The 136,141-nt window shown below is 34.8% G+C and overlaps 1 protein-coding gene across 6 annotated transcripts; it reads left to right on the plus strand.

Moving 5' to 3' along the window:
• Positions 1-61,746: 61,746 nt before the first annotated feature.
• LOC149568686 (uncharacterized) lies at positions 61,747-121,637 on the plus strand. 6 transcript variants are annotated; one of them, XR_016362635.1, is made up of 15 exons: positions 61,747-62,110; positions 62,341-62,568; positions 86,131-86,196; positions 109,506-109,594; positions 117,623-117,669; positions 117,788-117,868; positions 117,956-118,121; positions 118,206-118,491; positions 118,637-118,702; positions 119,239-119,358; positions 120,005-120,074; positions 120,193-120,242; positions 120,331-120,418; positions 120,518-120,618; positions 120,842-121,637. XR_016362635.1 is itself a non-coding variant. In XM_089821574.1 (15 exons), exons 2-15 carry the CDS (start codon positions 62,378-62,380, stop codon positions 121,006-121,008), a joined length of 1,491 nt encoding a protein of 496 aa, XP_089677700.1. In that variant the 5' UTR covers positions 61,973-62,110; positions 62,341-62,377; the 3' UTR covers positions 121,009-121,089. The 6 variants fall into 6 exon arrangements, 4 of the variants coding, with proteins under 4 accessions (XP_089677703.1, XP_089677700.1, XP_089677702.1 ...); XR_016362636.1 differs by having other exon boundaries at positions 120,849-121,637; XM_089821574.1 differs by having other exon boundaries at positions 61,973-62,110; positions 120,331-120,348; positions 120,545-120,618; positions 120,842-121,089.
• The last annotated feature ends 14,504 nt before the right edge of the window (positions 121,638-136,141 follow it).

The raw sequence follows: 136,141 nt of genomic DNA on the forward strand, positions 1-136,141 counted from the left end.
GATAATGTGTTGTAGATTCAAGTATTCCAATATCCTTGAGTTATAAAGTTCACCAAATGAATCTAGGAGCTAATACAATGTGTTATGATTGAAATTATTTATATGTTGCTTTCAAGAATGTAAGGGTGATAGATTTATGCTAAAAAGACTTTATCATATAGAATATCCTTCAATATGATGTTACAATCTAGTTATATCAAGATCATGTTATAATATGATTATTTGTTAAATGTGATACCCTCTATAGTTTTCTTGAAGAGAAGACCACACTAATATGATTTCATACTAATAAACTCATTCTTATGGATTCACTTGAACAAATAGATTAGCAAATTTAAAATGTGATTATTAGAGCTATGTGTAAAATAATCAATTAAATAGTAAATCACTATTTTGTATAACTAGATCAACACAATATTATACCATGACCTTTGATAAATTGGAATTAGAAATCAAACACCATTAGAAAGCTAGGTAGAAGGTAAGAAATCTTGTGCTTCATACATATTCTAGGAGAGCAATTTAGCTTTCTGGAAAATGTATGTGAGGGGAAATCAATTCATCCTCTAGCTTTTTCAATAGAGTATATACTCTTAAAGATTTCCTTTTAAATTTGAAAATATATATATCCAAGTGAGATTTAAATGCAAAGTGGCTAAACTAACCCTTCTAAGCAAGTCCACCATCTAAGAAAATTATTTAAAAAGAGACCTTATTGGACAAGTAGAGTAGTGGGATGTGACCCACATGGCGCCCACACCTCACATCCTCTTCTCCTTAAGAAATCCCATGTAGACCCTTATATTATTTTGGAAAACATAATTTTAGCAAAGTGATGCAGGAGCATCTAGAGGTATAAGGGCAATCCTGTGTCACCCAAAAAATATAGTTAGACTTAGTTTTTGTTTCATGTGTTTTCATTTTTGGATACCCATTTGGGGCAAATAAAGGTTCCAACTCTCATAGTTCCACTATCAGTGTTCGTGTAAATCTCGAAAAAATAGGAGTATGTAATTGAGCCATCATTTTGGTGAACTAGGATGTGTAAATTGGCTAGATGAATGTAATTTTAATTTAGAGCATTCCAGAAAAAGAATCAGGTCAAAAGGCCCCATAGTTTGAAAGTTATTGCAATTTTTCGGGTTGTGGAGACCTCCTAAGAATGCTTCAAATTCAGGTTAGGGGCATTAAATGACCTTGAAAAGGGCCAAAAAATGGGGGACGAGCAAAGCTGGTCCATAGGGCTATAGAGCACTTCGAGAGCTTTTCAAAAATGTAAATGGTTCGTCAATAGGAGCTATGGTTCAAAAGTTATGCCTCCCGAAAGTTCGGTTACCGTTTTTGGATTCTTCTAGATTTGCGTCGACTTCTAATGCAGCTTCTGGAACCTTATAATTGGTCGGTGGATGCCTACTAGCACTTTCTAGAATGTACTCCTAGTCCTTAACCCTCAGGGGTCTATTTAAGGAGATTTCTGGCATTGTAAAAGGCAGTTCGGAGTGGAGTTTGAGAGGAGGTATTGAAAGGAGAAATTATCTCCACATTTATGCTATTGTAAGCCCTTAGGGCATGTTTTGAAGTTTATTTTATCTGTACTAAATGTAATAGCTTATTTTTTAGTTAATACAATTTCCCTTTTCTATTGTGTCCATTCTGTTCTTGGATTGTGTCCCCATCAAGTGGTATCAGAGCTGGTTTTCCTGAGTGTGTAGACAGAGCGCCGACTGTGAGGCAGTTTGCACCAAGACTGTGTGGTTGTGGGTTTGAATTAAGAAGATGCCTCCATGAAGAGAGTGTGGTGGAAGGGCCAAAGCTATTAATCCTGAGGAGGTTAGAGCCCTCCAAAGGCAGGTACAAGCATTGTAGGAGGAGCTTCGTAGAGGAGCAACTATGGCCACAAGTGATGAAAGTGAAGATGACAACGAAGAAGATGAAATTGGACTAGAAGGGGAATTTGACGAAAAAAATTTGAATCATGCAGAGGAAAGGCTTTTTAGGGCCATTACTAAGTTTGGGAAAAGACCTACAATTGAAGTGGGTGTATTTTCAGGAAATCTGAAACCAGATGAGTTGATCAATTGGATCAATGAACTGGAAGAATACTTTGAGTATGAGGATATTAGGGACCAAGATAGGGTTAAGTTTGCAAAGGTCAAACTAAAAGGCCATGCCAAAATTTGGTGGCAAGAGGTCCAATTGGAAAGAAATAGAAGAGGAAAGGAGAAGATCACAAGATGGGATCGCATGGTGGACAAATTGAAGAAGCAGTTCATTCCTATGGACTACGAGCTTGATTTGTTTAAAAAGATGCATGGGTTAAAGCAAGTAGGAAGATCAGTCCAAGAATATATAGAGGAATTTTACCGACTCTTGATTAGAGCGGGGCATGCAGAAGCAAATAAGGAGAAGGTTTCTCGTTATATCAGTGGGTTGTGACCTAGCATCCAGGAGGAATTAAGTCTGGTAAGAATGACCAGTGTTGAAGAGGCATACCAGTTTTCCCTACGAGTTGAAGAGAAGCAGAAAAAAAGGTTTGAAGGAAGACAAAGAGGGCACGGTCAAGGAGGAAGGGGAAGCGGTAGATCATCTGGAGGCCGCAATGAAACCCAAAAGAAAAACGAAGATGTGGGTACTAGTAGGAACCAGAGGAATGAGGGTTTCAACCACTCCCATGATCAAGACTTTGGAAATCAGAGAGGAAGAGGTAAAGGACGTGGAAAAGGAAGAGGAGGCTTTTGTGGTACCTGTTTCCATTGCAATGAAGAAGGTCATCGTGCCTTTGAATGCCCTCAATGACAAGGAAGGATAGATAGGAGAGCTAAGGGCCAAGCTAGGGTTGCTCATGTGGATGAGGATGCACAATCATCACATCCAGAGGATGCAGAAAGAGGGGAGACCTTGGTAAATGAAAGAGTCCTACTAAGTGGTGAGATTGAACTAGGACAACGGAGGAGTTTGTTCTGTACTAGATGCAAGTGTGAGGATAAATGTTGTGACGTGATCATTGATGGTGGTAGCACTGATAACTTGGTATCAGAAGAGATGGTCTCTAAGCTGAAGCTCAAGAGGGAGAAACATCCCCAGCCCTATCGAATTGCTTGGGTAAAAGATGATCATAAGGTCCTGGTAAGTGAACAATGTTTAGTGAAATTCAAAATTGGGAGTTACCATGATGAAGTTCTCTATGATGTTATTTCGATGGATGTTTGCCATCTATTGTTGGGTAGACCATGGCAATTTGATAGACATGCAGTACATGATGGGCATGCAAACACATACTCTCTAACAAAGGATGGAGTTCGCCACAAATTGAAGCCCATGAAAAAGGAAGGTGAAAAGGTATGTAGCAGTGTTAGGATTTGTCTTGTTGATAGAAGGATGTTTTTAGATGGCATGAAACATCAGCATATGTGCTATGCTTTGATTCCTAGGAAAGATAAAGAAGGTAGTAGTGAAATACCACTTGAAGTTTTAGATTTACTAGGGGAATTTGGAGATATTATCTCTGATAATGTTCCAGATGGATTGCCACTAGTAAGGCAAATCAGTCATCAGATAGATCTGATTCCAAGAGCTAGTTTGCCTAACAAGGTTGCTCAGAGGATGACTCCTACTAAAACAAAGGAGCTAAATTGACAGGTTCAGGAGCTGTTAAGGAAGGGCTTGATTCGAGAGAGCCTGAGTCCATGTGCAGTACCTGCAGTACTCGCACCAAAGAAGGATGGAGAGTGGAGGATGTGTACAGATTCTCCAGCTATAAATAGGATAACCATCAAGTACCAATTTCCTTTGCCAAGGATGGATGATCTATGGACTACTTAAGTGGAGCTCAGTACTTCACAAAGATAGATCTGAAGAGTGGTTATCACCAGATATGGATTCGAGAAGGAGATGAGTGGAAAATAGCCTTCAAGACCAAGGAGGGTCTTTATGAGTGGTTAGTCATGCCCTTTGGATTGACGAACGCCCCAAGCACCTTCATGCAGCTCATGAATGAGGTACTTAAGAAGTTATTGGGAAAATTTGTTATTCTTTATTTGGATGATATTTTAATTTTTAGCAAGACTTTGGAAGAACATTTATTGCATATTCGTAGTGTCCTTGAAAGGCTAAGGGAAGAGAAACTGTTAATTAATCTAAAGAAGTGTATCTTTGCAAAAAGGGAGTTAGTCTATTTAGGGTTTGTTATATCACCTGAAGGTCTCAAAATGGATCCAGAGAAGGTAAAAGCCATCTTGGAATGGCCTACTCCAAGGTCTGCTACTGAGGTAAGATCATTTCATGGTCTAGTTAGTTTTTATAGGAAGTTCATTAAGAATTTCAGTGGCATTTATGCACCCCTAACTGATACAATAAGAGGGGATAGAAAAGAGTTCAAATGGACTGCAACAGCTGTGAGAAGTTTTGAATTGTTGAAGAAGAAGGTGACAGAACAGCCTGTGTTGGCACTTCCAAATTTTAGAAAGGTTTTCCAGGTGGATTGTGATGCTAGTGGCAGTGCTATTAGGGCTGTATTAAGCCAAGAAGGTAAGCCTATTGCATATTTTAGTGAAAATTTGAATGATGCAAAGAAGAAGTATTATGTTTATGATCAAGAGTTCTATGCAATAGTTCAGGCCTTAAAGAAATGGAGGCATTATTTATTGCCAAAGGAATTTGTTTTGTATATTGATCATCAAGCATTACAGTATCTAAATAGCCAAGGTAAATTGAATCAGAGGCATATGAAGTGGGTAGAGTTCTTGCAGAGCTATACATTTGTGTTGAAGCATAGAAGTGGAAAATCTAACAGGGTTGCAGATGCACTAAGTAGGAGACAGTTGTTACTAATAGTAATGCAGGTTGAAGTAGTTGGGTTTGATGAACTCAAGAAATTGTACCCCGAGGATCCTGATTTTGCTAAAGCATGGAAAGCTTGTAAAGAACCTGTTGTTGTAGATAGAACCAAGTGGTTAGACTATTTGATTTAGGATGGCATGTTGTTCAAGGGTAGTCAATTGTGCATTCGAAAGAGTTCCATGATGGAAAATCTAATCAAGGAGAAACACAGTGGAGGGATGGCAGGACATTTTGGTCGAGATAAGACCATTGCCATTCTTAGAGAACATTATTTTTGGCCTCAAATTTCACAGGATGTGAAGAAGTTTGTACAGAGTTGCCAGGTTTGTCAAGTTGCCAAGGGGTTTAGTCACAATACTGGCCTATATCAGCCATTGCTTGTTCCATCAAGGCCATGGGAGGACATAAGTATGGATTTTGTTCTTGGATTGCCAAGGACACAAAGGGGTAATGACTCAATATTCGTGATGGTTGATAGGTTTTCCAAAATGGCACATTTCATTCCATGCCATAGAACTCATGATGTTGTCCATATTGCAAACTTGCTTTTCAAAGAGGTGGTAAGACTACATGGTCTTCCAAGGAGTATAGTTTCTGATAGAAATACTAAATTTGTGGGGTATTTTTGGAGGACATTGTGGAAGAAGTTGAGAATAGACCTAAAATTCAGTTCCACGCATCACCCGCAGACTGACAGCCAAACAGAAGTGGTAAATAGAAGTTTGGGCAATTTGCTGAGATGTTTAGTTGGGGATAAGCCCAAGGGATGGGATTTGATTCTACCACAAGCAGAGTTTGCTTGCAATAACTCTATAAATAGGAGTACTGGAAAATCACCATTCCAAATTGTATATGGGAATAGCCCAAGGACTGCACTAGAATTGAGGAAGATAGAACAAGGGGAGAGGACAAGTGCTGAAGCTAAGGAATTTGTTACACATATCAAGCGCCTACATGAGGAGGTTCAAGCACACATTACCAAGATGAATCAAGAGTATAAAGCTAAGGCTGATCAAAGGAGAAGACATAAGGAATTCCAAGTAGGGGATCTAGTCATGGTGCACTTACGAAAAGAAAGATTTCCAGCTAGTACTTACAACAAGCTGAAAATGAAGAAATTTGGCCCCTGCAAAATTTTGAAGAAACATGACTCAGGAAATGCATATGAAGTGGAGCTGCCAGATGGTATTCACATTTTTCCCATTTTCAACATTGCAGATTTAACAGAGTATCATGATGATGGTGCAGATGAGGAGCTGGTGTTAGAGCCATGTCCAATTTCTGCTTCTAAGAAGGAGGAGATAGAAGACATTCTAGATCATCATGTAGGTAGGAGTACCAGAAACAGACAGTATGAAGAGTATTTGGTCAAATGGAAAGGATGACCGATCGAGGACTCAACTTGGATTTCAGCAGCTGAGGTTTCTCATTTGGGATTTCCTCTACCATTCATAAAGTGACAGGGTCACTTTTCAATCTACTCTGGGTGTCTAATGCAGGAGCATCCAGAGGTATAAGGGCAATCCTGTGTCACCTAAAAAATATAGTTAGACTTAGTTTCTATTTCATGTGTTTTCATTTTTGGATACCCATTTGGGGCAAATAAAGGTTCCAACTCTCACAGTTCCACTATCAGTGTTCGTGTAAATCCCAAAAAAATAGGAGTATGTAATTGAGCCATCATTTTGGTGAACTAGGAGGTGTAAATTGGCTAGATGAATGTAATTGTAATTTAGAGCATTCCAGAAAAAGAATTAGGTCAAAAAGCCCCACGGTTTGAAAGTTGTTGTAATTTTTTGGGTTGTGGAGACCTCCTAAGAATGCTTCAAAGTCAGGTTAGGGGCATTAAATGACCTCAGAAAGTGCCAAAAAAGGGGGACGAACGAAGTTGGTCCATAGGGCTATAGAGCGCTTCGAGAGCTTTTTGAAAATGTAAACAATTCGGCAATCGGAGCTACGGTTCAAAAGTTATGCCTCCCGAAAGTTCGGTTACTGTTTCTGGATTCTTCTAGATTTGCATCGACTTCTAACGCAACTTCTAGAACCTTCTATTTGGTCGGTGGATGCCTACTAGCACTTTCTAGAATGTACTCCTAGTCCTTAACCCTCAAGGGTCTATTTAAGGAGATTTCTGGCATTGTAAAAGGCAGTTCGGAGTGGAGTTTGAGAGGAGGTATTGAAAGGAGAAATTATCTCCACATTTATGCTATTGTAAGCCCTTAGAGCATGTTTTGAAGTTTATTTTCTCTGTACTGAATATACTAGCTTATTTTTCAGTTAATACAATTTCCCTTTTCTGTTGTGTCCATTCTGTTCTTGGATTGTGTCCCCATCACAAAGTCAACCTTGCTTGGGCACCCCTTTCATGTGGTGGGTCCCACCTCCCTTTACCCAATATTGTCCTCCATGCTCTAAGCATACCCTGCACCTTGGGATGACCACAACCCTTCCCACTTGGTTCACCATGCTGCGTCAGGTTTGCATCAAATAGGGCGAATAAGGCAACATGTCTTTGTTAGATTTGCACACTTAGGGGACTAAGCTAGTACAATGAGTTAAGTATCGAATCAAACCTAACATAACTTATGTTACTGATCAAATGTTCCTTGAATATTATGTCACACCTTATTAAACATGAAACTATGGTTTAACCAACCGACTTAATCAACCCAAACTAAGTGTTCATGTAGCATTAGAACTTAATGTTTTGAACTAGTGCAGTATGTTGGGAAACTGAGTCTAGATCCTCCTATAATGTATCAGAGTTTAATTGTTACCTAAACCTTGTGACTCATAAACTAACTTTATCAGGTGGTCATCCTTCCCCAACATATCCGATGTTAGTATGTGTTTTATCATAGTTTTTATTACCTTACAAAAAAAAAAAAAACAAAATTTGTTGGTGTGCTTTTGCCCTAGTTTTGGGCATGACAACATAGCATTCTCCACTTCTCACTTGTCTCATTACTCCCTTTAGGTCATTTCTTATGTATTGATATTCTCCCTTATATATTTTCGTCACCAGTATACAAATTCTCTCCTTTGATATACTTCTCCCCCAGTGTACTACTAACATTCTCCCCCTCTAACAACAATGTCAAACATCATTATAAGTTCCAATGTGAAACTTACAAAACCTTGTAGTTATCCTTGTACCTTGCATGTATTATTTACATCATATTCATCATAGTCATTTTCACAAATCTAAAGTGTGAACTATAGCATCAACTCCATAAAAATATTTATGTTTATCCATGAATTGATACAACATACATCTTCACCTAGTGAATTTTGGACAGGGGCAGGACCCCCCAATTTACTTCTTAGTACTAAAAAACATTCTTAGGCAATAGCTTAATAAATATGTTTATAATTTTCTCTTTAGACTTAACATATTCAAGTCTTACTTGTTTCTCTTATACTTTCTCCCTCTAGTAATGATACTTGATTGATATGTGCTTTGTTTATTGCATGCATTACTAGATTCTTTGATATATTTATTGCACTAGTATTATCACAGTAAATAGTAACAGGATCAGTTATCTCTTCTTGCACACCTTCCAACAGTTGCTTAATCCATACAATATTTTAATAATTGATTTAAGTAGCAACATATTTAACTTCATCAGTAGATTGTGAAATATAACTTTGTTTCTTGCATATACATGTAATCAATCTTTTTCCTACAAGGAAAGCTCCACCACTTGTTTTTTTTTTCTATCATCAACATTACCAACCCAATTAGCATCTATGTAGACTTCACAATTAAATTCATCATATTGTTTATACCATAAGCCATAATATTTAGTTTCTTTTAGATATATGAATATCCTCTTCACAATAGTCATATGTGTCTCCTTGGGATTAGAGGAAAACCTTGCAACTATACCAACAACATGTGTTATATTTGGTCTACTATGTACAACATATTGTAGTTTACCGATCACGCATCTAAATTATGTTTCATTTACCTCTCCAGTAGTGTCTCCCTTTGATAATTTCACTCTAATCGCTATATGTGTACCAACCAGCTTAGACTCATCCATTCCAAATGTCTTTGAGATTTCTTTTACATACTTAGATTGAGTCACATATATCCCATTCCTTGTTTGATGAACTTTTAAACCAATGAAAATTTTGACCTCACCAAACATAGACATCTCAAATTCTATACTCATTTGATTAGAAAATGTCTTACACAACATGTCACTTCCTCCAAACATAATGTCATCCAAAAATATCCTAGCAATCAACACCATACTTTCTGATTCACCTTTTAAATATAGATTATTGTTCTCACTTATTCTAGTAAATCCAATATTAACCAAATTAGAATGTAACCTTTCATACTATGATCGCAATCCTTGTTTATGTCCATACAATACCTTGTTCAATTTTCAAACCACATTCCTCTAATTAGGCTCAATGAATCCTTAGGTTGTTCAATATAGACTTCTTCTTCAAGTAATCCATTTAGAAATGTAAATTTGACATCCATTTGATAAGCTTCTAAAAATTTTGTAGGTAGCATAGGCAAACAATGTTCTTACACCTTCCAATCTTGCCATAGGTGCAAAAGTCTCTCCATAATCTATTCCTTCTTCTTGTGCATAACCTTTGCAAACCAGTCTTGTCTTGTTTCTTACAACTTATCCATTTTTATTTAGCTTGTTCTTAACATGTTCTTTTTTGTAGGTCTCGATAATAGTATCCATGTTTTATTCTTCTCTATTTGAACAATCTCTTCATTCATATCATTTATCCAATCAACATTATCCACTGCAACCTTTATCATTCTTGGTTCAAAATTAGCTATCAAAGAGGTGTTTTCTCTTAACATGCTTCTTGTATGCACTCCATCACTTCTATCACCAATAATTTATTTAGGGGAATGATTATTTCTCACATATTTGGACAATACATGTTTAGTTCATTGACTTTCAATAATTTCTCCACTCGCTAGGAATTCAGCTTCATGCTCAACTTGTACTGTCTAGTGCTTGGGTAAAGCATTTTATAACTTGAGTGATACTATCTAGTGCTCGGTGGTTCTGTGCTCTAAATTGAGTAGTGTGTATGTGCCTCTTCATATACATACACAAACTTGTAATCTTCATGTTCCTTCTTTCTTTCTAGAATGTTCTTATCCACAAACTCATCAATCCTTATATTTTCACTTTCAATCATCTTGTTAGTAGCTTTGTTCAAACATTTATAAGCTTTTCTCTTAAATGAATAGCCAAGGAATATACCTTCATCTCCTTTACAATCAAATTTACCATTCCTTGCATCCTTGTAAATATAACTTCCAAAAATATTGAAATAACCTACATTCGATGTTTGACCATACCAGAGTTCATAGGGTATTTTTTTGTTCCTTCCTTCCACTGAACTCAGTTGAGAGTATAAACAACAATGTTAATTGCTTCTCTCCAAAATATTTGAGAAACCTCTTTTTTAATCATAGATGTCCTTGCACAATCTACAATTGATCTATTTCTTCTCTCAACAATTCTATGATGTTGTGGTATCCTCGATGCAGATAGTTGTCCCTTAATACCATTCTTAGCACAAAAGTTAGTGATTCAATAAACATATACTCACCACCTCTATTAGATCTTAAACATTTCAAAGATTTTTCTATTTCTTTCTCAACTCTAGCTTTATACCATTTGAACATATCAAAGGCATGTGATTTTACCTTCATGAACATTACAGTCATCATTCTAAAATAGTCATCAATAAACAATATGATGTATTTGTCACCATAATAATTGTCCACACCTACTGTTCTACATAGATCAGTATGCACTAGTTCCATGATATCATTTAAAGTGTGTTTTTTACTTGGAAAACTACATTTTGTCATCTTACCGAGCTGACATTCTTTACTCATAGCATTCTCAAGTTTTTGCAAATTTGGTATGTCGCTAACTCTTTTATTTTTACTAGACGTCACCATGTTCTCAAAATTTACATGACACAACCTTTTATGCCACAACCATACATCCTCAACTTTATCAAATAAGCACGTCTCAATAGTAAGTTCAACATAAAATAAGTTACCTCTTGTTTGCATCACAGTTCCAATTAGATTTCCTTCACCATCAAATATCTTGACTTTTCTATTTTGAAATCCCAGCCTGTGACCTAAATTATTCAACCAAGAAACACTCAAAAGATTATACTTTTCTCCTTGTATCCAATATGAATGATCACATATGATCTTATCATTCAAAATTAGTGACTCTTTACCTTTCACTAGACAAGGAACATCATTATAGCTTAATTATTTCATCCTCATCCATTTCTTCAAATTTATCAAACTTACTTAGATCACCAATCATGTGATGTGAGCATCCACTATCTATCACCCATAAATCATTCTTACTAACATATGAAATGAGGGTAGTTTCACTTTCATACATTTATTCATTGGGATCTTCTTTGATAGCAACATATACCATCTCAACTACTTCCTTCTCTTCACCAGTACTAAACTCAATGTTCTCTTCTTCAATAATGTAACATGATTTCTCCTCTTTGTCTTTGTAATCCTTGTTCTTCCTGTACTTGTAATCTTTCTTGTCATTTTTTTCACTCTTACTTCTATTATGACACTTAGCAACAAAATGATCAACATCATTACACTTGAAACAAATAAGTGGCAGTTTACCTTTGTATTTACCTTTACCTCTTGACAAACTTCTTGCAAGCAATGCTTCAAGTTCATCCAAATCATCTTCATATTCAAATTCACTATCTTCCTTACTTTTCTTTTCTTTCTTGGAACTTCTAATGATTAGTGAATATTTAAAAGTATTCTCAATTGTGATCATTCTATTGTCAAAATTACTCAATTCAAATGCAATCAACCAACCAACCAAGCTATCAAGTGTTAAAATATTACCAGGCATAGCTCTCACATTTTGAATTGCAAAAAAAATTATATCACAAAAAAGTAGAAGAGTCCTAAGAACTTTACTTACAATTTTAATGTCACTAATAAATCCTCCATTACCTTTGGTTGCACTCACAACTTCTTTGATTCAGTTCACATACTTGTGTAATATTCTCACCTTGCTTCATTCTCACATCATCATACTTGCCTTTAAGACTTTCAACTTTAGCTCTCCTTATATTTCTATCTCCACTAATTACAAGTGCCAATTTGTCCTACATTTGTTTAGCATTGAAATATTTCTTGATTTCATCAAACTCAACATCATTAAGAGTAGATGCAATCTCAAACATCAAGCTATTGTGATTCCTCTTTTCAGTCATTTGTTCCACTGTCATGGGAGTAGGAGGCACACCATATTCATTGTCCAATCAATGAGTAATATTATCACCAATTCCAGATAAGTGTAACCTCATTTTTTCTTGTAATGATGAGAAATTATCGTTGTTCAGCTTTGGTACCTCTCTCTTGTACATCTTGTGACCTTTAGCTCAAGTTTCTTTAAATTTCTTTCTCCAATCACTGTGCTCTAAAACCAATTGTTAGATATCTGGGGAGTTGAATTGGTCATGTTCAATTATCCTATAGTCCCTTCAAACAATTTTAGTACTAAAGAAACTACATAAACCTCATAAGAATTCACTCGATGTACTCATTCAACTTGTAAATTAACTCACTCAATCACTTTGCACCAAACTATTCATTCATTGTTCTGTTATAAATGATTGGCACTAATAAACTTAGTTATTATCAATCATTTACTTAGTTGTTATTGAGTTGTAGTAAAATAAAAATAACATGAAAATTAACTTGCAACATAATAACATTCACACATTTAACACCAAGATTTTTAACGTGGAAACCTTGTAAAGGGAAAACCACCTAGGACTGGCAACCCAAAATTTTCACTCTTCTCAAGTGAGATCTGCTAGGAGCCAACCTTGTCAAAGGTTTACATACACATTGTTAATGTGACCTTGTTAGAGGATTTAGACCAAAATATCATCTAGACCTTGTCACTCCTTGATCTTTTCTAAAAAATGGCCTACTCTAGAGGACTTTTAAATACCACTAATAGATGTTACCATATTGGATTTCGTAGACTTGTTAGGTCCACTTAGTTAAGATATTTTTCTATTATAATGATTAGAAAGTAATAGTATGATTAATCTATTAGGTATAGCACTACTTTTCTTGTTGTGATCTCCTTTCTGCTTGGTATTTTTCTAATCACTATCATCTTATCTCTTTGCTCGGTTGACTCACTCCTTCTCTCTTTCACTTTCCTTCAACTCTGCTTTGATCTTCTCTCTTTAATAACTTCACACATTTGTCTTCTCCTTTGATCTCCTTCAGCAACATCAGCAAGGACCTCATCAATAATACATTTAGCAACCAAAAACTCAATTTAACTCCTCCTTGAACAATAGTCTCTATGCTTCCGAACTCTTCCAATTATTGTTGCTTAATCTAAATCATCGATCTCAAATTCATACAAAATCCATTGAATCTAAAAACTCAGAAAATAGAACTTTCATATAACTTTTTGTCCGTCCTTATCCTTCTTTAATCTCCATCATCATATCTTCCTTGCATTTACCCAATCATTGATCTTGTAACAAACTTTGACTCATGCCTTTGAACTTTTTGAACATTCTTTATTTCCACCAAAATTCGGCCTCATATTTTATCTTTACAAATTTGTCCTCCTTACTATTACTCGATGAATATAACATTTCACTCAAGTAATATATCACTTTGTCAATACTGAATTTCCAACTTTACTTTGTCAACTACTCGGTGAAGACTGTATCACTCAGCAAATATAGTCTTCCTTATTTAACCTTGTCACTCAATTTAGCTTTTGTTGCACATTACATTATAATATTTCATGGTTTTAAAACAATCAAACTAATATTACATTATCACTTCCTAACTCATTCAAGTGCCCATTGAATACCATACTTATCAACTATGTCAGCAACATACTTTCTCCAAATCCTATTTTTCAATCAAATCCTCTTCATCTATCAAATGATATGACACTCTACTGAATTAGCATAATGTCTATCCACCTAATAATTTGACATCAATGAAAACATAACAAAAGATGTGACTCTTTTACATACATTCATAGCATCATTAATTGCATTATCAGTCGAGGCTAACAATGGCTTCTCTCGTGTACTCTAGCCTAGAAGTGACCAACAAGGTAACATGAATAGGTTTTAACAAGTGATAATTAAATTATATACTTGGGTAAAAAAACTTGATGAAAGATAATATCATTGAACACTTGGTCTTCTGAGGGAGTTGGAATGAAGTTGTGTGTCTATCTTCTTGAGGGAGTTGGAATAAAGATACAATATCTAGTCTCCTAAGGGTTTTGGAACGAGATACATTTTAAGTTTTTCCTAGCTCCAATAGGAGTCAAAATGAACACTCAAAAGCACTTGTGCTACTTGAGGAAAGTAATGACACTCAATGAGAGTCCTTACATAGTTATCCCACAAAGTGTCTAACTAGAGACCTATGGTACACCATTGTCTGAATGATCATGGTTGTGGTTTCATATCCCATTTGACATGCATGCTAGCCTTGGATATTTGTACTTTTTTTGTATTTGGGTTACTATCTCCATCAGCAGGTGGGAGTGGGCATATGGGTGCCATGTAGTTGGGAGGTGTAACTACATATACCATTTTTGGGGATTGGTGTATAGAGATGATCTACTACTAGTTCAGGACTAGATCTTGATTCTTCACTTGGATTCCTTGGGTTTTTTGAAGTATGTTTCCTTTTAGTTTATGTTATTCCTTGATGCTTATGATATCATGTTCTGAGATGATGTATCTTGTGTTACTTATGCATTTCTTTATTATGATGTATATTTCATGTATTAAAGTAGCAATGTACTTCATGGTTAGTATGTTAAGAGTTATGAATTCATATTGATGTTTTTATGTGTGTATTTAGTACTCCCCTATGTGGAGTTAGCTTCAATTTTATGTTGTACCTTGGCATTCACATGCTTCTTTCAATTTTTGTTCAAGGCATCATCATGTTGCATGTTTTGGCAATTGGGATCACCTAGTTATCCTATGTAGGATTCCTTTGTATGTTTTCACAATTGGATATTGCCTAAGGTAGTTTTATCTTCTCCATGTAATAGATCTTGTCGAGAGGTTTTTGTCACATTTTGAATGTAGTCAATTAGAGTCTGGACGTAAATGTTATCACCTTTAGAATAAAGGAAATTTTGTATTAATCATTCAATATCGTACAAAAAATGCCCTATTTTGCATTTTTTTGTATGGGACTAGTGTTTTATTGTTTAGTTATGTGAGAATTTTTGTGTGAGACTCTAACAATGTAAATTGTCATGTGGGAAATAGTGGGCACTTTTTTGTATTCTTAAAGGGTGAAAAGTAGTATTTTAGTTACCCTTTTTCGTGTTATACCATCCTAATCCAGAAGAGATTGAACATCTACACCCTCACATGATTATTCTTTATGATTTATCTTATTTTTTATATTTTAGTTGGTAATGAACTTGTATGGTTAATTCAAGTAGATGGAATGAATGCGTTAGTAAGTAGTGACGCTTGGCAATATTTGGTGGTTGGGTGTTTAGTCTTTTGTTGCAATCTCTTCCTTAATTGTATGCATATTTTATCTTATATCTTTAAAAAAAAGAAAATTAAGTTGGTATATGTTTATCCTTTTTTCCAAGCACTTCTAGGTAGGCATCGCATTTGGTATTAAAGCTTGTATTTCAACATTTGGATCTTTGTATTATGCTCCCACTATGATAATTGGATGTTAAACTTCATAAGTATTGATACTCATATTAAGTGGTTTGTGAATTTGATATATATTGTATGCTTTTGTGAGATTTTAACTTGTGTCTTATTGTGTCACAAAGGATGCCTCCCACGCGTGGGCATGGTAAAGATCATGGTTGATAGAATGCTTGACAAAATGACCAAGAGGAAGAACAACATGAGGAATGACATGAGGAAGAGAGTTAGGAAGAAGAGGAGAGATAGGGAGAGAACCAAGGTGGAGTTGAGGCATTGGTACCTTTTCTACAAGGTTTTATAGCTCGGTTGGTACCTCGAGTTGAGGGTTCTCAATGTGATGGTTTATAGTTAGAGGGATTATAGGGTGGAGGCTCTCATATATTAGAGTGAGAGGAGGAGAGAGGAGATCATGTGCATGAGCATAAGTGTTCTCACACACTACTTGGTGGCAGAGGGATACATCAGTGATGAGGACACTATCCAATTGGATATGACGAGATACCTTCAGCAATCTAAACCACCTTTCTTTGATGGAAAGGGAGGAAACCATAAGGTAGAGACTTACTTATTAGCCTTAGGGAATTTATTTTATATGAATCCTTATGAAATTGACCCAAGAGCCTATTATCTAGTGACACACCTCTGAGACCCTACATCCTCCTAGTGGAACATAGATGAATAGAATCTCTAGATCACTTTGGTAGATCTCACATGGAAGATATTTGAGGCGAGGTTTAGAAAGGATTTTTTGTATTCTCAATATAGAGAGACTCGAGCGGATGAGTTTTGTGATATTATATAGGAGAACTTGACAGTGGAGCAGTATGAGATTAGATACTTTAAGATGAGACATTACTTGAGCTACAACCATGACGAGGTACTCCTCACTCATCACTTTATTCAGGGTCTCAAAGAGTCCATCATTGGATATTTCCATATACATCAACCTACGACACTTGCATTTTTCATTGATAAGGCAAATATTTCCAAGAGCAATGTGGCTAGAGGTTATAATAGTAGAGTGGGTACACAAAGTCATTGTGCACAATCTATAGGGTCAGTTGCACTTCCTTCGTAGATACAGTCCACTAGGTAGAATCATACCCAATCATCACCTTCATGAGCTAGATGAAATTATTTAGGAAAACCATGCCACTCTTAGAGCCGGCAAGGAGGTCAGATAAACACCCAATCTTTTCCTTTATTCCCCTATCAAGATTCTTCCTTGCAAAACCAACCCTATAAAGGACACATCCTTTGGAAAGTAATATTTATTCCAACATACACCTAATGATTCAAGCCTATTCTTGACCTCCCTAGTTAAAATACTATAACCTAACTTCAACACATAAAGACATGGAGAGGAAGCACACCATATGAATTTATCCTCTTTATACACCACAAAAACTTCTTTTTGCTTTAAAATATTATTCAACGACTCTTTTTATTGATTTGTAAGCCAATCCATGTTACAACTCTTCCATTTTCATGTCCTTCCTAAAGGACCCTCTACCATTTCCATATAATCCACCACTCTCTCCCCCTAACCAACACACGTAATCTCCTTGAGTTCATGAAAAATGATGAAATTCTGATAACACTGGATATCCATTCCAAGAATCATTCCCACCTTCTAATAAATATGATAAGAAATAAAATTGTTATAAGGCATCATAAAGTTCTAAATGGTTGATCCAACTGGGGATTTTTATACTCAAAATCCTCTCATCTGCCTCAAAATATAAATACTTATCCCTTAAAAATTTCACCCATAATTGGTCTAAGCAACTATGGAGACCCCAAATAAGTGTAGCACCTAGAGCCTCATTCATAAAATTCTAATCCCTTAGATCTACACTCCCTGGTCCTTAGCTTTATAATTTTTCCCATGCTAATAAGGGTAGTTGACGAGAATCTTGGATTCTTGGCAATCTTGCATCTTGATAGCTTGTTTGTTGTGCTTGGTTTCTATTTTGTTGTGCTTAATAATTGCTTAGTGGAGTGTTCCTATTTTGGCACACTAAGTGGTTTTAACTTCTACTTTGATTTTTTCATTCACCAAGTGGGTTTGGTTTCTTCTTGTGTGTACTCATTCATCGGGTGCCTCATAGCATTATGTTTTCCTCGATGATGCTTGGCTCTTAGTTTCACAGACAAGTTTTTTTTGGTTCTTCTTTTTGGGTTGAATGTAAACTTGGGACTTGCGCTAAGTGTTCATTTAATTTAATCTACCAAGCCAACTTTTGGATTGACTTGTTCTAAGTTTTTGTTTAGTTTAATCTACCAGGATGACTTGTCACTTGATTTGGTCTAAGTGTTTATGTAATTTAATCTTCCAAGATGACTTGTGGCTTGATCTGGTATAAGTAAAGAGTTTTGTATTGTCTATAGTAATCAGTCATAAGCATGGAATATCTAGGAGCATCCTAAGGGATGATAGATAGGAGGTGGATCTTGGTATTTTTATTTTAAGATGTATTCTTCTATCCAATGAACGTAACCAAGAAGGTCTTATAGTCTGGCATGTTGGATGTAAATTTTATGATTACTATATATGAAAGTGTTTTTTAGGCTCTAATTGCATTATTATTTATCTTCCATTGTGTGGTTATTTTCTAAGGGATATGTCACCTCCATTAGGGTTACACTTGATCCCTACTACATTAGGTGGTATCATAGAAGATTTTGATCTTGTAAGGATTGTATGGTGGATCAACTGTAGAGCCCTAAATATCTTTGTTGTGAGGTGGTAGATTGAATGGTTCTGAAGCACAAGTGAAGAGTACATACAGATGGATTATTTTGTTGTGACACTTTGATGTGAAAGATGAAGGTTTTCTTAAGTGCATAGATCACTAAATCGAGGCAGATTGCAAAGATGGAAAGTAGATTATTGAGTGTGAGGCAATTGGAATATTGCAATCAGATTGTCAATGGAAGGTAGTTGCACTTTAAGAGGAACCTATTGGCTAAGAGTGATTTATTTTGGGATGAATTTAATAAGAGAATTAAATATTAGGTATAGTCTTGATTGAGTTGGTATCCACATATCAAAAAAGAGTTGTCTGGCCAATTAGAAATATTGTGCAGAGAAGAAGACCCTTTGTTGATGATGAGGAGGTAAAGGTTGACCTCACTAAATAGAAGGAGGTGGCTTTTGATTTTCATGAGCAGATGGATGGATTTGACATGAAATTTATATTGTTGCAAATAATGAGATTACCAATTGTGATATATTTACTTGTGTTGATGAGCTAAATGTTGTTGGAGATATGGATATAGATTTTTTAGATTAATGGTAAAAATAGCTTTTGAAGGGGCCCCAAAACCCTTTATAATCTCTTAAAAGAAATATTTTTGATGACATCAAAAGATACAATAGTTACCCAAGACTAGTTACACAAAAAAAACACCAAAACACACTCAACACTTAAACCAAAAGATAATAAAGAGACCAAAACAAATAAGAAAAAGAAAGAAATGACCAAGATGACCAAACTAGACCACCTAAAAAAGGAGAGAATCAATCTCCTTTTCTAGAATCTCCAGCCTCTGTAATGACTTCGTGATGTTAGGTAATACTTTAGGCTTATCCTTCTTTTCGTTCTCAATCATATTCCTCATGCTAGAGTGGGTTCTATTAATAGGTCCATCATTATCTTTGGCTGAAGTACCTTCCCCCTTGTCAACACTAATAATATTTTTCTTCTTTTGGCTTTTGAGCATATTGTGCAGATATTTAAGGTAAATTCTGGAAGCACATAGACCATCATGAGTATGAAAAAGAATAGTCTTCAACATAACTTCATTGTCTTTCATTCTTCAATTCAACTAATGAATGTGGTCCTCCATGATGGCATTGAAATTGCTATCAGTCATGTTGACAAGTTCCCTATTGATAGATCCCTTATAGATGTCTTCAAATTTTTTTCAAAGTTCCTAAAGACCTTCATTAAGCCTTTTAATTTCCTCCACCATTCACTTGTCAAACTTGAAAGAATAAGAGTACCTGGCTTTAACAATTTTAAGGATATTAGTAGGGCTTTCTGAATTGACATATATATGGATATCAATATTATTACTAAAATGGATTTGAATTTGCATTTTGTAGATGTGGACTCAGTTGTTGTTGATATGGTTGAAGTTTTGCATTTACACATTACTTCTAAATTGGTTTTGGATCTTCATGATTTTTCTAACATGGTTTTCATGTATGAGGAGGTTTATATTGTTGGTTATGATGATCAATTGCAAAGATTTTTTTTGAATCCTTATGTTGTTTTAGTTAATTCTTATGAGTAGGCATGTTGATTGGGTAATCAAGGTTCATATAATTCTGATAATTTAATGGATGAAGCAGATGTGTGGATGATTTGTTCTCTTATGTTTGATGCAGTTGAAGCCTTTGGTTAATATTAAGTTGAGTGTGGATCATATTTGGCATCAAAGTGTGGGATACACTTTTCTATTTATTCAAGGAGTCTAATGTAGGAGCATATTGGGGCCTTGGAAATCTAGCATCTCAATAGCATATTTTTTGTGCTCAATTACAATTTTATCGTCTTTAGTAACTTCTTGGTGGACTATTTCTATTTTGGTTCACCGAGTGGGTTTAGTTTCTACTTCAATGTTTTGGTTTACTAAGTGGGCTCATTTATTGTTTGTGTGTACTCTTTCACCAAGTGATTCAATATCATTTTATTTTTCTTGGTGATGCTTAGCTCCTGGTTTCATCGATGGGATTTTTTATGGTTCTTCTTTTTGGGATCACTGTAAACTTAGGACTTGTCCTAAGTGTTTATTAAATATAATCTACCAGGTTGACTTGTGACTTGATTTGGTCTACATGTTTATTTAATTTAATCTTTTAGGTCAACTTGTAGCTTAATTTGGTATGAGTAGAGAGTTGGGCGTTGTATAGAGTGGTTGATCATAAGCACGGAGTGGCTAGGAGCATCCTTAGATATGATAGATAGGAGGTGGATCTTGGCATTTGAGTTACGAGATCTATTCTTCTTTATAATGGCCATAACTAAGAGGGCCTTAAAACCTGACATGTTGGATGTAAATCTTATGATTCTTATATGTAAAAGAGTGTTGTTTGGCTCTAAATTTATGTATTATTATTTATCCTCCACATTGTGGTTATGTTTTGGGAACTAAGTCACCTTCCTTTGGTCCCTATTGCATTAATAGATTATCATCCTCACACCATTCTAGAAAAATTTCCTCATTTTCTACTCAACAACTTTGATCACCTTTTTGGAATCTTCATACACATAATCGAAAATATAGGGATTTTTTAGACTATTTTAGCATAAGAATGCATCCTATTGAATTCAGTCATTGCCCCTTCCATCCATCCATTCTCTTCAAACATTTATCTATGAACCCTTTCCATAAGTTTGCTTTAGTCTATCCTTGAAATAGGATGGTGCAAGGAGGGAAAGAAGAAGAGTTGGGCCAAAGGCACACCCAACTAAGTTAGCACAACAGAAGAAAACAACATAGAGAACAACACCAAGGAGAGAAAGAACAAAACACTTTATTGACTTATCAAATTATTAGCATACATGCCCAATTGTAAGGTCTTCTGGGTTACAGGCAGATACAAAATATAACTTCAAGATCTATGATCCAGCTTCAAATTTGCAATTCCAGAAACATCTTCTCTGACTCTCTAAGCCGTTCCTTTTAGACTAGACCAAATACTTCTACTTATACTTGTCAAAATGACTTACAGAAGATTCTAGACCATTACATAATAGAAAGGTTGATCTCAAAATGCTCAACACACATCCTTAGACAATATCCTATCATTAAGTTCATGATCCAAATCAAATACAAGAGTCAGCTCCAACTAAGAACCAAAAACACAAACAACTCAGTCAATGGACCTGAGCATCAGCAACAATAGGCTCACTTGGTGCATGAAGGATCACTCGGTCATCACAAAACAACTTGGTTAATACTGCAAGACTTAGTCAACATGGAAAGCTCAGTTGACACTACACAACTTGGTTAACAAAGAAGAAACTCAGTTGACAGAGCAAGCTCAGTTAACTATGAAGAAGAATGGTCTTCAACATAGCTTCATTTTTTCCACTCTTTCATTCAACTGATGAATGTGGACCTCCATGATGGCATTGAAATTGCCATTAGTCATGTTGACAAGTTCCTTATTGATAGATCCCTTATAGATGTCTTCAAATTTGTTTCAAAGTTCCCGAAGACCTTCATTGAGCCTTTTAATTTCCTCCACCATTCACTTGTCAAACTTGAAAGAATAAGAGTACTTGGCTTTAACAATTTCAAGGATATTAGTAGGGCTTTCTGAATTGACATGTATATAGATATGGATATTATTACTGAAATGGATTTGGATTTGCATTTTGTAGATGTTGACTTAGTTATTATTTATATGGTTGAGGATTTTCATTTACACATTACTTTTAACTTGGTTTTAGATCTTCATGATGTTTCTAACATGGTTTTCATGTATGAGGAGGTTTATATTGTTGGTTATGATGATCAATTGCAGAGATTTTTTTTGAAGCCTAATGTTGTTTATTTAATTCTTATGAGTAGGCATGTTGATTGGGTAATCAAGGTTCATATAATTTTTATGTTTGAATGAATGAAGTAGCTATGGATGATTTGCAGATTTGTTCTCTTATGTTTGATGCATTTGATGCCTTTGGTTAATATGAAGTTGAGTGCAGATATTTGGCATCAAAGTGTGGGATACACTTTTATATTTATTCAAGGACTCTAATGTAGGAGCATATTGGGGACTTGGAAATCTTGCATCTCAATAGCTTATTTTTTGTGCGTGGTTACTATTTTATCATCCTCAATAACTTCTTGATGGACTATTTCTATCTTTGTTCACCAAGTGGGTTTAGTTTGTACTTCAATGCTTTGGTTCACTGAGCAGGCTCATTTTTTGCTTGTGTGTACTCTTTCACCGAGTGGCTCAATATCATTCTATTATTTTCGGTGATGCTCTGTTTCTTCCTAACCAAATACCTCTACTTATACTTGCCAAAATGACTTACAAGAGATTCTAGATGATTACATAAGAGAAATTTTAACCTCAAAATGGTCAACACTCATCCCTAGACAAGATCCTCTCATTAAATTCATGATCCAAATCAAATATAAGAGTCAACTCCAACTAAGAACCCAAAACATAGACAACTCAGTCAATGAAGGACCCAAGCATTAGTAGCAATAGGTTCACTCAGTGCATGAAGAATCACTTGGTCATCACATAACAACTCGACTAACACTATAAGACTCAGTCAACACAAAAAGCTTGGTTGACAATGCATAGCTCGGTTAGCAAAGAAGAAACTTGGTTGACACAACAAGTTTGGTTAATAAGAGAGTTTGGTCAACATAGATGCAACTCAGTTAGACTACTAGAATGAACAAAGTGTAGGATTGCGAGAAAATCCAGGATGCTCCTGCATTTCAGGATCAGGGTAGAAAGAAATGATTCTCGTGAAGCATGCAAGTGTCATAAGCTGAGCTGAAGCCAACTTATAGTGAAAAATCCATGGAACATCTTCAACTGATCTATTCTTCCACTTCACCAAATACTCATAATAATCTCTTCATCTTGTGCTCTTACCAACTCTATGATCCAATACCTGTTCAACTTCTTCAATCTGCTTCTTAGGATAATCATTTGATACTATAATTTCATCATCTAATTCATGATACTTATACAAATCAACAATATTGAATATAGGAGATATATCCATGTCATTAGGTAACTCAGCCTCATAAGCATTACCATTGTCAAACTTCCTCGAGATCTTACAAGGTCCAAACTTCTTCATATTCAACTTACTAAATGTTCCAGTAGGAAATCTACCTTTCTTCAAATGAACCATTACCTCATCACCAACTTCTAAAAACATGATGTCTTCTAGACCTAAAAACATTCTCCTTATACTTCTGATAACTTTGTTTCAATTTCAACTTCACTTACTTATGCGAAGACTCCATAAAATCAGCAAAGTCTTCCATTGCAACACTTTTCTCTTCTCTTCACTAGCAACATCCCTCAAATTTGATATTCCTCCAGGCTGGCTGCAATCTAGTAACAATATCAAAAAGTGTTTTCCCTATTCTCCTATTCACAAAATTATTATATGCAAACTTTGGTTGTGCCAATACAAGCTCCAAATTATGTGGTTCATCTACAACTAAGCATCTCAACAAATTACCCAAGCTTCTATTCACAACCTCTGTTTGTCCATCTATCTGTGGATGGAATGTAGAACTAAATCTTAATTCAGTACCCATCTTTTTCCACAAAGTCCTCTAAAACTATAAAGTTTATGCTAATTCTATGCTTTTAATCAGGCTTGTAAACAATCCTATGTTGGTGAGAAATGACCTTCTTAAATTCTGATGTATGGAGGAATAATCAATCTCTATTCTGATTTGAAATGGTTGTATCTCTGCAATATATTCATAGGATATTGTTGCTTGAGGGAGTAGACTAAAATTTAATTGTGTGTCCTCAAAACTACAACAATAACCTCCCTAAATATTCTTGCTAAAGGGCATGTCCCTCAAAGGGACATGTCCCTTCCTAAGTTAGCATTTATAAACTCTTTGGAAGTCGAGGATCTGCAAGATAAAATATAATAATTACTAACTAACACAATGTGTTAGATTAGTTAATGATTATTAAATCACTCCTTAAGAATTCGCTGGCTCAAAAGAGAAGTATATAATCTAATGCCAAAACTTATGATATTTAAGGTAAGAAGATCAAGTGCAGTCTGCACAATCGAACTGTAGATTATCTGGTTAAATACTTAAAAGTCCCTCTTAACTAGATAATCATATAGAGAGATATCATATCTAGCAACATCACTAAAGATGAATAAGCAAGAATTAATACTCTATATCTATCTGAATCTTCTCAGTATGCAGTATTATAGAACACATGATACAATGTCATATTACTAAACTTGTGATATGACAAATCATTGCTACTGGTAACAAGATACAGGATAAATCTGAAGAGTAAATTACTTTCTTCATTTATCCAAGTTGTGACTCATAAATATTGGTATTCCTATATCACAACATGATCCTAAGTTTTAAGATCTACCAGAAAATAGGATAAACCTGGAGAATACTAAAATTCTTCCTTTATCCAAATTGTGACTCATAGACATAGCAATGTCTACATCACAATATGATCTTGAACTCATCTAGATCTTATAGTAGAACTCTACTATTTAGCACATTATCTAAGAAATCGTCACCTCTCATAATGCCTTTTATACAAGTGTTCATTACCTTAGAGATCGTCACCTCTTAAATAATGAATATAAATGGTGGAGCCCACAATAGTCAATAGCCTAACAAAATTTATTTTATTAATAACTTGAAAAATACAAATGAATTACATTTCAACCATACCAAGTCTTTTCCTAAAGTAATCTATCTTTACTCTAGATAGAGGTTTGGTGAGAATGTTTGTTGTCTGATCTATAGTGCAAATGTATTCTAATTTTATAGAATTCCTATCTACCATATCTCTTACATAATGGTAAGAAATTTCAATATGCTTGGACCTATCATGAAAAACTAGATTCACTGAAAGCTTGATAGATTTCTAATTATTACAATGAATAATTGTAGGATTCATGGCTTGCCCAAATAATCCCTCACATAACTTCCTTAACTGGACTACTTCTTGAGAGGCCATCATAGCTGCAATGTATGCGACTTCTATGGAGCATTGGGCTACTGAAGACTGCTTTCTGCATATCCAAGATATCATTGCTGACTCTAAACTTGAATAGCATCTTGAAGTACTTTTCCTATCTTTAACACTTCCACCCCAATCTGAATCAGTAAATCCATGTAAGTCTAAGCCAACTTTCTCGTATTTGTGTCCAAAATTAAGAGTGCCTTGTAAGTATCTCATAATGTGTTTAACTACAACTAGATGAATCTCTTTTTGCTCACACATAAACTGGCTTAAGGCATTAATAGCATAGCAAATATCAGGTCTTGTATTTACTAAGTACATAAGGGACCCAATCATTTGTCTATAGAGATTAGAATCTATGAAAGGTGATTCTGTAGTTGCCTCTTTGAGCTTATGTAAATTAGTCTCCATTGAAGAAGATATAGATTTGCAATTCCACATTCCAAATCTCTTCAAAATGTCCAATGTATACTTCCCTTGATTAAGTATAAGACTGTCAGAGTTCTATTGTACTTCCAAACCAAGGAAGTAATGAAGGAGTCTCAAGTCTTTCAGCTTGAGTTCTCTAATTAAATCCTTTTTTCATTTATCTATAAGATGATCATCACCTATTACTAATAAACCATCAACATACAGTATCAGAATTAGCATATTATCTTTATCTCTTTTATAATATAAATTTGGATCGGCTTCATTCTTGGAGAATCCTAAGCCGATGAGATACTTATCAATTCCTTCATACCAAGCCCTTGAAGTCTGTTTAAGCCCATAGAGAACTTTCTTGAGCTTGCAAACAAAAATGTTAGGATCATGAGTTTCAAATCCCTCAGGTTGCTCTAGATATACTTCTTCTTCCATTTAAGAATGTTGTTTTTGCATCCATCTGATGTACTTTTCATCCCTTTGATGTGACAATTGCTAAGACTGCTCTTATGGAGGTATATCTGGCAATAGGAGCAAAGGTTTCTTCATAATCAATCCCTTCTTTTTGAGAAAATCCTCAGGCTAAAAAACTAGCTTTATACTTCTCAATGCTACTGTCAGCAACATGCTTTATTTTAAATATCCACTTGGAAGAAACAATAGATTTTCCTTTAGGTCTTGGAACAATTTCCCAAACATCATTTTTCATAATAGATTGGTATTCTTTTGTTATAGCTTCTTTCCAAGTTGTATGTTTAATAGCATCAAAAGGATTTGTTGGTTCTGTTTTGGATAAATCACTCATGTTTGTTGTATAACTAGAGAATCTTTTAGGTCTTTTGCTTTCTCTGACTATTCTAGAAGGTGCAACAAAGTCTTGAGCTACCTCGATTGTTTTAATGGCCCAAAGTAGTCTTTTCTTTGAATTTTGAGTTTCTTCAAGATTTAGATTTTGAATTTCATCTTCAATTTCTTCTAAGTTCTCCCTTGGGACCCATATTCACTATTTCTTTCAGAATTAGACAAAGGATAAGGTTATTCAAAACTTAGGGCTCTTTTGAATGCAAGATTTTCTTCAAAAATCACATTCGTACTAAGTTCAATACTTTTTTGTCCAAGTATGAAAATCTTATATGCCTTAGATGTTTCGCTATACCCTACAAAAATACCTTTTCTCCCAGAGGGTTCCAACTTGGTTCTATTTTCTTTTGGAACATGGATATATACGAGGCACCCAAAAATACTAAGATGACTTATATTGGGTTTAACTTTAATAAATACATCTTCAAGAGTTTTATCTCTAAAGTATGAGTGAGGGCTTATGTTTTGAATATAGACAGTAGTACAAGAGGCTTTTGCCCTGTAGGTGCACTTTCAGTACGCCATTTTTTTAAAAAACTTTTAAAGTTTCCTACCATAAAGAATTTTCCAAAAATTGTTCCCAGTATGCTTAACAAAGTTTCTATGAAGGATTGAATTATTTCTGAGTCCAAATGTACAAATGTGGAAGCAAATAGAAGCCAAAGTTCATTTTTCCACCATGGAGAAGCACTTTTCTAATTTTCCACAATGGAGAAGTCAACTTGGGGTTTTCCACCAAAGGAAAAATGAAATATAGTGGAAAACTCATTTTCCACTATGACTTTCGTAGCACTTTTCTAATTTTCCACCATGGAGAAGCACTTTTCTAATTTTCCACCATGGAGAAGCACTTTTCTAATTTTCCACATGGAGAAGCACTTTTCTAATTTTCCACATGGAGAAGTCATTTTCTAATTTTCCATGGAGAAGCACTTTTCTGATTTTCCGCAATGGAGAAGTCAACTTGGGATTTTCTACCAAAGGAAAAATATGTAATGGAAAGCTCATTCTCTACTTCGCCTTTCGCAGTCATTTTCTAATTTTCCATTGGAGAAGCAAATATTTCATTTTCCAGCAAAAAGAAAAATGCATAGCGGAAAATTCATTTTCCACTACGACTTTCGCAGGCAAAGTCCAATTTTCCACATGAGGAGAGAAAAGGCAAATCTCAATCCAAAATGAAGGTATATGGGGTCTAGCATCAAGATTACTCTAGAAAAATAATTTGTGAATCAATCTACGTCAAAATTGTGCCCACTACATGAAAATGGAAAATTCATTTTCCACTGCGACTTTCGCAGTCAAAGTTGAATTTTCCACCAAAGGGAGAAGACAAGAGTCATATTTCCGCTATAAGAATTCCAGAGAATTTCTCCCAAATTTTAGCAGAGAATTAACATTGTAAGCATTGAAGATAACATTGTTGCAGATTGAAGACATGGATTATAGAGCATTGAAAGAACAATGGCTGGAAATTTATTTTATTAATTTTGATTTTGTTGCAGTCATATAGAGCAGAATTCAGAAATTCATATCTTTTTACTCATTGATTATTTTTTCGATCGCTCCGGTCAGGATGAAGATAACTAAGTTTGGAAGAACATATCAAAAAATGAGCTCAATCCAACGGTGGAATAAAAAGATATGCCCCACGAAAAATGGCTCATTTTTACCTGGCAAAACTATTTATTTTGTTGTCCACTCAATGAAGGAAAGATTTTGATATTGATTTAACATATTTAAATGTCAATTGTTAACATATAATTTAAATATGTTAATATCTATCATTATTAACTTTAAAAGTTAATAAGCATATCAGTTTTCAAAAGGAAAAATATGAGAAGTTGAAGAGACAAGATCAGTTACAGAATTGAAAAGTCACTGGAAGAAACCAACAGTTGTTGGAGAATTTATTTATTGTAAAACCTTTTCCATTGGGAAGGGGCTTCTTTTCTGCAAGAGTAGGTATTGCTAGAGTAGAGGGAAGATAGTAGTTTATTTTATGCATTTCATTTCATGCATTGATTTCTGTAATAGATTTGGCCAGAGTTGCGGGCAAATAAAAATCAGAGCATTGTATTTGTTGTGTTCAAAACAAAGAAGAGTTTTGCTTCAAATCAGAGAATTTGAGTATTATTTTCTGAATATATTCAATCAGAGTATTGTTGTGTTTAGTTTTGGACATTATCTTGCATCTTGCGTCAAATAATGAATGTGTTGTAGATCAGAGTATTTGCACGTATTCCTATTGCATAAATCTGAATATTAAATCTTCATTTCTTCATTGCATTCACATAATTTTCATCTATATTGCATTACCGATATCAAGAAGTCATAGGAGTTGTGGATTCTTGGCATTGGCTAGATTTAGGAGTTAAAATCTGCCTGAGTTAGTTTTGTCTAGGGCTGGCTTGGTTTTCCTCTTCCGTTCTCGGGTTAAGAACGTACCCAATTAGTTTAGGAACAAACAAATTCATTGAATATCATTGATAAGGGAGCTGTACCTTTCAATTCAGAGGAAATCTATCAATCTCATGTTAGATTATCCAACTGTTGGTATCAAATTGTTTCTCACAGGTTCGGGCGTGTAAGAGTTACATTGGAAAGAACAATCTGTTTACCAACATGCCCAAAGTTAATATTCTATATTTTGATCAAAAATCATAGCTCTAGCAACTTCTATAATTGTTATATTCTTTCTTTCTGCTACCCCATTTTGTTTTGGATTATAAGGAACATTATACTCCCTCTTAATCCCTCATTCTTTACAAAACATTTTAAACAAGTCTGAGGTATATTCCCCTTGGTTATCAGTTCTAAGGGCTTTAATTTCATGTCCTGAAAAGTTTTCAGTTAATGTTTTGTATTCATTAAATATTTTTAGGATTTCTTCTAATTCTTTGCATTTTAAGAAGTAAATCCATGTTTTCTTAGAGAAGCCATCTATGAACAAGATATATACCAGAATCCTCCAAGAGAAGGAACGGACATAGGTCCACATAAATCTGAATGAATTAATTCTAATACATTATTTGTTTTCCTAGTGCTATCATGAAATGGACTTCTAGTGTTCTTACCCAGAGCACACCCTTTGCATATGCTTAAGTGGTCTTTATTTAATTTAGGTGACTTGGTAGCCATCTTCTCCATAGTTGATAAGGTTTTGAAATTTAGGTGCCCTAATCTTCTATGCCATATTTTATTTATGTCTTCAGCTTCATGAATTAGGGCTTGAATAGGTCGACTAGATTCTATATTTAGTTCATACAAATATCCATTTCTCTGACCAATCAACTTCACTTTCTTGATTGAGGAGTTCTTTGCCCAAGCTATTACTTTTTCATCCACGAATGCAACATTATGCCCATCATCTTCTAGTGTTGTAATTGAGATTAAATTTATTTTAATTCCTAGTACATAGAGTACACCTTTGAGAAGAAGAGAATTTCCAAAGTTTAGCTTCAAGTTGCAATTTTCAATTCCTTTGACAGAATGTGTTGAATTATCACCAATGGTGACTTCTCCATTAACCTTTTTTGATAAAGAGTCTAGTGCTTCTTTCTATCTCGTTATGTGTCTAGAAGATCCACTATCAATTACCCATGCTTTACTTAAAATTTCATTTAATAGTGATGAGTACAATACAAGATTCTCAGGATCATAGGTATCTTCTTCTCTAGTAACATTTGTACAATTTTCTTGTTGTTAATAATTTTTAGGATAAGTTGATTTGTAGTGTCCAAAATTTTCACATTTGAAAAACTTGATTTTGGATAAATATTTCTTGGGTTTTCCATTCTTTTGATTTCCATTTTTCTTCTTGAAATGCTTCTTCTTGCCCTTATAGGGAACATGAAGTTCTTCATCTTCTGTTTTCAGTTTCTTTCCTTTCTTTAGTTTTTTGGATTTTTCTTGAAGACAATCATTCTTCAGTCTGTTGAAGTCAGGAAGATTATCTCTTGCACTTATCCCTTATGTAAAAGTCTCCCATGAATTTAGTAATCCATCTATATCCATTAGTGTTAATTCTGTGTCACTAATAATGGTTCCTATACTTAATAGTTCAAATGCTAGCAACACTTAGGAAGTAAGAATTCATTGATTCTCCTTTCTTTATTTGAATGTGATTTAGTTGCCTTTTCAATGCAAGAACCCTAGTTGCATTATTGACCTCATATGCATTTCATAATGCTTTCATCATATCAAATGCATTTTGATGTTTTGTAAGCATGGGTAAGATATCATTTTTTACTCCATCTAATATGATTTGAATTGATAAGTAGGAGATAATTTCCACAGCAAGTCAAATTGTGACATTACTATCAGGATTTAACTGTATGATTTTTCAGTCAAACTCATTGACCCATGTTTCATGAGTAGTGATTCAACATTAATCCATCTCTCATGAGAATAAATGGAACACTTAGCACCCACTGGATCTAGGTGATGCTCATAGGGGTTAAGCACCAGGACTTCTCGGGAGGTCACCCATCCTAGTACTACTTCAACCTGAGTGCGCTTAACTACAGAGTTTCCTCCCTGGTTAAATCCAAAGCTTGCAACCCTATTTTAAAAACCTTCACCAAGTGTTGTGCCTTATGAACCATTCATTAGGAATCCCCTTAAGCTTATCAATTGATAAGTAGGAGATAATTTCCACAAGTAGTCAAATTATGATATTACTATCAGGATTTAACCAAGTGATTTTTGAGTCAAACTCATTGACCCATGTTTCATGAGTAGTGATTCAACATGAATCCATATCTCATGGGAATAAATGGAACACTTATCACTCATTAGATCTAGGTGATCCTCATAGGGGTGAAGCATCGAGACTTCTTGAGAGGTCACCCATCCCAATACTACTCCAGCCTGAGCATGCTTAACTACGAAATCTCCTCCATGGTTAAACCCAAAGCTTGCAACCACATTTTCAAAACCTTCACCAAGTTTTGTGCCTTATGAACCATTCATTAGAAATCCCATTAAGCTCATCAATTGTTAAGTAGGAGATAATTTCCACAGCAAGTCAAATTGTGATATTACTATCAGGATTTAACTGTGTGATTTTTGAGTCAAACTCATTAACCCATGTTCCATTAGTAGTGATTCAACATGAATCCATCTCTCATGATAATAAATGGAAGGCTTAGCACTCATTGGATCTAGGTGATGCTCACAAGGGTGAAGCACCAAGACTTCCTGAGAGTTCACCCATCCCAGTACTATTTAAATCCTGATAGTAATATCACAATTTGACTTACTGTGAAAATTATCTCCTACTTATCAATTAATGAGCTTAAGGGGCTTTCTAATGAATGGTTCATAAGGCACAACACTTGGTGAAGGTTTTGCAAATGGGTTTGCAAGCTTTGGGTTTAATCATGGAGGAAACTCCGCAGTTAAGCGCACTCAGGGTGGAGTAGTACTAGGATGGGTGACCTCTCGGGAATTCCTGACGCTTCACCCCTGTGAGCATCACCTAGATCCAATGAGTGCTAAGTGTTCCATTTATTCTCATGAGAGATGGATTCATGTTGAATCACTACTCATGAAACATGGGTCAATGAGTTTGACTCAAAAATCACACAGTTAAATCCTAATAGTAATATCACAATTTGACTTGCTATGGAAATTATCTCCTACTTATCAATTGATGAGCTTAAGGGGCTTTCTAATGAATGGTTCATAAGGCACAACACTTGGTGAAGGTTTTGCAAATGGGGTTGTAAGCTTTGGGTTCAACCATGGAGGAAACTTCATAGTTAAGCGCACTCAGGCTGGAGTAGTACTAGGATGGGTGACCTCCCAGGAAGTCCTGGTGCTTCACACCTGTGAGCATCACTTAGATCCAATGAGTGCTAATTGTTCTATTTATTCTCATGAGAGATGGATTAATGTTGAATCACTAATCATGAAACATGGATCAATGAGTTTGACTCAAAAATCACACAGTTAGATCTTGATAGTAATATCACAATTTGATTTGCTGTGGAAATTATCTCCTACTTATCAATTGATGAGCTTAAGGGGATTTCTAATGAATGTTTCATAAGGCACAACACTTGGTGAAGGTTTTTCAAATGGGGTTGCAAGCTTTGGGTTTAACCATGGAGGAAACTCTGTAGTTAAGTGCGCTCAGGCTAGAGTAGTACTGGGATGGGTGACCTCCTGGGAAGTCCCGGTGCTTCACCCCTACGAGCATCACCTAAATCCAATGAGTCCTAAGTGTTTCATTTATTCTCATGAGAGATGGATTCATTTTGAATCACTACTCATGAAACATGGGTCAATGAGTTTGACTCAAAAATCACACAGTTAGGTCCTGATAGTAATATCACAATTTGACTTGCTGTGGAAATTATATCTTACTTATCAATTGATGAGCTTAAGGGGATTTCTAATGAATGGTTCATAAGGCACAACATATGTTGAAGGTTTTGAAAATGGGTTGCAAGTTTTGGGTTCAACCATGGAGGAAACTCCGTAGTTAAGTGCGCTCAGGCTGGAGTAGTACTGGGATGGGTGACTCCCAGGAAGTCTCGGTACTTCACCCCTATAAGCATCACCTAGATCCAATGAGTGCTAAGTGTTCCGTTTATTCTCATGAGAGATGGATTCATTTTGAATCACTACTCATGAAACATGGGTCAATGAGTTTGACTCAAAAATCACAGTTAAATCCTGATATTAATATCACAATTTGACTTGGTGTGGAAATTATCTCTTACTTATCAATTGATGAGCTTAAGGGGATTTATAATGAATGGTTCATAAGGCACAACACTTGGTGAAGGTTTTGCAAATGGGGTTGCAAGCTTTGGGTTTAACCATGGAGAAAACTTCGTAGTTAAGTGCGCTCAGGCTGTAGTACTAGGATGGGTGACCTCCCAAGAAGTCCCAGTGCTTCACCCCTGTGAGCATCACCTAGATCCAATGAGTGCTAAGTATTCCATTTATTCTCATGAGAGATGGATTCATGTTGAAGTAGTACTCATGAAACATGGGTCAATGAGTTTGACTCAAAAATCACATAGTTAAATCCTGATAGTAGTATCATGATTTGAATTGCTTTTCTATTTCCTCTGCTACAGATAGATTTATGAGGTTCAAATGAAGGTTGTTTGGCTGTTCTCTCAACAATTTTTTTTACATCATTCTCTTCAAGAATCATCAATATTTTGAATTACCAGGCATCAAAATGTTCCTTCCCATCAAACTTGTCCTCGGGTCTAATTGTCTATGCCATTGAAGATAGGAGATAGTTGCTTGATATATACAAGGTCTGATTACTAAATTTTGTAGAGCCTAGGTTCGACTACCAGAGCTCTAATACCATGTAAATTTTCTTCTAATTCTATGCTTTTAATCTAACTTGTAAACAATCCTATGTTGGTGGGAAATGACCTTCTTAAATTATGATGTATGGAGGAATAATCAATCTTTATTCTAATCTGAAATGGTTGTATCTCTGCAATATATTTGTTGGATATTGTTGCTTAAGGGAACAGACTAAAATGTAATTGTGTGTCCTCAAAACTACAACAATAACCTCCCTAAATATCTTTTCTAAAGGACATGTCCCTCAAAGGGACATGTCCCTTCCTAAGTTAGCATTTATAACCTCTCTAAAAGTCAGCAATCTACAAGATAAAACATAATAATTACTAACATACACAATGTGTTAGATTAGTTAATGATTATCAAATCACTCCGTAAGAATCTATTGGCTCACAAGAGAAGTATATAATCTAATGCCAAAACTAATGATATTTAAGGTAAGAGAATCAAGTGTGGTCTACATAGTCAAACCTGTAGATTATCTGGTTAAATACTTTTAAAAAACTAACCAACAAACTTGTTGTCTCTATCAGAAATAATACTTCTTCGCAATCCATGCAATCTAACAATCTCTTTGAAGAAAATTTCAGCAACATGCTCAATATTTGATGTCTTCTTGCATGGTATAGAATGTGTCATCTTAGAAAATCTATACACAACAACAAATATGGAATCATACCCTTTTACTGTCTTAGGTAGTCCTAGAACAAAATCCATAATGATGTCACTCCAAGGTCTCTCAAGAACAAAAATAGTTGTATACAATCTAGTATTCTGACTTACTCCTTTTGCACTTGACAAATTCCACAACTCCTTACGAACTTCTAAACATCCTTGTACACTTGTGGCCAATAATACTTATCCTTCAACAAACTCAACGTCTTATCAATTCCAAGATATCTAGCCAGTCCACCACAATGCTTTTCTTTAATCAAATTAACTCGCATTCAACTTCGTGTTATACATAACTAAATTCCTTTGAACAATATACCTTCTTTAATGAAATACTCATCATACTTACTCATGTGATATGATAGGTTTGGTGCTCTTCACTCTCTCCATGCCTCAAAAAAATTAGGATCATTATCATACAACTCTTTCATTTCATCAAAACCAAGAACTTCAACCTTCATCTTAGTCAACAAAGAACATTTTCTGCTGAATGCATCAACAACTCTTATTCTTAATCACTAATATGAAACTCTGTAAGTACTCAACCCACTTCATATGTCTCTGATTTAACTTATGTTGACTTCCCAAGTACTATAAAGCTTTATGATCAGTATACAACACAAATTCCTTAGGAATCAAATAATGTCTCCACTTCTTCAAGGTTTGAACAATAGCATACAACTCTTGATCATACAAATAATACTTCCTTTTAGCATCATTCAACTTCTCACTAAAGAAAGAAATAGGTTTACCTTCTTGACTCAACACAACTCCATGTATCCACATAAAATCCTTTTTATCTCCTCTCATTGTCTCAGTCATAACATTACACACATAATTGAAATTCTTTATAAACTTTATGTAGAAACTAGTCAAACCATGAAATGATCTTATGTCACCCACATTCTTAGGTGTAGGCCATTCCAAAATTGCTTTAACCTTCTCACGATCCATTCTCAAACCATCAGGTGAAATCACAAATCCTAAATACACAATCTCCTCTTGTACATAGAAATTTTTTTTCAAGTTAATCATCAACTTCTCCTCTTTCAATCTCTGTAATACTTGTCTAACATGCTCAAGATGTTATTTCTTAGTCTTACTGAATATCAAAATATCATACAAATAAATAATCACAAACTTACCAAAGAATCTCTTGAGAACTTCATTCATCAACCTCATGAAAGTACTAGATGCATTAGTCAAACCAAAAGGCATTACCAATCATTAATACAAACCATCTTTTGTCTTGAGAGCGGTCTTTCATTCATCACCTTCTATGATTCTGATCTAATGATAACCACTCTTCAAATGAATCTTGGTAAAATGCTTTGCTCCACTAAAAAATTCATTATGTCATCCATCCTCAGCATAGGAAACCTATATTTCACCACGATCTTGTTAATAACTCTAGAATCAGTACACATTCTTTATTCTTCTTAGTTGCTAATACAAAAGGTATAGTGTTAATCTTGGATTAGTTTTGACATACGAGTGACAATATACTTAAGTCATTACTTAGTTCATGTCAAACAAGTAATGTATGTTGAGCATAAGTTGTCAGATAGTATATGTCGAGCAAGAGATATAAAGTGTATGCCAAGTAACTAGTAAGTGTTGAGTCACTCAAATGCCAAGCAGATAGTATGTTGTTGCATGAAAAGTTTCACTATGGTTGCCGAGTGAAAGTTAGTTGTTGCCAAGCTATCAAAGGTGATAGTGTTGGCTGAGCTCATTGTGGTTTCTAAGTATGGAAGGAATTATATGGAAGTCGAGTGAGTTAGAATTTTTATAGGAGTCAATCTTACAGTTGTGTAAGCACTGAGCATTTATTGCGAAGTTTTAAGGGCTACATGGGTCAATTTTCTACTCATTTGCAATTATTTGAGATTGAAAAAAGCACAAAGAGTTGAAGGCAAATTAAAGAGAAGGATTCAAGCATCTATAGACTAAATTCAACCACTGCTCAACACCATTCATCAGATTTGAGAAGGTATTTATAGTGTGCCAAGCTACGTTGTTTGAATTTTTGCAAAACCTAGGTATCAAGTATGGCATCTAGTTCTTCTGATGTTGCGGTTAAGGAAGGAAAGGAAGTTTTGAATGTTCAATTGATAGGTAATGAGATCAAACAACCACATTTTTGGGCAATTCCTGACATTGCATATGAAGGAGACCCATCTGGTGCATTATCGATGATACCACCACAAATTTTGATGATACAAGATGTAAGGTGGTGTTACACTTGTAAATTTGGAAGCATTGGAGACATGGAGATAAGAGACGTTTATGGAAAATTGTGTGAGAACGGTGTATTGAAAGAAGAATACATAGCTATAGAGAGAAAAAGATTAACTTGTGTCCTAGATTTTCCAAACGTATTCAAAACATAATAGATTAAGATTGTTCTTAGTAGAATTCATGAAAATTTTGTATGGTTGAGGATGGCCCTATAAAAATCACAAAGAGGATCATTCATAGAGTGACAGGGTATCCAACCGTAGACAGACCTAAGACTATGAGGAATGATGCAAAAGAGGCAATTGAAAAGAATATAGGGGTACTATGGAACAAGAGAGGGATGGCCATAGACACAATTTATGATCCCCTAATTGCATTTGTAGTGAGAATTATTGCACAAAAATTCTTTCAATCCAATAGGTTAAATAGTGTACCATGTATGGCTATGGATTTGGGTTACAAGACAGTAAAGAAAGACCATTCTTATGACCTTGTCAAGTTACAACTCTAGCAATTATTAGAAAACTTGGGAGCCATAAGGAAAGTAAAAAGTGCACAATGAAAATTTGGTTTAATACTTGTTTGTTTATTTTTCTATGTGTAGAACATTTTTTCTACATTTGGGAAAGTAGCTTGGAAGACCAACAGATCAGTTGTAGTGCAGATTGGTGAATTTATAGAGCAACTTGGAGATAATTTTGAGTCTGTGATGACTAGCTACTTTGAGGACTTTAAGAAATCTATGAAACAAAGACAAAGGATTCCAGTATCACTAGTAGAGAAGAATTTTAGTGATGTTTATTGTCTAGTTGATGTCAATTTCACGTATGTACAATTTTTTGTTCCAAGGGTGGTATGGCTTAGACCATTGACTTATGAGATCAATGTTGATGAGGCATTTGCAACCATCACTACTTTACTGGCAAAAGAAGTGGATAAGGATGCTACTACTTTTGGAAACTAGGATGTAGCTAAGTCAAAGATCACAATGGATTTAAAGACAACTTCTACGATGAGGAAAAAGAATAAGCTTGTGAAGAAACTCAAAGAACAATTTGGTGAAGGGACAAGATATGAAGAAGAAGAAGATAATGAAGATGATGAAGATGCACCTATCCAAGCACCACTTGCTCTCACACAAGGTCAAGGTGAGGACCAAGGAAAAGAATAAGTAGAAATTGATGAAGGTGTTGAGGGAGAAGAAGCCAATGAAGCACCTATTGCTACAAAAGAAACAAAGAGAAAAGCAAAGAAGCCAATAGTAAGAAAACCTAAAGGGTTGGGAAACGAAAACATACAACTCCTATTACCAGGGCTAGAACAAGAGCTATTGCCAAGAAAACTCAAGAGGTTTAGAAGCCTAAAGGCAAGAGAGCTAGTACAACTACACAAGGAGATGAACTTGAGAAAAAGCAGAGAAGGAAGTACATTTACCCAATTGAATTAGATGAGGACATGACAGAGTTAAATGATAAAAGACAATTCAAAGGGGTAAGTCATAGTCCCTCTTCTGATTTGGACAACTTGTGTGAAAATGTTGATTTAAGTGGATTTATGCATGTTGAGTTTGATAAACTTGGGAAGTTAGATATAGATAAAGTAGAAGAGTCTATATATGTCATGATGGCAATTTTTAAGAAGACTCCAATTGAGAGTGCCAACTCTCTACCAAAGAGCCTATATGATAGAGTTAAGCAAAGGTGGAAATATAGTCTCACAACAAAGAGAAATATTAGAGAGACTACACTTTCAAGAGTGATGTTAGATTTGGACAAATCTGAGATGACAAAAGTTATTAATAAGTACAAGGGAAGATTTTCTCCAAAGTACCAAGCTTTTAACATTTTACAGAACAAGATTGAAGCTATTGTCCAACAAAGAACACAAACATGGAAGGTAATTTATGGTCTAACAACACAAAAGGCTATTGAGCAAGCACCTAAGAAAGTAGGTGAAGAAAAAGGAGAGGAAGAGGTAGTTGAAGCAATAAATGATGAATCTATGATGGAAGTACATGGGGAAGGCACTACAAAGGCAACAGTTGAAGAAAAGCTATAACCAGACCAAAATGTACTAGTAGCACAAATGTTGAGTGCTAGTCTTCAAGCAGAGATAATAAAGGTTAAGGATGTGTCTGACACCACCATTTATAACATCAATCCCCTCATAGAGGAGGATATGCAAAAGATACTAACTGATTCCACCACTAAGGCACAATTATGCAGTCATCCTATGTTGGTGAGTGTGGATGAGATTGAGAAGGTAGAATTGGCATCTATAGGGGAGAAAACTCAAGCATTATCAAGCACCCCCTCAAAATCTATAGAGGTGCAAACTGATGTACATATGGTAGTATACCAAAGGAAGGACATGGACAAGGATAGGACTAAGGATTCATTCTTGACTACAAAGCTAGATGAAGCAATAGCAATACAAACACTAGTTACATTACCAAATATTGTTACGTCTACTCCTAGTCAAGCACTTCACAAGCCAAGTACCGAAGCTACACCATTGCAAGCATCAAGGCCAAGTCCTAACACATCTAAGGTTGATGAGGTGACATCCTATGGTGACATCAACTTAGATGAGATGATTTTGTTACCAAAGTATGATCTTACAATAATCACAATAGAGCAGATGAGCATATTGCAAGATGCTCTGGCAAGAAAGAAACACTGAGAACTACTCAGAAGAGAGCACAGGTGGAAACAAGCACTTCGTAACATCAAGGACATATTTCTTGATGCATTTAGCTTCCCTACACCTAATGAAGCCAATTCACTCATTGAGCATTTGGCAAATATTGTAGAGAAAATCAATGATCAAGACCTAGATACCAATATCAAATTATTGGAATGGTTTTAAAATAAATTCCAAACAAAGGTGAATGAACAAATCTAGTGCCATTGCACTACACCAGGTTGAGTTAGCAACCAAGATTGAGGGTGTAAAGAAAGGCTTAGAGAATATTTTCTCTCTATACACCAATTTGTGTGATACAACTATGTTCACACAAGAAGTGCAATGCCATATTGACACTTTGCAAGGAGATATGAAGCTAACAGGTACTACTCTACCTAATTCTCCAGCTCAGAGTCACAAGCACTTCAGGATTTTGTTGAACTTCTAAGGTCAATTAACAACATTGCGAACTCAAGATGCTAATATATAGGCTACATTGATCAGTATCCAGTCCATGTTGACCCCACACATGGAGATACTACGCTAGGAACTAGCCTTTGCAGAAATAGTGATAAAGAAAGATCCCCGTCTTTCTACCCATGAAGGATTAGTTCACCTTGTTGTTGAGTTATCTATCCAAATCAAATCTTTGGAAGTAACTTGTGTTAACTAGGTTGTAGCTTTAAAGATAATACTTGAGGTCCATAAAAATTTCTTGGACAAACACACAATTCGTGTACGACCCATGACATAAGTGTCAAAAGGGGGAGAGTAAAATAAATGAAGGGAGATAATGAAGAAAGGGGGAGAATGCATGAAAGGAGAGATAAGTTTTGGGGGAGATCAAATGGAGACAAAGTCAACATATGATGAATCTACTCAGCAAAAGTATTCAGTTTCAGTTTAGAATAGAATAATCAACTCAGGGGGAGTTATTGAATTTTGAGGTATGATCGATGAGTCATAAGTTTTGTAAGATTTTGAAGTTTCAAAATTTTGTATGTAAGACAAATACTAAATGGACATTATTTGAGTTATGCTTGAAAGGCCAAGAATATTCATGCATGACCGAGTATTTTGCCACTCATGTCAAAGGGGGAGATTGTTAACCTCAGATTGGTTTTGACATATGAGTGACAATATACTCAAGTCATTTACTTAGTTCATGTTGAACAAGTAATGTATGTCGAGCATAAGTTGTTGGATAGTATATGTCAAGCAAGAGATATACAATATATGTTGAGTAACTAGTAAGTGTCGAGTCAGTCAAGTGTTGAGCAACTAGTAAGTGTTGAGTCATTTAGATTTCAAGTGATTAGTGGATGTCGAGTCATTTAGAGGCTGAGTTACAACATTGAAGAGACAATGAATACTGAGCATCAGACACTTCAAGTGCCAAGTAAATAGTTTTGGACATACTTGTTTGTAATGGCACCAAACTTCTATATAAACCATTTTTTAGTCGACTTAAGGATTCTTTTATGATTCTAGATGATAAGGATGAATCTTTATTGAGGATCCCTATGTAGTACATGCAACCAATCAGAAAAAGGGAAGGATTAAGCGACAATATGGGTGAATCACAATCTTTGATTCATACCTAACCCTAAGTCACCTAGTTCTTCTTAAAGAGGAAAAACCCTAAATTTTTAATGAGTGTAGTAGGAGAAAAGAGAGAAGTTTGCATGCATAGACAAAGCATTCAAGGTGACTAAGGAGTTGTGAATTGAGATACATTGTAGAATTAGTAAGAGGAGAATTGAGGAAAGGAATTAGAGGATAGAAGAGACACATCTAATCAATGAGGATTAAGTACACATTAGGAAAGAGGTGATCTATTATCTAGCAGCAGAGTGCTAACCACAATATCGTTACTGAGACATTCTAACAGGTGAATTAGTTAAATCTCTCAACAAAGTAGTCTTAACAAGTTTTTTTTTAAATCCTTTAATAGGGTGCTTACTTCATTGTAAGTTAAAGTCCTTTTATCAAACACAATTCTAATATGGTGTTGAAATCCTTTAACAAGGTAAGATCTAACAATCTTGTAAGCCTTTAACAAGGCATACCTTTCACAGGGTAGATCAATTTTCATGATCAAGCATTGTAACCTTCATTGGATACACTTTATTACTGCAGTAGTGGAGATTTGTGGGTGTAATCCCCACCCCAGTTTTAGATTCTCATTAGAGAGTTTCCGGATAACCAAATATCTTGTGTCATAAATGTGGTGAATATTATTTGCTTTCATACTATGAATGAATATGTTTAGCTCACTATTTCAGTTTACATGCAAATTGTGAGATGGATGTGTGGTGAATGAATTTATGGTTAAAGTTTTGAAGGACTAATTAACCCCTCCCAGAGTTTACTTTCCCTATTATATTTCTAACATATAACACATGGACTTAAAATTTCTCTAATCAAACCTTTCTACAACAACTCGTGCACTTTTTTTATTAAGCTCTTCATTCTCTATAGGTATCAATCTATATGGTGCTTTATTCGAAAAAAACTAGCTCCAAGAATCTGGTCCATAGAATGACTTATACTTGGTGGTGGTAAACCATCTGGTATATCCTTTGCAACAATACCTTTATACCTTTTCAACAGACTTGCAATTTCTTTCGGCACTCGATCTATACTACCACCTTGTGTTATCATTCAGTTACCACCATTTGCCACTTGATTATTACTAGCATAACTTAGTCTCCTAGGGATTATGGAAAAATAGACTTGATTCCTTTTCACTTCCTTTGCAAATTAATTTCCAGTAACCATGCAAACTCTCACAATAGACAATTAACCTCATTTGGACTCTCAATCAAAGGTAATAATATTGCTTTCTCCTATTTACCCAAAGAGTATATTGATTCAATCTTCCATCATGTATAGAATATCTATCATATTGCCAGGGTCTTCCCAACAAAATATGATAACAATCCATAGGCATAATATCACATAGAAGTTCATCAAAGTAATGTCCAATCTTGAACTTCACAATACATTGCTCACTTACCAATATCTTATGTCCATCCTTGATCCATGAAACATGATAGGGTTTACGATGCTTTAGCCTCTACAACTACAACTTTGTAACTAGCTCCTCTGATGCCAAACTTGTTGAGTTTCCACTGTCAATGATCACCTTGTAGTTTTTTCCAACCATCTTACATCTAGTCTTGAAAAGACTTCTCCATAGGAGAGGTTCCTCATCAATTCCCTTGTTACACAAAGTTCTTCTCAACATTAAATTTTCTCCAACCTCAGGTCCACTTGGTGAACCCTCAATGTCTCCTTGAATCATAGCATTTTTGTTACATTGTTCATTATCACTAGAGGATCTACACTCAAAGGATCTATGCCCTTCTTTATGACATCTAAAACAATTTCCATGAAAACCACCTTTAGACTAAGAATTACCTCTTCCTCAATAAGAAATAGTACCTCCTCGATAAGAATTACCACCTTTCCATTTGATCTTTTCCTTTTCCATCATTTTTCCATTCAAATTTGCCCTTATCTTGCATAGAATTGTCACATCTACCACCTTCTCCATAAGATTTACCTTTGCCTCTCTGGAATCTACCACCTCTACCTCTTTGTCTTTGTTCATCCTTCTTTATCAAGATCTTCCCAGCCTTCAAGGGATATTGGTATGCTTCTTCCACACTTTCCAATTTCACAAAACTTATGTCATCTTGAATTCTAGATCTCAATCCATTTAGATACCTTGCAACTTTCTCAACATCATCATCTGCATGTCCATATCTAATGTCCAATCTATAGAATTCCTTGATATACTCCTTCACAGTCATGTCTCTTTGTCTCAAATTTTATATCTTTCTCAACAAGATAAATTGGTAATCAATAGGAAGGAACTTCTTCTTCACTTTGTTAACCATTTTCAGCCAAGTTATTATCTTCTCCTTTCCTCTCCTTTGTCTATTAGATTGCAAATGCTCACACCACAGTGAGGCATGATCTTTCAACCCAGTGACTACAATTTTCATTTTCCTATTATCAGGAGTGTTTTCAAACTCAAAGAACTTCTTTGTATCAGAGATCCAGTCCAACACAATATTGTTGTCCAATTTCTCATCATAAGGAACAACTTCTACAAAAGGCTTTGAATGTACCCTAGACAATACTCTTAACAATTTTTCCTCATCTTGATCTTCTTCAGGTTCTGGATTAGGAATTGGTGTTATTGCTTCATCATCACTCACATCATCAAAATGTGTTCATCTCATTTGGGCTGTCTCCACAACTTCTAATTTGGCTATAATTTGTCTCAATGTATCCAATATGGCATTGTCAACATTTCCTCTACCTTGAACCATCTTTATAATCAGGTTCCTGCAAGATCATAACCCTCTGCAAGGTACAGGTCAAATCCTCAAATGAGCCACCCTATAACCAAATTCAACTTAAGGTTCTACATGATCCAATCTCCATAAAGATGAACCTCAAGCTCTAATACCACCTAGTGCAAGGAGGGAAAGAAGAACAATTAGGACCAAAGACACTCCCAACTATTCAACTACCTTGTTACACAATGGAAGCAAACAACATAGAGAACAATACCAAGGAGAGAAAGAACAAGATACTTTATTGATTTATCAAATTATCCACATACATAACCAACTGTAAGGCCTTCTGGATTATGACCAAATACTAAATATAACTTCAAGATCTATGAGCTAGCTTCAAGTTCACAATCCTAGAAACATCTACTCTGACTCTCTAAATCCTTTCCTCTAAACTAGACCAAATACCTCTACTTATACTTGCCAAAGTGGCTTATAAAAGATTCTAGATTGTCACATAATAGAAAGGTCGACCTCAAAATGGTCAACACTCATTCCTAAATAAGATACTATCATTAAATTCATGAAAGAAATCAAATATAAGAGTTGGCTCCAACTAAGAACCAAAAATACAGACAACTCGATCAACAAAGGACTCAAGCATCAGAAGCAACAGGTTCACTCGGCACATGAAGGATCACTTGGTCATCACAGAACAACTCAACTAACATTGTAGGACTTGGTCAACACTGAAGCCACTTGATTGACACTGCATAGCTCGGTTATCAAAGAAGAAACTTAGTTGACACAACAAGATTCGTTAACAGGAGAGCTCTGTCAACATAGATACAACTTAGTTAGATTGCAAAATGAACAAAGTGCAAGGTTGCAAGAAAACTTAGGATGCTCCTGCATCATAAGAAAATTACCAAATACCTACTTGGCAATGAACCTCCTTAAATATAAAGAATTTTGTGGATATCTCATTATTCTCTCAAGTGGGTATGAAAAAATAAGATCTTAAATTTTTCCAATTAATCTTCTACCTAAAGAGTTGCCCATACAAATACAAGGTCTCTCTCATAGCTCTTTCTTCCCTTTCTAAAAGCTTCTCTTGCTAAAAAGGTGTCATCCAAAAATTGGAGATGACATACAACATCGATGTCTTCCACCATTTTTACTCCCTTCCACAAACCTTCTTCTCTCTTCCACATAATCAACCAACCCACAACCTCAACCACGATTGTAAACAAAAAGGGGGAGAGAGGATCACTTTGGAAAATGTCTTTATCCACCTGAAAAAAAAACCTTGCAAACTCTAGTTCACCAACACCAAAAATTGAGGGGTAGTTATGCAACTCTCCACCCAATCAAACCCATTTCTGATCAAAACTAGACCTACTTAGAACCTTTAACAAAAAGGATTTGTCCACCTCATCATAGGCTGGTTTAATATCCAACTTCACCATCATATTTTCTAGCTTTCCAAACCTAAACGAGTGAATCATCTCATGCACTATAATAACTCCTTCATAAATGGACCTCCCTAGAGAGAAACCACTTTATTCACCTAAAATAACTAAGTCTAAAACCTTCTTCAATCTACTTTCCATAACTTTTGAAATGATTTTATAAATTATGTTGCATAAATAAATGGGCTAGAAGTACACAAAGATAGACACTTCTTTTTTTTGGAATCAAAGCAATAAAGGTTATATTGAGGTATTTTAATTTAACAAATCCACCCTTCCATTATTCCTCTACAACTTCCTATTTACCCACTCCTAAAAGTTACCAAAAATAGGGTAAACTTCTATAAACCATTACACTTGAGAGAACCCATGGGAAATGGAGTCTCAAGAAGTAGCTTATAGCTTCCTATATATGGTGTGCAAGAGTTATGAGAGGATGGCTCTCAAATGAATACTGATCAAGCAACCCTTGCAAGGTACACCGTAGAATGGAAGAGTCAAAGAGTAGAAGTAAGAATGCCAATATCCAAGAACCAATGAAGTGCAATGCAAATGCAAGTTGTTCTAAATAAAATGCAAGAGTAATCTAACAAGTATGAAGAGTTACAATCCCCTTAGTTAAGCTATGTGATCTAAGCTATGCATAAAAGAAAACTAAGCTAAATGCAACAAGAGAATGCAGATACAAGATGGGTGCAAAGTGAGTGCTCTAAGTGCTCCAAAAATCACAAAGAAAACCCACAACATAACAATAAAATAAGTGTGTGAGAGACGAGAGAGTGAGGAGAGATCCTCCTTTTGAAGAGAAGTGGATGATAGAGAATAAGAGGCAAAATCAATAGTGGAGAATGAGTCTTGAGTGATCCATGTGCACAAGAATATCACCTAAGCAAGATCAAAGGTAGTATTTAAAAGACACAATATGTGTGGAGGAGAATAGAGATTCCACCCACCTTGGAAAGTGTTCACCTCATGTGAGAAAAGAATGTCTTTTATTTTATTTTTAAAATAAGAATAATGTTTTTCATGTGCACACTTATGATAAGTGGGTATTTATTTAATTAAAAAAGAGCAAGTTTTTTCAATTAGATAAAAGACTTAGGATAAAGTGGTCAAATCATAGGTTATAATCAAATAAATAGCAAAATGGTGATTTGATCAAAGATGAGTGATAGATAAATTATGAAAAATTGCTAGAAAGGGGGCTCGTAGTCTAGATGACCATTTTTGGGTGATTACAAAAATATGCTAAACTGTCTAAAAGAATGAAGTTAGAAATCCATCAAGCCTTAGGGCCTTATCTTTGCCTAAACCTCATAAATACTTCTTCACTTCTTCTATAGTGACTTGAGTAATCAACATATTGTTTTGATCTTGTGAAATGCAACTTAGAATCCTTTCTAATATTCTCTCCATGTCTAGATTGCTCCAAACTGATTTCTTAGCTCTCTTCTTAAAAAAGGCTACAACTTCTTTATTAGTCTCCTCTTTCTCTCTTGATTTCCTACCCATCTCATCTACAGTGGAGAAAATTTTATCATGAGCTCTTCTCGTCTTAACCGAGCAATAAAAAAATTAGTGTTTTGGTCATTATCAACCAGCCAAGTCTCTCTAGACTTTTGCCTCAAAAAAAATCCTCTCTAAATATAACATCTACATATTCTTTACTTCAATATTTTTCTTGCTCAAAGTTATCCTTCCTTATGCCATGCAACATAACTCTTTCATTTAACATCTTCAAAGATTCTTCTAACTTTAATTTTTTATTGAAGATATTTTTGAAGTGTTCCCTATTCCAAACCTTCATTTTTCTTTTATAAGCTATAGTTTTTTGAAAAAAGTAAAGGTTGTATTACCTTATAAAGCCAAAGAAGACATTCACCGTAGCTTTACTAAATCCTGAAAACCCTTAGCTCTCAACTACATCACCTAAAACTTAAAGGGACGTCTATCTGGGAAGGAATCCTCTTGTATTCTCAAACTTATTAGATATTGATTCAAACCATGGATATTCATGATTTTAGCCTCACAAATCCAATGATAACTAGTCAAGTCCTTGGTCGAAAGAAGATGATCTATTTTTTCTACTATGTTCACAAACCTTGCCCTCCTACTAGTTCTAGTAAACTCACCTCATTTAAAGGAATATAAAATAAACCATTATCCATCACAAAGTTATTAAAATATTATTGACTTTGGATTATCCATCCTCTTCCTCCAACCTTTTCTCATGGGTTTAAAATTGCATTGAAATCTCCCTCTACCAAACAAAATTCTCTTTCCATGACATTCAATGAACCTAATAAAGTCATCCACAACTCCCTTTCTAATTTACCATTCATTAGACCCTTATATTTATCAAATTAAAATTTGCCCCTAACCATTTTTAACACACCCTTATCCACCACCAACTATGTTATTATTGAATCAACTCCACATCCACAAATTTCTCCTTACACAACACACCCAAGCCCCTTGAGCCTCCATCCAAACACATTTTCATCTACTAAAACATTTCTGCAAGCTCAAAGAGTCCTCCTTTTTCATTTTTATTCCTTGTAGGAGAACAACATCATACCTCACTTGATCAAAACAATGCTTGATCAAGTGAATTTTTTCAGGGGCATTACATCCCTTGGCATTCCACAATAGTACCTTCATTGTCCCTGGGAATAGACATAGCCTCTTCCTAATCTCAACTCACTTTATCCTATTGCATTTCCCCCCTACAACAACAAAAATTTGTTAGACAATTGTCCTCTTTTTTCCTTTTCACCCACTTTCAATTTGCGTTCCTTTGAATTCATTTATGTTAGGGTTCTTTTCTCATACGAAACAATATCATCCTCCAGACCTAAAAAATCTTTATCAAGGTCATCATCTATCTCAATTTTTGAATTAGATTCCACAATATTCTCACTCAAATCTCAAACTAATTCAAATGAACTATCTAAATTTGTAAAAGAAGAGATTCTTATATTATTTAAGTCTACTCGCCTCACTAGATACTTCAATTAATAGGTTCCTTTCCTCATACTCAAAACACCTTCCCCTCCCATCTTGATCATCCTTGTATGACTTTTCCATCCCACTGGACCATTGGACATCATTTAAAGTGTTGGTGTAAATAAGTATTTACTATTTACACTTTAATTAAGTTTACTTAGGTTAGTGCATTATTTTATTATTTTACATTATTCTATTATTTCTCTTTATGAGACACTTAGGAGTTTGCGCATCTTCTAGAGTTCTCATGTAGACGACATAGAAGTACACATCTTTGATTATGCACATTGTGTCTACAACACAGGAGTTTGCATCATTCACTGAGTTGTCATGTAGACAACACAGTTTTTTGCACTCCTAATTTAGCACATGTTGTCTACAACATTGATGTGTGTATCACACCATTGTAGGCTTATCCTCACATCATTGCACTTATTCCTGTGCTTAATGGAGGATAACCCATATCTAGTGGACATTAGCCTAGTTGTAGGACTTATCATGATGCTGATTCTGAGGCATTCTAGATGCATCTCAGAGGCCTTTATATTTAGGCACTCCTAGTGTACTTGTACATTGTATTGAATACTATACAGTTATTTTGATCATACTCTGGTCTAATTTGTGCTTGTGTTTTGAGTTCCTTGGTTTTGGGTAAATTCTACCCTAAGGCAAATTCTTACATGGTATCGGAGCTGAGGGAGATACTCGTCACATAGCCATTAGAGACCTCATTGCTTCATCTCTCTAAGGGACCTAATTCAGATCCGGAGCATCAACTGCAATTGGGAGTGTCTAGAGCCAAAGTGGATCTCACCATTGCATTCAGAGTGATGATTCAATGAAGATTGACTATAAATTTTCCTATTTTAGGCCATAGTCAACTGGGAGGTAAATTTTTATTGCAAATTGGAACTTGAAGGCCCAATTTACAAGTATGGTCATTATTTGATCTATAATTAATTTTTGGATCTGGTTTATTCTGCTATTATCTCTGTAATTTTGAAAAAAAAAATGAATTGTTGGGCGTCAGAGAAATTATTTTTAGCCCAGGCATTGGGCAGTCACACCCAGGCCCTGAGCAGTGCGAAACAGTCCTAGTCCGCAAAATATTTTTATTGTTTCGCAAGCGTTAATTTTTAGTAGCCTATAAAACAAACCCAGCCAAATATTCCTCCAGTTGACCATTTCTAATCCCAAACTGGCGGACATTTCAAATTTTCCACCACCAAAACCACTAGACAACTCTCTTTCCCGGTGAGTGACATCATACATAACTATCATTTTTGTTTTAAGTTTGGTCGACATTCTTTTTATATAGCCTGAAGGCTCCACACCCACTCAATGTGGGATTATTTTTTGCAATCTTGGCCATAAAGAACCTTTTTCGATGACACAAACATGATTTTGACATCTCATAGAAGTTTCTCACCGCTCGAGAACTCAGAATTCTAGTGTCAACTTGTTCCTTCTGTGCAAGACACGTGGCCTTTCTTGGTTTGTCCACGCGGCAAGTGATTGCGCAGTCCAACAACCCACATCACATGATATCTCACAACGACTAGTTAGCTGCCAATAGTGCACATGTTGACCCAATTATTGCCTACCATGTGTCCTCTACACACGTGCAAACACACACATCAACAGATATAGTCAGATTCGTACAGTTGATTTGTTATCTAGTTATCAGTCCATACATATAGTCACCTGTGCCACATCAGCCGCTGGTCACCTACCATATGACATGTCAATAGTATAGGTCAGATTTTCTGTGCATTCTGTACATGCCACATCGGTAGTCGTACAGGGTGACATCATCATAGGCCTACATAGACCTTAACATCATCAGATTAGGAGCCTAAATTTGACGGCCATTTGACCGTCATTCTAGGGTTTTTTTAAATTGTTGTGACAATCGTTTGCCCATCAAATTCAACATAGTATTTTCCTCTACAGACCCATCTTCAAATGTAGTTTTGATTTGGCAGCCTGACTTCAAACGTCCATAACTCAGTTATCTAGACTCCAAATCAAGTGCGATTTTATTTTATTTTTTGGGTAAAATTTCTTGAATTTTGTAGTGGTGTGGCTAGTTTCTAGTTTTGGTGCATGGATTTGTCAGAATTAGTGTTTTTTAGCGATTGTTCCTGGCTAATCCTACTTTTTACAACTTCAAACGCATTGTACGGGCTCATTTGGATTCCTTTTAATGTTCTATTTTTTTTTTTAAGTGTATATTTTTTCATCTAGTTTTCAGTTCTGTAGTCAGATTGTAGTCTTATTTGGACAAAAGTATAACTTTTAGAGATAGGTCCTGTTTTGCATTGTATTGCTTCACAATTGTTGTAATCTTGCGTGACATTGTAATAGTCCAGATTTGTACTCTCTACAGAGGTTGTAATAAGCAAAACCAAAAAGCTTACTTTTTCCATTTTGGCAAGTGGCCCGTTGTAAACGCACTATATATAAAGTGCCAAAATCATTCTTTGGGGGGGGGGATTTTTTGATTGAGTGAAAAGTGGGGGTGTGTACTATGTACTGTGTCTCCTTGATCTTGCGTTCTTGCATTATGGGTTCTTTTTCAAAGTTAACTCCACATAATTATGCTACTTGGAAAGAAAATATTAAAGAGCCATTAGTAGAAAAATGTTTATTACGTTATGTCGCTACTTCAGCAAAGAAACCTCTTGCTGATGCTGATGAAGCTCGGAAAGAAGATTGGGAATCCAAACAAGAGATGGCCTTAGGAACCTTGTTGAAAAATATCTCTGATCCTGTGAAATTTCACATTAGGAAGCTTACATATCCAATAGAGGTTTAGGATAAACTTGAAGCTTTGTATGGGACAGTAGATGAAGACATAGCTTACACTATAGAGGATAAACTTCTCAAGTTGGATCCCATAAATTTTGATGCAATTAAAGAATATCTTACCCAAGTAGAAATGTATAGGGTACAACTGAAGGATTTTGGTGAACCCATCAAGGATGGAAAGATGATCAAACACATTATGACTCATCTTCCACCTGTATATGCTCCTTTTGTTTCTAGCTTTAATACACACAAATTAACAATGGGTAGTGCCTATATTAAGCCTTCATTCGAGAAATTCTCAAAAATGTTGATCTTTGAGCATGACAATCTAGTGGATATGGGAATTCTCAAGTCTTCCAAAACCAAAGCCTTGGTAGAAAATGAAGGTAATTCAAGTGGTAAAAACTCCAACAAGAAGTAGAAGCAATGGAAGGCTAAGCCACAAGACAACACACAACAATCCTCCTCTAAACAACAATCATCCACCAATCAATCTTCTTCCACTCAATAGCCTTCTTCCAAAAATAATCAAAAGGGGAACAATTCCAACAAGAAGGAGAAGAAAACTTGTTCCTATTGTAAGAGGAATCGACATGATGAACATGAGTTCAAAGATAAGTAGATTGATGAATTGGTCAACATTATGAGGAAACACAAAATTGATGTTCCAAATGCATACAAGGATAAGGGATCTTCATCCACTTCAAAGGGCAAGGGAAAAGCTTTAGTTGCAAGTACAAACAATGATGAGGAATAGGTTCTAGGTTTAGGAGCAACACATCATATGGGTGCTTCAAGGGAGCAATTTTCCCCATTGAAACCATCAAATGTACCTTACATCTACGTGGGCAATGATAGTCGAGTTGAAGTAGAAGGTAAAGGCAATGTTGAGTTGGAAAATGGCGTCTTCAAGGATGTACTACATGTTCCTAACCTTAGCACCAACCTTCTCTCCATCTATTAAATCACTCACTATGGATGTGGCAACAAAGTAGAGTTCCTCCTTGACACAGTAGTGGTGAAAAATCTCAAAGATGATTCAATGGTGGCAGTTGGAAAGGCAAATCATGAGACAAGACTTTATTCTTTCTCACATTTTGTGCTTAAGTCCATGTCTCTTGCCTTGTTGACTCATTCAAACACACAAAGTAAACTATGGCATGAAAGATTTGGACACCTTAATTATCGCTACCTTCAGCAATTAAGCAGCAAAGAAATGGTCATTGGTCTACCTCAAGTCAAGTTTTCAGAGGGTATATGTCTAGGTTGTGAAGTAAGTAAACATCCCGAAGAGAAATATGACAAGGGGAAGCCTTGGAAGGCAATTGTTGTTCTAGAATTGGTTCATAGTGATGTAGTTGGCCCTTTTCCAGTACCATCTTTTGGTAAGGCCCGCTATCTTCTCACATTTATTGATGACTTTTCAAGGTACACTTGGGTCTTTTTCCTTGGTCATGAGAGTGAAGTCTTTGACAACTTTATCACATTCAAAGCTCAGGTTGAGAAGAAATCTAGGAAAGCCATCAAGATAATAAGGACAGATAATGGAAAAGAATATGTCAACTCCAGACTTATAGACTTTTGCACACATGAGGGGATAGATCTTCAACATTTAGTTGCATAGACACCACAATAGAATGGTGTAGCTGAAAGAAAGAACATAACCCTCAAGGAAATGACTACTTGCATGCTTCAACACAAGTCTCTAGATCAAGTGTTTTGGGCTGAAGCCATGTGTTGTGCCAACTACATCCAAAACAGAAGTCTGCATAAAGCCTTAGATGGAATAACACCTTTTGAGGCATGGTGTGGTAGGAAACCAATTATTAAGCACTTAAAAGTTTGGTTGTCCAGCATGGGCAAGGATGCCTCCACAAAAGCGAAAGACATTAGAACTACAAAGCAAACCATGCATATTTGTTGGATATCCTAATCATCTCAAGGCATACAAACTAATGGATCCAGAGACACATGAAATATTTTATGAGAGGAGTGTTCATTTTGAAGAGACATGTCCTAGTTTGGCTTCTTCAACTCCTCCTTCTTCCTCCTTCGTGGATAGTGATCATAGTGATGAAAGTGACTCTGAAGATGAGATTCCTTCAACTTTGACTCGCAAGACACCACCTTTGTAGGGTCAACAAATAGTTGAGGAAATTACTTCTTCCTCTTCCACAAAACCTCGTTGGGCACAACAAACCCTAGATGTAGCAGGTTCATTGGTGAGAAATCCTTTAGACACTCGGAGGACTAGGTCACAACACAAGTCATTTCTACATGCATATATAGCTATTGCTTCAAATCCACAGTCTTTTAAGGAAGCATCAGGGATTCCAGAATAGGATAAGGCTATTGAGGAAGAATATAATTCCTTGATGAAAAATAACATATAGGACTTAGTTCCCCTTCCTAAAGGAAGAAAAGTGGTTCTATGTAAGTGGATCTATCGAACCAAATTTGCAACAGATGGAAGTGTTGATAAACATAAGGCTAGACTAGTTGCCAAAGGTTTCTCGTAGGTTATAGGTATTGACTATACAGAGACTTTTGCACCAGTTGCCAAAATGAACTCCATTCGCCTGACACTAGCAATTGTTGCAGCTCAAGGTTGGGTTGTACATTAGATGGATGTTAAGAGCGCATTTTTTAATGGTGATCTTCATGAGGAAATTTATATGGAGCAACCATAGGGGTTCATACAGGATTCTACCATGGTTTACAGATTAAAGAAGTCTATTTATGATCTAAAGTAGGCTCCTTGGGCTTGGTATGCCAAAATGGACTCCTTCCTCCTCTCAGCAAGTTTCACTAGATGTCATTCTAATTCGAATGTTTACATTCTTCAGAAGGATGACTCTCACTTGATATTAGTGCTTTATGTCGATGACTTGATCATTATAGGGAGCACTTCATCCATCATAGCCAGTGTCAAGACCTCTCTACAGGATAGATTTGCCATGACAGACTAGGGTTTGTTACATTACTTCCTTGGCGTTGAGATCACACAGTCTTCAATAGGGATTACACTTTCACAACCCAAGTGTGCTCTTGACTTGCTTTCTCAGTTTCACATGAGTGACTGCAAGCTTGCTCCTACTCCCTTCCTATCAGGTGTCAAGCTAGAGGCTAAGTGTACCACTCCACTTGTTAATACTACCTTATACAGACAGTTAGTTTGGAGCCTTATCTACTTGACACATACATGCCCTGATATTGCTTTTGTAGTTGGTATGGTTTCATGCTTTATGCAACTACCTCATGAGCTTCTTTGGAAGGTTGCCAAGCGCATTTTGCACTACATCAAGGGTACACATACACATAGGATACATTATGCAGTAAGGTACAGGGCTTCAATTGATTGGATACATAGACTCATACTATACAGGTGACTTAGATTCTCGCAAGTCCACTTTAGGGTACATATTTCACCTTGGTTCCGGCCCTATTTGTTAGCAAAGTAAGAAGCAAAACAATGTTGTTCTTTCTTCCGTAGAGGCTGAGTATCAAGGAGTTGTCAATGCAGCTACAGAGGCTCTTTAGCTACAACACATCTTGGAGGAGTTTGGATTTGATCTACCTAAGCCTACAATTATTCATTGTGACAACTAGAGTGCCATTGAAATCTCTAAGCATCCAATTCAGCATCATCGAACAAAGCACATTGAGGTTCATATGCACTATGTCAGAGAGCTTATGCATGAGCAAATCATTGCACTACAATACTAGCCTACAACAGAGCAGGTCATTGATATCTTCACCAAGGTCAAGTATACTTATTTGCGAGATCTCTTGGGGGTGCAAGATGTTGCAGAAAGGGGAGTCCCTTGACTTCTCTCTTCTTCTTCTTCTTCTGGGAGGGATTTTTTCCTCTTCTGAGGTCTTCTTCCTTCTCTTCTTCTTCTTTATTGTACTCATCTCTCTTTTTGGAGGAGGGTTTTTCCCATGAGGTTTTCCCTCTTTCTCCACTTTATGAGAGATTGCATTGGATCATTCTTAGCATTGCTTTTGTACATGGGTACCTAACATGGCCTCATAGTCGAGACCCATTATGCATTAGTGAGCTTAAGTGCATTCCCCTAAGTTGCACTTAAGGGGAGGTGTTGGTGTAAATAGGTATTTACTATTTACACTTTACTTAGGTTAGTGCATTATTTTATTATTTTGCATTATTTTATTATATCTCTTTATGAGACACTTAGGAGTTTGTGCATCTTCTAGAGTTGTCATGTAGACAACACAGAAGTATGCAACTCTAATTATGCACATGGTGTCTATAACACAGGAGTTTGCATCATTCACTGAGTTGTCATGTAGATAACATAGTTTTTTGCACTCCTAATTTAGCACATGTTGTCTACAACACCGATGTGCGTGTCACACCATTGTAGGCTTATCCTCACATCATCACACTTACTTCTGTGCTTAATGGAGGATAACCCATATCTGGTGGACATGTGCCTAGTTGTAGGACTTATTATGATGCTAATTTCGAGGCATTCTAGATGCATCTCAGAGGCCTTTATATTCAGGCACTCCTAGTGTACTTATACATTGTATTGAATACTATACAGTTATTCTAATCATACTCTAGTCTAATTTGTGCTTATGTTTTGAGTTCCTTGGTCTTGGGTAAATTCTGCCCTAAGGCAGATTCTTACATAAAGTTTCAATCCTAAAATCTTGTGGTCTAATTACCAAACTTCAAGCAATACTTTCTTTGTCCAAATTTATTTCTTGATCATTTTTAGTAACCACATCCCCTCTATGTGAGAGCTAATCTTGGTTGAAAACCAATTCCCCATATTTACTTTTTCATCTCCCATCAAACCATACATCTTTTCAATCCTTGACCTTTCCCCAAACTAACACTCTGACCCTTCGAATAAAGCTTTACCTTGATCCACCTCCATCATATGCAAGCCCCAAAATTTGTCATTATCTAACTCAAAATTGGTGTTACCTAAGCCATCCAAATCTAATGATATGCATTCCCACTTTATTGCCCTTGCTAATCATTCCTTACAAGTTATCTCCTGTTGTCTAAAATGAACTTCTATTAGATTTAAAACCCTCTACAATAATCTATCCTCTACTAAATCCTTCCCTTTCCCCACATTCTTACTATTATTCATTTCATGCTTTTTACTTAAGCATTCTATTCAAAATATGAGATCTTCCTGTATCAAGAGGACTTGCTTCCACACCCCTTCAACTGATGTTAACTTCTTTCATTTCAAGCAAAGGGTGACATTAATTCCATCGAGTATAGATACAAGGGAATGTCTAGAAAGTGACCTTAATCACTGTCTCTATTGAACTAAAATATTGCCCAAATTTGTCACTTATCAATTAATACAATTCTTTACTTGAATACTCCTGTGGCATGTTATGTAGCCCTATCCATATTGGACATGCCTTTATTTCTTCCTTACTTGGGTCAAAATTTATTTCCTATGGCTTCATATAAAAATATTTTACTTCAAACATTTATGGGCCACTATTCAAAATGCAATATCTATCATATTTAGTCGCCACAATAATCATATAAAATCCATTTTCTAGGGTTTTAAAACTACTAACTTTCCCCCACTATTTATCACACAAAATCTTTATTTTCTTAACAGTTGGCCATTCCCCTCCCCATTTTAGAAAAGAAACATTGCTTATCAAATAACTTAAAGATTCCATCTAATCCTCATGATTTACTTTTAGAGAGACTGCACTTCTCTGTATTCGAGAGGGCATCGCCTCCATCTTCTCTTGCTCCTAGACAATTTTCAACCTCCAAAACTTGTTTTCTATGGATCCAAAATCCATTGTCCCCCGTAAGATCAACTGAGATGAACTTGTCTATCAGATGCATCCCTACACAATCATTATAGTGGCTCCCACACCCTTTCATCTCATTCTCTAGTCTTACCTATGCTTTGGGATAGTCCACTACAAATTTCCCCTTCCATTACTATCATTCCACCTCCTACTGTACGACCATCTAGGTCTCCTAGTGTTCTCATTGTATCAAAAGCCAATTTGCTAATTAAAACCTCCCTTGGCATTGTTTTGAGGCTCGAACCTGCCTTGTTTCTGCAAACATCTACCATGATTTTGTAACAACTTCTTCTTAACCATCCTTTGATCTAGTATTTATGCTTTTGGTTTATAATTTTTTAATCATATGTAACTTATTAATATTTTATAGGCATAAACTATGTAGTAATAACATATAGTGTGTTATGGCTCATTAATGGGCTTGGTAGGGATAATCCTAACTTGAAAAGGGATAAGGTATGTTGGACAACATTAGAGGAAGGATGGGTTAAAATTAACTTTGATGGGGCTGCCAAGGGAGATCCTAGGATCTTGGGGTGTAGTTGTGTAGCGAGAGATCATAAGGGAAACACTCTTGCTTTTGTGGCCAAACGACTGAGTGATGACATGAATAATGTGGCAAAATATTGTGTGGCAAGAGAGGCTCTAGTATTAGGACCTAAATTAGGTATTTAAAGAGTCGATCTTGAAGGGGACTCAGAGATAATCATTAATGAAATAAAGAAAGGGAAGTTGGAAGCACAACAACTCGGTAACTACATTTAGCAGATTAGAGGACTGTTAATGGATTTTGAAGATTTTATAGTTTTCCATATTTACCGAGAAGCAAACGGGTGGTAGATAAGCTGGCCAATATCGGCGCAAATGTATCTAAGGGGATTCAGAATGAAATATATGAAGACCTTGGACTTCTCATCTTAGATTAAAGAGAGGAAGTTATTATGAAGAGGCCAAATTAAAAGCATTTTCACTGAACATTTAGGGAGTACAACTTTCCTCATGATTCCATCCCCCCGATGGCATTCATGAGATTACAATCTCCAACATATGTTAGAGTTTGATATTATTTATTAGCACCCCAATGTATACTTATTTCCAATTTGTTCGAAGCAAGTGAATTTAAGCAGGAAAGATAGGGCAATACGTAGAGTTTTAAACAAGGGAGTTCGAAATGGAGGCGAATTTTGCACTAGGTTCAGAGAACCAGATGCAAACTTATGAAGGAAAGATTATAGTCCAGTGCTTGAAGAACATTTTCATGTTTGATGATACAAAATTTATGGAGGGTATACAATAGATGTTTGGTGTGGAGTACCTAGGCGCTCACTAGAAACAATGCTTAAATTTGGACGTTGCTTCACTTTTCATGGTGCTGACACTAATAGTGGGCAAATCCAAGGAGGAAGTATGTCAGGTCATGGTAGCTTGTGTCGACCCATAGTGGCTAATGGGGCTGGAAGAGATTATGGAACACATTATGTTTGGTGTGGGCTTAGGGATGGGACAAGAGCCGTGGCAATTGATTGGAGGTGGAGAGACTTTTGTTCAACCCTTGGTTGTTTGGTCTTCAACAAGCCCAAAAGGAGTGCATGTAGAGAAAGGATGGAGGAAGGTAGTGGACTTCCTAAAGGGGAGGATTTGGGTGTTAGCTGAGGATAAGCATGGATTCAAGAAGGCAACACTGCACAAGAGTGTGTTAGTTCTAGGACAACCCTTGTGATCTCATCTTGTGAGGAAGAATTAGAAGGAAGGGGGAAAATACATAGTAAAAGGCATGTGGGTAGATGTTTCCTTAATAGATGAGGTGGAAGCAAGCAACAATATGTGTCGCCAAGATGCCATTTTGCATGGGAAACCAAGGTCGAGGACTGTGCCAGATGATCGATCCACTCCAACCTTCACATAAGAGGAGTTGACCCATTGGTTTAAAGACTAGTCACAGGTCGTTGGTGGAGGTGGACAATGTCAACTCTTTGGGCACTTGATTTTCCTTTTTGGTGCTTTAGTGGGTTTAGGCAGCTAGTGTTTGTGATAGGGTGTTAATGCCCAATTATTTTGTTCTAACAAATATGTATGGCCTTAGGATTGGGTAGTTATAAGTTTGTAAGGTCTTTGGCCAAATTTTACATATGACAATATTTGTAATTCCTCTTTTTAATATTAATACAAAATCACAATGTTACCTATAAAAAATAATATAAAATGTATTATGGTTTAGAGATAATTAATAAACAGAGGGAGTTTCATTATAATATGTTAGACTATTGGTGCAAATACAATCAAGAACCATTTGTGGTAATTAACTATGATGAGTAACATGTTAAAATAATGGTATTTTGGATAACTTTACAACTATATGTAATAAATGCGTCATAATTGATGAGGAGGACTTTGAACCTTAGGTTAAGTTATTAAGTTGCTGGGAAACATGCTATAATTTTTTTAGAGTTGTTTGATATGTTAGATTTGAGACACAAAACCAAGGTGCACAACTCCCTTAATTAAAATTAAAATTTGTAATATTTAAATACATTGTAAATTTCAAACCTAATCGAAAATAATAATAAAAAAGAAATCTCATTGTTAAGCACATTGCAATTTTCAAACCTAATTAAAAAGAATGGACCAAAAACACTCAAATAAATTTTTTTAATATAATAAGTGCTCTGGGTGAGCAACAGTCCCTGCTTTGAGCTATTCAGTAAAAGCATAACATACTTTGAGAAAAAGTCAAAATTTGTTATGCAGAGATAGAAGACTATTTTCAATGCTTTTTATTTGGTAATTCGACATCAGTAAGAACAAAACATCAAAATTTGCATTTTTGTTCTATGTAACGTTAAACTAATAAATGTCCAAAATGCATTGCATTGGTCAACAACAATGTACAAAATAGTAGTATATGAACAAAGGGTATCAATATCATGTTTTAGGTACCTAGTTTAGAGTTAAATACTATATTACTAGTAATGATATTTTGAATTGTAACATAATTTATGCAAAAGATACTGCCACATAAGTTACAACATAGTTTTCAACAATTAATTTTCCAATTGGGTGTTATACATAAACATGTCTTTTGTTTTACAATAAATCCTATCTAGTATATGTCTATATGATATGTAAATGTAGAGAGTGAAGCTATGGTATTATGTTTCTATAGCTAACAACTTGATTGTTGTTGTGATCTTTGATAATGTTAGCAAAAAAAGAGGAAGATACTAGTGAGAGTGAGACAGTAAATTGGAAAGTTAGTTTGGACAAATAAACTTACATGAAAATAGTTGACAATGTTTTGAAGCTAGATTATTAACGTTGTATTGGTGCTAAAAGTAGATTGTTATGGGGGTGAGTTCTTCATTTAATTTAAAATAGGACATCTTTTCAAACAAAATATCCTCCACACTAAACTAACCCAACCAATAAGCTAAGTTGAGTTAGGCTAGATGTCGTGAAAGCATATTTTTAATTACTGATTCCACATACAAATAATTTGAAGAAACAACTTAAAAAAAAATGATTTCTCACAAAGATAAACAATAGACATATACTAAAAACATGTGTTTAGCAATGGTGTGGCCATGAAAAAGATGATGAAAATGAATCAATTCTCGATCAAAAATTAAAAACTACTCAAAACAAAATCACATTTTAATACACAACAGGATATACAATTATATTCAGGATTGTGCACAAAAATTACCCCTCCTCCCAAAATGTCTTGTTGGCCAGGGGATAATTTAAAAAAATATTATACTAAATATACAGATTTATACATTTCTAAATATCTTTAAGCATGCAAATTGTACTTTTTTCTTACAAAAAAATTGTCTATGCTTTTCTACAGTGATCAAATTTCCATGCTACTAATGATTGAATGAGTTGTGTTTACACTCATCTGGCTTTCTTTATAAATAAGTTTTTAGGGCCAACTTAATAAGTAGTTTTAATTTTTAACTTTTAATTTTAATCTAATTCACTATTTTATCTGTGGTTCTTATTTTTCTCTAAAGTAAGCAAATCTTTCTAAAAGATTTTAAATCTTGCTTGGATTGCATAAGAGGAATATTGAAGAGGCCTAGTGAGTTTAAGATCTGAGAATAAATTCATCAAAAATAAAATAAAAAATCTAAGAATATATTCTCGTCACGAAATGTTCCAAGTTTATAAAAGAAATCTTGAACTGTGAAATTCGTGGTGCAACAACATTAATATGGTAGCTCACTTAGCATAATAATGTCAAAGAAATGACCAAGTTAAAAGGCAACGCGATTTCAAGTGCCTCAATGTTTTTTGTCTTTAATCTAGAACTAAAACCCTAACATGCTATACACATACAATTCTTTTCCAGGAGGCACACCACAAATAGTTACCAAAACATGAGTCAAAAATGATTTTTTCATCTCCCATTTAGTAAATAAACCATACCTTTGCACTTCGAGATTTTTGTAAGTGTTTCTAAATCTTACTATCTTTCTCCAATATGCTTATAAAAGAAAATTACTCCACATATGAGAGAGATCAACTATGACTACAAATCAATGTTTATCCTTTCACCATCTATTTAGTCAATACATTTATTCCTACTTACAATTGTCCTTCAATCCATTTTTTCCCTTTCAATTTCATTTATCAAAATGCCTTTAACCCTTGGAAAAATACTTTATCCAATATTTTTTTAAAGAAAAATAGAATTTTTGAAACAAAATTAATTTTTAAATAAGGAATCCTCAAACTTAAAGATCTTATAATTATTTGGGTCTCAAAATTAACGAGTAGAGGAAACTGGGAAGACCAAAAAATCGATAAATGCTTCTTTTATATGTTGTATCTCTCTTCCAGCTAGTTATTCTTTGTAAATTTGCTTTGTTTCAATAAAAAAAAAAAATTTCGATAAATGCAGATATTGACGAAATGAAAAATCCAACAATGGAAAGTTAAACTCTACCATGGAGGATTGCGGTGAAGAATATGAAAGTTCACTATTAAAAAATACTTGGAAAGAATATAAAATTTGCAAAATCAAAGACGACCTCAAAAGTCTTCTTTCTCACCGCGAAGAAACCCAGTGGCAGACGAAGGATTTCCAGGTGAAGGCCAAATCTGCACAGGTGAATGTTTGTTACCTGCTGTCATCTGCATATCATTCTGTGGACATTTTCAATTCGGTTATGACAGGTTTTGATGTAGACTCTCTTGGAGCGAATAGCGTTAATTCCAACGAGTACTTTTTCACTAGTTTGCGAGGGTTCAAGTATTAATACTACTTTTGTGTCCCCAGGGTTTAAGTATATTGCGCGTTCCCTTTCGGGTTTTAAGTGCATTTTGAAATACTTTGTAGGGTTTGCCAGTTAAGTCTTGAAAAAGGAGCTTTCTGCATGGCGAGATCAGGGAGGCCTAGACCTGCAACTCCTTCGGGGTCAGCATCACGGTCTTCTTCGTATACTTCTTCATCTTCAGCCTCGGGCTCCCGCTCACGCTCTCGGTCCCGTTCGGCGTCTTTTTCTTCGTCCTCCGTGTCGCGCAGTGATAGTTCCCGCAGCCGCAGCCCACCGCCACCAGGAAAAAGGTACCGTTTTAATTCTCAGCCAAATCCAACTGTGTCCCTCATTTTTCGAGACTGAACGATAAGGATTAAAGCCAGTAGCCTCAGTCCTGGAAAGGATCCCATTTTTATTTCATTAATTTATAAAATTTGATTCTTTCTATCCGTTATAGTCTGAATCAAAAAAGGTAAGTCCAGCAAGTAGCTTTAGTGGCTTTACTATAATTAAGTTTTATAGTTTTGTGATTGTTATGAATTTTTGGTTGTCTGTAGTAATTTATTCTCTCTAGTCTTAATCGTTATTGTAGAGGTTTCTTTTCTGGATGGGAAATAGTGAAGAAAGCTTGAAATCCTTTAAACGAGAAGCTCTTATGCTTAGTGCCATTGAAGCTTCTTTTTTTGGTGGAAGCAGTGAAGATTGTTTGAAACCTTTAAACGAGGAGCTCTTATAATTATTGCGATTGAAGCGTCTGTTCTGGATGAGAAATCATATACTCATTCGGGGTTTGGGTTGTATTGTTGATTTATACAATGTTGCTGTATGGACTTGTTGATTGGCTCAAAGTTGATATAGATTCAGGCAACAGTTCAATATTCATATTGATAGGATTTGGGGCCAAAGTTTTAGTATGTAAATGGGATTGAGGCTAGTTAAGTTTGTGGCTGTGTGAAGACTCATTATGCTAGTTTCTGTTCTAAAATGAGCGTAGAGTAGACCATTATTCTGAAGCTCTCATGGAATTTTTTTTAGTTGAAAAGGATGAGTTGTGGTTTTTTGCATAATTGTGACAGCCTTTGACATTTACATGGACTTAGTGTCAAGGTTTTCACGAGCATATGGTTGAGGTTAATAGGGAACAATGCCGTGACATAATATTCCTGTTTCTATCCTTTTTTATGCGGATGGTATTCTTGGAGTAGGACCTTAATTGTTTGAGCTGAACTTTATGCCAATAAGAGAGTTATTTCTAAACCATTTCCAAGGATAGGGTAGATGGGGTATAGAAGAAATGACCTTAGTGTTAAATGTTTCAGCTAGTCAATCACAAAGATACGTCGGGTTAAAACTTGCGTGTTGGGTGATGGGAATACCAACTTGCTAGTCAACCTCAAAGGGGATTTACTTAGCAAAAAATAGAATCTTAAACAAAACTAATAATCTCTTTTCTACCTTGACATTTTTTTTTTAATACCCAGCTGTTGAGGAAATGGTTGTAATCCAACTATGCAATGTAAAGGATTGCTGTAATGTAATGGCATTGTGTTTCCAATGTGTTTTCCAATAACATTGATCTCTATATATTTATATATTGAGAAGAGATATGTACCATATAGGGACAAACATGTCTCATGTAGAGATATGTCTCCATGTAGATTAATATCGATCAATCATTTGTTATTGATTATTATATAACTGCAGGTTTAATAATCATAAGACAATTTGAATATATTACACAATCAATAAATATATATGAAGTTTGAACACTTAGTTAAATATATATGTGTGTGTGTGTGTGTAAATATAAATAGATATATATGTGAATGGTCTAATGATAGTTAATCAAGGGTAAATATGTTTAACCAATAACTATAGAAGGATTATCTCTGGATCAAGTCAATCCGATTGAAGCTACAACATTAACACTCCCTCTTAGCTAGGGAGGATTGTTATAAAATCACTTTATGTTCTTAAGCAAAAATAGAGAGATCATCCCAATATGATATTCTTGGAAAAAGGTATATTTGAAGGATATCAATATATATCCACTAATTAGATGGTATCTTTCAATATCATTGAAAATATGATTCAACTATGAATATCAACCACATGATATTCATCATTCTTATATTTTCATGGCAATTCATCATAATGATATCATCTCATGATATCGAAATAATGGCCTACATATATCAAGTCACATGATATTCACCAATTACTTAGAGTAATGGCCTCAAAATATCAAGTTGCATTATATTTGCCAAGTACTTAGAGTAACGACCTCATGATGTCAAGTCGCATGATATTCACCAAGTACTCAAATGTTCATAAGGTATGTGCACACGTATCACCTTGCGATACTTACCATAGGAACATTATAATCATGGTTTGTTTGCGAATGTTAATCCCCCACAATATATATTTATACAATACAACACATATATCTATTAGATGATATCTATCCCTCAATTGATATTGATTTACAAGATATGATCTATCGTGACTTGCTTAGACATCAACCATATGATATCCATCATCATAGAAAGTTAGACTATTATAAGATCATCATCATACTATTTTAACCACAAACAAACATAAATAAAAGATCGTCACCTTCCACGATGTTTCCACAAAGTCATTTAGTAACTCACATGACATCCACCATGAACATTTCCAGAGGGTGGAACAAAGGCTTTCAACTCAAACTTCTTTCCCACAGAGAAGGATGCATAACTGCATCTTAGGTAATCATTGATGGTGAAGCTCCCTCTCACTAAAGGCTCCAATCCATAACTCCAAGCTTGTCTTCAATAATGTACAAACTTTACTTTGGCAAAAGGCTTGGAGAAACTATCGGTTGTTGGTCTTTAGTAATAACATACTCTGAATGAATAGTATTCCAAGTATCCATCTACGATTTAGGCATTCACATAAAGACCTTTTAGTCCACACATATGGAACTTCATCTCATGAATCATAGTCCTCTGATTGCTATAATTTTTATTGGAGAATCCATCTCGATATGGTTTACTCCCTTTGAATAAATATGATTAAGATCCTCAAAAGTCATTTAAAACATATCCTCTATGTGCTGCCTCTATCACGAAAGCATACCTTGATTCATAGTAACATGAGTTAATGTACTAAACTGTGAATTTATCCTCAGGCTTGGCAACATTAGACATTAAGATAATGTGGTTCTCTTAAGTATGCGTATTAACCGCCTGCCCTTTTTGTCCAAGGTTGCCTCTAATGAAATGTCCGACCCCTTCTTGATGTAGAAGGATACTCATAATCTCAATAATCAAAGATATTTGCTTCAAGAGCCTCACTTTATCTAGCATGATCGTCAAATGACTAATGAATCCTAGATCAAATGTTTTTTGGAGCCACTATCATAACATTGAATCTTGCACAATATTTGGTAGCACGCTTAATGTATGATCATCTTTTCCTAGAAGAACATCCCTGCACAACTTTGATGGTGTCTCTTCTCTGATATATCCCCTTTAAGGATAGTTCAAATGGGAGTGAAATGTTGTTTATTATTCCTCGCCGCCCCCATAATGTAAATTCCCACTCTCATATTGTCAAACAATCTTGCATCACATCAAATATGGTAAATTTCTTTTTGTTCTTGTAAAGAATCATCCTTTTAGGATCAAGGAAAAGAACAAAAGCATAATAAGGAAGATAACTCTTATATTGCATGCATGGATATAGTTACGAGATTCACTACAATGTGCAAACAAAATTAGTAGTCAAGAGGTAATAACCAATAATACTTATCTCAATATGCTCATTAACATTCTTCCCAATGGATCACTAGTGAGAATGTCAATTCTTGCACGCTTATCAATTTCGAGTCAAATGCATTTCTATCTAACTCTTTGTCTTAGCGATCTAGGTATTCCTTGTTTGATGTACTACTTGGCATTTCTATCCTTTGTAGAATGTGTCGCCTCGCTTCAAAATCTTGAGGATAGATCTCATTGTTATACTTGTATTAGGATGAAGACTCTCATCATGAACAAAGTTCATCTTAACACAAAATCTAATTTTGCATTTGAGAAAATGAATTGAATAGCAGTAGATATGTCGTGTATTTGTCCTCTAACTACCGGTTATTATCAATTTAAACATTTGATTAGTCTAAAGCTGATCATTTCATTTATAGTATGATTTAAAGAATACTCTATATTGAACAAGTTTTACCCATAGGTTCTTATCAATTTAATCATCATCGGTTCATATCCTCATTTATGATGCCATGAATTTGTTTGCTTATAAAATAATACCATTGGCACCAACTTTGTTATTACTTGCATAAGATCCATATTACAGTATTTTGCCCACTCAAGTATTCATAGTTTGCACTTGATATGTGGGTAATATATTCCAATCTATCCATACTCAAATTTGATGTTTGCAAATGCTATATTGAGACAATTTTTCCGACGCGACTAATATGATGAATTTGAAATTTTTAATCTCTGTTGTAATACAAGCATTTTTGATGTCCCAACTTAGATTGTCATCATTATACGAACATTGGAAGGATGAAATATAACAAATTGGTTTGTTACTACCAAGCGTTGCGAGTTAACTATCCCATCCTTGAACCAATTCCATTTCATAGTGTAATATTCAATAATATAATCACCGTGTTGTATGTGTACAAAGCATCTCTATACAAATCCCTCTTACAAAAAAAATTCGATGATCCTTGACATACATTCTAGGTGCTAAGCATTTTGGGCTCATCGCCAAATTCACCCTCCATCATTGGTATCGTTTGGGACTTTTAAATCTGAGTAGTTTGTGTGTTTAATCTAGTAATGACATCTTGTTTTATGTTAACTCCCAGACCATGCATGGACGGAGCATTTTCTGTCCCTTATCCTTCTTCTCGACTACAATGATTACAATTGGTGCATCACTAATCACATTAGCAAAAAATATCATAACAAAACTCAATGAACTGAAATATCGTAAAATATTTTTTACAAGTTGACTTCTTGCATCTAGGGACGACACTTGCAAGTATTTTTGCGTTCTCTAATGATTTCATTATAGATTTTAGTATTAGTAAGATCCATTGACGATTAAACATGACTTCAAAGGTTTATAATTCACCTATTTCTTCCATTCATCTACAGTGCGATTACAAACACTTCAAAGATATATAATGGTCAATACAATAATTTCTTCTATGATTGTAGAGTATCCTTGGTTACTTGAAAAGTGGAAAATTATCCAAGAAATTACTCAAAATATTGCACCATCCATGCATTTAGTGTGATTGCAAAGAAAATGGATAGATACATGAGTGGAACCATAATTCAATTGTTCCACAATAGGATAGGCTATACTCATCTGATATAAAGTCTATGTATGCCATTGAAAGTTACTCTCCAAATTCTAACCTTGACTTCATCTTTCTTCATGCAAACTCATGTGTTTAGAAGGGATGTTTGAATTGAAAAGATATTGAACATAGAGCCCTTGTTGATTTCATACCACCTAGTGAGATTATGCACAATCAATGTGAAGTCGCACCACATATAACTTTCTATGTCGATGATAACCTTTGGTTGTCAGATGGACGCACTACTAGGTATCGTAATTCTTCCAAAAAAGTCACCTTTCATTAATAATAGACCTGCAGGCTGCATACCTTATTGTGGGTGTTACTTTCGTTATGATCAATTCCAAACTCCTTCATCTATTGCTTTGATCTTCCAAGGCAATGTCTACTACATTGAGACTATGACACGTGTAATTTCCTCTATTGACTCCTCTAGAATTGAGTTGTACAAAACCCTTTATCTGCTGAAGTGAAGACATAATATAAATGCATATTTGTAACTTAGTGTTGTATCTTCATTTTCGTTTGTTGTAACTTGTCTTTCTCTTTGTATTTAAAAATCATGAACGAGAATGTTAAAGTTTTTAGCTGCGATAGAGATCTTTATCTCTCGAAATCTGGACGTTATTACTGTTATTGTCATCTTCAGCTGAAAATGACACTTAAGTTTAATTTGTAATATTAAATGTAAATGACATGTGTCATTCACATGCATTGAGGCATGAATATTCGAAGAGTCATAATTAATTATAGGAGTTATGAGAATCTCAAGAGACCTTTGGTTATAATGTGAAGAGTCTCTCCTATTGTTATATATTCGCATCAAGCAAAGGATATTGTACACTTGAACATTTCATTATCAATAAAGATATATTTCTGTTGTGTGGCTGGAATTTTCCCTTCATTCTCGAAGGGTTTTCCCAGGATATTTTTGGTGTTTATTGGTTCTTTGTTTTTGCTCCTTCTTATTGTTGTTTATCTCCATTGATTTGATTTCTGGGCTAAAACTTAACATGGTATCAGAGTATGGTTTGATATCAGCATGAGGGAGTCTTCTTCTAATGATTGCCGTTTGCGCTATGGTTATGATCATATCTATTTTGAGTCTTTCTAGTATGGCTATTTGTTATAACTTAAGTGTAAAGTTTTATGTTTGCCTTGAGTTCCCTTTGGAATGTCTCACAATTGTTTCACATGATCTGTGCATGAGAAGTTGTCTGTTGCTTTTGTTCGGTATTTTCAATTGTCTCTTATTGCCCCTCTCGTCAAGTTCTTGGAAGTTTTCATTTTTGAAGTCTGAGTCAATTTGATGCTTGCATGTACTTAACTTTCTTTCACCATGTTCTGCTATTAGCCTTCATACTTGAATTATATACTACTTTAAAAAAAAAAATTTGAGCGTTGTTTGTAGAGCTGCATGGGTTGCTTGCACCTTATAATAGGGGCATCAAATCTTTTGTTAAAAAAAAATTGGTTTTATCTTCTTAAGCACGAAATCTTCATTTTAAGATAATCGTAGAGTTTCCTGTCATTTTGAGCCCTATCAAGTAAGTGACTTTGATAAGGTGGGCAAGCCGACCCAGTAAGGAATGTCATTACTTCACCTGTTGTGTCACTTTTGTTTTAACGTCAAACTTTATATTTGCTGTGCCATTTCTCTTTCATTTATGATCCCTCTGTTTTGCTCGATTTTTATCGCCCATTGTGTTACATGGTTTCCATTGCATGTGAGGTTGAGCATTATTTTCACTCCAATTGGTTTTTATATCTGTATCGTTTCTTGGTGTCATGGTTACTGAGCATCGAGTTTGCGTCGTTGTTCATTGGAAGCATTTTTTCTCATCTTTGATTATTGAAGAGTATGCTAGTAACGTCTTCAAAGTGAAATTTTTTAGAATGAAATTACACGTCAATATATTTGTATCTTTTCGAAAACAGAGGGTGAGTTAGAAGGCCACTCTACTCCAACAACGCTTATCAAGTTTGTGTCGACATCATTTCTCATGTTTGGAATTTTATAACGTGACTCATTCTCTATCGGTTAAGGATTGTCGTGTTTTTTTTAATGCTTGATAGCGGCTTATTTCTAGTCAGTTTGTTTTGTTACTTCATAACGACTTCTTCATAACTAATGCCCTTTTAATTTTTCTTGTGTTAAGACTCTTGGAGGTCTTTGAGTGATTTATGGGGATATCAAGGGAGATAATATTGAATCCATGCAAATCTGCATCTGAGATTGTCTCACGACTCTTGTGGATGATCAATCGATTTAAGTTAATAGTGGATTATGGAGAAGGGGATCTAATAGTAGTTTGAATAATATCCACATGTGACCATGCCTTGCTTCTTCACTAACATGCAGTGTCACATCCTTGTAGGCAGCATGGGCATGGAAATAAGAAGACTAAGAAAAGAAGATTATTCGCATCGAGAGGTATTGACGTGGTATGCATTGAAGGTAACGTTCTTATTCTTCTTAGTAACGTCATCATAAATCTTGTTGCATCCTAGCTTTGTGCATGTTGTCTGAAAGGAAGCAGATACTTAATGTTTATCATCAGGTCTATTTTTATTATTAAATAATAAAGTGCAGAAGATAATCTCGACAATTGTGAGAGGGACATGAATGCAAGAGTGTCACATGTGGGTTACAGATATAAATACTTTTATTATGGGGGAATTTGTTCTAAGCTGGTAAAAGTTTTTGCATCACAGTAGGTGTAGCACTCAATTCGGGAGGTAACTCAACAATGTTGAGAACTCTTTGTTGCTTTATGAAGGGTGTCAAACTTATTTTTGTGTCCTATTGTTTCTTGTGTACTGTCTTCCCTTAGATCACTGTTGGAACTGTGTGGAAGTACAATTTTATTGATAATGATGTTAAGGCATTCTTGATTGGTTTAATCCTTTGAAGGCAATCATGTCAAATGTGTTGGAAACATTTAAAATTGCCTGATTTGACAAAATATTGTTGGGACCCGCTTCTTACTCTCTAGTATCAATGAAGTTTATAGAGATCTTTAGCAGCCATATATGGAGCTATATTGAGAAAATGTCAATCCCATAGATGTTAGAAGTTGTTTGATAAGGAAAAGTGTTCATGATGGATTATCACTGAAAAATAGTCCATGTGAAAGAGATAAGTATTCTATAATGTTTATTTCAAAAATCTTATCACTAAGTTTTATGATAGATTAATTTAATCTCTATTGGTTGCAGGATACAACAAGATAAGGATTATAGCTTCAGAGGGAGATATTGAGCTTTTTATTGATATTTTAGCTTCAAAGGGAGACTTCATAATTAAGAGGGAGTACTTATGGAATCCCCATCACTCTCATAGATGCTTGTGGTATTTATAAAATTTGAGACTTAAATGGAATCAAGTCTTAGTTTGTTATTGCCTATTTTATTCTTGTGTGAATAAATGAGATTGTAAGATTAGCCATGATAACTCTTTCACTATGCGATAGTGAACATCATGTTGAGAAAGTCCATGATGTCATCACGTTGAGAGATTCTGTGATGGGAGTTGGATGTCATGTTGAGAGATTCCATGATAGTTCATGTTGAGAGAGTCCGTGAATAAAGGCTTAGTTGCGACTCTTACAAATCTTTTCATGTTGAGTGATTCCATGAATACGACTCATTGTTATAGGTTTTCATATTGAGTAGCTCCATGAATTATGTTTTGAATTTGTATGATCAGAATTTATCACTGGCATTTTTTAGTTGCAGTTTTGTGTGGTTGTTCAGCTAAAGATCTCTCTCTTGCTAAGAGGGAGTGTTAAAGTTTGTAGCTGCGATAGAGATCTTTATCTCTCGAAATCTGGATGTTATTACCGTTATTGTCATCTTCAGCTGAAAATGACACACAAGTTTAATTTGTAATATTAAATGTAAATGACATGTGTCATTCACATGCATTGAGGCATAATATTCGAAGAGTCATAATTAATTATAGGAGTTATGAGAATCTCAAGAGACCTTTGGTTATAATGTGAAGAGTCTCTCCTATTGTTATATATTCACATCAAGCAAAGGATATTGTACACTCGAACATTTCATTATCAATAAAGATATATTTCTGTTGTGTGGCTAGGTTTTTCCCTTCATTCTCGAAGGGTTTTCCCAGGATATTTTTGGTGTTTATTGGTTCTGTTTTTGCTCCTTATTGTTGTTTATCTCCATTGATTTGATTTTTGGGCTAAAACTTAACAGAGAAGACTCTAGAAAAGGTAGAAAGTTGCTCTTGATGTTTATCGTCACAAATGATTAATCCAACCTTCAATGAATATTATCACATCAACTATAAAAGTATGAACGATATATCTATTGGTGCTTCCATCTATCTTGAATAAATATAGCCATCAAATACTTTGATAATAATTGATCTCCAAGATAAAACATAGGTTGGGGTCCCTATAAGACCAAATTGCTTGGATACCATGTTGAGGAAATGGTTGTAATCCAACTATATGTAACGTAGAAGATTTCTGTAATGTAATGGCATTGTGTTTCCACTCTGTTTTCCAATAGCAACGATCTCTATATATTGATATATTGAGAAGAGATATGTCCCATGTAAGGACATTTCTTTCGATAGATTAATATTGTTGAATCATTTGTTATTGATTATTGTATAACTATAGGTTTTATAATCATTAAACAATAAATATATGTGAGCATGTAGTTTTATATATATATATATATATATATATATGAATTGTCTAATGATATCTAATCAAGGGTAAAGATTTTTAACAATTCAATCTGACTGAAGCTACAACGTGTTAACAATTCATATAAAATACCAATTCCTTTTACCATATTTCTTAAGCACCTTATTTTAGTAATTTTTTTACCCCTCTTGGTTTAATTGAACTTTTCATTTTCACTTCCTCATGCTTGTGATATGGATGTTAGCAATAAATTGTCCATTTTTCACCTCGCCCTCACAAAAAATGCTTAAAAGATTTGTTTTCTAGGGGACATTGCATGACATTTTTAGCATCTTTCCAGGCATGGGAAACAATACTGAAAGTAAACACATTTGCTTAAATATTAAGAGTACACAAGATGATTCTCGAAGTTTTTTGCTCATTTGACTGCACCAAGGATGTCTCTAAAATAGGGGATTTTAATGTTGCTTTTTTTAGAGTGCCCTAATATCACAAATTTGTATTACAATAAGAATTGCTCGGTGATAATACGAATAATATATATCAGCTTATTGTTGTGCGTATTTTTTTTTTTTTCTAAATTAGATTTAAGTATTTTTTTATGATAGAATTTATTTCACTTATGATTTGATGATTCAAAAGATTTTTATTTGTTTTGATCGGTATGACTGAAGATTATTCAAAATATTTAAAAAAACTAAAAAATTAGTTTTTTATAGGTTTATACCATTTTTTCATAAATTATAAAATTATTTTTATATTAAAAACATATCTTCAAAATAAAAAATTGAAGTCATTTTTTATGAAAAATGAAATATTAAAGAATGAAATAAGAAACTTTTTATTTGTTTTTTTATTTTTGTAACAGTTTTTGCCCCTAGAAATTTTGAGAAATAGAGAGAGCTAGATATGTTAAACAAGATGTGAATAATATTTGAATAAGGTGGAAAACTTATATAAACTTGATAACCTTATAAAATATATTTTATAAATTTTGTTTTCACTATATTCAAAAATTAAATTTAAATGAAAATAAAATTATTCTAAATTGATCAATATTTAAAGGTCACATACAATTTATCATCTAATTAATCATATAATTGTTTGAGACTTTTAATTTTGAGGGCAATGACACATCCTTGTAGACAAATTCAACATAAATAGTCTTAACTAAAAAATTGAACCTAAGAGACACTTTAGAAACTTCAAAATGAAATAAATAAATATATAAAAAACTATTAAATTTATGCTATCAATCTTCATTGTTATATATATTACAATAGAAACAAATTTTTATATATACTTATATTTTATAAGGCTTTATAATAGAAACATTTATTATTAAAATTAAAATTTAGAAATTATGAAAAAATAATTAAAAAATAATTATTTTGTTTTTTTGATATCAATTCACAAGAGAAAGTATAATAATAATAATAAAATTATTTAAATAGAAACATTTATTTAAAAAAATAGAAAGTATATATTAGAATCTAATTTAAAAAAGAAATATTCAAAGAAACTAAATAAATCAATAAATAATAATCTACATTTTTTTAATCTTATTTAAACTTTAGGAGAATTTGAACTCTCATTGTACTAATTTGGCACTTCTAGATTTGAAAGAATTTTGTATTAGTATTGATGGAATTTTGCAGTTCACATTTTACCTTTAAAAAAATCAAAATTCCTATCAGCTCATGTTGGATGCACAAAAACAAACAACTGGTAGTATATATTTTATTCAGATTTATATTGGATCGAGTGGAGTAATTTACACCCAAATATCAAGATATAATAAGATGCAATCCATATATATATATATATTCATAAGCAACAATATAAATATCTTACCTTCCTTCTAACCATTGTTACCTTTTATTTGGATCCCTTAGACTTCCTTATCTCTTGTTGTAGCTGATTGCAGACTTGCTTCAATGATTGGAATTACTAAGTGTTGACTGGTTGCTTTTGTGGACATCCAAGTTTGTCTTCTGCTGGTTCGATACTGTTTTGTTGGCAACGGGAATTATATTGATCCATGACTGCCTGCTTCTTCCCTTTTCTTGACTTTATCTTCCCCATTTATACCCATGTGGGGTGGGGAAAAGAAACAAATACTATTGTTGCACCTTTTGTGTTATGTTGGTTCCTTTAGTTTTTAACACACAGTTCCATTCATTATATATATATATATTAGGTATCCTATGGTTTAGATATTATTTATTTATGTTTGATGTATATTAAAATGTATAAGATCAATTAATATATAACTTTATCTCAAATCTATATTATGATAATATTTGATTAATATATATTTTGTATTTATAACATTGTTATATATTAATATTATATTTCAATAATATTATAATAGTTCAGCTCGTTCAGGGGCTTAGAAGGGTAGAAGGGGTAGGATCTTGTTGCTGGTTTGTTCCCGAGGAAGGTTGGGTGAAGGCAAATTTTGGTGGGGCATGAAAGGGTAATCTGAGATCAAGTGGAGGTGGATTCTTAATCAAAGATGGTAATTGCAATTATTTGGTATTAGGGGCCTAGAGTTTGAGCAAAGGGACTAATAACGAGGTTGAGATGCAAAGTGCGTTATTGGTGATTCAAAAGGCAAAGGCTTTGAGGGTTAAAAAATTGCATTTATAAGGGGATTCACTGCTCATGATTATGGCAATATGTAAGGGAGAATCATAGGTATGGCATTTGAATAAATATGTTAAGATTATTAGGTTATTGCTAGGTGGTTTTGAAGACTTCAGGCTATCGCATGTTAAGCATGAAGGCAATATGGAAGTAGACAAAATGTCGAATGTGGGGATTAAGTCTAAAGAATTGGGTAGAGGAGGGATAATGAAGGAATTCAAATCCTTGGAGATAAAAGATTTGGATTGGCTATAGGGGAAGTCTTCAAACCATAATCGAAAGAGGATAAAGGTGTAATATTTTTTGTCCCATATCAAGTTTGAGATCAGATGTTCATAAATACAAGTAAGACCTAAATTGCCATGCCAAGTTATGACAATGACAACCTAGTTTGGTAGGTGCTTGGCAGAGCTGGCAACACTTATGCTCAAGACAAATATGAGAGGGTATAAAGGCAATCAAACAATCTTGAGGTGCATTACCACTTTAAAAATTATTTGAGGTGGTTAAGAGGGCTTTTATATATTTAATATATTTATTTAGCTGCCATGCTGGCTTTTCCCCTTTGATGATGGCACTAGCATCACTTTGTGAATCCCCTTCCTAATGAATCTAAGAGGTTGATAAAATTTTTGCCATGTAGAGAGTGTTAAGAGCTGCTTGCACTTTTGCTTCATTGTTGGGCCCATCACGAAGACGATTTTTACCTAAAGCAGCTAGGTTTCCTTGCCAATCCCTAGCAATGTAGTTGACACATGAGGGTCTTAAATTCCCTTTTGATGCACCATTGAGATTCAACTTTACTCATTCTTATTTAGGATGTTCCTGAAGGTTTCTCACAACAACAAGAGCACTTAGGTCCACACAAGAAGGTCCATTAACATGTTGGTATTTATCCTCTAAACTGAAAGGAATTGTAGTTGGTTTAATTAGTACACAATTGTGTTTACTAGTTTTGACATTGCTTTCTCAATCCTCATTCACAAGCTTGGAGATTTCAGTCTTCTCCTGGAAAACCTGTTGATAACTCTCTTTGCACACTTTGGATATCACTATAGAAAGACAAATTCTCCAAATACTTGAAAAAGTTGAAATCGTCGAAGGCTTATACCAACTTTGAAAAGGTGCTAAAATTGAATCCAACATTCTTGAGTGAAATCACATTGCAGCAAAAAATGATGCAAAGTCTCCTTATTCTGATTATGTAGAGCATACCGAAAAGGGGCAGAGAAGCCTACCTTTTTAAATCTTTCCCTTGTTTAAATTCTTGCCCGAAGAACCAATCCCAAAAAGGTCCTGTCCTTGGGCAAACACTTTTTGTACCAGAGAACTGGAAAGGCTATGTTGCAGGGTTCTCCCCCTACACACTCGCACTTGGCACCTGTTGTAGGTGGGGGCTGGTTGTGCCTATGTGTGCGTCCAACCCCATGGGTTTGAAACCCTGCACATCCAAACACACCCATAGGGCTTGGCACACACCTAGCCTATACTTAGTGCACTCAGGGCCCACTTTCTAAAAGTGGTTTAAGAACATAATTAAAATAAAGTGGTTTTTTAATTGGTAAAACAAGAACATATCTTTTTAGTCTTATTTTTGATAATCCTTTTGATGATTAATGAACATTGAATCATGTTTCACAAACAACATTTTTTAATTCAGTAATTGTAATGAGTTTTATTGGAATCGTGAAAATAGATATATATGATATCATTAATAGGCTTTATTGATTATTCTTCAACTATCAATTGGCATTTAATCATTTATCTTCGACATTTACCATCGATCATTGATCATCGATCAAGTATCATACTATGAAATTTTTTAGTTTTACAATTTTATTTATTTCTCTTATTTTTTGTATATATAAGACATATATATGCATGCACGTACCCATGTGCACCCAAACCCCTAAGACATTTTCATGCACCCATATACTCGATTTGTGTCGCTGCACTTGGACCAATAATTTAGGGGAAAGGTCATTGCTCATATGTAAGGACCGCCTCAAGAAATTTATATCCAATTTTGACTGAATAGTTACCTTGTTGGTTCTACCTCCTGTTACTGCGTATTGCTAGCATCCAAGTATAAATCATCTACTCTCTTTCACTTATATTCTGATCTTCCATCCACATTCTTGCATTCCAAAAAGTGACCATGCTTTCATCCCAGTTGTTTGAGGTTACTTCTTTCAACAAATCAAGATTATTAACCTGTCTTAAGATTTCCCTTCCATCCCACGAGTCATCCCAGGACCTTGCCATTCTACTATTCCAGAGCATCCACGAAACATGATTCTAGAAAGATTGAGCCTCTAGAAGGATTTTGAATGATGAAAATTGTGCAGTCTTTCATTGCTGTGTACGTATTTAGACTTCAAGATTTTGATGCAATTTTGACTTGGGTTCTTATACATCTTTCATTATAGTATTGTGCACATAGCTATGTTTATTATTCTCCAATCTATGACAGCATCACCCCAATCTAGTTTGCAAATTTTATCCCATGCTAGAAGGGGGATTTATCTTTATTTTAACTGCCATTCTAGAATAATTTACTTATTTTTAGTTCAATTATACATATCACTTTTGAAGGGACTCTTACGCACATCATTCAAAAAACTGGGATCATTGAGATGATGGATATCAGCACCATTATTCTCCCAGTAGTAGAGGTTGGCCACTTACTTTTCCAGCCCTCTAATTTTCCTTTATGTATGTCTAATAATGCATTCCACAGATTTGGTTAACAAGCATCATCAATTTGTGAAATTCCCAAAAATTCACCTGGTAGAGAGCCTAGTTTAATATTGAAAATCCTTGAGTTTCTTTTCTCAAAATTGAGTTGCTATTAAGAATTTATATATGGTTTTCTCTACAACACATTGCTCTAATGTGCTGCCGTAACACTAAACCAAAGTCACAAGGTTCGAATTTGAATTCAAGTTCGTCAATCACAAAATTCGAATGAAGTTTGCCAAGGTTAAAAATTCGGGAAAAAAAATTGACATTAAATTTAAGCTATATATATTTATGTATTTTTAAATGTTGGTAATATATCCACAAAATTGTCAAAATAGTTTAACATTGCTAAATTATTTAACTAAATGACTGAATGTCATTTGAAAATAAAATTACTTTATATTAAATATCATAAAATTTGGATGACGTTTGGAAAGAGTAAAAATTTACTGAAATTCGAATATCTTGGATGAAATTCTACGTATCCTGTGACTTAGCACTAACAACTTCCCTCTGTTACTTTCTCTTCTCAGAGGGAAGCCTCACCCATGAGTAAGGTGTTGTTCCCAAATGGGAGCTGTTAGACTGAATCCACCCCTTGAGCTTAATCCATTTCTAGAGCCCATCATTTATTTTCCTATCAGTCAATCTGCGAGGTCCTCTTCCATAATTTTCAATAGAGAAGGGGAAATCTGATTGCCTTTCCTAAGGCCTCTTGAGGCTGGAAACCTTGGGGACTGCCATTAACCAAGGTAGAAAAGCATGGGGAACAAATACAACTCTGAACTTGTGAGATCCAATTTGAGCAAATGCTAAACTTTCCAAAATCTTCAGCAAAAGGTACAGTCTACTCTATCATAAGCTTTGTGGATGTTAAAGCTTTGCAAGCATCTTCTAAGTCCTGCTTGTTTTGATGGTGTGAATCGCCTCACGAACAATGATTATGCTTTTGAAATAATGGAGCAAGCTATGGTTGCTTTGTATACCTTACTTGAGTGCAGTTGGGAGTTTGATGTATCATTATCTTTCTGGCCATCACTTTGTTTTTCTTCCATTGAGCTTTACTAGCCTCATTAGAAGGCTCTGAAACAACAAAATTAACATATTCCAATAAATCACTTTCTTCAAGAGCAACTAGGATTCTTGGTTTCCAAGAGGCTATCCTTGACTTAAAGACCGTTCACCATCTTTAAATGTTAAGAGGATCAAGGAGATAGATGCAAAGGGAATTGGTTCAAAATCAGATCTTCAGCGACTTGGCTCTGATACCACGTTAAATTTTGAACTACATTAAAAGGATTAAACGACAAACGTTTAACAGATAGAGATCTTTATTTTACCTTGGGAAATACCCTCCTCTCTGAGGGAAACAACCCAACCCCAACAAAAATGATACCTTAATTAGATTAAATCAAAATTACAGTCTTCAACCTTCTAAACAAGTCAAGTCTCAAGAATACAGATTGAACTTCAAGTCTTCGTACACAAAGAAAGATAGCTTCAATCAGCCATGATTTTGACACTTCTGAAATTAGCACATGTAAAATACAATCTGACTGACAATCTCTGGAAAATGAAAATGACACACAAACTCTGTATCAGATATATCATATATGAGCTTCACTAGAATGATATAAGAATTGCAATACTTCTGCAAAACACGAACTCTGCTTGAAATCATGAACACTTCCGCACAGACCAAAATTTATATAGGAACACGAACATTTCTATAAATACGTATGACTCTGAAAATATGAACACTTCTATATATTATATGAATGCTTCTGAGAAAGCAAACACCTCTGTACATATGAATGCTTCTGTTGATACTAACATTTCTATATATATGAATACCCTGAGAACATAATCTCTTCTGTATTTTATATGAATGACTCTATGTGATACCTGCACAGATTCCTCTTCCATGTAATAAAGCATGGACCCTTTTTTATATCATATGGACATCCCATGCATCCATAAAGAACTCATGCAGGGAAAAAATGAGTAGAAAGACTATCCAACGGAAAGCACAATAATGTGCGGATACAAGACGGAGAGCTTATGACTTCTTACTGCCACCTGGATCACCGTTAAAGGATCGTCTTCCATCAAATTCTGTTGATGTTGAACATCATACGCGCAACCTTTCTTGGCCGTTATGTGTTAGGTGTCTCCAGAAGAGCAAAGACAAAATGCTCATGCACACACGTTTGAAAAGAGTAGAACAGTTCAGACAGCCAGCAACTTAGAAACAATAGAGAAGCAAAACTGATACAGTGAAGTGAAGTCAAAGCTTGAGAAGCTTGAGTGGCATACGCTCAACAGGAAGAAATAAGCAAAATTCTTCAGAGAAGCCAGATATCAGAAGCAATATTTTATTACTGAATCAACAAAGAGAAGATCTTTCTCAAAGCGACACCAGATTTTTAACAAAAACAATCCTATCTCTTTTCAAACTAATTGTTCTATGATCTTCTTGGTAGCAAATGGACACTTGCACAATTTTAGGAATAACAATGCAATGGTTATGGAACATCCAATGATCAATCTTTGACTCTTTTTGTTGAATGACAATTAAGAACAAAAGTTTTTCATTTGGAATGTTATTTGCTGCAATCAAAATGAGCTAAAATGAGTTTGTTAATTGTTTTAGTGATAGTTGGCGCTTTTAGGGTTAGGAATTCTTTCTAGGGTATCTATGTCAAATTCAAAGGTGACATTAAAAATAAAGCATAACCATTGAAGGTTCCATACAAAATTTTACAATTTTTGCATGGGTTTGCTGGGATCTGTTTGGATCCACTCTGCATTCATCAGACCTGTCATATCTTTCAAGAACTCACAAGTGATCCAGAGTGGACCTCATATCTAGCCGCTTCCTAGAAAAATTGGGTAATATAGTTGAATTAGATTCTCTGTGGGCCTTTTCAAGGATTCCCAATCCTAGGGATGAATTCTTTGGGACTTTAGAAGTGTCATTAGATAAGTACTGCAAGACATAGGTACAAAACTTGGGAGTCCTCCAAGTCCAGCGTATCTTCCTACATGTATAGTAATAAATATCGTCTCAGTTTATGGGCAGTTAGTTCCCCCAAAAATGACTTTACAAGACCTTTATACCAGTTTATGAATTCAGCCATTTTCTTTTCCAAAATTTTAAGTTGAACTGTAGAACCAAAAATATTGGACGAATAAATTGACATGAAGATAGACTACGGTTCCAACTGTACCATTATTCTTGGCAAATGCATCCTAGTGATATGTGGCGATGCGATATCTTTTGTGAACAGAGGTTATCTATTTGAACAAGCAATAAATTGAGTCCATGAAGTTTGATGCTGTCCTTGGTAATTGAGTAACATTTGGATACAGGTTTTGATTTTACTGTTTACTTACTAGGCTATTAAGTGGGCAGGGGGAAGGCTTTGGGAAGGGAATAGGTGTTGTCTGTTACTCAGATTAGAGTCAAATGACAAGGGTTGTGACAAAGGTTAAAGTGACTTGTGAAAGAGAAAATTTAATTGTTCGCAAGGGAAAAGCTAGAATTGCTTAGCATGAGACATCTTTCGGACAAAAGATATGTGGACCCTACTGGACCATCAGAGTGCTGTTAAACCAGGGTTTCAAGTGTGTTACATATGAATTATATTGACTCCATTGATTTCAAAATGGTTGACAAAGAACATTTATGGTGTACTACGTTATAAATAAATGGTGCAGACACTTTTGGGGTCAAAGTCCTTTTCATCTCTTCCTATCATGTTTAATGATTCTGTATAAAATCGCTGTATGAATTAATTATCCTACTGTCAATGCTGACATTTATGAAGTTACTGAACGATAACATATAAAGCAATCTTTTGTGTCTTGTGTAAAATTTAAGTTTTAATGAAATTCATGCAAATGTCATTAGAGAACTTCAACCTACCTATTTCTAGCACAGTTGGCACTGAGATAGACAATTGAACATGAATATATAAACAGCAAAAGAGAATTGATTTCATGACCAGGAGCTGGGAATTGGGTTAAAAGTAGGCCTGGCATCCCACCGTGGTGGAAATCCCTTGTAGTAGCCTTGGCCTAGAAGGTGGTATATGGCTGAATATTTGTATGCAGGTCTCTGACAGTTTTAGAGTCCTTTCAGAAGAGGCACTTATTAAAAAGATTTGAAACTGATATAAAATGGTGTATGTTCACATTAAGAGAGAACCAAAAAAAGTGCACTAGGACTGTATCTACCTAGTTTCTTGAAGAGATAATTTTGACATTTTGTGGTACAGATGGTAACCATGTACAAGTGAAGGTACAACAGATAAAGCACTACAGCAGCGATAACTATAAATTAAGTAGCAAACACAATGGAAACAAAGAACAATGTGAAAAATGATCTAGATGTACTGGTGAGAAAGGTTCACTTATAGGAAAATGATTACAATGCTGGATAGGTTCTTATTGGTGATTTCTGGACTTAAGGAAAAGGCAACAGACTTTGTTTGTCTGCTTAGTTTAGACATAACTCTTGAATTGATTCCCTAGTCATGGTGATGTTGGAAACCTAATATATTATAGGGAGGTATTAGATAATGCAGTGGCCAAAGATTAGCAGAAGATTGGAAACTAATGGGAATCCTTCTGTAGATGTATAGAAACAAGACAATTAAGAGCAAAAACAGGAATTGTTTCATTGGGTTATGGAATGGATACTGTTCTGAGCTTGGTGGTACTGCTGGTGATAGTAAATACGAGTGTCTTGAAAATGCACTCCTGATAACTTGCAAAAATAATGGCAAAATTGATAGAAAACTTGCTATTCTTGAACTATGAGAAAGAGAGAAAAATAGAATAAATAACACTTGGTTTCTTGCTGGATATGTATCAGAAATGGAATCTCAACCTTGAGAGGAACCCATGACAATAAACTAGAGTCAACATGTGTAGAAATGTGGACAAATAAAGAACTGGTGGGCCCATAAGATGACCTATAGGGTGAATTGGCCCCTTGAGATGGTCTGGTCAAAGTTCTCAGAATTTTCTAAAACCTTGCAGAGGTTCTTTAGATGTTTTTAAGTAACCTTGTTTTATTGGTCCCTAATTTTTCTTATTCAATTTGCATAAGCCAATGGTTCAAGGAAAAATTGCCTTGGCCAGTCCCATTGCAAGCTGTCAAGCAAAATCCACTCTATTGATATATATGATTGTAATGTCCCCTTCTTGGACGACCTTATTCTTTGCTTTAAATTTACAAAATCAAGTGAACCAATTAGTGAAGCGAACCAATTAATGACGCATAGTTGGAGATATAATCCTTTCTCTCAAAAATAGGATGAGATAGACCTGTTTTGGAAACCAGCTACCAGATTAGATAATAGTATAGATATAATTCATGAAACCTCGAATCTTAGGGTTAGAAGATATTTATATGAATATACACGACAAATCATAATGATAGGGAGTTCAACCATAACAAATGTTGTATTTGAAGACACGATAACTATGGCCTCATGTGGTCCTTATCCATCATCATGAGGCGGCATGCCTAGTGAGGGCTTTAAGCTATTCTCTTCCCTCACGTCAACCTCATGGCTCTAATAATTGACTGACATCAGAAAATGATCAGTGTGGGGCTATTAGAGGAGCTGCAATAGTGTGTTCTTGACCCTCAACCTAGGCCCAAGGTGGGACTTTATCCTCCTTGGCATCTTTTGCTCCTAACCAATGGTCCTTAACAATCACCATGAGGTGCTCTTATTGTCCTCCACCAATGTTTCTCAATCATCTTTATGAGGTGCCATTCCTAGTGGGAATCCTTTGTCATTCTCCCTTCTTGCACTCCATTCTTTGCCTCAACAAAACCAATTATTGCAACTTCCATATTGATAACATGTAGACATTAAATTCAAGTATCCATTAATTGTATAATCAGATATCTCCTTCTATATATGCTTATAGATAGCACAGCAATTAGAGGCTATTGATAACACTTCTAGTTGTATCCTTTATTATGGTTCTTTTGATCAATGCTAGTCATAGAGTATGTATACATCTGCTGTTGTTGATGATTGTTTTTGCATGATTGATTGAATCCCTTTGGTTTCGTGATTTGAAGTATTCAGGAGTTATGATTATGTAATTGTTGATTAGATGATTGGAAAGTGACAAAATAATGAATGCTAGTTTGACATATGATGATTAAATGAATGTCGATTTGACAGAGTGATGCTTGATTACTGAATTGTACATTTCCTTGATCACAAGGTGAATTGATGATTGTTGTGGATTTGATGATTGCTTGCTTGATCTTGCTGATTGATCGTTTGGTTGATCTCACTAATTGATGAATGTTTTCTTGAGGGATGGTGGGTAAAGGAAGATGACCGGTAAGCCCTTTAATACTTGGATTCTCATCTCCTTTGTTTCTTATTGGTGAAAGTGTCACCTCCTTTTATAAGATCTAAGTCACCTCTTTTCATTGTTGGCTTTGTGAATAATATATTAGTCCCCAAATTGCTCTTCATTGTATGTCCTCCTCAAATGAAACCTTCTTCACTTATATCTCTTCCAATGTGTGGGAGAGACACATTCATCATGTCTGCCCTTTGCATTGTCACAACCTTTCATAACCACACCCTTCAAAAGAGTCACAAGCCTCATCAGTTCTACCCTTTCTAAGAGACGACCTTTTTTAATTACAGCCTTTTACAAGAGACATGACCCTTCATCATTCGTGCCTTTGGAAAGAGCCACAACCTTTTATAATAACAACCCTTTCAAAGAATCACAACCCTTTTGCTCTTTGAATGTTTCACAGCCTTATTTCCTTTGCATTCCTTCCCTTAATCCTTCCTTTATTCCTATTCTTCATTCTTTCTTCCTTCTTCCCATAACTCTCCTTCCTTATGTTGAGGGACTCACAAAATTTCATTGCATGTTTTTTGACCTTTCATAAAATTAATTTAACTTGTAATTATATTATTTATTCTATTATTATTACATCCTATTTCAAAAAGGGGACATTAAAATGATGGCAAGGGATTTCACAGGTTTATGGAAAAAATTGTGTTGAGTTTGAAGAGAAGATGGAAAGCAAAACTAAATTAGGGTAAACTAGAGTTTAAAGGGAGAGAAGCAAGGTAAGACAGGGCAAATGAAAATAAATTGAAGAGATGGGAAACAAAAGTTATATGCGATTGAATGTAATTGTAAGAAGGCTTAAAAGAAAAAATGGAGGGCAAAGTGAAATATGTTGAAAATAAGGTTTTAAGAGAGAAAGGATGAGGGTGAGGAATAGAAATGGAATACTAAATGGCTTTGAAAATATGAGGGATTGAATAGGATGGACAATATGCAAATTGGTTATAAAATACATAAAAACACAATGGGAACTATAAGGGAACAAACTCAACTAGTCTAAAACCATGGACATTAGCCACATACCGATGAAGATCTGCTTGTGGCAATGTTGAGAAGCCACTTAAAAATTGTTGGAGAGTTTGAAGATGAAGCTAAATCACCCCTGAATTTGTAAGCTAGTGTACAATCCTTGTTCAATAGCAAAGATAACTCAAAACAGAAGAGTCAAGTGAAAATATTGCTTTTCATATGTTAACGTGAGGCAAAGAGCATGTTTTATAATTATTCAAAGACCTGTTGAAGAGAAAGTGTAGTAGGTTGAAATCTACCTCATTAATGAGCTTGGCATTTTGTTTTTGTGGTGGGAGGTGAAAAGGCCTTGCCATTAGCTTGGCTTCTGTTGAAGGTGGCAAGGGCTTGAAGGGGGCCATCTAGTGGCTGGTGGTTGAAGTTAAAAAAAGACAAAAAGCACAAGTTTCAAGAGGAATGAGAGGGTTCTTGCCATTGCTTAGTGATAAAGGCAACACATAAAGGTTTTATTAAAGTGGCAAGTGTGATTTAAACATAAATTAAAACAAGGGGTAAAGGATTATGAGAAAAGGAAGAACAATAAATAAAATTAAATGTTAAAAGGGAAAACAAATAAACAAGGTAGATCAAGAGGGCAGATGGTCAAGGCAAGGATATGAGTGGCCTATGCAACAGGAAAAGAGAGTAAAATAAGTTTCAAAGGTACAACATAGGAAATGGACAAATTTTAGTATACAAGAGTAGGGATGAAATTGCAAAGTCAACAACATTCAATATTACAGTTTCTCAGATCAAATTTGATGCATCTATAATGTGTGAAGAGGTTTATTCAGATGTATATTGTTAAGGATCAAATTCAAAATCAAGTAGATAGGCGCTTTCAAGGTGTAAATGTGTGTGTGTATTAAGGTGATGCTTTATAAATATTTTGATTAGCTTTAATGGTTCAGATTTTTTATTTTCTCGTATGTTATTACTGGTGGTTGAGTTGTATCCTTCATTTTCCTGACTACTCCTTTTGGTAACATTCACTATAAATTTTGCAGGTCAACATCGTCAGCAAGGAGAGACCGGACACCACCATTGCCACCAAAAAAGGCATCACCAGTCAGGTTATGCATCATTTCACATAAAAAAGTTAAAACATTTTTAAATTGAACTGATGAATGTTTCGTTAAGATTCCTTCATCCATTCATTTCCTTTTTGGTTTTCTTATTGTAATGTATAAATAATTTTGAACAAAATCTGTTTTCACATCAAGATTAATTAGAAAATAATTTGGATTTTTCTGTTTTGGCATTTGAGATATTATTTTCCATTAAAAATAACTTGGAATTTGATCCTAGAACTGGTTAAGGTTCAGCTCTGTGGGTTGGATCAAAAAACAATTGGGGCCTGTGTTTGTTTTAATTTTATCCATACAAAAACATATAAAAAATTGCATATAGAAAGGGTTAGTTTGATGTATAAAACAGAGGAGATTCTCTACTTAAATAGAGAAATTACATACAAATTTTCTAAAACAGAAATGAACTAACGAAATAGAAACTACCTCAATGACTAAAACTAAGATGAGCAGGCTGCAGTATAGAAACATTACAATATTTAATACCCTCCCTTAATGGTCATCGTTCTAGCTACCCTACAAAGACAATCTTTAGGTCTTTTGGTCATAAATGCATAGCAGGCTGCCCCCTTCTCATCAGAACACTTTATTGCTACTGAGACCCTCCCTAGATCTGCAAAATGTTAACCTGATGTTTGGTAATAAAGCTATCCCTTTGAGACAGATATCGAGAAAAACCTGAAATCATGGTTTTGCAGAAAAATTGGAAAACCCCTAAAATGATTTTTTCAAAAACCTCAAAAAAAGGTTTGCAGAGGTTTTCCATAGCAACTGCAAGTGTGAGTCAATACAAATTACAAGAAACTGCAATTTTAATGGAAAAAGTCACCAAACCCTAAAATTGATGTTTACCAAACATTGTTTTTTTTGGGAAAAATGGTAAAAATGGTAACATAGGAACACTTGACATAAAGTTTTATGGAAAAATTTAGAATTCTCTCCAAATGTAAACTCATAAAATTTGAGGACAAAATCATGCAAAACCCAATAATGATTTTTGAGGATGCAAAAAACTGAACACGATTTTTAAAGAAAAAATAAAGCAAAATCCATCACAAAGTTCAAGAACAATCATAATACAAGAATTCATTTTTGAGAAAAAAAATGGTAAAACCGTTCTATAAAACAAATATTGAGCGAAAAAACTCACAAAACGGAAAAAATAATTTTGAACACAAAAATTATAAAACCTCCAATTTTTAAAAATATTTTTTTAATAAAATCCCACAATATAATTTTTGGGGACTAAATTGTTAAAACCCACCCATTAATTTTCAAGGACAAAAAGTAGAAAACCCATCACCATGATTTTTTAAAATTTTAAAGAAAAAGTCAAAGAACCTATCAGCATGATTATCAGGACAATCATGCAAAACCCTCTCACTACAGAAAACAGATTGCCATTGTGGCAAACAAAACAACCCATCACATAAAACTTTACCTGGTAAAGCACCAGATGTGACATGATAAAATTATCATGCAAGTAATTGATAAAATAATGAATGGATTAAATGAATGATCAAATGACCATTTATAGAGATACAAAAGAAGATGTTTCTATATGTTCATCAAATGCAAGACAATTGAACTCCCATCAGTGGAGCATTTAATGACTGCAACTTACGTGTTTAGCCAGGTGTTGGTTCACAGAACCACAGTTTTGAAATCCAAAAGATTTGCTGCTTCTTTTTAAAGGATTCCTCAATCAGTTCTGGCCAACGAACGTGAATAATCATTGATCAAATTCCCGTGCACTTCTGGCTCTGCTGGATGAAGGCAGGGATGCCTATTCCTCAACCCAAATGATAGGTTTAGGACATTCTTGAGATAGACCTGATTGTGTAAATACACAACTACTTTCTTCACTTGATTTGTAAAAATGCTTGGATTAAAGTATTGAATGAAGTAATTTGTTGATTGTATATGTTTAGAAACAGAAATGATTACAATGAATCAAATGCTCACTCTTGGTTAAGACCAGTCCCTTTCCCAATTTGGGTTATAGAGTCACTTTTATCTAATCCTATGTACAATTCTGTAAGACAGTGTAAGTTCCCAATACACGACCAACCATCAAATACTATCAATGCAACAAATGGTTAAGTTCATAGACATTCTCCAGTCTAGTTGAATTTAATTTCCTCTGCCAAAAACCAATTAGACAACAAACAAGGAGGAGAAATTCTTCTCACAGGCTTCTTGAAAATCAAATGAGCATGAAGAATAAATAACTCCTCTGCACAAGTATTACAAGATGGCAAATGATATTATAATCAATAATTACAGAAGACTTATTGAAAATGTAGATAACTATTAAACCTCAAATCTGCACAGAAAAATGCTGGTTTTTTCATTGATTTTAAAAAGATGAGTACGCTGCAGTTCATGTTTCGGTTGCCAAAAATCTATATCTATACGCTATTGTATCTATTCTATATTATATGTTTACACATGGTCCTGGTTTCCCTTTTATAACAAAATAAGGGAAGCGACAAGCTTCAGACCAAAGTGTCTCTTCATCACTATAATCTAAACTACCTAACACAACCAAAACATGTGTAGTTACACTTTGTAATTCTAATGAAAAACTATCAAAGAACTAATGTTGAACATGCTCCTTAGATTGGACAGAATAATAAGTCCCATTTGCATCTCCCTTAGACATTTTCTTTGTATTTTGCAGTTGATTCCACTGACTTCAAATATTCGTTGACCCATTCAACAATCTCTACATGTGTTAGCCAAGTGTAATGGATGACATCTGTTATGTCCAGCAAGAAATGCTTCCATCTCTTTCCAGTTAGTGCTTGAACCTCATTAAAAATCTTGCAAACTTGCTTTCCAAAGTGATGATCCTGTCCAAGAATGTATTGAATTTGGAAATATTGAAATCCTTGTCTTCCTTCAAGTGCCAGGTAACCTTAGGAACCATATCCTTGTACTCTATTTTCCATTCTTCCAAACTGTTTTCCCTTCCTCCTGGTCCACTAGTTTATGGACGGTCCAATGCTTTAAAAGAAGATAATTTTTCCCCAGTTTTACTTTTTTTTTTCAATATATCCTAATTCATTAATAATTATGTTGATAATCTCTGTTGATTTCTTAATCTTTTGGGGGTGTAATATCATAGTCGGATGTTATACCCTTTTTCTTGCTCAAACAATTTTCAGAATATAAACAAATACCTTATGCAAATAAACCAGCACAGTAAACCAGCAATGAACCAGTAAATAACCAGCAATGCTCATTAAACTCCAAAACTCGTTATTGTATTATACATCAGCAATACAATAACAATCAAGTCCAATCTTAAATACAGAAATACAGTTAGATTGTAAATAGCTAATGAAATGCACCTAAAAGCCCGATGTGAATTCTGAGGTGAATCCACCACAAAGATGAATCGGGGCTACATCCAATCCACCCAAGAAGAGCCCGAAGGCTTCCGTCCTCAGTATCCTCAGCAAGAGAAAGCTAGCAGCTTCCCAAAGTTCTCCAAAGAGAAACCAGAATTAAGTCTCAAATCCAAGCCTGTTGAAATGAACTCCTCATCCTTCTTTTATGCTCAAAATGGTGACCCTTCAATGTCCTTCTCTTGTCCTTTTGTCTCTTCCTTCCTGTCACCTTTAACCCACTTTATCATATTAATTTGACTCATTAAATAATTTTGCATTAAGCTCCCTTGAGCCAAAATTAATATCTTATGAGTTCATCTTCGGAATTCCTAATGTCCCTAAAAGGGGACATTACATGGGGCATCAGGATCTCTCGATGTTACTTCATTTAGTTTCCTAAGGTCAAAGTGTGAGGGCATCAACATTCTTGACAATTCTTTCAATTGAGGTTTGTTCTTTCTGAAAATTTCCAACATTGTCAACAAAGTTTCCTACTCGAAAAGAAAAAAACTTGTTCAAGACTACTATAAACAGTTTTGGAATTATCTTGTACTTTCTCTACAACATCTTCATTGTACTTTTCAATAGGAGTCTCCTCATGAACAATAGTGGCTTTACCTTTGTCCTCTATTTTTAGAATTGGGATGTCCTGATTCAATGCAACAACTTTCAAGTATAATTCATTTATTTCCTTATTCATTTCAACTTCCCTTTTTTGAGAAAAGTCCTTTTTCTCTCGTAAATATTTAACATGGTTTTTTTTAAACATGGCCTTATGCATCAATTCTGTGGTCGATGCCAGGGGGGTTGTATCATCCAATGTTTGAACAATTGCTATTCCATCACTATCTCTTGAGATGTCAATTAACTTACATTTGTCACCCCCTTTGAAACTAGTCCAGGTAGCAAGAGTTTCTATTTTAGGATTGTATCCTGAGCCCACAATCTTTTCTGAATCAAACTCTGCTACAAGTTTTGGGTCATGCTGCTTTCTGACTTGATCAAGTAAAAACATTTTTTTTTCATGAAAGCCCTGGAACAGTCAGTTCATTGCTTTTCATCATCACGTCTCTCGTTTCTTTGAAGGTGAAATTTACTTCATCCAACTTAATGTCTTTCAATAGTTGGCTGATAATTTTGTCATGTTGGTAATCTTCAGTTCCCATTAACATTAGTTGTTTCTTCTCTTCAAAATCTTTCATTTTTAATTGTAATACAAAATCTCTAAATTCTTGAGAATTAACAAAGTTTTCATCAGAAACAAGTCTCATTGATATGGCTTCGCTTTCATCATTTATATCAACAACTTCATCACCCTCTATTGTTTGTGCACAGTATTCACGGATTACATCTTTGTATACGGAAGGTGGGGAGGATGGTCTAGCCTTGTCTCTCGAATATTCCAAAGTTTGTGCAGCTTCTTCAGAATCTCCTACATCCTGTTTTAAATTTATAGAAGGAACTGAGGAAATGATATCTTCTTCTTATCTTTGGCAGGTGGGGAAGCAGAGTTTGAATCATTGATAATAAGTTTCCTATGCCTTTTGGGAGGTGGTGTGGCATCACAGACTGGAATCTCAACAGATTCGCCATACACTTTCTCAAGATCTCTTATAATAACTCAATCCTAAGAACTTCAATAACTTGGTCGTCATGAAATCTTGGTAATCCTTTCTTGTGGCTTTCGTCTACTAACCCTTTCAAAATACTGCACTTCTTCCACCTCTGCAGTACATCAGAAACGCTCATACAATTTCTGGTGAGGTCCTCGAGTAGGTCAATCTTGTGCCCTTTTGGGTCAGTGTCTAGCTTCTCCCCCTTCCATTCTGTAATTTTTATTCGTATATTCTTTCAGTTGCTCAATCATGGGGAAACCAATCTCCCAACCTGCAAACCTGATGACATGAGGCATGAATGTGCCCTTCCTCCTCGGAGCATTTACCTCCTTTCCAAACCAAAGCATCTGCCAAATTATTTCTAAAAGGGACAGTCTCTCTGAATCATGGCATGGTAATTTATGGGTTTTTTGCCTGCATCCATAGACTCTAATCAGAGTATAATTTGTTTTGAAAATCCAATCTGCAAAGTTTTGAGTAAAATCCTTATCAGGGTGACCCTCAAGTGGTCTCAGAATAGTGCTAAGCTGGGGAGAAATTCTTTCAATTACTTGTCCCGGAGACATCCTTACCCAAACAACAAATACAGCATTAAAAATACTATGGTTGCAGTCTTTTCCGTTCCTGCTACATTTTCTACACCAAAGTTGAACCGGTAGCCTAGCTCCGTTTCCCTCTATCGTTAGTTAATTTCATTGAATGACTAAAAATGATGCTATTCTGAAATAATAACAAATGGCGCAACAAAGAGTAATTTTTAAAGCTTCTGCTTCTCTTCCTTTGGTCAAATTGTGTATGCAAAATCTGTTTTATCTCAGGAGCAATATCAAATTCAAAACATAAATTAAGATTTTGAATTCTTGTTGACATATATATTAGGTCAAGTGGCATCTTTGTTCTACCATCTTCTCTGAAAACGTGTGCCAAGTCATAATAGGTTTTCTTCAAGAATTCCATGAAGTTACTTGTCAAATAAGGGCCTTTACCATTGAGTCTTACTAGCTGATTGTTATACCTTCTTCTCATAAACTAGGCCGCTTCTCTGAAACCTGCACTCCTTATCATCCTCTCATAATCGACAAGAAATTGTTCGCTGTCCACTTTTGTTAGGGCTTGTGTGTTTAATCCAAAACATTCCTGGATACAAGACTTGGTGATGACCAGTAGTGGATTCCTATCTATCTTCCTCACAGTTCTAGTCTCCGATTTATAATTTGCAGCTAAAGCTTAAACAAGTTCAACATCGACAAATACACTAGGAACATTCACTTTTCCTACTTCAAGCCTCCATGCATTTGGCCCAGGCTCCTTTTGTAATCTATTTGCATAGAAGAACCAAAATAATGACCTCCCTGTCACAGGCAACTCAGGTTCCCTACACTCTTTCAATGCGTCCTAAAATAAACTCTTTGTACGAGTGTCTAAGGACCCAAGTACTGTTGTACTTTGAACTGGAGGTTCCTCCTTCCTAGGAGCCATTCTATAACTTTTCCGAAATGAAATTCCGTGAAAAGGAAGGAGGAATTACTGGTTTTATGTTCCTATCAGCTTAGCAAGCTCCTGAATAGTCCTAGCTTTCCGCACCACTTTTGGCGTCTGGTTTTATTCTATTTTGCTCTGGGAACCAACTTAGTACAACTCACCTTGCCATTTCATAGCTAGCAAACTTTTTTTCAAATCCTTTAGTGTACTTCCAAAAAGATAGTATCATTTAAATTGCTTAAATGCCTCCAAGTGTGTGAATTTAGCTTCATTAAATTGGCTGTCATTTTAATTTAATATATTGATGAGGAAATATAAAATTATTTGTCACTTAAAATCTGTCTTGCCGTTTTGCAGGCTACCATAAACTTGCTTTGTAAAATAGCGATGAGTTCTTACTCACTGTTGCCATTTCGTGGCTTCATTAACAATTCATGGCTATTTCTCAGCTTCCTCTTATCACAGCTAGCAAAATAGCAATGGCAGCCTTTTCATTGGCCACTTCAAACCTTTTGCTATTTCACCGAATGCTCACAAGTGACTTAAGAAGTAGTGATATTGCTATTTTGCAGACTGCCCTTTTCATGTTTTGCGAAACTGCGCCAGTTCTACTATTTTGCAACTGCCTTATTACTCATGCTGCAAAATAGCGAAATGATAATATTCATAAGCTTTTTACCCATAAGACATGCAATACACACTTCCAAATAATATGAAGGATGATAATGTAATTCAGTTGATGGTTAAGGTTATCTCCCAACTGAATCTGCCAATAATTACTAAATGTCTCTTTGCCAACATATGCAGAGTGAGTAACAACTCTTAGCATCCTTGGTGTTCGGTGGATTATGTTAAAATTTCAGATTAGTCCCAACACCAGGCTCTTGGATGTTGAAGATTGTAGCTGCAATAGAGATCTTTATCTCTGATTTTTAGAAATATGATCGTTATAATCGTTATGGTCATCTTCAACTGAAGAAGACATTGGTGATAAAAACTAAGATAATATTAAATATAAAGACATGTGTCATGCATCATGCATAGAGGCATGGTTTTGGAATATGAAGAGTCATGTTCTGTGAAATTGAAAAGACCTTTGGTTGTAATGTGAAGAGTTCTATCAGTTATGTTATGTGAAATTGAAGAGGCCTATATGTTATATGTATTGTATCAAGTGAAAGTCATTGTACACTTGAACATTTTCTTGATCAATAAAGTGTTATTTTGTTGTGTGGTTGGGTTTTTCCCTTCAAGTGGAAGGGTTTCCCAGGGTAATTTCTGGTGCATGTTGTATCTGTTTTGTTTTCCTTTTTGCTGTTTATTTCTAGGCTCAACATTATCATGGTATCAGCACCAAGTCAGCTCAAAGATAAAAACTCTCTCATTTGTGACAAGAATACTTTTGGATCATGTGCGGTAGTTTTATGTATTCTCCATTAGTAGACTTATTTTATATATTCTTGTTATCATGATAGACTTCTATCACCAAGAGACATCTTGTGTCACTTGCGAGGGGTTTGTCCTTGAAAAGTAATACATCTTTAACTGTAGCAAACGTTAGGGGAAAACCAAGTTGCATGTTTATTGGTCAAGAGCACAATTTATTTGTTTTAATGTACTTTACATTGTCTAGAATCTTGAGACTTTGCAAAGGGAATTATACAGTCTAACATGGTGACTTGCACCCCCTCCCAAATTTCGAAATACTTGTCCCCGAGACATCTCCGCACCCGATACTTGAGTACTCAAGTACCCCCACCTAATTTTGGTTTTTGAATGTTACTATTGGGTACGTAATATGTTACTATGTTGAATGTTCAATTGTTCTAGTTCATGTTGCAATTTTACTATGTTCAAGTATTTTAATTTGGTATGTTATACTGAAACATTATTTCAATATGAGAATTTCAAGCTCTATATGTATACTATACAACACCCCTCCCTAGTTCATCATATTACAAAGTAATTGGAAAATATTTTCTTTTTATTAACAGTGATCAAGAGATCAATTTATACAAGAGATTGAACGATGTTTCTTTAAGAAACAATCGTAAAGAATAGAAACATTCTATTCTAGAAACATAAAACTAAATATTAGAAATATTCTAATATTCACAAAAATTACAATAGATAACCATTAGATACTAAACAAAGATAATAGAAACTATCTATTATCGTAATATCCTCCCTTAATGGCTAATCTATGTGTAGCAGACAAATTTTGTCTGCTCAAGGCGCTTTGCACTGTTAGTTGTGGGCTGTGAACCAGATTGCTTAAATAGGGCAGCTAAGTGCATTCGACATTCAACCTTTATGTGCCCAAAACTTGTGGCAATAGGTGCATTGAATGTTTTTCTTCTAGGAGTGTTTGAATCTAGAGCAGAGGATGTCTACTGAGAAGGCTGCTGATGGTACTTTGGATAATGCTCCAAAACTTTGTAGAGGAGCATAATGCTCCAAAACAAACTGCAAAAAGCCATGATTTTTGAAGTGAAAAATCAATCAAAACCCAACATGATTTTTGAGGTGAAAAATCAATCAAAACATGTGATTTTTGTGGTGAAAAATCAATCAAAACCCAACATTAGAAAGCTTCATTTTTTTAAAGGAAAAAACGGTACAACCCAATAGATAATTTTTGAGGAAAAAATTACAAACACACAAAGAGATCCCACACAACTTTGCTAATTATAGAATCATAAATTTTAAGGGAAAATTTATAGAAACCCATAAAATTTTTTTTAAGGAAAAAAATATGAAAACCCATTAGAATTTTTAAGGGAGGCAAAACATAAGACTTTGCATAGTAAAGTAGCACATGCAAACAACATGCAAGTACATGCAACAAACATGCAACCCTAAAACATTAGACTTGAAAAATTTGAAGGGTGATGAGAGCTCGAAAAACCTAGAAAGAATATGTTGTCAATTTCAGGATTGGCTGGCTAAAAACTTGAGGTACGAGAATCAAGGCACCCAGAAAAACAAATGACAACTCAGTTGAGATCTCCAAAAACCCGCTAAGAATTATGATTTTTTTTGATTTGGTATAGAAAATTAGGGTTTTGAACAAAAACGGCCTTGTTGCAAAAAAATTCACAAAAAATGGTAGTAATGTGCAGATAAAATAGATGGATTTGGACATAAATGGGTTGCAAAACCAAACCAGAAGTCGATGGATTGAGATCTCTTAGAACGGAAACCTAGTCGGATTATAGAGAGTTGGAAGCAAATATGTATGTAAATAATTTTGAAAATAAAAGGCAGATAATTGCAACCAAGAAATTATTATTATTTTTGAAAAAATTTAGAGTATAAAATATTTGCTTGTTATTAATAGTGATCAAGAGATCAATTTATATCAAAGATTGAATGATGTTTCCTTAAGAAACAATTGTAAAGAATAGAAACATTCTATTCTAGAAACATAAAATTTAAATATTAGAAATAATCTAATATTTACATAAGATTACAATAGATAACCATGAGATACTAAATAAAGATATAGAAACTATCTATTATTGTAATACATCATCCCCTTGCTGCCATCCCCTCATCGTCCCCCCGTCGTCTTGAAAATGAGGCCCATTTCATCCTGCCATCTTGACGTACCCCAATATTAGTGTTACACTGGAAATATATGCAAATGATAAATCTGCAGCGTTTAAAGAAATTGCATATTGTAATCCAGTTGCTTAAATTGCTATGACAAGCCAATTCAATCCTTTCAAAAATGATGGTATTTAATAATGTCAGGGCCCCATTGCCACAAAGTTTGGGTTTCATTTTTTTAAGTGGAGAAAGAAAAACCAAACATGTTTGGGAATATTTCTTGCAGTCAGATAGTCCTAAAAAGGACCTATAATCATTTGAAAGGATTCCTTAAGTCCTTAAATCACTAAGTCTAAGGGAATTCACATCTTTAAAGCTAGGCATCCCAAGATGGTGACTTAATCATGTTGAGGTTGGGACACCCATGAATCGAACAAATTCATCACTCTCGGATTTCATCAACAACGGTGGGAATGTGCACTGAACATAATGCTATGTACTCGACATCATCATCGAAGTCAACAAAAGTAGGAGCGATGCTTATGTAACGTATTTATGCATGCTAGTGCCATAGTTTCTCAATAGAGATTGGAACATCATCATGCTTTGGTTTTAAGATGATGATTGATATTGGTGAGTCTATTCCTTTCGTCTCATTTGTTTCATTTTTTGTTTTTGTTGGCTCAACCTATGTCATGGCATTTATGCTTATGTAACTTCCTTCATTCTATCATCTTTGTAACCTATGGTGTCGTTTATTATCATTGTGACTACACTTGGAAGCGTTTGGTGATTTCAGAGGATATACTTGTTGGACTCTTGTTCATTGGGCATATTCATCATCCTCTCTTGGTTCATATATTCTGTGTGGAGTATAGTCAAGAAGGCATTATTATCTAACGATGGCCACCAATTCTTTTCTTCTTTGTTAGGCATTTAATTTTGGAAAAAGCCTCCATCATTTTTATGTAAGGTTCGAGCACAATTATCTATCTCGACCTCTTTCAATTTATCGTTATCTTCATTGTGTCTCACTCACAACAATTCAATTCCTTTCTTATCAGGTTCTTAGTCGACTTTCTCGACTCCGTTTATATCCTTTGTTAAATTTTGATTTTATTGTACAGGTCATAGTGAAACAACATTTAGAAGCTATGACTTGGTGTGCACAACAAGAATTTCTTGAGGATGTTCAATGCCGCTACGTGAGCATCTCTCCTTGGAGAAGTGCATTTCATAAAAAAAGGGGTTGTAGCTTCTAAGTGAGCTAGGCCAAATTATTTGAGTAATGCCACAATGAAAATGGGTCACAATCTCCAACAACCTTGTTTTGATGCCATTCCTAATCTAAGCATGAGATGTGAGTATGATGAAGCTGTGACAAGGAGCCTTGTCCCAAGTGCCATTCAAATCCAAACATGATGGATCATTGTATCCACCAAAAAATTTGCGTGATATAGTTGATCTTCCCTTTTTAGAAGGGAGCTCCAATCTCCTTGCAAAGAGAGCAATTTTTCTATATAACTTGTTTGATCGACATTGGAACCTGCCCTATTTGGATTGGTGAAATTTAGCAGATAATTATGCTGGAAATTTTGGGATCACAAGGTAATTAGTTCCTGAATCTTTAAAAAATAAAAATTTGTTGGATGACAACAAAAGCTAGACGTTGGAGGAGGCTTGTCCAATTGTTCTTGAAACTGTTGGCTCATCAACTCATCCAAAGATTGCAAGGGTTTTACTTGAAAGGTGGATTCCAATTACAGCTCTAATGGTAGTGTCATGAGGACAATTAGGACTCACAAATTCTAGTTCTCAATGGGGATTTGTAGTCACTCTTCTTGAGGCTGTGAAAACCATCAGAAGTTCGCTTGTAGAAATGGAGGTTCTTGTTGACGAGGTTTGTTTCTTATGCACATAGAGAAAATTAGTTGATAGGTATAGGGAGGAGGAAAGATTAATGCAAAAGTGCTTTCTAGGGATAACAATACTAGATCCTTCTTGTTTCGCTGGCAGTCCACTTGTTGCATTTTTCATTCAAGAAGCAATCTAATGAAAGGAGGAAAAGTTCAACATCAATGTTTGTAGCAAGATGGCTACAATGGTTGTTAAATGGACTTTGTAACCAATATAGAGATACGTATTCAGTGATATTTGAATTTTTTATGTTATAATGCTAGGAATAGTGTTTTGGTTTTAGAATTGATCCCTGTATAATAAGTTGGTTTTATGTGTTATTAATTAACGTCTCTTGGTTGCAAGGTGCAACAAGAAATCAATGAATATGAGGAGGTTGCTTTGATGATACACATTGAGAGGGAGATGTTTTAGCTTCATAGGGAGGGCTCATCTGTTGTGATGATCAAAGTTATTTCTGTTGAGAGGGAGTCTTTATGAAATCCTCATCATTTTTATACATGTTGTCAATAAGTTATTTCTGTGTCAAGTTAGGTATTGTAGAAATTGAGACTCCTTCTGGAAATGAGTCTTAACTGTGTTTTTCCTTCTTGTTGACTATGATTTCTTATTAATTTAAAATATATAGTTGTAAAGTAGCTTGAGAAACTCTTTCACCTATGAGGGAAATCATTGTGAACATCGTGTAGAGAGAGTCCATCATGTCATCATTTTGAGAGATTTCATGATGTCATCATGTTAAGAGATTCCATAATGGGAGTTGGATGTCCATGACAACATCATGTTGAGAGAAGTCTGTGATGTAAAATGGCTGTGATCCTTATAGGCTTGTCACGTTGAGAGATTCCATGACGTCACCTCATTGAGAGTCCTTGATATAAGAGCCTTGTAGGCTTGTCATGTTGAGAGATTCCTATGCCAACATCACATTGAGAGAGTTCATGATGTAAGTGGGTTGTTATTCTTGCAGGTTTTTTCATGCTGATTATACTAAGATAACATGTTTTTTATGAAAATTTATGTGATTAGGATTTATCATTGACATTTTTTGGTTGCACCTATGTGTGATTGCTATGCTAACAAATCATTAATACCTGCTCTTAGATAGGGAGGATGATTACTATTCTCATGTAGACACAATAGATCCATATATTGTGTGGGAGAGATATCACCTCAATGTGATATTAGGAGTTATGGCATATCCACGGATAACGGGATATCCAACATAAATGATATCACCTCACAGTGATATCAAGAGTAATTACATGTTCACGAATATCAAGTCACACGATATTCTCCATACTCACAATATCCATTTTGATATGTGCACAGGCATCAGGTCACATGATGCCTACCATAAGGATATCTGTTCATGGCATATCCACATATATTAAGTCACATGATATCCATCTTGACAGTACGGTTTAATTACCTTACAATCACAACTAGAAGTACAATTGTTCATCATTGAAAGATCGTCACCTCTCAATGATGTTCATAGGGGCCCATGAAGTCATGGAATGACACACATGACAATAAAAGAGTTTACACATTAAACATCTTTAGAATATAATAGTACAGCAAATTAATTTGATGAGGCTCAATCTCGGATAAAATGACATTTCTACCATACCTAGCTTACCTTTTATGCATTCCATGTTTGTTTTGGAGAGACGCCTGGTGAGAATGTCTACTGTTCATGCCTTTGTACTAATACATCTTAATTGAATAACATTTCTCTCCACCATTTCTCTAACATAATGGTAGGGAATTTCAATATGCTTTGATCTGTCATGGAAGACTGGATTAATTGAAAACTTTATAAAACTCTGGTTGTCACAGTGAAGATTGCTTCCTACTAATCCATGAAATCATAGTTGATCCTATGCTGAAGCAACACCCTGAAGTACTTTCACGATCAACTATTCTTCCAACCCAATCCGAGTCAATATATCCATGCAGATTTAGATCTATATTATTATATCTTAAACCGTATCGAATTGTTTCATGCAAGTATTTCAGAATGTGTTTTGCTGCACTTAAATGTAACTGCCTTGGTTCGTACATAAATTGAGTGAGTGCATTTACTGCATAAAAAATATCTGGCCTAATATTGACAAAGTACATCAAGGACCCAATCATCTGCAGGCAGAGAGTGGAATTTGCTAATTTTGAGTTCACTACTGCTTCTTTTAATTTATGTAAGCTTGTCTCCGTGGGAGTGGACATGGGTTTACAACCCATCATTCCAAACTTTTTCAGAATGTCAATAGTTTATTTTTCTTGATTTAGAGTAATTCCATCAGCTTGCTGCCACAATTCTAAACCAAGAAAGTAGTGTAGAAGACCCAAATCTTTCATGTCAAATTCAGATGCTAGGTCTTGTTTGCATTTGGTAATGATATGATCTTCTCTTGTAATCAATAAGTCATCAACATAAAGAATGAGAATCAACACGTCATCATTTATTCCCTTCAAGTATAAATTGAATCTGCATCATTCTTGGTGAAACCCAATCCTGAAAGATAGTGATCTATCCTCTCATGCTAGGCTCGCGTTTAAGACCATAAAGAACCTTTTTTAATTTGCAAACATGAGTACCATTACCATGTATTACAAATCCTTCAGGTTGCTCGAGGCACACTTCCTCTTCTATTATGCCATTAAGAAATGCAGTCTTCAAAACCATTTGGTGAATTTTCCACTGTTTGATGTGGTGATAGGAATCACAGCCTTGACGGAGGTATATCGAGCAATTGGAGAAAATGTTTCTTCATAATCGTTTCCCTCCTTTTGTGAAAAACTTTTGGCAACAAACTTTGCTTTATATTTTTTAATATTCCCATCTTGGACATGTTTGACTTTGAAGAGCCATTTAGATGAAACCATTGATTTGTCTTTTGGTCTAGGTATAATGTCACAAATATCCTTCTTAAGTATAGATTGGTATTCCTTTGTCATGGAATCCTTCCAAATCTGATGTTTGAAGGCTTCCTCAACACTAAAAGGTTTTGATTTGACGATTTCTCCCATTAGTGCAACATAGCTAGAATATCTATTACATCTTTTTCTTTCCCTGAAAGTTCCTTTTGGAGTTGCATAATTTTCAGCCTCTTCAATCATTTTTCTTGCCCATAAAGGTCTTTTCCGATTCATAGTAGTGTCACTAGGCCCATCAACAAGATCCATAGGTTTATTGTGATTATCATCTTCCATAGGTTCATGGGTCTCCCCCTGAATCTCAAAAGTATGATCCTCTTCCATATTTTGAGGACACTTATGTTCTTCAATATCTTTTGAATGCAACATCTTCTTCAAAGACAACATCCTTGCTTAACTCAATAAATATTTGTCCAGGGATATAATCTCTATAGGCTTTAGATGTTGCATTGTAGCCAACAAATATTCCCTTTTTCCTTGAGGGTTCTAGTTTAGATCTCTTCTCTTTGGGTATGTGAATGCAAAGAGGACAACCAAAGATTCTCAAATGTGCTATGTCAAGTTTTGTCCCTCTAAATGCTTCTTCCAGGGTTCTGTTTCCAAAACAGATTAAGGACATCTATTTTGAATATAAACAACAGTAATAGAGGCTTCAGCCCAAAAAGAGGTTTGAAGGAAGGTTTTGGTCATGCATTGTGGCTTTGGTTGCTTCTACAATAGTCCTATATATTCTTTATGCCATGCCATTTTGATGAGGGTTATAAGGAACAATAAACTCCCTCTTAATCGCAGCATTATTACAAAAGGTTTTGAAGATATGATAGATGTGGTCCCTTCCATTATCAGATCTTAGGGTTTTAACTTTTGATTCTTTACCTGGCATATTTTCTACTAGAGCCTTGAATTCCTTAAACTTCATAAGGACTTCATGAGACTCTTTTCATTTCAAAAAGTATATCCATGTTTTCCTAGAATAGTCATCTACAAAATTAACATAGTACAAAAATCCTTCTAAAGAGGTTACTTTCATAGGTCCACATTAGTCTGAATGAATGAGTTCTAAACTTTTTAAAGATCTACTTTCACTACTATTAAAGGTGCCTTTAGAGTTCTTCCCCAGGGCACACTTTTTGCTGGTTCCTTCATGTTGTTGTTTAAGTAATGGTTTACTTGTCATCATTTTCTCAATTGAAGGTAGAGTATGAAAATGGAAAAGCCCTAATCTTCTATGCCAAATCTCACATTGTATTTGAAGATTCATGAATTAGGACTGGAGAAGGAGAAGCGCAAAGTTTGCATAAACATCGATGTCAAACTCCTATGGTGTAAGCTTTCATGATGTTTGAATTTATAGGCCATGCTAGAACTTTACCATCCATGAAGGCAATTCGGTATCCATTGTCTTCAAGGGCTGAAATGGAAACCAGATTACCCTTGATACCTGTTACAAATAATACACCTCTCAGTTGAAGAGAGATGCCTGATTTTAGTTAATTAGTGCAAGTTCTGATTCCTTTCACAGGGTAGTTAGAATCATCTCCAATGGTGACTTCCTCATCTGAATTTTCTGCCAAGGTATCTAGGTACTCTTTGAATCCTGTTATGTGATGAGATGCCCCATTGTCTATGACCCAAGTTTTAAGGCTGGTAGATACCTGACTTGACAGGACTGAATACTAGACGAGTCTTATAGAGTCCTTATCGGAGCTTGCCTCACTAACTTGAACATTGGAGGCTTGAGGTTTATGCTTGTCTAGATACTTCATTATGAGGTGACCATACTTGTCAACACGTCCCTCCTCCTGAATATATATTTTCCAATGGAGTCCTTCCTTTTCTTCCTTTTGAAGTTACCTTTCTTCCCTTTCTTGTGAGAATGAGAATTTAGAACTTGGATATCTTCATTAGAGCCAATACCTCTAGTGATCAGCTTTGACTCTTCTTGAATGCAGTCGGTTTTTAAACGATCAAACTTAGGAAGTGTAGATCGAACACTTTCCCTTGAATGAATGCTTCCCAAGAAGTAGGGAGTTTGTTGAGAGTCAATATGCTCAACTCCTTGCTATCTCTATTGTGTGGCCTATGGTAGATATTTGATCTCTTAGCTCTGTTATCCTCATGACGTAAGATGTGATAGTTTCTCCCTTGTACATCTTGACATGGTGGAGTTGTTGTTTTCTCGTGTTATTTATTTCATACATGTTCTCTAAGGTTGTGAGCATTGGATATGATGTCTCTAATTTTGAGATAATTGGAACTATGTTTTCCTTCACTGCTTCCACTAACATCTTTATGGCCTTGTTGCTGTTTCTTGTCCTTAGGAGTTTCTCATCGTCTTCATTAGGTACATGATTTGCCTTCTCCACAAATATTTTCAAGTCATGTTCTCTTAGTGTAAGCATAATTCTAAATTTCCAAGATGCAAAATTTGCAGCTCCTTCAGGGCGGTCCTCAAATCTAACAATGAATATGAAATTCTAGAGAATTTAATGGTACTCAGTTTGTTTCTCCTTATAATTCTGACGAGATCTTTCTTATGCTAGCTTTGATACCATGTTAAGTTTTGATCAGATTTATAGGTTATAGGAATTTTAAATTTTAATCACCGTTCTCGAGATGGATATGCAAATTCTATATGATATGTTGATCACAATATCACAATAATAGAGCCTGAATATATTTTAATATGAATCTATATCGATCGACTATGATCTTAATGTCGATATTAATATAATTTTGCTGAGATATGATGTGAAGACAATATTGATCTGAAGAATAAATAAAATCACTGATATATTTTGAAGAGTTGATACCAAACTATGTAAGTATGTGTTATGTTGCTGCTGTATCTTGCTTTGCATTTTGATTTCTGTACATTACAAGATATTTGAATTGGCCAATATATCTGTGTGTGTGTGTGGGTGTGCGTGTGTGCATGGAGACATGTTTCCCGTACATACGTTCCTCTTCACGTAGAGACATGTCTAATGATTGATCACTTAAACTAATCTCCATTGATTTACAAATTGATATGTTTGCTGTGTATTCAATATTGATACTTACTTTTGATAGCATAATATGATATCAATATTCAATAGTGATATCCAACAAGATTAATATATAATGTTGATACTCAATATAGATATATAACATAATTAATATAATCAGTTTGATTAATAATTATTATATTAAACTTGATTATATATACGTATATATAATAATATACATATATATTATTAAATATATATACATACACGATTAATAATATACTAATTATTAATCATGCATAATGATAACCATAATCATAGCAATCAATTAGAGCAGTATACAGAAAAGGATAGAGATGAAATTCTCAAGTGATAGACCACTTATGCATTTAATTTCATTTACTGGAATAATCTGAGTGAAGCTACAAATTATTAACATGGAGAGGTACCGATATACGGTGTAGCATGAGGGTTTTTGTAGTGGTTTTCAACAACCTAGAGGATAGAAAGAAAATCTTGCATGAATCTCATTGGTGCTGGGAGAACAAATGTATACTGCTGCTAAAACCTTGGTATTCGACTTTCAACCTGCCTTCTGAATCTTTCGATAAAATTACGATTGGGTAAGATTCCCAAATCTTCTGATTCAACTTTGGTTTTATTCTTTCTTTGAGGCTGTTGGGAATACACCAAGTAGATTTTGAGGAGTTGATGAGGGTTGTGAATATTTCCTGCAATTCGCTCACATTTGATTGAAATGGATTTGACAAAAATTCTTCTGGCTTATCTCTCTTCAAAATTGACAAATGAGGCTTGGGTGCAGCTGATGGATTATGAAGTAATTCCATTTAGATGTAGGGTTTGTTACCAAACCAATCATGTTGCAAAGCTCAAGAAATTGAGGAAATTGGAGGAACCAGCCATTTCTCATCAACATACAGGAGGCAAGGCAACTTAAAAACATTTTAGATATGTATACCAAAGCATTAGAGCAGCTCATCAGTCATGAAAAATTGAAATTCTTTTTCTTCTTTGTCAATACTAGAAAAGAAACAGAAATACTCAACATTCTTGGCTTCAGAAAAGGAAAACTGCCCTCCAAATAGTTGGGTATATCTATCACATTAAAAGAAGCCCTATTTTAACTACCTATCTATCAGATTTGTTGCCTAACCCCATCAATGGGGGCAAATGCTATACTGGAAATGGAAAATGGGATCATTCAATTGGTGAGGGAATGGCTGAAAAGAAGAAATGATGATTGCATGGGAAATAATATGTCGACCAAAAGAAGAAGGCAGCATAGGTTTAAGAAACCAGCTATGATAAAAGAAAAAAGCATTGGGGGCTAAAGCTGGCATGGAGGATGTTTAAGGAACCACACTTAAAAGGAGTTAGGATACTACAATGCAAATACTTAAATGAAATGAACCACGTGGAATTTTGAGAATACCAAATCCATCAAAATGATCGAGGTGTAGCACTTTATAGTCATATGCAAAGATTTGGTCATAGAGGTCATAGGATATTGCAAATGGACATAATAAATTTTTTTGGAGTGATTCCTGGGGGAATACACAATAATATACAAAATCATGAGCAATGATAGGGTTGAAGTATTGTTGGAACATGAATGGGGAGTGCATGTAGGTGATTATATAGTGATACCCAGTGGAGATCCATCCTTGGGATGGAAATGGAAATCAATTGACAGTAGAAATGCAGTATTCTGAAATGGTGAAGATAAACTAGTGTTATGTGGGGTTAAATCAGGAGAATTTAACTGTCGAGATGGTTAAAGTGCTTTGATTAGAAAATAACAATTCATGAAAACAGATATACCAATACAACTGTGTTGGGATAACGTTTGCCTTCCAATGCCTGGAATTTTCATATGGGGAGCATTACATAACTGCGCAGAATTCTGAATGTCTTTTGTGGAAATGAAGAAGAATCAGTAAATCAATAGGAATGTTGGACATGATTAAGCGTTAAATTAGGGTGGATAACAAGCCCTTCCCAATGATAACACGAGTCTTTTTAAATGCTGGCCTAGTTTAAACAAAAGCAGCATGTATAGAATCCTGTGGATGTCTCACCGTCACCAATGATGTGGGAGTTGTGGAAAGAATAAACTGAAGATTTTTTCTAGGGAAAAAAATGCAATCGGAACCGCTAATAAGCGAGATAGAAGTAATGGAGTCCCCAACAGAAGACTTGCATTATGTTGCCCAAATGATGTTAAATTCACCAATTGGGATGGAAACAATCAGGAATAAATGGTACAGGCTGAAGATTCCTCCCTTCTATGAAAATGGGGAAACAAGCAGCAAGAGTGCTAGAGCTCAAAGTGTATGGATTCCACCAAAACATGGATAGTTTAAACTCAATTTCGATGGAGCTTCTCAAGGTAACCTTGGAATATCAGGAATCGGATGTGTGATTCATCTTTTGGATGGGTCTATTGTAGCTAGATTAGCAAAACTCCTAGAAAAGGAAACAAATAATAGGACAGAAACGAGAGCATTATGAGAAGGGCTATTTCCATCCAAAGGTTTAGGTGTTCAGTAGGTAGATATTGAAGGAGATTCAACCATAGTAATAAATGCTCTTAGAACAGGAACAGCTCCAATTGGAAATTGAATGCCTTGCTTGGAAGATCATTGGATTTATTTATTCTATTAAAAGTATTACATTTAACCATATATATCAAAAGGCTAATACAGAGGCTGTATGGCAGAAAATGGTGCTGATGGAATAGATTGTGGAAAAATTGGGCCAGTAGATCAGAATTAAACAATTTAAAATTAGAATTAAAAAATGATTAAACAACATAAAGAATGGGATAAATATAATTTGAGCCATAAAATGAGCATACACCTCAAGAAGGCTATGTGGATACTGATGTCAGCTCTTACCTAGACACAACAAGAATAAAAACAATGTAAACAAGAAACTGATTGATGATAATGTAAGAGGGAGGAATAATTGCCAAAATGTATTGCCACAAGCTCGAAATGAAATTTCTGGCTATACTGTCACTCAGATCAAGAACAATGGATGCTTAAAGATGAGCTAGAAACACAGAGTAACCATACCAAAATTAGTAAACCATCTCTTTCGATGAATTTAATCCAGGAAATATGGTATAAACAATAATGAGATAAACTGGTAAGGCCTCTTTGATATGAATATGGATAATGAGACATCAAAAAGAAAATAAATGATTCCAAACATCATAGAGGATGCCCCATTCTTCAGTGATCATCTGGCAAGTCTCTAGTTCGATATCATGGATTACCTTGTCTGTATGATCTCAAACAACAGACAAATGACATTTATTGGAGAAGTGAAAGATAAAGGTTGAGAACTGTGAGAAACTACTCCCACTGTTTGATAGTTCAGGCAGTTAAAATAATATTAGGAGAATTCATTTTTTGTGGCCCACAGATTCAGAGCAAACAAGGACATTTCAACTGTTCTCAGAGGAACAACATTTACATGTGGAAGAAAACAAAGATTCTGTAAAAGTGCTATGCAGGAAAATCTCCAAAGAGGAGATTTAGGAGACTCGGATAAAGTAATGGACAATATCGATGCAGAGCTTACGATTATACCCTAGAGATTACCTTGACATCAGGAGTTATGGAAAATCAGTCCAAAATGCTGGGTTAGTCTTTTGGGAATTAAAACTATTTTGAAAGGAGAAAGCCCATCATCAAACGAAATTTGGGTTTTCTTGTGAAATTGTTGAAGTTGAGACAGAATGGAGGAGGGGACTGTTTACATGCATAGATGAGGGAAGACGGCATTGACACCAGGGATGAGGAGGAGAGGCCAGAATACAGAATGGATGGACTGCACAATTTGGGAGAGGACGACCTACCGCGACAAATGACGGGATTTGTGGAAAGAAAGAAATCCAATAAATGGTTCCCCATGGTGAAAGACGCAAGGTAATATCAATGTAGTAATTTTTTAGTATATTAGATTAAATATGTATAATAGACATCTATCATTCAATGCGGAATGCAAAATGGATGGACTGCAAAATTTGGGAGAGGACAATCTACAATGACTAATGATGCAAGATTTTTGGAAATAAAGAAACTCAATAAATGTTTCTCCATGGTGACAAAGGCAAGGCAATAGCAATGTTGAATTTTTTGTTTATATTAGAGTAAATAGGTATGAAAAACTTGTCATTCAGTAGAATAGGCAGCATATAGAAGCACTCTGTATTAGGTTTTCAGATGCATTTTTGAATCCCATGTCATTTTCACTGGACTGGGAATTAGCATCCCATCACAAAATCAGTAAGGACAGGAATGATATAGCTTTAGAAGCTGTGTAAAGATGTAATGTAATTTTGGCTACATCACAATTAAGCGCATCACTCAGTTCCATAACAATTGAATATTGATCAATCAATTTCAAAGAGTCCACAAGCTACAAATCTATTGCTCGTTATCATCCTGTTTAAACTATCTTATGGTGATAACTTTAAGATTTTCAGTTTACATGTTTCATTGTTGAATCCAATCATTTGCCTCTCAACCCCAGGTGCAGTCTCCTTGGTCTTTATTTTAATTATAAAAGAACACTCTAGGGTGCAGTGTAAAGAACATTTTTTATCCATAAAAGTTGTCTTGCATTTCAATCTTAGTTGCAGTATGAGTCAAGGCTGGAGACTTGCTGAAAATTGTCTGTCTCCTTTACACTCTCCAAGTTCACTGGTTTCTGGAAGAACTTGCTGCAAATTATTTTGTAAGTTTGTGTGCCCACTGATTCTGCTAACTATGGATCACACAGTAAATGAAGTAGTCCATCATCATCTCTAAGGATCCTTCGCATGTTAATCTGGCAGTTTGTTCACAATTCAATCAAAATTTAGCTTAAATTTATAGGAGGTTCTGTTTTTATGTCCTTGCATTTTTTTAATTTGCTAGTAATGAATGAAATTAAGCTACAGATTTTACTTGTTAATTGGAATGAATATATGTTTTAGTACTTTGGTTCTCAGAGGCAATGTGAAATGAATATAAGGCTATATCTTTGGAACAGATACTTATTGAGCATAACAAAAATTGTTTATGATTAGTGCTGCTCGAAGTAATACACATGAAGATGGTTGGATTAGACTATAGGATTATTATTTACTAGGTTAGAAGCTGTAACTCATAATTGTAAATTCGTGCATGCAGTTTTCGTTCTCCTTTTCATTTTCAAAGCATTTCTGAATGTCTTAATTTGCAGCACAGGAGATGACAGGCTTATCAGTTGATTGTTTTCAAGTGTTTTTTCCCCTAAATGAAATGTATGATACACTTTGTTTTTGACATATAAAAACTAAATGAAGTGTATGATACACTTTGTTTTTGACATATAAAAATGGTGCATTTCAGGAAATCGCCAACACCCCCTAAGTCGGTAATTGTTCATGTTGCAAATTTGACCCGAAATGTGAATGAAAGTCATCTGAAGGAAATTTTCTGTAAGTATCTTATGACTCTTATGTGTTTATAGATTATTGTGTAAATATTATGTTATGATATTTTTTCAATTTGTATACTAGTTATACCATAATCATATGACCCCACTAGCAGTACAAAATTTATAGACATACCAATTATAATTGCATCACTTACTATAAATTGTTGCAATTTGTTAATTAGAAGGCAAAATTTCACGAGTAGCAGCAATAACATTCCTTTGTGATACAGAATACCCTATTTAAGGACACTGTAAAAGAGTAAATTCAGTAATATTTTTGTTTTATTTTTTTTGCTAAATGATTCTCTTTTGATCTTTCAACTCTCATTAATTGCACAATTTCACAAGCCAAAGTGTATCTAAATATTGAAGAATGACATACATTTTGTATTTATGTATTCTAAAAGTTTTCTATTCATGTGCTGAGTATAAGATTATGCAATTTTGGTAGTGCTATATTAAGTATGATTCCATTTGGTTGAAAATTTGATTAACATTTTGTGCTGCCTTCCATCTTATCAGTGATAAATCTGGGAGAGTAAAGAATCCATAAAATGAATTTTTAAGGATAGTCTGAAAGTGCATGTAGGCTATTTTTGTTGGAATAAATAGTTGTTACCTGTTTACATTTACTTAAGTATTCACTTAGGCATCGGACATTTCATACTTCTAGGTGGTTAGGTGGATACTAATATTATTTCACTACCTACATCTAGTTTTGTTTGTGTTGGGTGGTTGTGCCTACTCTTGCACCTCATTGGTGTTCTCTTTCCTGCTCACGCCTTTAAGCAGGGCATCTGTACATTTTATTCACTTCACTGATTAATACATCTTGTACATTGGTGAAATAGCTTGCGGTTGCTTCTCTCATGTGTGAAGGGTGACTTGCAGTCTGGCTCCCACTTTATGGTATTAGAAGAGCTTTGTGAAATCTTCTTCCTCTGCAAGCCTTTTCACAAGTCCATTTCGAGTTATTGTTCAGATTATCTGCAGTAATATTTGATTTGTGAAAGGCCAATCGGCCGTCTCATTAGCTGTTTCTAGAATCACATTGCTTTGCTTTGGATCTGTTTCTTAGTGGCGTAATATTTTGTGGTTGATCTGTTTGGTTGAAGGTGGTTTATTTGCAGTGAGCATTTTTTTGGTGGCCTTCATACCTGGTGATTGCATTTTCCTTGGAGCATTTTTTTGGTTTGCAGCATGCATTCATCCATCCTCTTTTTGTGTGGTTTGTGTAAGGTACTGTCTTGGATCAGGCCCTTTCTAGTTTGCACTCCAATGCAAGTAGGGGGTCCATGGGAACCCTCTATTGACCGAGATTTGTGCAAATTTTGCTTTATTTTTTAAAAACTGGTTGGTGGCTTTGTTTGCTGCCTTGGCCTCACATTTTCTCTGGCTGCGATTTTTTTCTTGGAAGCCTATTTGCCAGTTTCTCTCCTCCATCGAAGGCATATTACATTGGTGATTGATTTGTTTTGGAGGCACGTGGCTGGTCTTTTCATCAGGCACGTAATCTTGCCAGTGGTTGTGTCATGTTTTTTGCTAGGCTATTGATTTGGTGGCCTTAATCCTTGGACTAGCTCTCTTAACCATTTGTCAGTGATTGCATTCTGGCTGGAGGTATTGATTAAGTTTTGCCTCTTGGAGGGTGTTTGTCTTGTTATTAGAGGCTGGTAAAGTCTTTCAAGGGCATGGCTTCTTGTCACTTCAGCTGGTTTGCGTTTTCTTTATTGTTTAGTGGCCTCATCTTGAATTGGCGAATTCGGTCCTTTGCATTGTTCTCAGTTCCATCTTTGGCTCCTGGATTCGTTAATCTCTTTGTGCATCATTGCCATGGCAACAACTGATAGCACGCTTTTTTTTTCCACGCTTGTTCCAAGGTTATGTTGATTTGCTTGCAGGCTATCTTACATTTCTTGTGAAGGAGGCTATTTAGTTGGTTTAATAGCTGAAGCATAAAAGAAACATTGGCAGCAATAGCGGACAGAATTTTGAGAGGCCTCCAATGTGCTTAAATTAATGCCTTGCTATTGTGTATCTTATGTAAGTGGCTTTTCACTTCAAGATCTGTGACTTGAACTTGGTGCATTGGTAGTTGCGATTTGGTGATTAATCAGTGTTATGACTTGGACTGATGATTAGGTGGCACCAAAAATTGCCAGAGATCTCTATCAAGATTGCATAGGGGCCGTGCTTATTGTTTTCACTTGTAGCTTTGGTGGTCACATGGTATGGTCAATTACTACTTGCAAGGTGCCTTGATGGGACTCGTTTTTTGTTGATTTGGCATTTCATGGGTTTGTGTTTAATGTGTATGTGGGTTTGGCTCTGTGCCACTCACATGCCCATTTTTTTCTTTTGCACTATCTAGTTGCTATGGCACACCCTTGCCCCTAGGTGCCATTAGAGGGGTGGACCATTATTATTGCATAATTTGCACAATGTTGTGTATTATTATTGTACTCGCACTGTATAATAAAGTGTCATGGGGGTCGTGTTGCACTTTGTTGTCTGTCAATTACAACTTTTCCAAGTGAGTGTCCGTCTACTAGTATTCTTGCCGCATGTGTGTAGTTTGATACACATCCTTTGTTTCATTTGTGGGTGCTCATTGGCTACTTAAACTTTTGTATTGTCTCCTTTAGCCATTGCTTGGTAACACAGTTTCAATGGATCTATATACACCCCTCCCCCCCAGTCAGCCTTAATAAAGTATTTAATATTGATGGTCATTTAGATATTTAGACATTTGGATATTTTAGATATTTAGTTTCTTAGGCGAGTTTTAGTTTTAGTTAGTTTCTAAATAATATGGAAACTTTCCTATTGTCAGCCATTTAGAAAGTTTTCATTTCTTTTGTGCTTTTCTATATAAGAAGACTTCATCTCCATAATCTAATTTATTTTTAATGAATATACATTTTTTTAACAAGCATTATGGGGTACTTTGGGATTGTTCCTGCTAGTGCTTCCTTGGTTTTGTGTAGAGTGAGTTGAGACACTTTTGCATTCTTGTTTTGTGGAGGCAACCTTCATTCTTGAGTTGATCAACAATGGTTGAGCAATGGTGATGAGATAACTCATGCAACTTGGTTGATTAGTGTTGTTGCGATCACATATGCAGATTTATGTGCCATCTGTATATTTGATTATCAAATGCTATTCCCTTTGTTGCCTTTTGATCATTGTTCAAGTAGTATCTTTTGGGACACTCATGTAGATTGTTGTCTTCTTGATCTCGATCTTCAGTTGTTCTATAGGAGGCTTTCGGTTACCACACCATTTCAGTCTTGGTTCAACAATTGTCTGCAGCTTGTTTGTGCTTTGCTAATGCTCCTTTATTTTCTAGGTTTCAAACATTGTTTTCGAGGGTTCTTAGTCCCTTATATTCTTTCTTTTGGAGAAAAGTTTTCTTCCATAAGTTTTTCTCTCTGTCTATTTGTGAGACATCTAGATTGTAGTTGTATATGGGTACCTAACATGGCAATGTTGTCGGGATTTATAATTCATCTTAGATTGCATATTGTACTCCCTATGTTGCACTTAAAGGGGGTTGGTGCTGAAGGAGATAGTTGTGTACCTATTGACGCTTTCTTAAGTATTCACTTAGATATCCAACATTTCATATTTCTAGGTGGTTAGATATTAGTTTTATTTTATTTCCTACTAGTTTTGTTGTGTCTGGTGTTTGTACAAACCCTTGCACCTCATTGGTTCTATTTTCTTGCTCATGCCTTTATAAGTAGGGTATTTGTACATTTGTATTCACCTCTTTGACCAATACATCTTGCATATTTGGGAAAAGCTTGTGGTTACTTCTCTCATGTGTGAAGGATGCCTTGCACTTTGGCTTCTAGGTAAGTTGGAAACACCTGCAAATTCAATATCACCTGGGTCCATGATTATAGCTTTGACGAGACCTTTTGCTTGGGGATGGCTAAGAGACACAGCACTTGTTGGGTTGTCAGGCACTTATTAATTTACCTAGAAATCATAAATTGATAACTATTTCTCTTCAATTTACTCATTTTGGTATTCATATCTTTAAAAATATACTATTATGAATAATAATAAACAAATGAAGAGTGGTATTTCTAAGATGTTAGTATTCTGTTAATTTTGTGTGCTACAACATATAATCAGTAGTGTTACCTTGGGACGCATTTCCGGCATAATTTCGTATGTCTCAAAAATGGGGGCGCCTTGGAAACTCAGAAGCTTTGGAGAAGCTGTACCCTAGCAGCCTGTAAAATGTATGCTTGAATCTTGATGATTTATTTCAATTATTTAACACAAATGTTATATTTTAAAGCTCTATAATATATATAAGCATACTTTATTCATTTTTTCATATGAATATCCTATATTTTAAATTATCCCTTTTTATATAGCTGCCCTCCTACTGTCCCCTGCTCAGGGAAAAAAGTCCTTCCCAAAACTCTGTTTCCCCATCCCCCTGCTCTGGAAACCCAGGGTAACATGGATGATTAGTCTGCTCATCTTTACCATATTTGGCTATATTGTTTTTCAGCATTGCATGCCAGCAGAAACTTCTCATTGCTGTCAATTTTAGAGTCATTCACAAATGCTCATAAATCTTCCAATGTTAACCTCTTAACCACCAGATCTGTAACAAATGCTGTCAATTTTCAATGACTAACATAAATCACTATGCATTTAGATCAGATTAAGCTAAGAAACAATTAAGAATTCATAATACTTTTGATAGTTCACCAATTCTTTCCTTCTCTCCTGATGAGAAACTCTACGGAGGAATGTGGATATACCTGTGATAGGGTGCCTGGAGACAAATATACAGGAATGCTACCTCAAGGCATCAGGAAGGCATGTTCATACCCATTTCATGATTTTCCCCAAGGTGTTTGAAATATGTGTCCTAACCCACCTTGGAACTTACCTACCATGAGAGGATTCACCGTGTGTCTCCCTACACAGCACCAACCTATCTTCTTAAGGGGCTTTAGTGAGTGATTTAAGGATTAGGCTATGAATATTCTAACTTCAAATGGATTATATACAATTAGGAATATATGTATATATTTAATTCTGATTAGACCTTTATAAACTGTTATTTATGATACATAGTACACACAGACTGTATAGTGGCCCCTTTATTCCCAATAGCATTTATATATAATATTCTGCAAATCAGTGTAAATTTCGTCAGTCACAGCATGGCCACTTCTTGTTATATGATGCTTACCAGCAACTAAATATATATTAATTCCTGATCTCTTTCTTGTGATCAGTACCAAATATATTTAATAAACTCTGATTCATTTTTCCTAATCTGTTGTCTCTTTGAAGGATTCTGTTCTCTTTTAATAAGTATTGGAGAGGCATATGTTGAATGGTTGCAACTCAACCTAAATCGCACCTCTTCCAATACTAATCAGTGTTGTTGATTAATCACTATATTGCTAATTACTGCAAACACTAACTCTTAATGAATCGTTTGTCATATGCAATCACTTTGGAATATATTAGATTATATTTGACTCTTTAGTCATGTCAACTTACCTTCAATCAATGATAACATTAATCTTCTTTGAGCAGCAATAGTATGAATGCCCGCAAGGGCTATTGAGTAATGATATTCAAACCAGAGTCCTTTTTTATGTCTCAATTACAAATTTCTGTATCTGTGAATCACTATTCCTGGTGCATGAATAATAGTCGATGCTACTGATAGCGGTTACTTGATTTAGAATGTAATCATTAATATAGTATAAATGCTGTTGTGTCTCTCCACATCATCATTTGATATTGTTCCGTCCTTCTATTTACTGTGTTTAGAAGTCTATTAAAGCGCTGTCTTAATATCTTAATGAATAGAGAGCAACTGAATCTGAACATTCTTTGCGGTATACCTTGCTGTAACAGTATTAATACTATCTTCCCAGAGGTCATTGGGACCTCTGGTGATTATAATCTAATTAGCCTTTCTTTATAAAAATTGATAGAGTAAATCACCTTGGAAGCTCATCAACTGGTATTAATATTCTGATGTGGTGAATATAAGCTTTGATTATATCAAGTCCAAGTATATTTCCATTCTATCCCATACGATGGTCTCTAATAGAAGAATTAGCTGTACAATATTCAACTGCCGATCACAACAATGCATTCGGCTCTTTGCTTGGAATTCTGAAGTCAAACTCATAAAATATTAATTTTGGCCTGAGGGAGCTTAATGCAAATTTATTAAATGGGTCAAATTAATATTATTAAGCGGGTTAAAGGTGACAAGAAGGAAAAAGACGAAAGGACATGAGAAGGAAACTAAAGGGTCATCGTTTTGAGCATAAAAGAAGGATGAGGAGTTCATTTTCAGCATGCTTGGATTATTGTTTGTTTGGTGAATTTAGGTATCTCTTGGAGAAACATTGCGAGAGTTTACATATTCCATGTCAGACCTGAGGACGCAAACCATCAGGCCATCATTGGTGGATTGGACATAGCCCCGGTTCATCGCCGCAGTGGATTCAGGACAGAGTTCATGCTTGGTTTACAGTTTCTTTTATATTTTTTCAATCTGACTGTTATTGCCGTTTGTAAGATTGAACTCTACATGTTATTGTATTACTGGTTCTATAATACAATAGCAAATCTGATGTGTCAAAACTGAATGTTTTAATGAGCATTATCGGTTCATTGACTGGTTTACGTTGCTGGTTAGGTTTGCATGAGTTATTTATTATATGTTGAAATCTGTTTATGAGAAAAATTGATATGATATCCATTAGGGATATTACATGTACTGGAAATCACAATCTCTCTGTTAGTTTTGTGAAATTGATAATGTTTTGATTGGTGCATAGCTTATTCCTTACTTGGTTTCTTGATAAGATATCTGATTTCTTAATGTATGATCTTTAGATATATTTTTAAAATTTTGTCTTTCTAGAGAATTTACAAAATTGTATTACTGGATTGTCATGACTTGGAGAAGGACGGGAACATCATAATTTGGTTTTCAAACAGAAGACACAACAAGATTAGCCCAAGGTTTTATGTTGGGTTGTATGCAGCCTGGCAGCAAAGGCAATTGCCACCGTTTGTTACTGTTACAAGTCTTTTATACGAAGTGTCTCTTAACTTCTTGCGGTTCCTTTTGGTTATGTATCCTAGCTCTTGTTCCTCATTCTTTATGGTTGTTAGCCTATTACTAACAAGAGGCAATAGAGTTACGGCTTGCGGATTCTCCAAACCCTTCCATTTTAAAGTTCAAATATATATTGTGTTTAAATGAACAAGCGATAGCATGAATGTTAAGTTTTTCATCTTTCTATTGCCAGGGTAGGTACATGAGGGTAGTCTTGGATATATTTCTATGACTGAAGGCAATAGTCACCATTTGTTACGGTTAGAAGTCTTTTTTACAAAGTCTCTCTTAACTTCTTGTGGTTGCTTTTGGTTATGTATCCTAGCACTGGCTCCTTATTCATTATGGCTGTTGGCCTATTACCAACAAGATGCAATATGGTTGTTTCTAGTTCATTATGGCTATTACCTATTACTAACAAGAGGCAATAGAATTATGGCTTGTGGACTCTCAGAACCCTTCCAATTTGAAGTTCAAATATATTTTGTGTATAAATAAACAATTGATAGCATGAATGTTTTCATCTATATATTGCAAGGATAGGTAGATGAGGGTAGTCTCGGATAATATTTCTATTGAATTACTGTATGAAATTCTGCATTTAGAATGATCTCCGTGCAAACACAGGCTTCAAAGCTTTATATCCACCAATGCACCGCTGTATGTAATTACTATGTGCATTTGACTTGATGATGGTTTTTTAGACTGTTTATCAAGTCAAGCACTAAAGTGATATCAGGATAGGTGAATCAAGCTGAAGGGTCCTTTGGTCTGGATCAAAATCCATTGGCCATATGAATGCTGTTTGTTTTATAATTTCTCTTATCATTTGAAGTAAAGGTACTTATAAATTATTTATCTTTAATGTACACTAGTTGATGGTTGCTATCTGAATATTTGTAGGTAACTTTGGTGATGTAGTAAGTGTGGAACTGGCAATGGATCGAAGTGTAAGATTAACTTGATGTTGTTGTTTGTTAACAGTTTGTGTAGTATTGCATAGTTTTCTTTTGTATGAATATTATATATTTTTTGTTTTCAAACACACTTGAAATTATTATTTTTCAGGTTCAGTTGCCCATGGGATATGGATATGTGGAGTTTAAAACAAGAGCTGATGCTGAAAAGGCATTGTTGTACATGGACGGAGTAAGATGTGAAATTGTGTTACAACCAATATTCAATTGTGAGTGATTCGTAAGAAAATTTAATCAATTTATTCTTTACTATATACAGGGACAGATTGATGGTAATGTTGTTAGTGCACATTTTACGCTTCCCCAACGTACAAAACTGCCTGTGCCCCCGAAGGCTTTTGCAGTACCACCTTCAGTAGAACATGGAACAAGGGAGGCTGTTGGTCCCAGTGTAGGAAAGGATGATTTAGTGCATCAAAGAGAAGGTAAATTAATGTACATAATACTTGATATTTCGATAATGTAGTGAGAACATGATTCTTTAGCCATGGTTTGATATTGTTCTGCAGCTTCCCCACTACGAAGAAAAGCATCCCCACCACACAGACGATCTCCAATAGTGCGTCGTGCTGAATCTCCCCCTCGTCGTCGTGCTGAATCTCCTCCTCGACGTCGTGCTGAGTCGCCACCTCGTCGTCGAGGAGAGTCGCCTTTGCGGCGTCGTGTTGATTCACCTCCTCGAAGACGGAGAGATTCTCCTCCTCGGCGAAGGGATTCTCCTCCTCGGCGGAGAGATTCACCTCCTCGGCGTCGACCATCCTCTCCACCTCGCAGGCGTTCTCGATCACCCATCAGGTTTGCAAGAACATGCTCTTTCACTATTTGATTAGGGTTGAAGCCTTTTCAATTCCTTAGAAATATTTTTGCTAATTATACGATAGATTTTTCTGTTAATACACTGTATTTAACCAATATTTATTGATGCGTGCTCTTCTTTTAGAACATCTCCTAGGAGGGTCAGAGGAAGCCCTGTTAGCCGGAAGCGTTCACCGATCTCACGACGGCGGTAAACATCTAATCTAAGCCAGATCTTTGTGTTTATATTTTCAATAGAAGGCTGTATTTGCCGATGCACCTTGTTTTTAAATTCAAATATGAAAGTAATGCACCTTTTGAATCCTTACAGTTCTACAGATTTTACAATGTGATTGCATAACTTTAATCTTTAGAAAACTTTGTATTTTGTATTTATGTTGGTCTATTCTTCAATGATATTATAATATAGCATTTCTCTTTTCTTCAATTAGCCAAGGTTTGAAATGTGTACTTTTATTATGATAATCAATACTAATTTCCAAAATATGCATGCTATCTTCTTGTTGCGACTTTATGTTGTCTTGAAGAAGTTGCAATTTGTCTTTCTTGTTAGGAGTCTTAAATTGAATGATTTATTAAGTGCCATTATTTATGGTTGTTGTCATGCTGTTTATTTTTCATTTTCATTGTTCATATCGAGTGAAAGATGAAATACTAAATTGGTTGCCTTCATCATATATCTTATAATTTAAATATTTAGTTGAATACATTATACTGTTCTTGCAGCTCACCTCCACCCAGACGTGCTCGTTCTCCTCCACGTAGGTCTCCTCCTCGTCGGCGCAGTCCATCTCCTGTACGTAGGCCCATTCGATCTCGTTCAAGATCACTGTCTTCACCTCGCAGGTAATTATCGATTTTTAGAGTAACTGTTGTGTATAGATATATATATTTATTTATTCTTATATTTTTCGTTATAGAAAACATAATAATGCAGATGTGATCTCTGCACCAAATCAATATTGATATTTGGGCCAGTGTTAATATAGACATGCTGTTCTGATTCTATAATTGAATGCAGATGATTGATTTATAATACATTCTAGGAATGTAAGATTCTAAAAATAAATAGTACTTGTAACAAGGACATCAAATATTAGTGCTCTGCCATTGTTCTGTAAACAAAAGGAACTTTAGGAGTTGCAACAGAGCTCTAAAATCAAATCATGTCCCTGGTAGGTTGAGACAGAAAATCTCCGTGTTTGGGGCTCTTGTCAACTGTTCTATGTATAATCAGACTAATTAAATAAAATTGATATTTTCTTCTTTTGCATACTTCTTTGCAATATATCATGAATATTTGTTGCATGACATCTATTGAGATGCGGTAGAGAAATCTTTAATAGCTGGAACCTGTATAATGCGTTTTAAGTTTTGATGCCCTCATTGTATGGGCTGATTGTCCCTTATTCGTATGCTGTCTATAATGTTTAAAGGAAGCTTGTATGGTGGTTTTATTTGCTTACACATGTTCGGTTATGTTTTTTATCAGGGTGCGAGGACCCACTCGAAGACGAGGAAGGTCTGATTCTTCATCATCAGAGTCACTGAGCCCAAGAAAGGTGCGTGTCTGCTTTGATATTGTGTTTTTCTTATTTTGATATCATGTTTGGCCTGCTTATTTGAAAATGATTGTGAGTAGCTGTTCTCCTGACCTATAATATAATATTTCCTGTGCAGCGTTCACCTCGTGGGAATAGGAAAGCTTCAAGAAGTCGAAGTCCTAAGAGGTATGTATTATAATTGCAGAGTATTATTTATTGCACTGTCTTGCAATACTCAAGTTTTAAGAATGGCTAATTAAAATATTCTGTATAGGCTTGCAAGAGGAAGAAGTGCTAGTAATACTAGTAGCAGTCGCTCCCCTTCTCCATCTAAAAATTAGCTGATGTTTAATGGAGCTGAGGTAAGGTTTTCCTGTAGTTGTTGCACTTGATAAATTGGTATGCATGTTAGGCGATTTGAAGCTCACTTAGATTTATTTGCTCTCTGCTGCTTATTACAGGATCCCTGATTTGGATGGGGATGCGGCTGCTAGTAGAGCAATGGATAGGCTTGACATCTTGTCCTCAGCAGAAGCTTTTTTTTCTTGTCGGCAATGGCTAGGTCTTATCTTTCTTCAGTTTTAGTTTGTTTCCCTTGGTTGTCTGTTGTCAATCTTTAGAAAATGTCATAGGACCTTAAATTTTTCATGTTTCTTGTGATTCCATAGATTAATTGTGCATTAGGCCATCTTTCTTTTGTTTGTTCTGTTAGTTTCTTCAGGCCGTTTTATCAGCCAAGCAAGTCTTCAGTTAGTAGATCATGCGATCAACATGGCATGTTTCAGTTCACAGGTTAAACTTGCAGTTCAGTCTCAAAAAGGTTGAGAAATCAGGCCGGAATTCTTGCATGATGAATAGAAATCTGACAGTTTTAATGGGCAGAGGAATAAAGCATGATGCCACATGTCTATCTTGCTTTTTCTTCAATAGCGCACTCTTGGTAACGCTTTGATGTTGCGGAGTATCAAATGCAAAACAGTTACTAAGCTCTCTAGATGGCATTACTTTGCATTGCTATCCTATATTCACCAAACTTCATCTGTGGTCTTAAATTTGATCGAGTCATTGTGAGGAGAAAAAATTAGGACTTAGTTCATTTGTAAGGCAGTTTCGTGGGTCCTGTGCTATGGGACAATTGAGTTTGTTTCCATATACATCATTTTAGAAATATGTCATACTTTCCGTTTTCCTAATACTGGAGCTAATCTTTAGGTGCAATAACCTGAATTCATATCAGTTATATTAATTTGTGAAATTTATTGAGTGGACCTTGACTACTTGCAATTTGTTTGCCTAGTTGTATTGGCTAATGTGTTGTGGGACCCGCTAGCAGGGTAGCAACACCTGTATGAGGAATATCTCTATCAAGAGTATTGAGGACATAAATTCCCAAATAGACAGAATTGTAATTGGCAATGTTTTTATATTTTGTAGTTGAAATTATCTGTGGATAGGCAGTTCCACTGATGATTGCACTGCCCTAATATTACCCACTCTTAGATCTGTTTACCTCTTGTCTAAAACCTTTACCCATGTTTTAAGGTATCTTGGGTACATATAGATAGTCTCAAATTTGCTCGATTTCTTGGATTTGGTAATTTTCTTGCAAAACAAATGTGATTATTTAGACATGTTAATGTATTGTGGCTCTCTCTAAATGAAATATCAGCATGGGAACAACATAGCATAATCCGGAGCTAGAATAATAGCATAATCTGGAGCTAGAATAATTCTCTATGAAGGGTACTCTAAGCAGAAATTGGCCTAATAGATAGACATTTTAATGGGCAATGATACTGATCTCATAGTTTTGATTAAGTAAAAACAGGTTTTGAAAGGACCTGAAACCTTTTAGTGATCTCATAGTTGAAGTTTCCTAATAGATAGATATTTCATTAGCAATATTTGTTTAACTATGTGGTTTTTTGAGTAGATAATTTTGTTTTTAGTAATGCGATTGCTTCTAATTATGCCATTGTTATTGCCAAGCCGTTATTTTTATTAACTTAATTTAAACCAATCAACAAGATTTTAGCCTCAATTTCAAATGGATGAACTAAAGTTTTGGACTATGTTGATACTCTGATAGCCCAATTGTTGAAAGCCAAAGACAAATAATGTTTTAGTTCACATGTATAAAAGTGAAGAGACTATAGGTGTTATCATCATTACCAGAGTCATTCCACTATATTAGTGAGTGGTGCTTTGAATTTGAGTAAAGATTGCCAGAGGCTTTCCACTATATTAGTGAGTGGTGCTTTGAATTTGAGCAAGATTCTGTATTTATTTAGGCGTGGACAATAAACAACCCACGACTAATGTATAATTCGAAAAGTATTAGGTCATAACTCAAAATGTAGTCAAGATGCAAAGAAAACATCTGTGGATCTAATGGATACAGGTACGGGTAGACTGTGTGGTAGGTTAGGTGTGGACTACCAAGGATGAAGTTTTTTATAATTTTAATGAATAATTAATATTAGATGTGCACATTCATGTTGAGTGAATTAATATTTTTATTTTTGGTACCATGGTGAATTGATAATAATCTAAGTATTGTGATTCTGTGGAATTTGCCTGCTACTTCGTAGGCTTGAAGCTTGTAGAGCACTTCATGTATGGTATGCGTTTGATGAATTTTATAATGTCTTATAATGTCTTTGTGATACATTTAATAGTCATGGCTTGTAGGTTCAACTCTCTGAGATCAATATATTTGACAACATGATTAGTAAGATCATATTGGCAAAGTTTCCAGATTGCCTCAGAAGAATGGCGTTTGGCATTACTGCAAATTTATTGTATCGAATAGCAAATTCTTAAAATGGGGATAAATCACAAATCTTTTTAGCAATGTCTTGACGAGATTTTATTTCTCTACTCCTTTGTGATGGTGCGCATTTATTGGTCAATATTCAAAATAATCCTTTCCTAGTTTCAATAAGAACAGAAGACCATCACCATTGTTAACGATTCAACTTTTTGGTTGGGAGGTCTCAATTTGATGATACTAAGTAGTAGAGGTTATCTTTCTGATTACTATTTCAAGTTTGTGGTGAGAATGTTCACTTTGAAACATTGATTAACTCTTCTGGTTTCAAGTTTGTGGTGAGAATGTTCACATTGAAACATTGATTAACTCTTCTGGTAGCTCATACACTTAGTTTTTCTTTTGTCCAAGATTTTAGATCTTGTACTAGCAAAAATATTGTTCTCAAATTTGGTCATTATCTCCTTACAAAAATATTCGGAAGAGTGAGGTCAAGCTGCACAATTAACAAAGAATGAAGCGTGACATAAAAATATTTTGAAAGGTAAAGTGTTTTTCTCAGAAAATATGCCGTACTGTTGTGGTATATTTTGAGAAAATTAATAAGACTTAACAATAAACACATGCGTTTGAGATATTAAATATGCCCCGGCTTGCAATAATAATGACAAACACATGCATTGAAATATTAAATATGCCTAGGGCTACAATAATACTATGGTTGCAATGTTAATTAACATTGGACGACTTCTACGATGGTATAAAAATCAAATTCCTTTCTCTTGCTTTAACCGCAAAAGATGGCCATACTCATTATCTTTAAATTATTGCACTACATAGAAAACAATTATTTAATCAAATTCCTTTCATTTGCTAACATTTGATATAAATCAAATTCTTTTCTTTTGCTTTAACCACTAAAGATGACCATACTCTTTTATCTTTAAGTTATTCAATCAAATTCCTTTCATTTGCTAACATTTGATACGATATTCATTTTAAAGCCCAACCACAAGTTCCTAAGTAATTAAGACATTCAAGTTCACTTACTAGTTTAAACACAAAGGAATACTAAACATCCCAAGAGTAATATCGAAACACTCCAAAGGAAATTTGTATTGCATTGGGGTGAAATAACTCCCAAAAGGTTACTCAAAACACTAGGTTGCATCCTTAGAACAAGTCGGGATAACTTGGATAGAGTCCATTAGATGCTTGTATGATAAAGCTCAAGTTAACTAGGCAATACCCTACTGTGTCATACAATAGGACTCATAATTGGAGGTGATTAGACTCTAAATTGCATGCAATGGATCATGGAAACCATGTTTCATCATACGATTTGCTACCTTCCAAGTGAAAAACCAAGTTATCAATTTAAGGACAATAAGCTAAGCTACTCAAATGCACAAGTTAAACGTACACACTGGGGAGTACTTGATACACAAATCTCAAGGAATGAGTACTTTCAACAACACCAATATGAATCTATAAAGCTAACATATTAATCCATGAAGTAAATCTATATAAGCCATAACATTCAACATCATGATAAGGAAATGCATCAAGGGAAAGCATAAACCATAAGGAACATAATCTAGAGACATTGAAGTACCAAGTGAACATCAAGCTTTGACCTCAAATTGGAAGATGATCATGTTTGCACCCTAGTCCCAGCAGTGGTATAGCTAGCTACACCTCCCAACCACAAGGAACCCTTAGACCCACACTTGCCATATTGATGGAGATAGTGATCTGACAACAAACACATAAGACAATCACTCAAGGCTTACACACGCCAATCAAAGCATGATGACAACACCATGATCATGAGAACAATACACTACATGTCACTGATTAGACACTATATAGGTTAACTATGTAGGAACTCTAGTGGAGTGTAATTATTTGGCTTTGATAAGCACAAGCTATATGTGGTGCATAACTCAACTCCAACTGGAGGGTATCTAATCTGGTGCAATACTCTCACTCTCTCAAGATGACATCACATCATGCCCTCGCACCAACTTTCACGAAAGATTGGAGAAGGTACAAACACCACACCTTCGCACTAGCTCCCTCAAAACGCTCAAAGAACACACAAGTGTTCACTCATCTTTTCATTAAGGTTTAGTATCCCATTAATTTAATTAAGTTACCATTTTTTAAAACCTCTTTACATTACCTTGCCGATCGCCTCCAGGTCAGGGTATGAGAGAAGCCACTCCGCACGTCTACCTTACCTATCCATGCCCATTACATGATGAGTGCTTGAAGGCAATGTAACCTCCCAACCCAACCCCAAAGAGTAATCTTTCAATTGACTTATATCCGAGAGTTTAGGTCTCACAAGATCTTGTCTTACACACACACACACACACACACATGTTTGTGTGTGCGTACAACCAACTTTACAAATACAATAAGGAACCAAAAGCAAAGGTTGGATACAAGAATACAAATAAAACACAAACTATGAAATTTACTTGATCGGTTTGACATTATTCCAAATGTATCCAAAGTAAGACCATGGATGGAATGGAAACCTAACAAATATTCCAAATACATGACCAAAACACAGGCTAATATATTTACGTAAAATCTAGGTGGCACAAAAAACAAGGTGACACAAAAAAAGGTAAAAATTTAAACCTTCTAGAATTCAACAAAATTGAAAACCCAACGCCAAAATGGATTCAAACTCTCAAAAGCTATATAAAATTTTAGTTCAAGCTTGTGTACAAGTTCTAGCAACATAACATTACTAAAACTTGCAATTTAAATCACATGCTACACTTAAATACTCATTCTTGTCCACTTTGGTTAACACACAAAAACAAAGGGGAACATTAGTTCTCCTACAAGAACAATCATGGAATGAAACAACCATTGAATGCGATGAAACACTTGACAAAGGAGATACCTGCTATGAGTCCAATGAGACCTCTCACGATGATCCAACGAGCAAATCTCACACAATAAGCAAAACAATCAATTGCCAACAAGAGGCTTTGAGGTGTTTTGCTCCAAAAATGTAAAATGACAAGATACAAGTGAAGAAAAATGTTCCCTTTTGCCAATATAAGCACTTTTTGAAAGTGAATTTTAAGTTAGGTCATTAATCACTTAATGATCTGATTGATCCCTTTCTCGAATAAAATTAAGTAATTCTAATTACTTGAAATTTCAGCCTAGACGAATGAGCTGATAATTAAAATAAATTAAATCAATATAATTTTTTCAGAGATTGACTTGCCTCTATAGATTGCTTCCAGCCCCATGAATTTGAGATTGACTTGCCCCATGAATCTACTGAGCATGCAAACATCAAATGCCCATTTACTTCCTAGATTATTTGTTACATTGAAGGATTACCCACCTGGGTTTCATAGAGCCTTAAGTGAAGGAAAAAATTCGCATTTCTAAGGAATTCTGAAACACTTAACCAATGATTTCAAGTTTCTATTGATAGAAAAAGTTTGATTATTAGGTGGATTTAAAGCATCACTTGGAAACACCAACAAAATGGCGACTCTGTGAGGTGAAATTTAGTAACTTTTGTCATACTATCTCAAGGGCTACAACTATTGTTTTATGCAATATGGCTATAAGGGCACAAGAATATGAGTTGGTTGAAACATGAAGATTTATATGGTCTTTTGCAACCTATGTGTAGAAATTTACGACTATGTTGAAGGGATAGACCCAAAGTTGAAGACACCCTTTGAATAACATTTTTTGGAGTAAGGTTGTTAGTTTTGATTAAGTAAAAACAAGTTTTAAAGGACCCTAAACCTTTTACAAAGTATAAGACAGAAGCAACTAAGAAAGCTCACGAGGAACTGTGCATCATCACCAAAAAGAAAAAAAAAACTAAGACAAAAGCCATAAAACAAAAAATAGGAATAAAACAACAAAAAGTCAGCAAAAAGACAACATTAGGACAGCTAGAGGGTCTTCAATAAATCAACAGCCTGATCTGCAAGAATATTCATATTCACCGCAGAGGCCTTCAACTCATCAATTTCTTTGTCTTCCACAAACTTTGTTTTCTTTGAGTAAGGTTGTTAGTTGTTTCCACTAAATATATGAGTTAAAATAAGGGGTAAAGGTTGTAGTTATTGGTTTTGCACACATGATTTCACATATGTTGTGAATTCATTTGGGTAACTTAAGTTTGTGCCTTAGTAAAATCCCTTGTCTAGACAAGGACTTGAAGGTAACCCCATAATCTTGTAGTTCCATGAAGACTTTCAAAACAAGAAACTTTTAGACTTTGAGTTTGAGGAATATTTTGGGTTACCCTAATGTTATACCAGAAGATATAAAAAATAGGTTACTTGGGTTCACTAGGCAAAGGGTGAATCTACATTAACAAAGCACTTGTGGTTTGTGGATTTTCTTGAAGATTAAGAAATATAACATGAAGATGTATTCATGAAATTGCTTGTTCAATCCTTGACAAATGATACTAGAGAATGGTTCACACAACTCATACCATGTTCTAGTAAGTAGTTAATGGGAGGACTTTGTAATGACTTCCAATGAACAATTTGGTGAAAGAATCAATGGATCTTCTATTATTAGGGAGTTTTTATATATCCAAGTAGGATGAGTCAGTTCTTGAGTTTAATTTCAAATTTAAAATAAGAATTAAATTATAATATAATATAAAATTTATTAAAATAAAGCCTACATTAGAATAGTCACTTTTGAGCCTCTCATCTAGGAGGTCTTGAGTTCAAGTCTACTCAAGCTTAACACAATAATAATTTATTTTAACAATTAATAATAATAACTATTCTAGGATTTGAGCCATTACATAATAAAGAAAATATATTGATCAAATATACTAATTATATTTTTAATTAATATATTTAATATAATTATTGTATTGACAAGGCAAGAGCTTATAATACAACGATAAATTGTGAGCCCAATTTGTGGGTTAGGGTAGATGTTTGGAGGCTGTCGCTGAGTTTTCTTCTGCTAGAACCTTTCCCACTTGTTGATCTATTTCAATCAACTTGGATAAGGAAACAATTTTAGACAATGAGCACAGGATCAAACCCTTGAGGAGGATTCTATGGTTTGCTGATTTAGGGGTTTTTGACATAGTCTTAAGTGGCTCCATGCTTGGATATCTCAGCACCAGGATCCATATATCACTAACTTTGTTCATTTCTTTCCTTTAGTAGAAGGTTTTTTAATCACCAGATTCGATGATGTGGAGGATAAGAGAACCATTCTATGTGATCATTTCTTCACATGGAAAAATCAATTCCCTCTAATGGTTAAACCTTGGTATAAGGATTTTAATCTTGCTTTTAATCCTTTTGTACGATTCCTATGTGGGCATGACTTCCAAACCTCCCTCTTAATCTTTGGCATGACTTTGTTCTTGAGGAAGTTGGTGAGGCTTTAGGTGATTTCTTAATGGTGGATTCATAATCCTCAAACATAATGCATTCATCCTATGGAAGGATTCTTGTTGATATAGATACTTGTAAAGGCCTTCTATTAGAGATTAATCTTTGCAGTCCTATTGGTTCTTGGATTCAACCTTTAAATTAGGAAGGTCTCCCATTTAGATGCAAAAAATGCTTTAAGACCAAGCATGTTGCGACAAAGTATGAGGATGAAAAAATTAAATCTACAAAACCCTCCTCTTGGTGGGTGGGTGCTTTGAGGCAAGATTATATGGTGGTGAAGTCTACTTCTTTTGTAGAAATTTGTTTAGATGATAATGTTATTGGTTAGTGAAAGGATGGGGATTATGTCCCCTTTCTTGTTTAGCTGTTAGAGGCTAGTTTGGGCAGTTGGTTGTTGCTGATCCTTTGGCTAGTTTTGTCCCTAGAGCCTCTGTTGCTGTCTCTGTTCAAAATGTTGGTTCTGTACAGTTTGACGATGGTTTGTTTTCTATGGAGGTTCCTAGGGGGAAGGTTAGGGATGCTAGCCCTATCCAAAATGAATTGATGGGTGGATCTGGTTCATCTGTTGACTTTATTTGATCTATTTCTAATTTGTGTGCTAATTCACTTGCGTGGAATTTTGTGGCCGCTGCCTAGATTGAGGAGGGATATATCACTATTAAAGGTAAACATTAAAAAAAACTTCCCTCTAATTCTTTGAACAATGCTCCTAACTCCCCAAATTTGAGGGTTAAGGGGAAATTTAACTTTGTTTCTCTGCTTTCCTGTTGGGTGGTCTGGCCAATTAATATTTATTCTTTCTTTAACAACCAGTTGGAGTTTGTGGGGGTTATGAGATGCTTGGTACAACCTTCTTTGTTTATTTTTTGTTGTGTCTTTGCACAATTTTTTGTTGCTGTGGAATGTATTTTATATCTTTCAATTGGTTTACAGGTTGTGGAATGTATTTTATATCTTTCAATTGGTTTATAGGTTGTGATTTTCATCTTCTTTATAGGTTGTGCTTTTCATCTTCTTTATATTTGGCTTTTGGATTTCAGGGCCCCTTCAAAACTTATTTCCTTAATAAAAAACATAAACATACATATACATTTTTATAGGTCAAAAATAAAATTTTATTTTTATATGTAAAGATAAAAAGAGAATATGTGTGTGTGTGGTGATACATTTTTTTTTTCAAAGAAAATCTCACAAATTAGATGTAACATATGAGCAAGGCTATCATGGCATATACGACAATGAAGTATAACTTTTCAAATGGTTCTTTTGATTAAATGATAAGCACGAATGTGAAAAATGTTATGACACCAACAATTAACAAGGGCTCTGCAAGAGCTAAAGTCCCTGCCTTTTGGTGAAAAAATAGATGATTATTTTAGTGATTGATTTGTCAAATTTTGTATTAATCATATATATATTTAAAATATTAATCCGTAAGTATGTAATTAGAACATAATGCACAAATATATAATATGGATAAGATCCAATGCATTTCTTGCAAACAATTTTATGGCAACAAAATTAATATTAGTTATTGTAAATAAATTTATTTTAAGATAGACAATAAAAAAATAATTTTATATACTTATTTCAATATATATTCATAGTTGATGTTTTAGAGAAAAGATATATGAATACACCAATTTTTTCCTCAAAATATCACATGTAACAATTAGTCTAAAAATTTGAAGGCAAGAAAAAGATTAATCAGATAGCATAAAGAAATTATGAAATTTACTACAAGATGGGCCAAACACTAGAATATTCACCATGAAAACAAAGCCCTATCTTTAAAAAATATTTCCTTTAAAAAAAGATGTTAAAGAATATGTACCTAGCTAAGGAGGAGAATAGATACGTGGCCAAGCAGGAGTTTCATATTAAATGGTAGCACAAACTGAAGGTTAGTAACTACAAATATAAAAAATGCCCAGAACAGAAAATTACGAAAAGAAGAAGAATGAAGATGTCTGGAGTCTTCCATACAATGACAAAAACTATGTACTATTAATTTCATAAGTATAATTTTGAACACTATTTTTATCCAAGGAGAACATAACACACCACTTTGACTTGGGTTTTCATTACTTGAAGAATACGAACTCTGTATAACTCTATTTTGATGTGTTATTGAGAATGGAATCCCTGCAATAAATACAAACCCTTTATAAAAATATATAAGGCTATTGCAATACAATACAAATCCAATATTGATGTGATATGAACAAAAAAAACCCAAATAATATAAAAGACAAGAAAACCATAAGGCAGAATGAGCCATAGAATATAATGGAGAAAATGGAGAAAGACAACTACACTAGTTTTACTTATCTCCAACCCAATCCAAAAAAACACCAAAGCTTTGTGAGTATCTTAGAAAGATAGTATGAAATATAAAACAAGTGCAATATAAAGGGCTTAGTACTTGCCTTAGTTTTAATAGTTTTTAGTATAAATCTAATGTTAAAATAATTAATTTATCATAGTATATAAAATATTTTAATCAACGTAAATCTTATATAGTTAAATTCTATTCATATATATCATATATACTATTATAAATAAATTATAATAAAAAAATAAAAATATTTTAATAATAATAATATATAATAGTGTTTCTTAAAATATTATATAATATAACTGTAGATAATATTTTTAAAAATATTTTAGTTGAATGAAAAAAATTAATTCCTAAAAATAGAATATTGAAAGTATAAACATTTAAACTAACTTACTCACAAATAAAAATATTTAACTTCAATCCTGTGCATATAAGACTCAAAATGACTGCTCAATAAAATGCATATATGGTGGAAGTTTAATGAATATAATGCAACCACTAAGGCCGAATTAAATGCCAGTCCTTTATTAAGCCACTTTCCTTTCACATAGCAATAAAAGAATTTGAATAGAAGATTTTTAAAAATGTTTAAACCACTAGCAAAAATAGTAATAACCAATAAAAAAATAGCATTTAAGTGTGAAAAATGTGTATTTTAATAATAATATTAAGAAACATTTAACATTTGGTAATGTTTTCTAATTTTTGAAAAAAGTAATAATAGTATAAATAGGGCAAAAACTATAGTCTCCTGCCTCTATAAGGCAGGGACTAAAAATGAACTTAAAACATATATTAAAAAAAATGTGGCTTGAATGCTGTAGTGGGTGGGTGGCCATGGCCACACTCAACTCCTCCCTATTGTATCGATGGGACGATGCCACCACAGTGGCATGCGACACCACATTGGTGGCACCGGTAACACTGGTAGTGCGTTCCCTACCTACAACAACGTTTCCTTAGCCTCCCACTGCGAACACTACATAAGACCACAACCTTCAACGCTTCTAGTGCTCACCTGTGCCTCTGTTGTACTTGCTGCTTCCTTCAGGCGCACACCGTCACATGACGCACTGTTGCCATGTCCCATCATTTTCTCATTAGGCATGGGCTGTAGAACAACATATCCAACCGCTACCCCTCCCTCTTCACCACTTCCTTACTGTCCAACACAGGGCCGAACCACTCTGCCTTAGATTTGCAATCTACATAGAATTGTCATCCTTAGGATTTGATTTTTGTGGGGAGTATGCGAAGACATCAACAAAATAAATAAAGGGGACCTCATGCACTTACCCTAATCTCAAATGAAGATTGTCTAGGGTTAGGGCTGCAAGTCTAAAGAGAGGGAGAGATGCAAATAGTATGAATAGGAGATTTAGGATATTACATATGGGAAAAGTGGTACTTTAGTGGAATGGAGCTTCTCTTCTCTTAGAGCTAGCAGAAATTGAACTTGAATAGAAATATGTAAATCTTTAAAATTTCACATCTTCAGTTTGGGTGCACCAAATTGGAATTGGGAATATGAATTTGTATTTCAATTTTGGTCGTTAAATGAGCATATGATATTCCACCTAAATAGGTTGGAATTGTAATTCTTATGAAGTAGTTATCCTTGATTCTCTTCCTTATAATGTTTATGGCTACATAGTCATCATAAGAAGGGGGTCATATATACATTGTCTTTGTACACAGTTTCTAGTGACAACCATGAGGTAGAAAATGCAGATTCTGTGTATGCCTTAGAGTAATTTAGCCTTGTTTGCTTGGTACGATTTATAGGTCATCCTCAAATTTATGCATTGAAGCTTCATCTCTTTTGCACACAAGCAATTTACTTATGACAATTTGATAATTTTTTTGAATTCGTTTAAACATGTGTATTTTCATGGAAAAGAGGAAGAATGTTTTGCAAGACAAATCCATCTGCATTACCACATATATCATAGTAGAAGAGCATGTCTCCTCACATTTTCTCTGTTGCACCCATATTAGTAGAAGATGCCCACAACAAATACAACCTCTCTTTGCAAGATCTACAACTTTTCAACGATTTGGGGATCTAACACAATAATGTAGTGCAAGTTCACATTCAATAGGTACTAAATGAATTCATTGTGATCTCGTTTTGCTGCTTCATGATGCGTCTTTTGCCCCAACAAATTGACCCTAAAAGAATATTTTGCCACACCTACTCACTCCTTGTTGACAAAGCACCAATCCTGAATGATTCGATAGAGAGTGTGATTTGGGATTGTGTCTTATGAATGCATAATATGATTCATGATAGGACATACATTATTGCTGACATCTAACTAGGTCTTAATGCTGTGCCAATCCTAAGTGATTCCTATGCAGAGATTTACAAGATCCTTCATTAGATCCATCCAATGAGATGGGGCATCTCATATAGCTCAATACTTCCAATTCAACATCAATTCCCTTCATCATCTCTAATACCCATATCTAAATTGCTAGTTTTAATTGTTTGCTTTGAGTTGTGTGGATATCTAATACCAAGTCACCTATGAGATTCATGACTACTACATAATGAGAATCCTCTGTACTAGGACACCCTACACCCAAATGCCATTAGGTGAATCAAACACATTTATATTATCAAAATTGAAATATCAAATCTAGAATATGAAAAAATTGGAATATCAAATTCTAGAATAACAAATATGGAATATCAAATTCTCGTAGTCAAATGAGCCCTTAGGGTTTGAACTTTTCTATCAGTCTCATTGACGTAAGAGTAGAATTAGTATAAATTTAATTAATGTATAGTCACTTAAAATTATAGTGGAGAGCCTATAGGGGGGAAATACATATTAATAATTACATTATGGTCTCTTTTGACATTGTCTTATAGTGGGTTGTAGAATCTTTTATTTTAGATTTTTATTTTTTGATAACATAAAATATTTGAATAAGATCTATAGAGAGACATATCATAGAGTATTGGTACAATGATTATTTTCTTAATTATGAGAAAATAAATGTTTAAATATAAATGTTAGATATTAGCAGGCCTTTATTAGGGAAATATACTTATAGGGGGGAATTATCGCATTTAAATTTATTTTTCCTCCAACCGACTTATCCTTTATGGAAATGCATTAATTCTTGCAGTTATAAAAAATTACTTAGCTTCGTTGGACAAATGCCTTGATGCTAAAATCTTCCTTACCTTTTTAAAGGGTGAATATGAGGAATGTTTATTTTTTTATGTGTTATATGATTTTATGGATGAGAAATTTTAATTAAAATAATATTTTATTCCTCTCTTTCAGAGAAAAGACTTGCACATATTTTGGCAAGTGACCTAATTATTAATCATATCTATGTCTTGTGAAGAAGATTAACGATGGGTAAGTATGGTGTGTATAGGGTCAAAGATGTAACTTTCCTCATTTATTTGCTTCATGTCTTAATTATTGATTTGAATTCTGTGCTACTTTCTAATGTTATGAGTTCTAGCCTGTCCTTTAAATTGACACTTTTTCCTATTAGTGATTCAATTAAGTTGAATGGAATACTAGAAGAAGAGGTTTACATTGAGCAACCAGAAGGTTTTTTTGATCCTAGCAAGAAGAACATAGTATGTAAACTGCACAAAGCACTATATGGATTGAAACAAGCCTCTAGAGCATGGTATGAAAGGTTTCACAATCATTTGGTAAAGATTAGTTTTGCTAGAACTAATGATAACAATGATCTATACTTAAAGACTAAAGGCGATAAAGGGATATTTTTAGTTGAAATATTCGTTGATGATATCATATTTGGAGGAAAAAATGCATTATGCAAATCATTTGCACATGAGATGCAAAGGAATTTGAAATGTCTATGTTTGGGGAAATCAAATTCTTTGTTGGTTTACAAGTATATTAGATGAACCAAGGTATCTACATTACTCAATCAAAATACATCAGGACGATACTAATTTTTTTTGGGATGGAAGATTTGAGACCATTTAGAATACCTATGGCTACATAACAGAAGCTATTTAAGAATGATGATTCTACTGATGTGAACTAGATACTATATAGATCAATGATTGGGAAACTACAATATGTTGTTCACAATAGACTTGATATTTACTAGTAGCTAGAATTGTTGCAAGATTTTTTGCAAATTAGAAGAACCATATAATGGTAGCTAAAAGAATACTGAGATATCTGAAAGAAACAGAGGATTATGGCAAAAGTGTATACAAATGCTGATTGGGTAGGCAATGTTAATGACATAAAGAGTAGAAATGGTGGAGCTTTCTTTATAGGAAAGAGATTAGTTTCTTTGACAAGTGAGAAGTAAAATTTCATTTCACAATTAACAATTGAAGTTGAATATGTGTCAACAACAATGAATTGTTCCAACATTGTGTGGATTAAACAATTGTTGAAAGGGATAAAGGAAGACATCACTGATCCTGTTGTTATCTATTATGACAACACAAGTGCTATAAATATATCAAAACACCTTGTAATGCACACAAAGAGAAAACATATTTCCATCAAGTATCATTACTTAAGAGAGTTGGTTCAAGATAAAGAAGTGAGATTGAAATATGTGAACACTAAGGAGAAAATAGATGATATTTTCAATAAGGCTTTACCTAAGGATGCACATGAATATCTAAGAGGTAAATTAGGGGTGATTCCCCTAGCTAAGGCTACTTAAGCTAAGATGGAGATCTGCATCAAATGTGTTGATCAAAATATTTGACAAGTTGATGCATAAAGTCATACTTTAGGAGTTTACTAAAGTAGTGAAGAGAGAAGAACATAATGTTGTATTAGTGATAAGAATAGATGACAGATGGTAAATAAGACTTACAAGTACTGACATGAATATATCTACATGGTAAAGATGTATGCAAAAGATGAAGTGTCTTTGGCATTGTTGTCAAAGAGGGAGATAATATACAATTACCATATGAAGAGGGAGTTATTCATAAAGAGTTAAATAGTGAGAGATGTTGCAAAGAGGTGATTTCATGATATGATACAATAGAAGAAGTCTATGTGTTGCATATCAAAGATGCATGAATGAGAATCAAAATGAAACTAAAAAGGAAGATTGTTGGACACTAAGATGATAATCATAGTGAAGCTAAGAATATCAATTAAGATCTGATGCTGAACATAGAGGGAGATGCTTAAAGAAATTACATGTTTTGGATTGCATGGTAACTAGAGGTGTTATCATCAATGCCAAAGAGGTATATTGTTTGAAACTATAATTGAGACAATTATTATGTTGTCATTGATGTCAAACCTTATTGGTAAGATAGTTTCTATTTGAGTAGAGTGCCATAACAAGATGATTGATGAAGAGGATTTGAGAAGGGCATAACAAAAGGACCTAGAGAAAAGGTTGGGTTATGAGGACTACAATGGGCACTTGACTAGTTAGATTTTGACAAGATAAAGTGATTTCTTAATCATAACCTAAGTAGATAAGATAATTATACTAAAGACTAGAATAAGTGAATGAAGAAAGACCAAATGCATAGATTTGACTGAGAAAAAGA

The sequence above is a fragment of the Cupressus sempervirens genome, chromosome 3, assembly GCF_028749045.1.
Source record: "Cupressus sempervirens isolate cs-2001-9-10 chromosome 3, ASM2874904v1, whole genome shotgun sequence".
NCBI lineage: Eukaryota > Viridiplantae > Streptophyta > Pinopsida > Cupressales > Cupressaceae > Cupressus > Cupressus sempervirens.

What these genes read in the sequence shown, in the direction of transcription:
- LOC149568686 (XM_089821574.1), top strand. Translation starts at nt 62,378, where the DNA reads ATGGCGAGATCAGGGAGGCCTAGACCTGCAACTCCTTCGGGGTCAGCA. An exon ending in AAAAAGGCATCACCAGTCAG is followed by an intron (nt 86,197 to 109,505) that starts GTTATGCATCAT and finishes GGTGCATTTCAG; the next exon opens with GAAATCGCCAACACCCCCTA. An exon ending in AGTCACTGAGCCCAAGAAAG is followed by an intron (nt 120,075 to 120,192) that starts GTGCGTGTCTGC and finishes TTTCCTGTGCAG; the next exon opens with CGTTCACCTCGTGGGAATAG.